Source organism: Acipenser ruthenus, chromosome 25 (genome assembly GCF_902713425.1).
Source record: "Acipenser ruthenus chromosome 25, fAciRut3.2 maternal haplotype, whole genome shotgun sequence".
Classification (NCBI taxonomy): domain Eukaryota; kingdom Metazoa; phylum Chordata; class Actinopteri; order Acipenseriformes; family Acipenseridae; genus Acipenser; species Acipenser ruthenus.
Genome location: NC_081213.1, coordinates 19,829,834 through 19,974,012, shown reverse-complemented (window position 1 = coordinate 19,974,012; position 144,179 = coordinate 19,829,834). Strand labels below are relative to the sequence as shown.

General features: G+C 38.1%; 3 protein-coding genes across 7 annotated transcripts; 1 reads left to right on the top strand and 2 right to left on the bottom strand.

Annotated features, from left to right (window-relative positions):
* Window positions 1-47,053: 47,053 nt before the first annotated feature.
* LOC117413684 (macrophage-stimulating protein receptor-like) lies at window positions 47,054-74,151 on the bottom strand. The gene is made up of 21 exons (XM_059000170.1): window positions 73,896-74,151; window positions 67,017-68,334; window positions 60,418-60,594; window positions 59,870-59,992; window positions 59,403-59,573; window positions 58,765-58,925; window positions 58,285-58,423; window positions 57,966-58,102; window positions 57,340-57,519; window positions 57,034-57,133; window positions 55,184-55,405; window positions 54,527-54,673; window positions 53,273-53,435; window positions 52,804-52,902; window positions 51,261-51,470; window positions 50,705-50,785; window positions 49,750-49,931; window positions 49,480-49,589; window positions 49,187-49,352; window positions 47,995-48,131; window positions 47,054-47,437 (listed from the first exon to the last, which is right to left on the bottom strand). The coding sequence occupies exons 2-21, from the start codon at window positions 68,271-68,273 to the stop codon at window positions 47,233-47,235; spliced, it is 4,167 nt and encodes a 1,388-aa protein (XP_058856153.1). The 5' UTR covers window positions 68,274-68,334; window positions 73,896-74,151; the 3' UTR covers window positions 47,054-47,232.
* A 1,646-nt stretch (window positions 74,152-75,797) lies between these two features.
* Window positions 75,798-83,050, bottom strand: LOC117413753 (protein SAND-like). 2 transcript variants are annotated; one of them, XM_034023060.3, is made up of 6 exons: window positions 82,553-83,044; window positions 81,927-82,097; window positions 79,722-80,123; window positions 78,619-79,384; window positions 78,028-78,175; window positions 75,798-77,667 (listed from the first exon to the last, which is right to left on the bottom strand). In XM_034023060.3, the coding sequence occupies exons 2-6, from the start codon at window positions 82,045-82,047 to the stop codon at window positions 77,527-77,529; spliced, it is 1,578 nt and encodes a 525-aa protein (XP_033878951.3). In that variant the 5' UTR covers window positions 82,048-82,097; window positions 82,553-83,044; the 3' UTR covers window positions 75,798-77,526. The 2 variants fall into 2 exon arrangements, 1 of the variants encoding a protein (XP_033878951.3); XR_009308827.1 differs by having other exon boundaries at window positions 77,529-77,667; window positions 78,028-78,249; window positions 82,553-83,050.
* A 112-nt stretch (window positions 83,051-83,162) lies between these two features.
* On the top strand, window positions 83,163-105,481 carry LOC117414138 (RNA-binding protein 5-like). 4 transcript variants are annotated; one of them, XM_034906527.2, is made up of 24 exons: window positions 83,163-83,248; window positions 84,381-84,488; window positions 85,222-86,516; window positions 86,595-86,884; window positions 87,024-87,113; window positions 87,448-87,517; window positions 90,008-90,081; window positions 96,915-96,983; window positions 97,188-97,299; window positions 97,527-97,687; window positions 97,989-98,092; window positions 98,190-98,256; window positions 98,398-98,452; window positions 98,592-98,647; window positions 98,931-99,090; window positions 99,901-99,992; window positions 100,579-100,800; window positions 101,234-101,386; window positions 101,821-101,895; window positions 102,163-102,378; window positions 103,132-103,218; window positions 103,717-103,784; window positions 104,474-104,546; window positions 104,793-105,481. In XM_034906527.2, the coding sequence occupies exons 2-24, from the start codon at window positions 84,445-84,447 to the stop codon at window positions 104,904-104,906; spliced, it is 3,747 nt and encodes a 1,248-aa protein (XP_034762418.2). In that variant the 5' UTR covers window positions 83,163-83,248; window positions 84,381-84,444; the 3' UTR covers window positions 104,907-105,481. The 4 variants fall into 4 exon arrangements, with proteins under 4 accessions (XP_034762418.2, XP_034762417.2, XP_033879769.3 ...); XM_034906526.2 differs by having other exon boundaries at window positions 85,222-86,884; XM_034023878.3 differs by having other exon boundaries at window positions 85,222-86,884; window positions 97,212-97,299; window positions 104,793-105,480.
* The last annotated feature ends 38,698 nt before the right edge of the window (window positions 105,482-144,179 follow it).

Sequence of the window (144,179 nt, the reverse complement as noted above, 5' to 3'; positions counted from 1 at the left end):
AATAAGTTAATAATAAAAAAATGAGGTGTTCATTAGTTATTTCTAAATTCATTTTAGAATTTGAAGGGATAATTATCTTGCAAAAAACATTTTAAAAAATTGGAGAAGTTTATTTCATGTCGAAATGTTTGTCAACTAATTTTACTTCTCTTAGTATTGATACATATCTTATATTTGAGTACTTAATGTAAATATGGTTGAATCTAATGAATACTGAATCCATATACAACTGCTGACCCCATGGATTAGGAGGGTGTGTGGTCCAGTGGTTAAAGAAAAGGGCTTGTAACCAGGAGGTCCCCGGTTCAAATCCCACCTCAGCCACTGACTCATTGTGTGACCCTGAGCAAGTCACTTAACCTCCTTGTGCTCCGTCTTTCGGGTGAGATGTAATTGTAAGTGACTCTGCAGCTGATGCATAGTTCACACACCCTAGTCTCTGTAAGTCGCCTTGGATAAAGGCGTCTGCTAAATAAACAAATGTATTTAAATGTATTTACATAACAGCTCTGAATTATTACCTTACTTGTTATCTTTCAGGTGTAAATGTGTACAAAAAAGGCTGCTCTAGGCAACAAAAAGTGTGTTGGGGGATGCTGGGCTGGTGACCAAATACACCACAAGCGAGCATCTTAACCACAATACACAGGAGCCAGGCTCATCAGGAGTATTTATAGTGCTTGTAACCTCATCTCACTTTCAGGGGGTTAGAATCCATAACGGCTGTGTTTGACACAACATTGCCCAGTCCTCAATAGCCAGCCTCCATACATTAAAATGAAATCGAATCATAATCATAATCTGAAAGAGACATTCAGAAGATCTGTTATGCCAAGTGAAGTGTTTTCTACTCTACAGAGACAATGTTCTACCTCTGCCAGGTAAGAAGCCGACACACAGCATGCAGAAATGAGAAAACACTTCCATGATCTAATCAAGATTACATAACGACCCATTTGAGAAAATTGGGCTTGTCCCATTACACTAAATTACATATCTCTTATGTCTGCGAAGCAATACCCCTCCAAATGTATTGCATTTTCTAAGAGTTTCAGTATAATAGATTCTACAATGAAACAGTGAAGATTGGAAAGTAGTTCACTGCACTCTCAGCTAATGCTGTCTTGTGGAATCGCCATGGAAATTAGCTTTCTAGATAAGATTATGAGGTACTCTAAAATGCTCTAGTAAAATCGAGCTGTGGTTTATCCACACAGGTATAGGTTGATGAAAACAACCCCTTTGTTTCTTAAAATAGTATCATAGATACTGTAGATTGCTCCACCCAGGTTTGTCCTAGATCATATTACACATCAACAAGCCCCTGTATAAGTGTACATGGTATTGTATAAAAGGAGTTTACCAATAACCTTGCTGCCAATAAGAAAACAAAATGTATATAAAAAAATACAGGGACCAATATGTTTCTTTTACTATGTGTAGAAAACTTCACATACATATCTTGATAGTGATATTATCAGGTGCTTGTTTCCATAATATTTTGATTTAATTTTGAAGGTAATAAGTGGAGGTTGATATTAAACTGGTCTCTCTGCTAACTTTATTGCATTGTTGTACATTTAAGTTATAATACTGTATTTGTTTGCCATTTTAGGGAACCATTTTGATATTGACATATTTCAGGTTGCAAAATCATTTAAAACCGATTCTTACTTTGCCTTTTTGAAAAGCATGCTGTGTTTCTCATGAGCCCCGTTGGTGGATGAGGTGCTGAAGTTATGCTCTTGGCAGCATTGGATGCTCAACTGCCCTCCGCCTGTCCAGTGGATCCTCAGAGGATTATTATCCATTAACCTTCAGGAGTACAAAAACATAGTCAAGCGAAACATACAATTGTCAAGTCAACTTTACGCTTGAACTAGCTGCAGGCACTGTACACAAGGGCCCTGGAACACGAGACTAACAGACAAAGCCTACCTGCAGTTCACAGGTCCCCACTGACTCTATGGGAATGACATTAGAATATGTTTGGTTCACAACCACATTTCTATTCATCAGCTGCTAGAGTATCAAGATCTAAATAGCAGCCTAAAAAAAATAAAGCAATATATGATTCATCTGTTATTTATTCATGTACTCCAACGCATGTTACAGATATAATACATTTTCCTTGCCCAAGTGCAACAATTTACTATGATAACTATTTGCAGACCGCCCTGAAAGATGTTTGGATTAAATGCCGGGATTTTAAAACTGGGAACAGGTGGGCAGTATCAGTTTAATGTTTTAAAGCTGGATGAAATAAACATGAATTCTGTTAGTAACCTTGAGCAGGATTGTACTGTTGAGTTGAGGCTGAATTGCTGCCTTAGACCTTGCTTGTTGGCAGTATCTGAATGAATTCTCTTCTTTTGATTAGCTTTGCTTGCCACATGGAAAAGCATTGTACACCATCTAAAAGCATGATGCTAGCACTGGAGACTGAAGCCCTTTGTCTGTCTATCTGTCTGTCTGTCTGCTTGTCTGGGGAAGGTGAGTGAATGACAACACTGAAGACTAAATCACTTTTTTGTTAAAAAAACACTCTTTTCAGTTAGAAAAGCACAACTGTAAAGCAATGCCATCCTTTCAATTCCACCCACCTAGACGACTCCCTATTGTTAATGACCCATATTTGCAATGCCTGAAGGAATTGGGCCCATCTGAAATCCTATTACCATAAACTGCTGCAGTGAAAACACTGTAAACATGATTTCTTTAGCACTGATTTCCCCACGGTTAAACTATTTGTGAAAGCTATTATCAACACTAGGCCCCTGGCAAAGCAAAGCTGTTGTTATTTCTTTCATCTAAATCAGAGCGTTTATTATTTTCTTATTTAACTATGATGTCCTTTTTAGGCAATTGATGGACAAAGTTGAGGAACTCAAAAATAATTTTTTAATGTGTGACATTTGCAGGTAAATTCACTCACAAGTTCCCTCACAAAACTGACAGCAGACTGAATTTCCAATAGCCTTCTGAAGAAACCATAGCAGAACAATTAAGACCACAGAAGTACCTGCAATGACAACGCATTGGATGCAGAACACATGGTACACAGGTTAAGTGATATGGTAACATGATACTGCAATAGATGACCATTTCAGTGATTGTTCATACCTTTGTGATTCCATTGGTATGTCAAAATATGAAACTGTTACCACTGTGCCCTAGCTCCCCTAGTGCTACCATAACAATACAAAATGATTGAAGGTCATTTTTGTGAATAACAATATCAAAGCAGACACATATGATAAGATATTATAATATTGTAATGCCAAATCATGTTTGAAAAGCACCTTAAACTCATGTGCTGTTTGGTATACGCTAGAGCCAATGGGAGTGAATTACCTAGCAACAGTGTTACCTAGAATATGCAAGAAGGCAGGCACCTCACAGATATACATTACATAGCATCCACAATACCTTAATACAGAAACTCTCCAACGCTGGATTGCAAGCGAGAGAAATTATGTCCATCAAGATCTTGTCAGGGGAACACTCCACAGCATTGCCAAATAAACAAACAAGATTAGATGATAGCAAAATCTCTTCCTGCACTTTAATGCCTCCTTCTGCAGCAATTGACAGTTACTTTAATAATTGTGCAATTAGGGCAGCATTCAAATGAATGTCTATAAAGACAAATGAACTGAAACACAACTAAACAAGGTTTGTTTTATAGTTATTCAAAGTCAGAAAAATGAACTGAAACACATCTAAGCAAGGTTTGTATAGTTAATTAAAAGTCTTTATTTACAAAATAAATGCATTTAATGAAACAAAGAAGTCATATATACTTCAAAATGTTAATAAATCTTTAGACACTATATAGATTTGTCCTATCTTTTTTATAAAACGTTTATAAATCTGTTTTATAAAAGCAATAAGGCACTTGAGGGCATGGGTTGTGCTGGATAGTGTCACTTCTTGGTTGGTTGCAGGAACTCGTGACTGAACAACGCACCAAGAAGTGACAATATCAGCACAACCCAATCCCTCTCGTGCTTTGTTGCTTAATTAAAGCATACACAGTAAAAGCCACACTGTGTTCTCTAACTTCAATTGAGTCTAGAAACCTTCATTCTAAACCACTTATTCTCATAGCTTTCTCAATTTCTTTTACTACCGTTTAATGCTAATTCCGGGCATGTGCATTTAAATGTATTACAGATCTGAGATTAATTTGGATTGAAAACCCAGCTAGAGAGTAGAGCAGCAAGGTGTGGAGGCAGAATGTTTTTTGTTGCCTTGAGACCCAACCCTGTGGTTAGAGCAATTACCCAGAATTTACCCAGCATTCTTTAGAACCAACCTAATTACACACAGATTGTTTCACATTGATCACCCAGAAGTAGCTCCAATCCAATTGTATTAATGACACAAATAGTTTACTCATTTACCAAAATTGCTATTCGGTCCTTGGATCACTGCAAATACAATTTCTGTTGTACTTTAATTTGTAGATTAAAAAAAAATCCCATTACTTCCTGTTTTTATCATCCCCTCCAGAACCAGCAGGATTGAACTGTAATGATTACACTTGCTTTGCACCTGCTTGTTTTGCTCAGTTTCTGGCTGGTCTTACAGTTTTTATAGACAAACTTCAAACACAAATGTTCCAAATTCATGACTGCAGCTAGCAACGGATGTACCTGCCCTGTGGCCAGAGAGACATAAGGACAGGCAGAGGGCTTCAGTCTCCAGTGTCCTTGGTGAACTGGCACTGAAGTCTACTCATACGACAAATGTCCGTTGATTCCTAACATAAAAGGCAGGAAAAATACAAATCCCCTTGACATCTGTACGATGAGAGAGAGAGAGCGTCTTAAAGCTTGCCCCTGTCTGAGTTATCTGAAATAGAAATGGAACATAAAGGATAATATGTTACATAAACAATAAGCAAGAATGTGAATTTGAACAAAAGACAGCCTTTTAATACCAGAGTATGATTCTTTCCCCAAGATTAAAATCCACTCTTGGTATTAAAAATCATCCTAGCTTTAGACTGATTTATATAACGCTCTCCTTGAGATGATTCAGTTTATGTGATGAAGTCATACAATAAGAACGAAAGAAGCGAGGCTCTATATTAGGAGATTAAATATAGCTCTGTGGTACATTAAGGAGGAAAAGATTGCTGCATCACAAAAATAAACAGCGTAATTCAAGATGTTCTCTTCAAAGCAAGAGGAGATTATGCATAGCAAGAGAGAGGACTGTTAGATACAGAGCAGTGATTAAATTGACATAGTCAGGTGACATCAAAAAATTGTGGACAATGACATTGAATCCCTGTCTCGTCCATAACTGGGTAGTGTGCTATATGTGGAGGTAAAACTTAGAAAGAGATACAGAGGTACATAGAAATATGTCGAGCGCCATCCTCCCTTCCCCCAGCATTCGGGGAGATACATTCTGCTGACATGAGCCTTTCTGACAGGTGACATACCATAACATTTCAGCTGTGCCAGGCCTGCAAAACAAGGCAAGGATCACTAATCTCACAGCGCAGCGGCATACAGTCGCTTCACATAGATTGAGGGATAGGCTAGAGCCTCTAAGAAGGATTCTGCAGCCCAACAGCAGAACAAAACTGTAATCTCCAATTAACACCACACAGCAGGCCTGTGCCATTGCCCAGCGGTTGTGCACAGGAACGGATTCAGTGCCTGTGAAAGGTGAGGGACTGACAGTGCTGGAGACTGAAGCCCTCGGTCTGTCTGTCTGCGGGTACAACACAAGGGTGGAAAATGCCAAGGCCACCTCTGACAGTATAAACCTAGACAAACATGCAATGCACCAAGAGAGAGTTAACATTTTAGTTAAATGTTAGGAGGATGATCAAGTTGTCCTCAGTAATAAAATACTGTATAAAAATAACAAAAAAAACCCAAGAACATTTGAACCATTTTTCTTTCCGTTATCTTTTGTCTACCATATTTTAGACCTTTCACAGGACTAGAAAGGCATCATTATGCTGCAATAGTACTACAGCTGGATAACTCTTGCACTGCAAATTTGTGGAACTCACAATTCAAGCAAAATCTGAATTCTGCAGAAAGACATTGAAGATATGGGGAAGTGGGGGAGTGGAGGTAATGGTAGATGAAGTTACTGTGGGTTTGTGGCAAGCTGGCTTGTGTGGTGACATCAGACACTCTGTGCACCAATACATACACACAACGTAAAACATAAACCACAAAAATACACACAGGGGCTGGGCACCACGCCACAAGGTTATACCTTGATATTTAGTCAGTTAAAATGGACAACAAATACACTAGCAGTAGCACCATAAAAAAGCACAGGTTTGGTATGCCTTATTAGTACTCACCCACTATAGCACTGGGAGTGGGGTCGTGTGCATACATCCACGTGTGCACCATGTGTTACCTTAAAGTGCTTAAGCACTGATGAGCAGGAGTCTTCATTTACAGCGAGGGAGAGTGAAACACAAAAGCTATCCCATGTTAAACTGTGAATGTTATGTAACATGACTGGGGAATATAGGCTGGACACTTAAGGCATATATCTTCTACTTGCAGCAGTCATGAACAGCCTCAGGATAATCAGACTGCCAGAATAATTCAGCAGCTGTCAGGATCAATGCCTGTGAATTAAACAGGGCTACCATATACCAAGGTTATGGACAACATTCTGTTCTTCTTACTAGAGTAAACCTGGTGATAAAAAATGAATGAACATTGTGGCTTTAATGACCTCCCATTTAAGTCGCTATGATTTCAGTTTGTTTTTCATTAAGTGTATTTATAACATTTTTGCCTTTTTTTTACACTTTGCATAAAATATTTCAAACCCTTTACCTACAAATGTTACTTGTTAATCATACTGTAGAACCCAGTGTCTAATTTCAGAAAGCATAGATGTGCCTGGTGGTGCTGTGAGCACATGCGTTTGAAACATACATCCAGTATACGCATACAGTGCTGACGATTCAGCTCCCAGCAGATGTCTGTCAGTTTGACGCATGGAGTAGCGAGATGAACCTGACAAAGAGAGTGACTTGTCAATAGAGTAGGAGCTGAGTAATCCTCTCAGACACTGGCTACCCAGCACACCTCATCCTCAGCTGGGCTCAGAGCCACTACGATAGCCTAATTTAATCCACAATGAAGATATACTGTACAGAGCCTCCTACCAAATGAATGCATAATAGGAAGAATATTGTTGTAATAATATTTTCTTTTTAGATCTAATGAAATAATACTTTCTAATGAAATCTAGTATCTATGCAGTTGTAGTGTTTATTCAATAATTGATTTAATCTATAAGGATTGAGTGTAGTTTGTAAGGTGGTTACATCATTTCCATGCATTCCAATCTCACAGCTAACAAAGAAAGGAACTGGATTTTCAGTTTACAGGCTCAACATTCTAGATCTCCTCCTACCCCTCTCACCACAGTCAGAGCCAGTGCTGGGTTAAGAATGTAGCAGTAACACATGAACTATAATTGTTATATGTGGATACGCACCACCGTCAGTACAGTATACGCTACAATTGAAAAACTTCACATACAGCTCACCCTGTTTTACACACAAAGTAGCAGTTTATCAAACTGCTGCTGTTACTTCCCAGCCTGGCATCCATGCTCACATGAGCTGCTCGTCATCTTGAATGGCCTCTGAGCTCTCTTGTTCTTCTTAATCAAGTTTTATAAAGTATCCTGCTACACACAATGGGACTAATTGGTTAATTACACTGCAATTTCCTTACACAAATTCATATGTGCTTTCAAAACATACCAATGTAAAATAATCCCCCCCCCCGGGAGAATACATGTTTATGGAATTGGGGTCCAAGAGATTCCGATCAGCACTTTTTCATTCCACTTATTCTGCCTGCAACAGGACATTTCAATGGATTGATCTCAGTGGACTTCCAGGAATGGGAACAGCTTTAACCTCTTTAAGCATGACTCCTAATTTCACTGCTGTCAGCATTGGGGATTGGATATGCCTGGTCAAGCAAGTATAGATAAATAAAAGGATTATCTTCCAGTTCAGGTGTGGTTTAATTATCATCATATCCCTTTACCTTAAGGATGCTTGTCATATGATCTTGAATTTCTGTTTAAATACATGGCAGAATGACCTTTCATGTTTGACAAGAGTTCCTTTATCTTCAATGGCAATGCAATGCAGTGACACTTCCATGACAGTGGCACTTACAGGAGCTATGGTAGTGAGAGGGCTGCTAAAGGTGGGTGCAATTGGTAGAATAGGACCAACTTGGTAACAGTTTTGACATAGTGTACCACTGTCACAAATGTACCAAGGAATATCGTTTACCAGTGGCTCACCCAGTAAAGTAATACAATCAGGCGCTCAATGGATTGATTCTTGGTTGTCCACAGGGTGAACTGCATTGGCCATTTCCCTCCTGTGGCTTATATATGATCAAAATAACATTAGAACACTATGAAGCTAAACATGTATTTGTGAAAAAGTATGTCCAATTTGGTTAAACTCATTTCCTTTGCCGAGGATAAACTTTCTCTATAAGGGAGCCTGAAGGATTTTTGTTTATGGTGATAAGGTTTCTTGTGATATAATACAAAAAACACCATTTAAAAACAAAGCCCTTAAAAAACAACCAATGCATGCTCATTCAGTTTGGTATTCGACAGAAAATATTATACTCCTCAGTTGCCTTTAAAATACAGTTTTCTCTTTTGTGCTACAGATAAAAACTGTAAACTTCTTTTAAATGTGAATGTAACTACTTTTTCTGTCAAAGACATATTCATTATCAATATAGCTATAAATAAAATAAGTAATGTTGCCTATATCTGGTTTTCTTGTGTGTTCCCTATCATTAACTTTAACACTTGCTGATATGCTATAATTATTATTTTTTGTTAATTGAGGAATAAGTTCCAGCTGCACTGGTGAAATGCTTGGAAATAACGAATCTTGCCTGTTATATAAGCATGAAATAACAATCTACCATTTCATTTCTTGCCTATTTAATACCCTATTATATGTGTTCACTATTATTGTTTCTGCTTAGATCGTTATTTATCAGTCTACCTATGATTCCAATAAAAATATATGCTTTTACAACCACTTCTAAAAGCTGAATTTCTAAAGAAAGGCAGTTTTAGATATGACCACAAAGGGTGTGCAATTGTGTTCCATGCATGCATATTACAGTTTTACAGGGGAAGGACATTGCACACTCCTAGTGGCACACACCTCACTTCAGAAATGTAGAAGAACTGGAATACAACAGGTAAGAACTAATAAAGTAGGGGTGTGCTGAGTACTGGGATCATATGAGTATCCCTTACTAATATACAGCTTTTCCCAGTACGAATAATACACAAGTAAAAAAGCATATTACTCATTTATTGTAGCCCATTGTCTACACAGTCTAGGGATAGAAAGCCAGTCTATATGGGAGGGAGGAGGGACTAGTACATCAAGGTAGACTGAAGAATAAATACACATTATACACACATTAGGTATAACGAATCAATGACTGAATTGTATCCTGGAGCATCCTGTACATTTGTTGCAATGTTTTTGCTTAAGGGCAAAATACTCTAGGGGTAATCTGAGGAAAGAGTGATCAGTTCTTGCATTGAAGAGTTACAGATGTATAAAAAATTTTAACCTGTGACCAGTTCCGTTATTGCTAATCATGGATCACTATTGTCAAAACACATCAATCTGTAGAATGCCGACGGAAAGAGACCAGAAACTTTCAACCGTTACGCAGCAGTGATTTGACTGCTTGTGACTACAGCCACGCAATGATCATGACAAGATTTCTTAAAGTCCAGGGCATTGTCATATTTTATATATCAAAAATTCTGCAACTGTCATGTTCAGGGCTTTGTTATTACAATTCTATTGAACATATTGACGTGGAGGAACTATGTTAATGAAAAAGCTTGCGTTTATTGACTACTGGTGGTGGTGCATGCAGTCTTATTATCTGAAAGGCTGTAAACTATAATATTAATAGAGAAAATGGAAACATTTCTAGTAAGAATGAGATGGCTTTTTCCCCCCAACAGTGATTCAGTTAATGATGTATACTTCACAGTACACAAGTCTTTTTTTCAACATCAGGCGCCAGTAGTTGCCATCTGCTGTAGATGAGGCAATGCAATTCTGCCTTATATATCATAGAAGATATTAAAACACTGTTGCAAGTAGTACAGAATTATGGATCTCTCATCTGTTAAGATTTGTATACATACTTGTCTTTTTTAAATAATAATATTAATAACAGTATTAATAATAATAAAGAAATTGCATTGCTCCAACCTTTCCCCTGAGCAATGGACCATTAAAGGAGAGCACACACTTGGCATTAAACTTCACACACACACAGAAGGGAGAAAACAGTGAACTCATTTAAATTGCAAAGCATACCTCCTGTTTTCAGTTTGTTGGAAATTTGCAACTTTGTCATTTTTCTCCCTAATTGGTCTGCCTAACCTAGACAGGAAGCTTCGTTTCTTTGAAAACATTATCTACTAGTATTCAGTTCCTGAGAGGCAGTTAAAATCTCACTGCCTGAGGGAAAGTGTCTTAGTGTCCTGAAATAGATGCATAAACACCCATCATTCAGTAACACCTGTAGTTCCATTTCTAGTTTTACTGTTTTTCTCCCATAGCTTCCTCAGTGATTATTATTGACATGTCTGTTCCAAAGTGACTGTCAGGTACTGTGCTTGCTATTTGTGTTAGTTAGTCCATTTTCTCTTGTGAATTAACCTTGTGGTACAGATTGGATCTCCTTGTGTGGCAATTCAAAAACACATCCCTGCTGGTGATCTCTCAGCCAATCAGAGTGCATGTTTCGCCAGTCAGTTCAAAAGTGTGACATCACAATCGTCCACCTAGCAACCACTTAATTGTATTCTCTCCATCAACCTCTTAATGAAAATTGACAATGGACTAACGGTTGGTCGTGATATTCCCCTCACACACAGACGTTCGCCATCATGTAATTGCATATATTGCTATAAGGAAGCAATGGTTTCTAGTGAACAAAAAACAACAAATCATATTTCTCTGTTAAGGCAGTAACCAGGCTAAATTTGAATACAAAACGTACTTTGTTGAACATCCAGTGCCTACAGCATCCCATGAAAACATACCGCTTGTTTCCTTATATCTGTTCTTTCAAATCAAGCTGTGGGGATAGTTTAGGTGGTCCCTGGGCTTAATTAGCAGTGGCACAGAATGATCCTTCTGCCAGGATTACCCAAGTCACAGTGTTTGTTTCTTTGCAGCTGGGGTAAGATATATCTTCTGCTCTGTTCATACTTTAATATGAAGAGACTTCACAAGAAGAACAGTATTTCTAGCCCTTAACCCTGTGTGTCTATTCCTGATACCTTACAGTAACTGGGTATGATTTCCTCAGATTACATTTCAAAAGGAAAGCAAAGGAGTAGATGTGTATTAAACAATAAGAGATATATAAGTAAGATCCTCTTTAAAATTCTAAAGGCCAATCATTTAGTCGCTATTTCTCTGATCTATTTAACTTCCAATTGGCCGGGCATTTCTAAAACAGGAGATAAGACCTCCTTGTCCAGAGCTTCCCACTTTATGTTTGATACTTCCTAAACCACACTGATGCCTGAGGCACTCGGAAGAACTCCATTAGGTCACTGACCTTTTGTGCAGCATTGCCGCCAGGACACAAACACACATTGAAATGGTGTCAAAGTTCTGTTACTGCATCTACCGGCTGATTCTTACATTCACTTCCATTCAATTTTGCATAGCTCACAGTGCCACGGTCAGATGTCATAACTGAATAAAAAAAACAGTTTATTTGCTTGACTTACATTACATAAAATCTTTACTTCATTTCATATTGTGTCCACTCTGATGACTGCTATCTTCCTGTGCGTTAGTGAGGCCCGAAGTAATCATCCTGGTGTTTGGCTGGCTGCTGCTATACAAATTGTACAAATCACTACTGTTTACCGAGAAGCAGTCTCAAAACACCGAGCTCCATGAAGGAGGTAATGGTTATATATCCCTAAAGATTCCTCTACAACATCAAAACAGTAATATCACAGGGGCCCTAGACCCTATTGATAGTATTATGGCAGCATTGCTAATATTTTGTCCCTCATGACTAGCCCCCCCCACCCCTTCTCTTATTTTCTGAGCAAATGCCTTAACTTTCCTCTTATAATCATTTCCTGAAGGCATTTTGTTCCCACACCGCTGGGTGGTCTTGTCTGAAATGGCTGTGGCAAGAGGGTGCCTGACAGCCTAAAATTAGAGGTGCAAATTAGATGCAAGATAAAGTGTTATTGGTGGAAGGTTTCCAGTGGAAAAAAAAGAAACACACAATTTATTTCTGTGACATTTACATCAGCAATTTGTTCCAAGCTCAAAAGAAATAAAAGGCAAGAGCTTATTAATTACGTTGCCTTCGTCTGACAGCTACTGTTTCAAATCAGGGTGTGGGGATTGCTTAGGCTGGCCCTAGACTTAATTTGCTGTGGCACAGAATTATCTTTCTGCCAGGATTGCCCAAGTCACTGTGTTTGTTCCTTTAGGGCCGGGGAGGGAGGGAGGGTGTTAAGATGTTCCTTCTGTCCTGTTCATACTTTAAAGCTATGCTTTATTAACTGCATTGCATACTTCACATGTACATTCCTAGCCCTTGACCCAGTTATTTTTCAATTTCAGATTCCACTGTAATCCAATACATCTTTTATCTGTGCAAACTGACAACATCTGATTTGTGTTCAGGACATGTTGTACAATTCTCTCAGCTAGATCTATTAATCCATTAACCCAGCTGTGTGGCGAATCACTGAAATAATGGGTTTATCTAAAAACAGGCACTATCCATCAGCAAATCAGATCTTATCCATAAATTATCCATACATTAAGTCACAAATTCTTTGTAAAATTATAAGGCTACACTACACTAGTTTCTTGCAGTTTTACCTCAGGTTTACAGAACTGCTTCGCTTACCAAAATAAGTTCTTCTGAATACAATTGCCTCAACCTGCAGTGCTGTAGCCATAAACATAGCTGCCTGTAAGCTGCACAACTACGACTCTGTTTTCTGCGTGCAACCTGGGCTGGGGGAGGAGTTGTAAACAATAAAGGGAAGGTAATTTTTTTTCTGATGGAGTACATTTTCAAGAATCAAAGAGTTAAAATGTACACAGTTATACAGCAATTGGAAATAACGATAGAACAAGTAAGTTCTGGACACAACCAACTGAGAAACAAAATGGCAATAGGTTCTATTTTTAAAAATAAATATATGTCTGCTGAAAGTTACTCATTAGGAGGATTTGAATGCTGGTAATTGTACAGGACTGAAAAGCACTTATGGATGTGGAAGCTTTTCAAACATATCCTAGAGCAAGAAGTGGTCAATGGGTTGGATATAGTAGTACATTTGGACTGTATCAGCAGTGCAGAGAGCAAGCACTATTTTAAAGAACAGCAGGGGGGTGGGCCTTAGAGTCTCGGCTTAATTGAGTCAGTCATTTTTTTAAAAAAAGAGCATAGGTCAAGATTAAACTCATCATGACTTTTCAAATTACTGATTCAATCACAGATCCAGTAACATACAAAAAAATAATTTAAAAACAGATTTAGTGACAGAAAGTAAAAAAAAAAAAAATCCCTATTTGTTAGTTTTACTTTAGCATTCACCTGTGCTCAACAATGTACTGTTAAAGATAAACATAATTTTGGTTCACAAAATAAATGTGTCTAGTTGCACACCATTAACAGTCTCACAGAAAAAAAGGGTCTTAAAACTGGAAATGCGTATCAGTATCACAGCTAGTAAACTTTTCATCTGATAAATCCAGTGCTTACTCTGGATTAATAAACGCAAGACATGACTGACAGGGTTTACCCGAAGTTAATTCAAACCCACATCCCCAGAGGCCAGGGCTGCGTTCAACTTAGTGGGCAGATATGGTTTGCAGTCTATGCTTGTCTGACATCATAAACGGGCCTATCTACGGCACTGAGCCGTGGAAAATGAGCACTGATTAAGCCATTTGCAGTGCTGCTGGTTACTCTGTTAGCAGCTCCTCAATAAATTGGCACATAAAACGGTGTGTTTTCCCTCAAGGGTATCGTTGATTGCCTCTCCTCCTGAGCGTGGATTGTGGGTGTCAGGAGTGGAACAGCCTGTCAGAGGCCTGTGACAGGCACCGGGTCCTTTGTGCTGGGGGTCGAGTAACACTAATGGCAGACCTGATTTACAGTCCACGAGGCCCAGAAATATGGAAACATTGCAGTGCAAAATTGGTGTTTGTTTTGGTAGTTTGTTACTGATAAGAATCTTTTGTAACTGCATTAGGGAACACAGCAAAGAGTAAACATAGTGAGATCCTACAGCAAGCAGTTTTTTGTTTTATAGTTAGTTGACACCAGTTAATGATTTGCAGGAGAAGATGCATGTAGGCCAGTGCTCAGAAGTTGCATCAAGTTTCATTTTGTCTTTCTCTGTGTAGGTTAGTATCAGACACACTTCTAAATACAGTTGCCTCCACCAAACCCTCACACTTCTGCCCTACTCCCTCTCCCACTCTCCAGCCTGCAATCTGATCTGCTCCAACTTGAATACTTCTCTGTTCTCTGTGTGCAGTGTGGGAAGGAGCTACACACGCAAGAGGTAGTGATTTCACCTATAACACCTTAAAGGCCCATGTTTTGGTGAGAACTATACAAACTTGTACCATGCAAGAATGGAGGATTCGTAGCACAAACTGTGGATTCTTTAATCAACAATATATCTGTCCCGCACTCCCCTTCTCTTCAAAGCCACACAGCCACGATTCTTAGAATTAATCAATCAAAAGATCAAAGGGAGACGTCACAGAAATGTTTTAAAGCATAGTGAAAGCATGATAAAGCATAGGTAAGCATTGTAAAGCCCATAGAGGTACGGCAAAGCATATTAAAAAACATGATAATCCATGGTAAACTGTGGTAAAAGCATAGTACAGTATAACCATAGGAAAATTGAAAAAATACTGTTCAGATTTACCAGAGTACAAGGGGCAAAAAGACATGTAGCAGTCGGTCTGCAAAATAAACAGCGTGATCTTATTGATTTAAAGTTTTTTTTTTTTAAGTTATAGTTTTGGTTTTGAATACAAAATACTGAAAGTTACACAGAAGCCTCAACTATAATGACACACTCATATACCCACACACTATACTGAAGCATGTTTTACTGGAGTTGGTGTGGGTTATCCCTGAACACCAGAAACTGCACAACAATCTCCCCCCCGCAGGTCATGTTTTGGTGCTTATAAATGCAAATGTATGTTGTGGTTTATCCCTGTTAGGAATATATCAGTGACCTTTAGTTTAAGAGGAGGAGAGCAGCTGCATACACCTACAAGTAGGATATTTTAAAGGAAGAAGCAAGAAACCAATTGAGATGCAAAAAACAATAGCATCTCTATTCAAAGGGCTCAGGGCATTTATTTTAACATAACAGTGGAATATTTCTCACTCAGCCGAACGCATAGCAATTCAGTATGCACGGCTCCTACAGTTAATATATAAAAGACATATTAAAAGTATCCACAGGGCTTTAGTGCAGGTGTGATGTGGCATAGTCAAATGCTCCTCTCTCTAGCCCTTATTAAGATCTGCCCGCTTTGTGTCCTCATCTAGGATTCTGTTTATAGCAATCCCATGATGGGAGTTGCTTTAGCTTTGCAGCTATTTTTTAAAACATAGATGGATGAGATTAACTTCACTGCTCCCCGCAGCAGAATATCAGTCAGCACTGTGATGACCATCTCTGGCTTCAGTGCACTGTAGGAGTCAAATCAGTCTTGATGCAGTGATGCAAAGGAACCCCACTACTGTTTTAGCTGCATTTGAGCTACAGGCATTAAACACAGTGTGGTTTATTCATTGCCTTTCAGATCCACAGTACTGAGTGCTCTGAGTTGAATCTGCTGGTTCTCAGATCCTAGCACTGAGTGTGTTGAGTTTGCTGGCTCTGTAGAATTTGGTTACTGACTGAGTAGTCCTGGCACATTACTGCAGCTGTATTATCTGGGCATTACCTGTTTCATAACTGACAGCAGTGACTGTAAAGAGTCCTAAGCCGATGGCTGGCTATGGCACTTAACGAAAGATCCATTATTTAGCAGACTATGCCTGCCGTGGAGGTTGTTATTGCTATTATGAACTAAAAAAAAAAAAAAAAAAGAAAAAGTTTTAAAACTGGATAAATACATGTTAATGTACAGCTAGCTTAGCGCGCAATGCATGCTCATCTTGGGAATTGGAATTGGCTTTGCATTAAGCCACTGAAAATACTTGTTAATAGCATACCATTAAAACATCCTAAATGGAACTGATTTAGTATTCAAATAAGCTATGGGTTCTTTTTAAAGACGTGTATAAAATGTGTTTATTTTTTAATGGGAAGGTTTTATAACACACACTGCCACCCAGTGGCCAAATGTTGTAACTGCAGTAAAGTATCTTTAAGGGAAAGTCAAATACATTTGTTTTCAATTTCACAAATTTTAGCCCACTCTGTGTTCCCACTCTCTTTAAGCACAGCACGATAGAAGGAAAGCCAGTGAATTTCCAGTTAAAATAGCAAATTGAACTTAATTACAACTAACAGTGTTTTGCTGAAAACATGGTGGCCCTTTGGCCCCATCCTACGCAAGAGAGCTGCACGAAGCTTCAGTACAGAACAAACAAGAGCACTTATCTGCATATTACTAACCAAACATCCCCAACTTCACACTCCCAGCTACAGCAATTAGCATAATACTTCATTATACTGAACCAGCAACAGATCGGAGCCCTGGGCTGTAGTGTGCTCCCCAGGGAAAAGTCAGGATGATTCAGCTACAGCACTTGTAAAAATATGGCATGCTTTTTTTCATTTTTTGTATGTTTTGCATATTGAGTGACTTATTTGAGGTTACTTTTCATGTATTCATTTATTAGCAATGCACACAGTTTCTGTTCTCTTTTGGATCAAAATGTGACCTGTTGATTAAAAAGGGATTGTTTAATATGAGAAGGTGTGATAATTGATCAATTTGCAGTGATCTCCTGATTCCCTGTCTTTCTCTTTTACTTTTTCAATCTACTTGATTATGTATTCATATTGCATATCTTTCTACCCAACTAACAAAAATAATCGTTCTACTGGTATACGAAATTAAAATATTTTACTCTTAGATGTGTATGTAATCATTTATTTTTTTTAAAGTACAAGGATTTATTTTACATTTTTAGTGTTTATAAGAAATAAATAATAATAATAATAATAATAATAATAATAATAATAATAATAATAATAATAATAAATATATGTTGTTTCTTTTATTAGATTCAATTAAAAAAACACATGCGTTAACACGGTGGAGTTTCAGAGAAAACAGTGCTGATTAATGGATTAGGGGAAGATGCACAAATTAGAAATTTGAACAGAGATTTCCTTTAAATAGATTGTTAAAGATAACTGAGAAAACCAAGACAAATGTAGGGGAAAGTGTCTCTCAGTGCAAACTAATAAGTATTAGATATTGGTAATTTCCATAATTTGTATATTATGTTGTATTATTATTATTCCAATCACAACCAACACCAATACAGCTCAGCAGGGATTACATTAAAAAGTAAAGTTCTGAAGAAAAAGACATAACTCCCTTTACATGTGGAGCTAGAATTGTTCACTGCTACCGGTGGTGTGAACCGGCTTAGTAATAGGAATGCTTTATTTCAGGTACATTTTCATAATGTTTAATATATTACCTTCATTCATTCTGATCTGTATGATTCTCTGTTTCCATTTCTGCTCAGATATTTTATGTGTTTGCTTAAATATTCTGGTGGAAAAACATGCTTCTGACAAGACTCCTCAAGGTTGAATGTTGTAAACGAGGTGGGGGAAGCATATCAGTGTTGCACAGGATTTAGTGTCCTTACCAAGTTTAATCACAATTGGATAAGCTGGTCTGACTTTACAACTGCTTTACAAACCTAAAGGTGACAGGCGCTCCGCGTGGGGTGCAGGATGCGCCCTATAGTCTGGACGTCACCGGTTCGAGTCCAGGCCATTCCTTTGACAACCAAGGATGGGAGCTCCCAGGGGGCGGCGCTCAATTGGCCGAGCGCCGCCCGGGGGGAGGGAGGGTTAGGTCGGCCAGGGTGTCCTTGGCTCACCGCACACCAGCGACCCGTGTGGTCTGGCCAGGCGCCTGCGGGTTTGTCTGTAAGCTGCCCAGGGCTGCTTTGTCCTTTGTAGCTCTGGGTGGCTGCATGGTGAGTCTGCAGTGTGTAAAGAAGTGGACGGCTGACGGCACACGCTTCGGAGGACAGCGTGTGTTTGTCTTTGGCCCTCCCGAGTCAGCACAGCGGTGGTAATGGTGGACTGAGCCTAAAAATAATTGGACATTACTAAATTGAGGAGAAAACAATAAAAATAATTGGCAACCACTATATTTTTGGATCCCAGGAAGCATTCTCTCTGTGTCAAGCAAGGCACTGATGCTCTGCAGCACAGAGGCAGACAGAAGGAGACTGTGGTGCTGCTTTAATTCTTAATAAAAAAAACTTTTTGAAAGCACCAGGCTTACACAAATTTAAGGCTGTGGTCACAAGACCCTAATTTACCCTAATTTACCATAGCAACAGATTTTTTAAACTATATGTTCTGAGACGTGAATGTTTTAGGTATGGAATACGTCGTCACCTTGCGCTAATCAGGATGCACAGAATATTCAGTCTCCTGGAGTCATAGAGTTAAAATAGACACCAATATGTTCCACTCAAATGTTTTCTAACAGTTTGAAAATCAGCTGTTTCGTTCTAATATACCGGTGTGGTCAAAGCTTTTTTGCATTGCTGTTTTAATCTGGGAACACAAAGAGGGCATCAAAGTATTTCACATTTCATGCTATTTTACTCATCAAAAAACATTTGTGGTGAGTATATTTAGTATATTACAAAATGGTAACTACAGTGTAGCAGGATACAGCTGAAGTGCCTGTATTTTGAAGTGCATTCGTGTCAGTTTGCTTTGCAACAACACATTTTACTGCAGGGCCTGGGTTCTCTACATTAATTTAACACATTGCAGTATAGTAGAGAATTTCATATTTTTTTCTAAGTGAGTATGCAGGTTCCAAGCAACCATCCTCTATATTCTAGTAATAACAACAACAACAACAACAACAAAAAACTAATACAAAAATAAATAACTAAGTGCCGCAGGGAAACCAGTTATCTGTGTAGTTCTCCAACTCTGATCTTTAATCTATATCAGCACTTCTGGTTCCAAACTCTTCAGTCGCCTCCATTCAGCAGTAATAAACAGGCTCAGTGAGCAACAGCTAATGACCCAAAGCGAGTTGAAGCACAGGAACATGGACACCATCAATACATGGCACTCAAGCTGTCTCACAAATGTGTATCATCAGCTCTTTTGACCACTAGGGAAGGAATAGAGAAGATGCAGCTAAACACTTGGATTTGATATCTTCTCAGTGCTGTGAAAAGTAACTACAAATGCTCCTGTAAAAAAAATATGAATAATAAAAATGACATTTAAAGAAAGTTTGCTCCTTAAATAACTAATAATAAGTGTTACAGAACACCTTTGAGTGTTTACAAGAAACACACTACTAACCACTGCTGTCTCCTATGTGATACGTATTGCTGAAATATATTTTTCAACATAATATTGATTGTTTTGATATTTTTATTTACATAGCTCTGTCATAAATACATTGGGGAATGAAGGCGAATAAATTCAGAAAACTTCTTCGGAGCGATTTGGAAGACGGCTAAAAACACTGTGAGGAATGAGGATAATTGAATTTGTTTCTGCTTTACTCTTTACTGTTTACCCTCTTTAGCCATTGTAAACAGAGATATGCCTGATGCTGATAAAGCACAGTGATATTCCTAAGGATCAGAAAACATTACTGTACACTATGATTGATTCTGAAAAATAATGATGATGACATTTTAGTGGTGCAGCCATTTTTAGTTTGAAATTGAACATTCTGAAATGGTTCACACAAATGTAAGAGAGGTTTAGAGGCTGTTATTTTTGTTATCTATAATTCCATGATTCAGGCCCCCATTTCATGTGAACGGCTATTTGCACACTGACCACTGAAATAAACTGATACAGACCTCGCTGTATTTAATTATATGTAAATGTATATATTTTTTTTCAAATAAGTATATCATTATCGTTTTTTTTTGTTTGTTTGTTTCTTAATTAACTTTGGTTTTTTTTGTAATGGAATGGAAATTACAGGAAAAATACAATAAAAACATAATGTTACAAAACTAGGAACAAAAAACACATAAAATACATTTTGGACTAAACGTCAAAAGCCTTCTATTTTTGTCCTTTCGCAAAAAATGGGAGGCTGCACATTGATTTCAGGATGTATTTTCCTTATATTTATATTGTACATAGCCCATGTGTCCCATATTGCTAATTTTCCCGAAAAAGAATTCCATGTTACTTGAATGCATTTTTACAAAGGTATTTTTTGCATCAAATCATACCCTGGTTTTGAATATACGTTATAGAAAACTACATGTATGAATGTTTTTTTGTTTGCATGTTTTTGCCAACAAAACCAGCTTGCACTGACTGACGCTGTTGCAAACAAATGTATTTGTAGTGTAGGGAACTGCAATAGAGGTACTTCTGTTTTTTTTTAATTTAAACTACAACACTCAACACAGCACAGTTTAGTGTGTAATCTTCCTTAAAACAGTGTACAAATTAGTACCAGCAAAATCACCAAATGTGCAGATCTATATCTATTGATACATATCCAATGCTGATACTTATTATACAAATGCAGGACGTTTTCGTGGTGTGTTTTTGCCTTTTGCCGATTCACATCGAAGATTTGATAAATAATTTGTTTGGTTTTATTCTTCAGTAGATTTATGACCCAGGGATGTGATTAAAAATATCAAAACAATCTTTATAATGTTGAAAAACATATTTCAGTAATACAAATAGGACAAGAGACAGCAATTGTAAGTCATTTGTTTGTTGTAAACACTAAAGGGTGTTCACTTTAAATAAAGATATTTTAATACTGTTTATCGGTATTATACATGAGAAATAAAAAGTAATATAGGAAACCATGTTTCCAGTCTACAAATGACAGATAAATGTTGCTAAGTACAGTGTACTGTGAAGTTGCATGACTCTTACTGTTAGCGTTTTCAAATGTGTACACATTAATTCTGCTGTCAGGGGCACCGCTGCAGCATGTAATTTGGAACTACTGGAACACTGTTTGATTCCTTAACTCCTGGGAGACTGGATCTTGAGACTGGATCTCATTTTTGATTAATAGATTGAAAATCGGTTCACATTAATCACATTCTGTTCTTTTCGTTGTCATGGAGGTTTACAGTTGATCCATACAGTACTGTGTTTGCTCCTTTCCTTTGAAGCAATTTGGTCCCTGTTTTTTTAGTTTTTGCTGGTCCTGTTAAACTTGTTAGATTGCCGGTTTCGGCTGGGGACCCCTGGGGAGAGCCCTTTACTTGGCATCGCCTCATTGTGCTCCGGTCTTCAGTGACCCCTACTTGTCAGGTACCTGAAGTCATCAGTCATTCTGATGTGGGTTCCAGCCGTGAGGTGATTTTTTTTAATTGGGCATTTTAAAACCTATCAAGAAAGCTTCAAAACAGGAAACAAATGTAAAATGGTCATAATGTGTTGTAACTTTAAAAGCATGTTCAACTGCTGCAGATCAGTCCATTCATTAAGGTCTATGTTACTTTGAGCTGAACACTGTATAATTTTTAAGTTGTTTAACATTCTAGTAATACATCATGTTTTACTAGTAGATTAGTGGGACACAAGATGCCATAATGATCAGTTATAAGCAGTTAGTAAGTAATACTTAAGTAGGATATTGAGTCATTTTCTAGAGTTAGAAGATTTTCACTTTCTTTTATTCAATCTTTTTCTATATTCGTCCCTTTATACAATCCCATGCACTTATAAGCGCACCCATTCAACATAAGTGCACGTGCCTATTTGTGTAATTATACAGTAAGCTACACCTAACACTCCCATTTGTACAGGCAGGTTCAAAAATATGTCTCAGTTGATGTAATTGTCCCCACAATGACAGAGCAAAGGGAATGTCTTTCATCTTCACAAGCAAGGTTTGAATGCTCTCCTGGACCGTGCAGAGATAAGAGTGAAGACCGATGATATGATCACATTTGTGTCCCCAGATTCTGAAAGATTTATGTTTAGTTCTCCAAGGCGTTTAATCTCCCTGTGATCAAGAGTCAAGGCACGGTAGTTGTTTTTAAACAGAAAACCAAAGCTGTCTGAAAAAAAAAAAAAACCCCAAATGGGATTTTGATAGATCTCCCTTTACGATTCTACAATAAAAAAAATTATCCTACCAAAATGTGTTTATTGTTGAACGTTCATATTAATTAGCATTATTACACAATTATTTTATTAATATTCACAGATAATATCTTTTCAAGGAAAATGCAATTTTTTTGTTGTTGTATTTTGCAGTTGTAGGCGGACTTGCAAAATTATTCACAACTCAGAGCGGAGGAAGAAACACTTTCGATTAAAAGAAAGAGTTTTTTACTCCCTCAACTCCCATTTTAAATTTCACTCGCAGGCACAACTTTTTTTCTCAAGGCAGGATTGAGGGGAAGAAAATCACTGCAACTGCCCTTGCGAAGCTCACATCTCTTTTGAATATCTGGCCTTAAATTAGTCTGTCCTAGTGTTTCCAAGGGAACCATCCAAAGAGCAGTTACTCAGAATCAGTCATACATAAAACATGAAAGTTAACATAACAGCATCCTAAAATTAGACATATTTTTTTAATAAGCTTTTTTTTTAGACAGTTTTATAAAAAGTATTATATTGCACTATTAATATTAATATTTTAAAGGCGACATTTCTTTATTAATTTTAATGCAAGAGCCCTGTTAGTGGATTTGCTCAATTTTCATGTTTTACTATCACTAAGTTCAAAAAATGAAGACATCCTTTTGCTGCGTCTTAAAGTTCAACTCCTGCACTCCCGTCACATGACTGTTACCATAGTGATTTTACTGGTACTGCCGTAGTGTTGACAATGGGGTGGCTGCTGAGTGGTTCTGTTCTGTGCTGTACTTCCATGTACTGCACCTCATTCACAATACAATGAACCAATATGAGCAGCACCAATAATACGTTTCCAATCCATTGTGTTGCCATTATTGGTTCTACTATGGCCTTCTAATGGTTCTGCTAAAGTTTCTCCATCCTTAGGAAGTGCTGTTTAATCAGGCACATAACACAGAACAAGCCACTTCATTAAAAATGAATTGAGTGATATGGAATAGCCACGTCAGATGAATAATGAATCCTCCCCAAAGGGATGAACGCATTGCTGCTCTGCAGATGAGGTTGTTGGTTAAGACTGAAGACCATTTGTGAACAACCAGTGTAAGCTAAGAAACTGATAGCCCCTGGAGCGCAGGGTATCCAGTGAGGCTTAGAGGAACTGCTTCATGAAAGTTTGACAAAATGTAAATGTTCTCATTTAGAATAGTCATGGCTTGGCCGGCCCAATAGCAAACACACCACGACCTTGCAATTGTGCAAGCTTTGAAAATATCCACTAAATAAAATTCTACCTGAGAGGACAGACAGTTTGGGGAGCTGCTTTAGGTGGTTTGAAATCACTGTTCTGTAATGATGGGATAACCATGTAACCATGTAGCTTATGGCCAGTATGAAATTATTACTCCACAGGTGCAGAGATCAATGAGTCCCACAGAGAGACAGAAAGTGCAATGGGAAATAGTCACTACTGTAACTGTCTCTGAACAGCTTGCAAAAGCTCAACAAGACTTACTCAGTGTTCTAAAAGTACATAATAATAAAATCATCTTACTGTCTACAAACACTGTCTTGCCACATTATTTGGGTCTCTCTACCTGATTAAGAATGGCATTATAGGATGCTGTGTGGTCCGATGGTTAAAGAAAAGGGCTTGTAACCAGGACGTCCCCGGTTCAAATCCCAGCTCACTCACTCTCACTGTATGACCTTGAGTAAGTCACTTAACCTCCTGTGCTTTGTCTTATGGGTGAGATGTTCTTGTAAGTGACTCTGCAGCTGATGCATAGTTTACACACCCGTTTCTGTAAGTCACCTTGGTAAAGGCGTCTGCTAAATAAACAAATAATAATAATTTCCCCGTTGAGGGGCGTGTTCTCCTTGAGGGGCAGTACACCACGGTTACCATGATTACTATGGCATAGTTTACTTAAGTACTGCCAACTAATCAATCAAGTAATCTAACAATGCTGCACTTGTAACCTGATGGCAATGGCTATTTTTAAGAAAATAAGGGACCATCCTCCATGCCAGAATTGTGCGTCACAAAATCTCCAAGGATGAACTTGAGTGACGCATGCATCATCTCAATGATCTTATTAATAATGGATTAACATCTCTCGAGACACCTTCTAGCACCTTGCTTATGCCTCGTCTATTGGGCCAACCCAATATTAGGCACAAGTCCTAATAAAGTGACAACCGTACTTTGATCCATTGTCCTGCAAGTAGCCACTAAATATAGCAGAAATTTGTTTAGTTTTTTTTTGTACACACACTGCTTCCAGTTGTTTATCTTATATAACTGGCAGATATAATGCAGCAAAAGGCTTGGTGTTCTGCAGATTTCCTTTGCCTCTGGCCCTTTGTTGCTAAGCATTACCATTCAACCTTGCTACAACTCTCAGTAGGTCCCAACACATTACATGAAACTAGAATGTGACTTTCCAGAAAAAAATAAATTAATAAAAATAATTTACTTTGAAAGATAACCCCTGGTTTAAAAAAGTGCACATTGCTGGATGTTTTACAGGAGACATTGTAAAACATTCACTGGCAGAGCAAATTTAAACACTTTGCAGACTTATGCACTACCAGCCCCACACCCTGCTGATAGTGTTATGTGAGTTTTTGTCCTGACCTGTTTATCAGAGAGTGTTAAAACCGATTGTAGAGTATAGGAGGCTATCAGTGTTTTATAAGCACAGAGTCTTGCAATGAGGGTGGAGAAGTATATAGCGATATATATCGGATAAATATCAAATGGTTGGAGTTGTGGGGTTTAGGATTCATTGCAATCAAAGAAGAGAGGTAATTACTAGTTGTGTGCAGAAGCTTGAGGGATACTTTGCTGGGATGTACAGTGAGGTCTTGCAAAAGTGCGCTTGGGATAAAATTATATGTGCAGTCGAAAATCTTTGTAATTCCTATTTCACAAGTACAGTTGGCTTTACCCTATCTGGGATTTTTAATATTATCTTCCCAGTCAGCAAGCTTGTTAAATGTATGCAGTGGTTCATAACAGGCAGCCTATGAGCCTTAAAGATGCAAAAAGCTATTCCCCTTTTAATATCTTCCATTGCCACCAATGGACGTTGTAATTTGGTACAAGTCTTAAAGGCCTAATCAACAACAGCAGGAGATTATTGAATATCCCGGCATACTTTGCTGATTGGCCAATAGTAAAGTAGAAGGGGTAACCCCGAACTCTATTATATGAGTCTTGAAATTGAATGAGACACAGGAGAGCTGCAACACTTGTTAAATGTTGTTTTAGTTTTAAACAGCAGCTAGAATGGTTCAAATAGATTAATCCACAGGATAGCTACTTCCTGGATACCATTTAATTTATCCAGGAAGTAAAGTTCACATTTATTATTATTATTATTATTATTATTATTATTATTATTATTATTATTATTATTATTATTATTATTGGGCAAATGGGGATGTTGATTGGTTACATTTTATTAACTAAATTGATAAGTTCATGTAGCAGGTGTCACAAAGTTGTTCTGCATCTGTTCCAAATTTGATAAGATATGTGGAACAGAATGTTCAGTAAAATCTTTTGCATTTAAAAATGTGACGATTATTAAAGGAGGGAAGTGAATGACTCCCCAGGTCAGGATACAGAAACAAAAATCCCTCCAGCTCCATATACTGGCATGGCATTAGCAAGGCTCCATTTTCCTCCATATCATGTTCAATGAGCAGTGGTACAGCGTGACTCACTATTGCCTGTAGCACAAGTGCTAACAAGCGAAGCGCCAGGGACACAAACATGCATAAATATGCACCTCTCTCTGCTGCTCTCTTTTTTTTCAAATCCATTTTTCCATTCAGCTCAGGCTATACAGGCACATTTTTGGCTGTCTTGCAGTGGATTAAAAAATCAACAGTCTTGTATCCTTTCTCGACTGACCCTGCAGTGGCTGTTTCCATGTTCATCCCCAGCTCCCTGAGGCCCTCTCTGGAGTGAGCTTGGAGAATTCAGCCTTAGGCTGAGCCTTTTCTTGGAGGCCATGCTGTGAATGCTTAAAACAAATCCTATCTTCAATTTTATTCTTTTTCAGTAACTTTTTTTTTTTTCTTTATTAGGAAGGTTGTTGGTTTATTAGGCTTATGCCATAAAAGGTATTGAAATGAATGTTACTATTTTTTGTGCAGCCGTAACCGTATTTTCTCGTGCTCTCTTCTCTAAAGATTTTAAACAAACACCCCCGCCCTTGTAGCCAGGCAAAAGCTTTCACTTTTGTACGCTCTTGGGCTTGTTTAAACCAGAGAGTAAATAATTCTATGTAAATCGATGTTTGCTGTGACCTTGGAGAATCACCCATCAGCTCCTAAATATGTAAAGGCAAAGGGAGGTTTTAACAGGGCGAGCAGCCCTGTATATTGTTTATTTATTTTTAGATCGGGGTCTCCCCCTCCGCCCCTGTGTAGATTATTGTTTTTTGTTTATTATGATTTATTGTATTTATGTCGGCGAGCGCCGTATGTTTTATTGTTTGTATTTTGACGGCGTAGCCGATTTGTTTTGTTTAGCGTGGATGGGTAGCCCCATCCACAACATAATTAAAACTCGTGCAGAAGGTGGCCATCTCCCGAATTAATTAGGTGATTTAATTTGTTGCTAATCGGGAGATGGTCACCTGTTATAAAAAGCCTGCAGCTCTCTAGCTCGGTGTGGGTGTCAGAAGGAGAGAGTGTGCGAGAGGAGTGACGGAGAAACGAGAGAAAGAAACATAGGAACAGTGAAGGCAATCTGCCCAGCCTGACCTGTGTTGCAGTTATTTTGTGTTCGTGATTTGTTTTTGTTTAAACCTTTTATTTTCGCTCTGTGAGCGAGTGTTTTGTGTTTGAAAATTTTATTTATTTTTGGATTATTTAAATAAAACGGCGCAAGCCTTTTGAACTGCAGTACTTCCCCGGTGTCAGTATTTTTGTTCATGCTTCTGCCTGACGTCAGACCACTCGTCATCCCTGTCACAGAGGTGAAAAGCAAAGCTGCATTCCTTCTGTGTTTCAGTTTTCACACCTACGTGAGCGATGAACAGCTCAAGAACGAGAAGAAAAAAAAAACAAAGGAAATAAAAGCAGACAGATAATGGAGACTGACCTTACTTGAGTGTGAGCTGTGCTGTCAGTGTTAGCGCATGGTTCGTCACCTGTTTTAGGGCCCTTACAGGTGGCACTTATATAGCGTTGTTACCATGAGCGTTGTAGTCCAGTTATATATGCCTTTCTTTCTTGCTTGCTTGCTTTCCATCAGACATGTGAACTGAACTTCATTCATTTAGTTGCATGTAATTTGGTAATTCTAGAGAAATTGTATATTACATATCATGTAAACACAATATGCTGAAAGGATTGTAATTTTATTGACGAAAAAAACTCAAATTAAGTTTCTTTCTTTCTTTCTTTCTTTTTTTGTGTCTCATCAGACATGATAAATCACACTGGGAAAGTAGGAGAATAAAGGATTTTTTTTCTTACTTTTTTTGGAGACAACATGTATTATTTTAATTCAGAAAAAAAACCTTGAGCATTGCTGACTCAGAGCCCTTGTTACATTCAGTCTTCCTTTCGAGTGTGTTTTGAAAAAGGACTGCACACATAAAGACACATACCACCCACTAAACAGCTTCAAGGTCAAATGAGACAAGAGGCCTTGAGGAGACTAATTTAACTCTTTCTACTTACTGCAGGTAAATATCCTTTATAAATGATCTGTGTTTCTCTACTCAAAGCCTTCATCTTGCAATAGACCCAATTCAGGTGCTTTTATCACATTACCAGTAGTACTAATCCTTAATTTATATCCCCCTCCCCATTTAGCAGTCCACTATGAGCAGGGAACTGAAATATGAAAGCGAGTAAGTGGCAACTATAAGGACAAAAAATATTAATATACATTTTTGAGCAACAAAACTAAGAACAACGTGGCAGAATTCAAAGGCAATATTTAAAAAAGGTAGTGCACTATTCAGTTTAAATTAGGACAATAAATGTCCTTCCATAGTGTACAATGATCTCTAGTCACGTCAGTGTTTTACTATTGGTTGTATGACCGAAGTCACTTCAATTTTATTGGTCCTTTGTTTCCCAACTTGATTAAGAATGAGTAAATACACTTTTTTTTTTTTTTTTTTAAATAGACCATTAAGCTTAGTACTATAAATTATTATATATTTATTTTCATATGCAGTGGTGTGAAGGGGACGTTTTGTCCATGCATTCAACTGCAGTCAGTTACTTGTAATTCACAGTTCTCATCACAGTAAGCCAGAACACTGAATGATGGCACCCCAACATCAAGATCTTCTTTAGATGGCTGTCTGCACAACTGCCTTAGCCATTTTTCCAAATAGAGAACGCAATTTGAAAAATGCAAACACAAATGGCAATGCCTATCTACCAACAGAGTTTTTATCACAGATAAGATGGTTTTCATATCAAACAGAGTAAAGTAAAAACATAAATAAATAGCTGTGTTAAATTTAAACCAGCTACTGTATAGTATTTCTATGATTGGTGATTAATGCATGACCTGTAACATTTTGTACCTAAAACCTGAATTAATATAAGCACCCTGAACCACTCAACACCATCTTCATTAACACAAAACAGAGCTGCTGATGTTATGTTAAAATAATTTGCTTTAACCTATTACTCAATGTTCCGCTGCCCTTTTCTTCTAAATGTGTACCTGCTTGCGATTGCAGTTGGCGTTTTAGGAAATGAACTCAAAACCACGTAACTACTCTAAACATCATAAAAGGCCAAAAATCATCCAGAAAAGTGATTTACATTTGTGGTTTTAAACAGTGTTCTTGTCTGTTTACCTATTAAAGTGTTAATTCATATCTAACATCTAAACTTGATCAAAGCTATGGGTATAGTCTTACTACTTTTGAGAAAACAAATAAATAAGTAAATAACAAAGAACGCTGTTTTGAACAAAGCTTCCAGAGACTTGGTTTGTCTCTCCTACAACAGGCAAGTCTTTCTCCCAGGTAATGGAAAGACAAACACATTCTAGCTTTCTTGTATCTCTTAACTATAACACTGCATTAAGCAAGTTGCAGCTCCATTTTCCAGCCCACAAGTGACATGAAGTGATATCAGAGAGAAACTACAGAAGAAACCAGGAAGCTTTACTTGTTCTAGGTAACAGGGACAAGATTACCTGAGTGCTGCAGCAGAGACAAACCTATTGTAGTCTCTGGAAACTTTGTTATCACTTCACTTAGTAAATAGTATTTTTTTATTATAAAAGTACATCATTCTCTCATTATCTTCCTTGTTCATATTTGGAAAGTTAGACTGAATGCATTAGATGTAAAAGGTTATGAAATACAGTATGCTAGCTAAATGTATAGATAAGAGGCTAGACAGAAGTGTGATTCTGAAAGCAGGATGAAATCACAACTTTTCAAAAACCTGCAGCAGGTTGTGTCTGAGGCTCTGGGGGTCCCGTCTGAATGACACATACAACATGCTGACTTTTGTTTAAATTAATACTGAATAATTTAAGCCTAGTTTATTGAGTCTTTTTAAAATTGATTTAACACTCTCCATTCACTCACACTTTTAACAACCATCATGTCAATGTGCATATCAGATAAGACAGCCTCTAAAAAAAAAACTCTATTGTTTTTATTGGCTCTTTAATTTTACTTTACTTTGACTTCTGTTGCTAATTGCTGCTATTTCTACCTAGAAAAGCCTTTCTGAACTGTGAAATGTCAACCATTGAATGACGCATTACAGTGAAATGCAATCAGTACTTGTCTTTTTTGTCCACGTCTTGGTGAAATAGCACTTTTGTGTAAACAATCTGTTGGTCACATTCATTAGTCACAAGTCACAATGGGCCGGACAGCAGATTTTGCAGACTTCGATGGAGGGGTGATAGCAGGTGCTTGGTTGGCAAGACTGAACAAATAACTTATTTTACAAGGAACAGTTTCAAAAGTGATGACCATTCTGGGAAAAATACTGTACTTTTAAGCAATTCCTGAAAGAACTAGAGGTGGTAATCATTGAGTAACGGTCCTCTGTCCCTTCAGAACAATTTAAACCTATTCAAGACTCTATTGAAGACCAATTGAAGGTTGTATTAGTGCCTGACTTCCTATGGTGGCCCTACCCTCTATTGACAGCATTATGGCAGCTGTTTCAAACTGTTTAAAATACATGTTTTTATTCTTTTTGAAAACACTGCCTTATGCCTCTCGTGAGAGCTTTTATGTAGCACAACAGGCACAGTGGGTATGTGGAAGGGAGTAGGGGAGCACAGCAGCTTTATGTAGGGCTGTGACCTGGGAGGACGAGGTGTGTTGTTTCACATCCACAGCTGTCAGTGCATTCCGACTGGGGCCCCTGAAGCTAATGATCTGCAGATAATGTAACATCCAGACAACACCCAGAGCACACATTCGAGAGCTGAAATATTCAGGAGTGCTTTTGTAGAGTTCTTCAAGCATGTACATATATTTAAACAAAAACAGCTTTTGTGTCTCCAGGGGAGTGTACAGGAAAGATTATTGTAATCATAAAATATTTATGGGATCAATGTTTCTCAAAATAGAAAAATGTTTTTTTTTTTTTTTTTTTATGGATACTTGTGAGGTATTTTGCCCCAACAACCCTATGCTATATAAATACGTTTTTTTTTTTAAATGTGGAGCAAAACTGCATTCACAACACAGTTTAATTGCATTTACCATATTCCAAATACTGTAGTTACTCGAGATGCATTCAGATACCAATTTCCAAATTAAATATCAGGTAATAATTGACAATAATCAATGTATTGAAAACACTTAATTGTGAACTCTTTACAAAAGTCTTCAAATAAAACTGAAAACATGCATGTGTTAGTAATATAGTGAATAAATGTGAGTCTCCAAATAAGACACCATGACAATTAATCAATCAATGTTTTTCACAGATGCTAAATTATAGTGGTAAGGCTCGCAAAATAAAAGCCGCGCCAACCATGTTTGTTGCATCTTCATTAGGGGTTTTAATTGATTACTGATTAATAGAGTAATCACACCTGTGGGCCTTGATCTATTCAAAACATCTGAATCGATTAATCTTGTCTACCAGAGTGTAGTATAAAAAAGGAGCACTAAAAAGAACTCTTGAAAAATGGCGGCAGGTAATAAAGACCTTGGCAAAAGGGCAACTGGAAGGTATACCTGATATTTCACAACATCTCAGAATGAAGAAAAAAGACTGCATCTTGCAACGTTTGCTCATCGGTGCTTTCCTTTCATGGCAGTAATACAAGTTTACCATATAATCTTAGTTGCAAGCGGTTTAAAACAATGAACAGCTGTATTGTACTTCTTCTTCTTCTTCTTCTTCTTCTTCTTCTTCTTCAGCTAACTAAAATAAAATGGCACTCAATAATTTACATTTAATCTTCAGCTTCCCCAAATAAAATAGCACTCAATAAATTACATTTCTCTTCAGCTAACCTAAATAAAATAGCACTCAGTAAGTTACCTTTGTTAGTTTGAAACTTGAAAGCCTACTGTATATAACAAACAGATCTGTTAAATTTACAGTAATATATATCTTCCCGAAACAAGTTGTTCCAAAGTTAATCAAGCTCTGGCACTGAGTTAGTCATTAAAAGGCAGGGCTCTGAAAGTACTTGAGTGCTGCGCTGTGGAGGTTCTTAGTCTCCAGTGCAGGTGAATCATCCCTCAATATAGAAACAGGCTCCACTCCAAAGGGCACAAACACACTGATTGACTGAATGAAGCCCACTTGCAGAGAGGAGGTGATCCGTGCATTCTGATGAGCTGAAAAGTGCAGCACTGCCTACAGTTGTTAGGGAGCTCTTTGAAAGTACAGCACTGTGCGTGTTAATGCAGAACTATAAAACGATTGAATGGTAAAAGATGCAGTAATACTAAAACTCTTTCTCAGTGTTTTCTAGTCTTTAAACAAAAGACTTCTAAGTATTTCTACTGCCCCTTAACAAAGGATCTTCAATGCGAAAGAGGCGGCACAATAATGACAGTACAATAGTTCTGCATGAGCCATCGGTGATATGGAACTACAGTGGTAACATTTTCATACCAATGGTACTATATCACATTCAATTGCCAGCCCTGAATTATAACTTTATATAGCCTACAGTATATTTCAAAAACATATTGTAGCAGTGATTTAGAATAAAAGAGTGAGTGCTCAGGCGCTATTGTAAAATATTCACTATGAATTGTAAAAGGAACAAGGCATCCAGGTTAATAGTTGCACCCTGGTGAGCTTTCTTGGACTTTCTTTTAAACCTTTAACAAAAATGGGTTTCAAAAGTCACCAGTAAGTGATGACTAAAACAGACAATGAACAGTCTAAACAATTAATCTAAAGAAGATATTAAGATAGCTTTGATAGTTACTAACCATATGAAGTCATCCTTTAAAAAAACAGATTTTAAATAAAGTGTGAGGTTTTTTGTGAATTAGAACCAAAATGCAAAAATATTGTTGAAGAGTCTATTCTCAAAAAGTTTTTATAAGTCTTTCCTCATTGAATATCCCAGTTAAACTCGAGTCTCTCTCGTCCATTGATTTTTCATTTCCCACTACATTTCCTCTTAAATCCAGGTCATTACGGTTAAGTGGAGCAGTCTTGTAGCACTGAACTGCACAAATAAACAAACTCTTAATCGATTATGTCTCTCTCTCTCTCAGCAGTGCAGCATGCTAATTTTGTTGAGCCTCTTCTGCTGGTGGTGCCTGTCTCCAGCAAAATTGCGATGCCTGACAGTCATAGGCGACTCGATTCTTACTCTTTCTTTAACAGGCCCATAACATGTTTGCATCCAGACCTAAGGAATGCCAGTTTCAGAGTTCTCTTTCTGGCATAATTTATTAAGCAGTTAAACCCAGCGGGCACTCAACATTGTTTGAATGTTGAATTTTGAATGAAATTACATTGTGACGTCAAAGAATAAGACTATTCAAAGTGGGTTTGGTGTGGGTTTATCAATGTCGAAATGGTCTTTGATCCAACGTTGAGCAGAAGCTATGGGACACCATCGAAAGCAAAAACACAATAGCTCACCGAATGAGAAGTTACTGCCTGAGTAATGTATCTGCCCACTTGACTTTTCAGTTTGCTAAATAAAATCCCCTATGCAGCAAAAGTATGGAATTCCCTTCCTTAATCGATACTGTGTCAGTAAAGCCTACTTTTAATTAATGTCTAAAACAGGGCTTGCATTTCAGTGCGCGATTGCAGGAATCCCGACAGATCCCCCTTTTTTAAGAGATGTGTGCACAATTCCCGCAGTCTGTTAAGAACCCTCCACCCAAATAAAAAACGAAATACGATGTAAATTACAGTTTCAATTGAGTCACACACAGGCAATTGTGAGATCCAAGGGTTTCTATTTATTGCATCAGCTCACACAAAATTAACCAAAGAGGCAGCTTTACAGCTAGAGGTTTTCTGATCCAGAAAATTACTTTTGACAGTAAACAGTTTGCTGCCCTGGATCCTGTAATTCAACCTGGCTTCTTTAGCACAGGGGGGTCAGGATGACTTGTTATCCAAATGCATTTTCACTTCGTACTATGTTTGCCTGCCTCAGTTTATGTAGAGTGAATATGTAGCTATGAATCAGTATGACGAACAAATGTATCAAATATCTTGCCACGGGAGCACTAATTTGATGAACTCCATTACGAAAAATTATTACAGTTATGTTTTTAGTCAAATAAAGTCTCCTTCTATAATTTAGCATCTGTGAAAAGTGACACAGAACACAACAACACAGCCTTTCTACTGCTTAATAAGTATTTCCATCAGTTGTTTCTCTTCGCAGAGTGTAGTGTCATTGGTTTTCCTGTAAAATGTTATTGGTACCAGTGTGAAAACAGCATTTGGTAAAATGTGTTGCTTCCTGACCTATAATAGATCTTAAATATGCAATTTCTAATCTCCCATGGTACTATTTGTCCCTTAAAATGACAGAGCTTTTAGCAGGTTTCAATGGGGGAGGCAGCTTGTTTCTCTACAGCTAAAATACCTTTGAGGAATATAAACAAACAAAGTCAGTTTTCCTTATGGAGTAGATTTCACTGAAGGGCCCCAAAAAAATGAATAAATCAGACATATTAGTAATGTTTGTTGTATACAATTAAACCTTATCATGAGGCAATGTAGCTTTAATAAAAGATTAAAGCCTTTATTCCTTTCAATAACCCGTTCCTAGACTCCACTACTGTACAGTAGTTAATTTTATATGCATTGTAGAAGCACCAACCTTGTCCCATATTGGAGGGAAAAATACCATCCACTAAAGCAGGCAGTGGTATCGAGGAAAACAAACAGTTAATAATACTGCCTTTAATTGCAAGAAAAATAATTGAGGTAAAAATAGAGCAGATCCTGTGTGATGCGTTGAGAGTCTGGACGCTGCTGAAAATGTAATGCCTTCTTTATATTTTAATGTAGAGATGTAAATATTCATTGGGATTTAGATTCCTGAATAGATGCTGTTCCATTAAGGGTTTCATGTAATATTAAGTTGAGCATTAAAGGTCTGATGAGTGCTGTAGACCAAGCTTACAGCCCCTGACAGCAGCCACCCTGATAAAGAATAAAGCCACAGTAAACTTCCTACTGATTTTAATGCCTGTCACATTGTGTAAAACAAAAACAGCTTCTTCGTATAGTAGGCATTGTAAAAGAAGAGTCGCTTTAGTTTTACTCAGATGTTATCCACTGTGTTGCCGTTACGAGTGATAAATGTTAAAAAAAGAATTCTCACAGCTTGTTTTGCCTTACACAGATTTCCTTGTCAGAATTTGCGAGAATGGCAAGTGATGTCTGAGACAGTAGGGATTAACATAAAAAAAAAAAAAACGGATGAACAAAGTGCAGGTATACAGATGCAGGTGTGCTTCACATTTTCCAAACACTGGCCCAACTTGCAACTTAAATGTCAAGTATAGGTATCAAAGTTTTGTTTTGTTGTGATCCTAATATTTTCTGTATTGAGGACTGTAATTAGGGTTGCCAAGTGGCCCCATAGTTCTGGGACACTTTAGGAAAGGTCAAGTTTTTCAACTCCTCTCTGTAAAGTGAGTGTGAACAGTCACTAAAGGAATTTAATTGTTTACCAAAAGCACATGCCAGTCTGGGGACAGGAATAACTTCCTGTGAGGAGCGTTACCATCAATAAGAACTCTACAGCTTTCTGATTTATTATTTGTTTATTTAGCAGACATCTTTATCCAAGGCGACTTACAGAGACTAGGGTGTGTGAACTATGCATCAGCTGCAGAGTCACTTACAACAACGTCACACCCGAAAGACGGAGCACAAGGAGGTTAAGTGACTTGCTCAGGGTCACACAGTGAGTCAGTGAGTGAGCTGGGATTTGAACCAGGGGCCTCCTGGTTACAAGCCTTTTTCTTTAACCACCGGATCACACAGCCTCCTTGCTGTATTTGTCTGATGATTGGGGTGGGACTGTGTGAAGCAGGAATAGAACCTTTACCACAAGGTTAAACAAGAAAGAGTATGGGTGAATGCCAAATAATTTATACGGAATTGCACTATTTTGATATTGTTTAGCATATAACATTTCCAGTACTAGTAATACGATTTTAATACATGTTGTTATGATGCTGTCTGGATAGAATCGCTACTGCAATTAAAAAATTCAACACATTTAATGAAGTCGCTCGCACAGTTCACAACCACTTCACTTGTTGATTTAAAACCGATTAATTTGTGGTTTAGAGGTTAGTTAAAAAAAACCTGACATGTTTTAAAGTGTCCCGGATTTATGGGGCCAGTTGGCAACCCTAACTGTAATAAACGATACCGAAAACAGTGAGGTTTATTTAAGTTACATTTGAGTTTTCACTTGTGTGTACATCTAAAAAAAAACGGCATAAGTAAACCACATTAATTACTTTATGAAAATGTGTCTTTTGCCACTTTGTCATGTGTACTTGTCTACTGTTTCTGTCTGAAATATACTCATCTTTCTGGAATAGATCATGGCAATTAATTTATACATAAACACAACAGAGAAGCACACGTAATATATTATTTTAGGATAAAGATAACAGGGATATATGTTTTTTAAAAAAAAAAAAAAACATCATCCCTTTTTCATGATATCTTGAAACAAAACTCCCTCTCTACAGCAGTGTAATATTTCTTAATACTTATAATTTCAGGTTTAACTTAAGTGTTATATTACAGTACATGACTGAGTAATACATACAGAGGGTATACAGCTTTCAGTATTTTCAGCTTCTTAGTTTTTGGTGAATTATATTTTATCAGTTATTTTGTATTCATAAATGTTATTTTGTATTCAGATTGTCTCATTTTTTTAATGTTTACACCCGGCTGCGCATATGAGTACCTGCACTTTTCTGTTGAGAATTTCACCCCTGCCTTTGGGGAGGAAGTATTGGGGTTAGTAAAGCTAGAAGCCGTGCATTACTGTGCAGTGTTTTTGTTGTGTATACTTCAAGTCAGCCTTCAAGTCAGCATTTAATAAACTCAGTATTCATTGAGCCACAGTTCACATCATCTATTCTCTTCATTATTATTCCCACGCTTACATTACTGACCTGTCCAGAATTAATTTCTGCTCACTTCTTTCGTAATACCCAGCCAGTATAATTTTCTGTTATGTTTGTCACAGTATTTCATGTCTTGAATATGATTTAATCATTTTCATTATTATATTTTTACAATACAGAAATATAGTGATAGCTAAAAAAAAAAATGAATGTGATGGCTAAAACTTGCAAGACATTGCTAATTAAATGTAATGATTTTGATAATATGTGAGAGTACAATAGTATGTGTAAGTTGGGAAGCACTTCCAATAGCTATCCAGTTAGTGACTCACTAGTTTATTGTATATAGCTGGAAGCTCTTCTGGTTATTTCAAGTATGTTGGTTCAGGGGTACATTCATATTTTTTGATGTGTGACATCCAAACAAACTCAAAACTAATTTAAGTTATTTTTTTTGTAAGATTTTACCAACATCGTTCAGCAGGTTTCATTTTTTTTAAACAATATCTAATGAGATGCGATATACTTGTTTACTTGCCTCATATTTAAAAAAAGAAGACTGAGTAGATAGCATGACAATTACAGCTGATTCTTTGGATCTTTTTTGACATATAGGTCATGGTTTCTTTCGATGTGGAATAGGACTGCTTGCGGGTATACACTGGATTGTGGCAAGGTAGAGGCGCTGTGGATATAAATAGTTCATTTTCTTTGTTTTTCTTTTTGTTTTTGTAAAAACAAATACAGAAGAGCTGGAGTTAGAATGCCCTTCCTGCTAAAAACCTGTATGGAATGTGGCCAGGTGCTAACTGATTAATTGATGATCGCTGACACCTGGCCACATACTATAAAAGAGCTGAAACTCAACTTGAGAGAGCAAGTTAAAAAAAAAAAAAAAAAAAAGGGACTTGGAGCAGGAGGTTGTGCTTTGTGTGGCGATACAGAGCTAGTATTTGCTTGTTTATTTTGTTTCTTTGGTTGTTAAAATAAAGTGTGTCAACTTGCACTTTGAAACTGCAATCTCCTGTCTCCTGCCTCAGCTATTCCCACTGCTAGCCTTGACTACACTATCCTTCCATGTGCACCAAACTCTAATTGTGTTTCTTTTAACCTGAATCCGATCCACTATATTTTTGTTGTGTTCACCATGTCAGGGAAAAAGTTGTCAGCAGTCCTTTTTAACCTAACATTTAGCTTTATAGTATTTAAGAACCTGATACTTATAAGTCAATATTAGTGATTAGGTAAACATGCATTTTTTCACTCTACATTTAACTACCTAAAACAAAACAACGTTACAATACAGGTTTATCTCATGCCACAAAAGCAGAGAGCGTAGAGCAGATTGTAATGACTTTAGTTCCTCTACTACCGCAGTATCGGTACTGCAGTATTCCAAATGATGTCACTCAGGTCTCGCATGGGAACAGCTTTGAAGGTCACTGTTGTAGCATACATATCTTCAAAATAAAATAAAAAGAATACCTGTCCACCTGAATATAACTTTTACTGTCCTTTGAGGTGGTTCTAATATTGGCAGAAATACTCTCATGTAACGGTAAAAGAGGAAAAACCTTGCAATCTGACACAACATTACAGTACTTGAAAAAAACAAAACAAAAGTCATCCAAAACCAGCCTCCATCATCACGGAATACGCCCAATAAAGTGGTAAAGATGGTCCAGGTTAGAAGGTAACTGGTGAAGAGCCTTAGTGAATGGCTTTTAATTATATAATTATGGAAAACTCAATAGTTTGCCACTGACTGAGGCCTTTGACCATTCAGCGTGATGGAGCATGATGACCCATCTGTAACACATTAAGGATAGCTTATTGACAATCCTCTACAGATTTATGGAATTAGTTCATTAATTGCATTCCTGCATAGAGCAGCAACTGCATCAACTATTGTATTCTGGATAGAGTTAACAATTAACAAAATCTCTGGTAACCTCGTCTGTGTCACGTACCACTGCTTAAATAATGAACCTTTTAAGTTGTTTTTTTTTCCCCTCTGAAGGCTAAGCGAAGTGCAAAAACAATTCTGGAACAGATCACTCATTTCAGATCTTATTTCACTGGGTCCATAAACAAGGTCTTAGTCTACAGGGAATCTGAACAAATAGGTGTTACAACAAATCATAACACTGTTCTGCTGAGTCGGTCTCACACTGCAGAGTGATTTGGTACAAGGCTGCCAAACTGCTGCCCGCAATGAGTAATTAACGTTCGAATCTACATCATTTTCTCTGTCAACTTGGCAGTGCTGTCAATGATATCCCTTAATTGTACTCCTCCGCAGATTATTTTCTGTTACACATTTGGAGATTTGCCTTTCAATTGATTAATTAGCACATGTTGAATCTAAATAGGAGGTGATGAGTCTCCTTAATGAAAGGTTATCGCAGTCCCAAGCTTCTGAACAGCATTCTGGGCAGGGGTTTCGAGACTTGGAAAAACCACACAAGTTAATAAAGAAGTTCAGTCATTTTTTACTCTTGTGGCCAGTGGCATTGTCAGACTGATAACACATCTGTTCAGATATAATATAGCTTCCCACTTCATTTGTCCTACTTTCTATGCAGTTTGACATGCGGATTATACATTACATTTTTCCTTCAATGAAAAATGTACACATCATTCAGCATCACAGAAGAGGGCCAGTGATAATATAAGGTGGAAACCAATGAAATATTAGATAAAGAAAGTTTGTTTCATCCATAGTGAAGTCAACAGATCATAGCTACAGTGGACTTTTAATTTTGCGTTCTGTTTGTTTTAATTTATTATTTATTTACTTTCACAAAAAGCAGAAAACATTTACATTATTTTACGGATCCCCTGCAGTCAGGAACACAGTTTTCCACTTATGCCTCATATTTGATTTCTATTAGGGCCAGATGAGCTTTAGGTGAATCATTGGAGGAACAAAGAGCTGAGCTAGGTGTGAGCCACAACACTGGAGTTTTGAATACTCAGATATCTGGACACATTTTAAATTATGCAGTATCTATTGTCTTTGACACACTGTTTTTGACTACCAGTAGCCCATTTAGGATGTTGTTTCACATGACAGAGCGCTGGACACAGACTAGCACTATAATTATCTTTTTTTAAAATCATCAATACTCCAAGAACATAAACACTTTGATGTTGGTGACAACGCATTACCCAGTAGCCTTAGAGATTTACTTTGTAATTGGTTGATTTAGGGATGTTTCTTTGTAAACAACTAATCTGAATGCATTTTGCATGGAAAAAACGTATTTCACTCTTGCATGAGAAGATGGAAAGAACTAACATTAATCACTTAATAAATGAGTGACAGTCCTGTTTGTCAGAATATATTATGTTATGACGTGAATTCCAAATGTTCAGTGTCATATGTGCTATAAATGCCACTTCTTTTAAATTCTGTCCTGCGGATTATCATACAGATAACAGGTATCCATGCTTGTTTATTAAAAATAGCTTTTAATTCAATGGTACTGGTAGCCAATATTACCTTAAATGGGAGTACAATACTCTTTGTATGTCTCTAAGCAACGGCACAGGGCATGTTTTTTGACCATGTTTAACAAGCCTGAATAAGAGAGCTGACAGCAGGATTTATATGTTGTTGGAGTTTCATTGCTCTAGCTACATGGCAAGGTCAAGCTGTTCCAATAAAAGGCAAAGGGTTAAGAAATGTATGCTGATACATGTGTCCCTGGTTCTTTTTTCTTCTTATTACCCCCTTAGAATGGATGATCATTTATATAAGGCAACATTTACAGGAGTTACTTTGCTAGATTATTTAAAGATAACAATTAAATTAGTAACTATTACCTTCAAGGAATTATGTTTGCTCCAATCTCAATTTGAGGTGATTGAGGGTCCCCAGTGGCTCACCTTGTAAAAGCACTGCTGTTTGCAGTGCAGGGTAAGTAATTTCAGCATAATTTGAGCCTTGCATGAGCTGTATTGGCCTATCTTGACTGGAGGCCCACATAGCATACTGCATTAGCTAGTTTGTCTTTATCAAGCTTCATTAACCACTGCTGGCCAGACACTCAGCAATGGATGGGCTGTCCATCGGCCATTGATCTTCAGCCCTCCTGATTGATAAGCAGTTAAGCAGCAATCAAACTGAGCATTTCAAATTGGGTACATAAAAGGAGTACATTGATAATGAACTGATCAAAAAAATACAGAACTATATATACTGTATATATAGTGATTTCAGGATTCCAAGCAACCACACTGCGAAAAATAAATACAAATAAATGATCTTGCTAAGTACTGTACAATAAACAAACCCTAAGAAATCTTTATTATTGTATTTGTAAAGACAACGGTGAAGATTTTATCAAAACAGGTTTATAAAGTTAATTAAAAGTACAGCAGTATTGTTGTCACATGTGGAATCTTTTGCTAAGTGTAAAGCAGAAAGTGTACACTGCATTTTCATTCTGTGCTGGTTTACCACGACCAATGTACCCTACTCTCAATTCTGGAGTGTTACTTTATTTACAGCATGTGCCACTTGCTGTATAAAAACTACTACCAGCCTTTCAATCAAAGCCACTTTCAAAGCTTTGGTTTGATTGAATCTGTATTCTTTAATCTGACATTTGTCAGAATAGTGCTCTCTTAAAATGGAAGTGCTTTGGGTTTTGTTCTCTCTCTCCTTTCCAGTGGTGTTGTGGGCTGTTGATCGTTTGATATTTTGTTTGCATATACAGTATTAGGTTGTTTTTTTTTCTGGTTTTATGAATTGCTTCAGCTTGCGAGCCTTCCTGGCCCACCCAGTCACCATTAAAAATGGAAACTTGTATTCAAGTTTTACATGGTAGTATAATGAAGCATTTAATCAAGATGACTTGTACTTTTGTATTTAAACAACACAAAAAGGATTCTTCTGACATTCAAAATGCATGCTGCCCTATGGTTCTCATACATGCAAATGAATATACATGAACGTGTAATGAATGTATTTAACCAAATATTTATTAACCAATTTGGTTACAAATATCGCTGCCAATTCATATGAAAGATGTTATTCCTTTTGTGGTCCACTTGAATTCAGTGTGAATCTGTTGCCATTTCTTCATCTGTAAAACTAGAAAATCTATCAGAAAATGACTACAAAAACAGAAGATATTTAGAAGCTATTGAATCTAAACAACCAGGAAACTACTAACTTTGTATGGGCATGGTCGGATTTACTATTTCAAGCACAATGCCACCCAGTCCAAAAAATCCTTCACACTAAGGTTTTAGAACGACAGTATTAGGGGGATTACTGTACAAAAAGACTGCAGTGAAATGGAGGCACAGAATTGTGTGTTCAACCACTTAGATGGCTTGCAACATGCAGCAAGGGGTTACACAACAATAGCAACACCCACACGTCTATTAAGAAAGAGCAGGTCTACTGACAGCAAGCCAAGGTCCTGTGCCATTGTCGCTATCAACACGCATTTAGGTTTTTCTATAAAGCCCTGTGACAGGATTGACCGAGGTTTGAGACTCAGAGACAGTATAAAGTTCAAAAATAAAGTTTTTAATATACAAAAATTCAAAATAAATCGGCACAAGGGCCAAACAAAAAGGTTTTTAAGACACAAAATGAAACTTACAAAATAAGGTTTCCAGGCTGGGCGTTGCCTTCACACAAACAGAACACACTCTTCTCCTTCTCCTTCTCCTTCTCCTTCTCCTTCTCCTTCTCCTTCTCCTTCTCCTTCTCCTTCTCCTTCTCCTTCTCCTCCTTCTCCTTCTCCTTCTCCTTCTCCTTCTTCTCCTTCTCCTTCTCCTTCTCCTTCTCCTTCTCCTTCTCCTTCTCCTTCTCGAACTCTCTCCTACCTGGGAGGCTGAGGCCTCCTTTTATGCCAGGTGGCTAAGTCCATAATTGAATAATTAATTGACTGATTGCTCCCACCTGAAGCAATCAATCTGGGCAGGGAGGAGAATTTAACTCCTTCCCTGCCAGTATTTCTAAGGGCAGAGCCCTGCTCTGCCACAAGCCCTTTTCAACACAAATAGGATTACTCAGTGAATCTGTACTGTTGGTTAACCGTGATTTGTAGATGTTTGTACTGTACGGCACTGCCCCCCAGCACCTGTTCTTTCAGAACCCTCTGACATCATGCAATAATCCATTTAGATTCCCCTCGCAGTAAACCACATTCAGTAAGTGGACTCTGGAGTCAGGGTGCTTTCTCCAGTTGGAATGTATAGCCTGATGAAATTAAGTCATCTACAGGCCCCAAGCCTCTTAAAATCTTGCTTCTGTGTATTAATTATTAATTGCTGTCTGTATGTATGTAATGTAATTCCCTGCATCGGCAGCAATGAACCATTTTAATCTTTTATATATTCTTTTATTATACACATATTATACCTATATTAGCCTCCTGAGACATAGTGCATTGACTTTGTCCACTAAACTGGACCTTTGTTTCATGTTTCTAATTAGAATAGTATCCTGTAATTCATAATGTATTCTGTTGCAGACAGTCAGAGCTTTCTAATTACATAATAGTTTTCAATTTGCCAAGGGCATCAGACACAACAATGAATTTGTTATTTTAAAATAGATATACAGTGTGTATATACAGTATATATATAACTTATTTCTCCTTTTCTCACAACTCAGAAGTGTCTACAAACACACACGTTTTGCTGGGTCTCAGGGGTGTGAATACAGTGGAAAGGGTAATGTATAACTGTTACTGTTGCCAGTATACAGTATTCTTTTATTGCTAATGTAAATTAATATTTGTGTGCATGAGCTTGTTCTCCAGAATACTCGGAGAGCAAGAAGAAAGCTCAGGACCCTCACGTGGACTAAATGCTTAATACACTTCTTAGAGATACGGAACACCAAAGAAGTGGCCCACCCAGGCCCACTCTTGGCGACACCACTGCAGTGAACACAGCTGGTCTTGTCCTGCCTTTCAAAGCAGGGGGTGGTATTGAGCAAGTACAATACTGTATGTTTGAGAAGTCTGTAAATAAATGTTGTTTTTACACAATTTTTTTTAATAAAAAAAAAATTAAATAAAAATCCATCTTGCGCTCCAGGTCATTCGGCAGAGTCTCTTTTTAAAAACCCAATATAAGGCTTTTTCTCAAAGCATTTTGCTTTCATTCTCTTTCTAAAAAAACAAACAAAAAAAAAAAATCCTTCATCTCAGAATCATGTGGTTTTGTTCCCCCCATTTTTTTCTCTTGTGTCTTTGCAAACATGACTTCGCTGTGCCAGGAAGATGAAATGTAATTCACTATTCGTTATTTCTTGGGCCGTAAGAAATGAATGCATCTCCAATGACTTACATCTCTGACGTGTTGCCCACAAAGTGACTAAATGGTTCCTGTTTTAACAAAGGTGTATCCTCCAGGGTGCAATTATTTGCACATTTTGTTGTGAAAAGAAAACATCAGTAATGTTACAAAACTAGTACAGGTAAGAAAGCACTTCTTGTGGAGTTCTTAAATTAACCTTTCAAATTTCTTTCTGTCTAGTTTTGTAACAGTGCTGGTGTCATTTTCTTTTAGCACAGTGGAGTAAAAAGCTTGGTGCTTGGTGAGGGCCACCTTGTGGTGATTCAGCTGAAGTATAGCATTACTCTAATAATTGCTGCTCATGAAACTCAGAGTTCACATTTCCCAGTCAGAGATAATGTCAGTTGAGGGATTAGCCTAAAGATTCATGTATAATAAAAACTTTACTAGTTAATGGACATGCAAAGTGCTGTAGAGTAACAAATGGCAGGTTGTAACAGTAAACCGTGGGGCAAATAATGATTGATCGCTCTCCAGCGCTGTTGTGGCTTATAGACATACAAGGTGTCAACAACAACATCTTTACTACCAAGGAGTTTCATTGAAATACGAATGGGGAGTGATTTGTGAGCAGTATGAACACAGCCCTGGGAGGCATTGCTGGAAGTTACTGTTCCACTTGTGAGAATTCAGTGGAACTACATGCAAAAACAACCACTATAGATGAAGGCTGCAAGAGCCCCTTTTTTAAGTGTCCCCCGAGTCAGAATTTAGTGCAGTTGAGTAAACGGCTAAGAATCTACTAATTAAAAACCCAGCTCCTGCAATCCTCTAAGTGGGCAATGATGTCAAGTGGCTCTTAAGCAGGGTTCTTGAGATCTGAAAGCAAAGCCAAAGCTAAACTTCATTAAATTCTGGATGCAAAGAAGTTACCGGAGTGCCTGCTTGTAATTACCAGGAAATGCAGGACTAGAATACTTAATAATGCATGGGTTAGCACAGCACTGGCAAGACACGCAACTGCAAGCTGTTTTAATGATAGGGGTCAATTACAGTTGGGATTCAGTGGCTATTTTGGATTCCAATATGTTTTTTAGACAGGAGTAACAGCTTTTTATAACTGAAATGAAGGTTCCACAACCCCTGCTACATAAGAGCACAGGAAGCTGGGATTCTATACATTGTAATGACAGGGGTGTAGTGAACTCTGGTGGCTTACATCTGCTGTTGTTTCTCTGGAAATAGCACATAATAATAGTCTGTATTTTTTGTCAATTATTTCTGTAATAGTGTAGTACAATATGGAAAATACTCCTTCCTCTCATCCTCACTTGGCAATGATGATAACATTGTAGCCTTAACAATATGGTTTCTAAGCATTAAAGAACAGTGACTCTCAAGTCTGTATATCAGATGAGAGTGGAAAATAACCAGGACCTTGGGATACCGTATGTCCTTCACTGTCTGAGCCCAAACCAAACTGCTGATCAGGGAACCAAGAGGAGTGGCTACGGGGCTGCCTACAGCTACTCTCATCCCACCTCTCCCAAATACAGCACTGGTGTCAAGGAATAATACAACAGGAAACGAGAAAAAACATGGCCCATAGACTTCTGCATAGGCTTTCAAAAATGACCTTGTCAGCTGAATTCTAACACACCCTATTACAGCCCTGAGGTGTTTAAATCTATGTTCAGCTTTTTGTTCCAGTAAATGTATTTAACATGGTTAACTATATAGGAGCCATCGGCTGGCATAATTAATATATATTCTTCTGAATATATATATGTATTATTATATGAATAATAATAATAATAATATTCTTTTTAGACTTGGGTTCATCTGCCCACTCTGTTGCAGCCTCACTTTGTAGTATGTCTTTGGTCTCTTTGTTTAGCATCTTTAACCAATGTATTCCTGTTTAAAAAAAGACCTAGTGTGCTCCCATGTGCTGTCAAACTTCAGTGTGTACTGTGGAGTTTGTTTTGCAAAACTGTTTCCCATTGATCCAAGATAAGGACCTGTTACTGTTGAATGTTTTCTTACAAGGCAGTTACAGTATGTAAAACCCATTGAGATTTGGAGCAGACTAACAGCTTTTGTAGATGAGATTTACCTATTCACCTCAGTGTTGATTACCAGTCATGCAGAATGAACATGGTGACTTAGTAAAGTCGGGTTACAGCATTCAGTACTGTGACCCGCCCTCCCAAAAAATGAAAGCAAATAAATTCCAGTGGTTTAAATTTATCTAAAAAAAAAATAAAAATCATATCACAACTTAAAATTATACATTTTCTAAAATAAAAAATAACACTTTCATAAAATGTTTGATTTAAAATTTACAGTCAATATACAATATACCGTATCTCTGAGGACATTAATTTTTACTTATTTACATTGCATAGCTTTGATTCCGGCCCAGAGCACGTACCAGTTTTAGGTCTCCGAGCGTTGTCTTTTTTTTATACATACAGTATACAGCTAGATGAGGTTTTCCCACAACCTCACCTCACACCCTTGCTCCACTGAGAAAACAACATAAAAATGCCTTCTCACTACACAATCAGGATGGTCAGGTTTGTGCATAGCTTTAAAACACTACTCATTTCATGGACACTCCACAGTCCCAACAAAGGATTTTGGTCTCTTGAGATGCCACTGTCACATTGAATGGGATCCAGTTCCACCGATACACTCTTTTTCCCAGTTCCCATTTGGAGCACATTCACACTATCCTACTTTATCCCACATATTGACGGTAACATCAGTGCAGTCTATAATCCAGTTCCTGGTTTCAGATCAGATTTGGATCCAGATCCTGCTACCATCAAAAGTCAGAAATTAATTTCCTGGTTTTGTCTCCTTTTTTATATTTGGATCATGTTGACAATTAATGAAAGTCTGTATTCCAGTTGCTGGTTTTTGAATTTCACAGCATCAGAGCCTGGCTTGCCAGGGCAGGGAGGGACTGGACTGGTTCTCAGTAAGTGGAATCCATCTCATCCGCAGACTCGGCCTCAGCAGGGTAGGGCCTGGGCTGGTCCAGGTTGACATAGGTCACTTTGAGGCTGATGTAGTGCTCGCCTGCTAAGCCTGACAGGATCTCCTTGACCTCGTAGACCAGCTCTGAGAAGGAGGGGCGCTGCTCTGGCTCTGGGTTCCAGCACTGCAGCATGATAGTGAACCTGAAGACAGAGAAGAAAAGCAACAGTGATGACAAGGAAATAACTGCACCTCAGAGAGACAGACTTGAGCTTCACTCTTGTGGTTAAATTAACATCACATCATCCAGGGATGCCATCATTTTCTTGTAATTATGCAGTTATTATTTTACATTAATTTTATTCCTACCACATATAAACTGTGTGCCTAATCATGTTTCTTCAAAATTGCACAAGTGGTTCTCTGGATATAAGTAAAATAGTCTGAAAAATGCATCCCCAGCTGGGGGGAATAAACAAGTGTTCTAACTTTTGCAACTATACAAATTTGATCAACTTTCTAACTTAAGAAACTGTAACATCACAACAGCTGCAATTACTCACTTATGATAATATATTATTTTAAGGCTGACATGTAAACTAAACTGCATTTTAAACATATAGACAATAAATCACAATGATATAGTAACTGTTTCTATTAAAATCCCCAACATTTCTAGAAATAACAAAGCAAATGATATAAAATTAGATAGCACAGCAAAACGCTGTAACATGTATCAGTGGTAATGAGGTGTACTCACAGTGGGTCGGGGCAGTACTGTGGCTGAGGCAACCTCCTGCCCTTCAGAAGATAGTGGGTGATGTCATAGGGGTCCACCTCAGGGTAGGGACTGGCTCCCCGGGTCAGCAGCTCCCACATCAGCACCCCGAACGACCACTAGGGAGGAAGCGCAGGCTTCAGTCATTCCATCACAATGTTAATGGAGCAGCTCTCCACTTTGTCTTATTTAACGTAGCCTTTAGGTTACACATTTTAAGGACTTGAACTTAAGGGCCATTTAAGAATATATGAAAATGTGAAAAAAGGTTTAATTTCAGAAAGTGTAATTGAAATATCACCCAAGTAAATAAAATGTCATGTCTTACAACACAGTTTTCTACTGCACAATCTAAAAATAAAGTGGCAGAAATTGAAATGTACATGTGAACTACACTTCTGTTTTCTACTGAATCTCAATGAATATGAGCTGTGGTTTATCTGTGTTTTTTCTCACAACTGATAAGGACATGAAGGCTTAACAATTGTTATTCTAGTACTTGGTATACACAAAAGCTTGTAACTGCTAACAATGTTGTCTTGCTGTCTATTTTTAAAATGTACGTTTAACAAGCAGTATTTGTCTGATGTGCTTTTTACTGACTTACAACCTGTGTACTCATTTATATTTAGTAGTTATTCCCTTTCTTTCGTGCAAGTGTTTTCATCAGTGATTTATTGCTTTTGACCACTGTGTGCCTTTTGAAAAGAAGAAGAGCTTTTTTCCCCTTGATACAATACCATATAAGCACTTACAACAATCAACACTGATACTGTTCCATTGTGACTGTGGTACCATTCACCGCTATACAATCAATGATGAATTGTAGCTGTCTATGTCTGATATCTCACAAAATCTTCTTTTAACATAATCATAATTGCTTTGATATTTATTATTATATCCTACCAACAGTGTTTTGAACAATTATTGCAGTCTTTTTAAGCATCACCTGAACTCAAAATTGTACTATCTGGAAAAAAATAAAAAATAAAAAATAAAACAGCACCTTGAATTCCTGATATATAACTAAAAAATACAAACAAATGCAAATTAACCCTTTATTCATGTACCCTGGGTGATTTATTAAACTGGCATGAAACTGATAAGGATAAACATAAGTGATGAATTTGTACAATTCATAAAGAATGGTTGCAAGCTTGACCCGTGAACTTACCACATCTGACTTGGTGGTGAATTTTTGTGTCTGCAGACTCTCAATCGCCATCCATTTCACTGGCAGTTTGGCTTTCTTGTGATCCTGGATGCTGTAATACTCCTTATCGAACACGTCCCTTGCCATGCCAAAATCAGCTACCTTCACAGAATAGGACTCGTCCAGCCTGTCAATGAAATAAACCACAAGGGTGTGCAATGGTATCACTGGGGAGAATTTCCCTTGACAGTTATATAATGTTCAATACCAAAACAACAGAAATAACACGACAATATTTGTGATTGACCACTCACATGCAGTTTCTTGCAGCCAGGTCCCTGTGCACAAACTTCTTCTGTACCAGATACAACATTCCCTGGGCAACCTGAAGTCCAAAGCCAATCAGGTCCTTCACTGTGGGGTTCTGCGGAGAGAGAGAGAGAGAGAAAAAGAGGGATGTTGAAGTCCAGTTTAATATAAGGGAGAGCTAGGACTGGTTCAAGAGAATGTTTGAATTATGTTGTGTATGATTTTTGTTAATGTTTACTGGTCCTCCACCTCTAAGTGGTATCCGTGTGTCTTACCCTCTGCTCACAGCGAATGAAGTGGCGCAGGTCTCCGTGCTTCATGTAGGGCAGCACCACCAGGGGGAGCCCCTCATTGGGCAGCAGGATTCCAAGCAGGGACAGCACGTTGCTGTGGTGGAAGCCCTTCATCAAGATCCCCTCCTTTAGGAACTGTTCCACCTCCTCCACATCTGTGATCCCTGCAACATCAACACAGGGCTCACAGTTACCTCATTTCAATTCACAGCGTATTGGAGCTTTTCATTTCTAATACTTTTACTTCACCTTGTAAAGCCTATTCTTTTTTCTCAATTTATTACACATTTACTATTACATTGTCTTGTACTGTTATACTTGATTGAATGGTTTAAAAACATAAACTGATAAGTTGAAAAATCTGTGGTAGTTGTAAAGTGTAAGAAGTATTTAAGAGGTATGTATTGGTAATGGTTTCTGACCTGTGGTAAAACAAAATGGTTCTGTTTTTATTGGACAATAAAAATCAAAGGTGGCAGATGGAATCATAGAACACAGCCGTGTGCCAAAGTTGAAGCCAATAGAGTTATTGCACTGAATTAGAAAGCAATGTTTCAAATAAGTTTACCACCAGGAAATGTCACATATAAATATGGCAGCTGTGAGAGGTCCAGTTAAGGCTACTGCCACGTTTAAGCTGCATAAAAGGTACTGACCACCTTTGAGGTGAGGGCTGTTCTACTGTATTGTACCTTCAAAGGTTTTTCAAACTGAAGAAAATGTCGGTTTTCCTCTCCAGCTGTAACAATTTCAACCCTGTATCTCCCCTGGTTTAATTAACTCCTGACCTCCCCACTGCAAGCTTAGATCTGTCTGCTGCCAGTCTGAACTCACACCCCTTTGGCTGCAGAACATGATCACACATCACGAAGGATTTGTTTGTTTCTTTCCCTCTAGCCCTAAATAACAGAGGGACGGAAAAAACAGGAACACTCACTGTTCAGTGACTTGACAGCACAATGGATTTCTCTGTAAGTGGGGTCCATATAATAGCCATGGTAAACTATCCCAAAGTGACCTGAAATGACGTGAGAAAGATTATTGTAGCCAGCTCTTAATTACCCTTCTTCATACTGCAGCATTGCTATTTCCTTTATAATACTCAGATATTTTACAGCACTAGAATTTTGTTTTCTATTTGGGTACACCTGTTAAGACATTTGACAATGTTGATAACATGCATGCTTATCCTTAATTATGCTTTCACTATTCTTTTCCCCATACTTTACTACACTTTGTTTCTATATCTAAACTGCTAGCCTATGGCGTAGCGCTGCAAACTGTGCATGGATACATATTACTGTACAAATAGCAGACTCTCCTTATTGGAATTGTCTCATAGTAGTAAAATATGTAAGAATAAGCACAGTGATTTATATTTATCAGCTTGCCTTTTGTTCATTTTATATTATTTTGATTAAATCCAGCCCTAGACCTATGAGGAAGCTGTCAGTCATCTAGTAAAGCAGGTTTTTATTTTTGTTGCTGCCCACCTTTGCCAATGACCCGGTCTCGATGCACCTTCAGCTTCTCAGCTGGAATCAGCACATCCTTCACCTCCTCCAGCAGCTCTGGTCGGAAGCTGGTGATGGAGATCTTGTCAGGAGCCAGGAGGGCGACGAGCGACCCGTCATAGCTGCCAGTGTACAGTGGGCTCCGTAACATTATCCCAGACGAGCCAGTGTTGGGAGTTGATGGTGCGTCTGAAGAGAGGCAAAGCGAGGTCACAGCTAGGTGTTACAGTGGAACATATTCAGTGCCAATAAATAGCACTTTCAATAGAAATTCAACTCACAACTCCAGTTGCCTAACCCTGGTCCTCGAGAACGACATAAAGTTTCATTATAATTGGCAGTAATTATTTATATACAATGAACGCATATGTATCATTTAACATTTATAAGGCCATCCAGGAACCGGATTTTCTTACAACAGTATTTAAACACATTGTTTGTACATTAAAGTGTTTCACAAGAACATACGCAGAAATGATCACCACATATAGGGGGTGGTGTAAGGATAGGCGCAGTGCAAACAGTTGCGGCTGCAAAATCCAAATTGCCTAGCGGCCAGGCAATTATTTTGCACTGCAGCCTTTGTAAGCTTTAGAGCAATGCAAATTACTTAACACACACAAATAATGAGCTGCAATCATGACAATGAGGGTTGCAATGAGCGCCGCCTGTGCATCGGGCTATTTAGCGGACACACTTACAGCCCAGAGGTGAGGTGAGTTAGGAGTACTGAGAGCAGTAGGTGCTGTATGAAGGACAATAAGGTCAATAAGAGCCAAGTGTTACCGCACAGATAGCAGCCATCCTGAGGCCAATGACAGGTCTCTGAAGGTGTGTGGTTTTATACAGCTCTTAATTACTCACTGCTACAATGGTTTGCACCTTGTAAAAGCAGGTGCAAAGTTTTTGAAGGGTCAGCATTGCCCAGGTACACTGCAAAATCCTTACATCTCATTATAATGTTTGCACCAGCTTAGTATTACAAACCCCGCCCAATTCCATGCTCTCTTCATTTGAATACATTTCAATGGATTAATGATGGCAAAGTACTAATCTGATAACGGATGCAGAATGCCAGGTGAAAAACATTCTTTACATATGCCACATTTATAGTGGCCGCTAAAGTCCCACGTTACGGCCGCTAATCAAGGTTTGGCCGCAATATGGGTGTTTTGCAGCCACAAATCACTTTGCACGCATCCTTACATCAGCCCCATAGTGTTACACACTGTGAGTGCTGTTTTATGTTCCCTAGAAGGCATTACAAACAGTATGTCTTGGTTGAAACAGAAAATTCCTGGATTAAGTTATCTCAGAAGAGTTTGGACCCACAGTCCTAGTGCTCTTGTGGAATCAGTAACAGAATTCTCAAGTTGGCTAAACTACAGAATGCAGACTGGCAGACATTAAGGAATGTAATTTTGAATTAACTCCTGCTAACACATGAGAATGACTTGTTTTATAGCTATGTTCTATCCGAGTAGAGTGCAGAACTTTAAGGAAATCAATTGTAAAAACTCACCTCGCCTATAATCGCCAACTGGTGACAGATTTGTAGGACCCACCGTTCTGTTTATATTTGAAATGCTGACGCGAGACAAGTGTTTCTTTGCTTTTTCAGCTGAAAATGTCCAAAAACATAAACGTTCATTACTTTGCATAGCAAATGGTTGTTACATGGTATCTCATCCATCGTCATTCATGTCTGTCATTGTCTTTGGTTCCAACTGCTACTTTTCGATCTATCAGAATGGTCCATTGATGTTGTCATTCTCGAGTAATAGTATAGTAATCATTTGTTGGGATAATGAAGCACTTGTAACTTGAGTTCTTATATATGGACCACACATTTGGAAAACGTATTTAAATGTCAGCATAGAACAGGTTAATGAATCAGCCCTTCATTTTTGGATCAAATGCACCCGATCGGCCTTACCGAATTGCTCCTGTTGTTCTCTTAAGTTAATGATAGAAGAATAAGAAACTGGTACCTCTCTTTTTTTTCCTGAAGTGTATCACCAGGAAGCCGAACGCAGCCACCACCAGCATTGCCATGAATGCCCCCAGCACGATACCTATCACAGGTTGGCCCTGGCTGACAATGACCACACGACCCAGGTCAACACAAAGGCCGTTCTCGCCATTGATGCAGATCTGAGGGATGGACAGTTTATGATACATACTAAATAAGATTAATCAAGGTATGGCAAAATACTTCTTTTTAAAGTGTAGCTATACATGTACTCAATAAGTAGGGGTCTACTTAAATCGCGGTAAATTTACGTATTTTTCACGGGTATGTATGCAGCACGTTCGTTGTCATGTTATTTGTCCCATCCAATAATTTATTTTATTAGTACCGAGTCAAAACAAAGAAGACGTGGCTATTCGGGTCGAAAATTCCAACTAACAGCAGGTTGAAGCGAGGCGGCTGTGCTGGATCGTTTTAGTACTGATTTAACTTGCAGAAAGGAATACTTCTTGTCTGGGCTGACTTTCCAGTCTGGTTTCTTAAAGCTGTTTATTTTACGTTCTGTTCAGCAGCCTCTGTGGTAGCCTTTTGTTTAATGTGTGATTCTGAAGCTAAATAGCAATCGATCGTATTTTCTCCAAATACACATTAAGATATGGAAAACAATTACCTCAGTCTGCATGTAGTTTATTTGGGAAATATCTTGAAACGATCATCAGCCGAAATATAGTTTGCTTTCTTTGTCGTCCATTTCTACTATTTTACCTCCAATGCTGAAAACAACTAGATTTTAGCAACCTAAATGAAAACAATGCAGCACCAACTTTGTCCCGCCCCCTCCTGCACAGTACAGGTCACATAAAAGCAGTAAAGACGCAATGATAGGCTGATTAAAACGTTGTCATTTGAATAGTAAACAAGAACGTTAACTGCTTTGGAGAATTTATTTTGTAAATTTTGGACATTTTTTGTTTGTTTTTTGCTTAAGTGCAGTGCACACGGGACGGCGAAGGAATAAAAATGGGCTATCTACAGAAGGAAGATACGTAGTTTGCGTCACTTGCGTTGTGCAGTAGTTCATTTAAACAAGTTTTTTTTTTTTCCTCTCCGTACTTGTTTGTATGCATTGGCCCCTAAGAGGTGAATTTCGCGGTGACCCCTCAATTTCACGATTTCCGCGAAATCCGTGAAATCGCGAATTAGGTAGGTCCCTATCAATAAGTCATGTTACTACTTATAATACCACTACTACGACTACTACTAATAAACTCACCTTCACTGGTAACCCATCACTGGGGACAGTCAGGTTTTTAGGAATTCTGCAGGTAACTTCATTTTCCAGCACTTTAGCATTGCAATCCACTCCTCCAATAGTCATGTTAACTTTCATGCAGTCGGTTACTAAATTCAGCTTCTTGTGCTGCAAAATAAAAATGTTCATGCTGTTATTTATACATGTATTTATTTATTTGTATTGATTTGTTTGTAATGTACAGCTATGGCCAAGAATTTTGCATCACCATATTGTATTAACTCACTATGCTTCATAAAGTCGAATGAAACCTGCTGAATAATGTTACGTTAAGATATTGAATTTATACCGCTTTGTAGTTTTCCATACACTTAAGGAAAAACTGACAAATTAAAAATGTGACATTTTGAAATTGAACATACTGTACTACTATTATGGTTTCCAGTAGACTCTCTTGCGATATCATTGTGTATTTTATTTGATTACATGATGTTAAATAAAATATCTCAATTATGTTCATGTAGTTTTTTTTTTTTTACATTATATCTGATTTCTATTGTCCAATAAAAACTTTTGGCCAAAGCTGTACATCTCTGGCTGAGATGAAGCAAATAGAGCACCACATCATACATTTACTACATTGACAAAATGCCCCAAAATAGCTCACAGTGTACATACGTGTAAATCCACTTCATCCTGGCCAGGTTGCAAACGCAGCACATTGTCCTCCTGTTCAAAGGGGATGACCTCTGCGTCAGGGCAGTAAAAGAAAGGAAACTTTTGCAGTCCCTGAGTCCCGTCCATAGTAAATGTGAGATCCCCCGGCTCCGGATCTTCCATGATCGTTAATGGGGGGGTCGAGCACACCATCTTCTCTGAACTCAGCGCTGGACCACACACCTGAGCGACGGGTCAACAGAGTAACAAGCAGGTTAGTCTATTCTTTCTGTATGCTGTGATAATGTGCAGAACAAAACATGATACTGTAGCTTAAATTGCTTCCATTAAAAGCATTACAGGCTATTGTATTTTATTATAACTTAAATTAGAACCTGCAATATCTGATTTAATTGGTTACAGGGGTTGATCAGATGGTTGTTATAAGACATTGTAGATGCTTTATTAACTTTGGGGCATTATAAATTAACAATGTCAGGTGTAGTATATCAGTGCATCTAAAACACCAAATTACGGTTCTGAACGTACAAAGAAAATCTGTGAAAATGACAGCAAAACAAAGCACTTTAATACAGTATTTGGCAATTTACAAAACAGCATTCTATGCCAAAGTAATCAGAATTTGTTTTGCACCGTGAATGCAACAAGAATGCATGCACACAAACTGGGTTTGGAAGTCAGCGTGAAAATCTTGTTTCATCTTTTTTTTAACAGTACAGTAATTATTTAACATGGTTAAACTAGGCAGTTACGTGAAGTGATAGCATGTAAAAAGTGAAACTGAATTCCCAAACGCTTGTTTATTTTTTTGAACTGCATCTAAATCCATTCTGTCCTGCCAAGAACTGAATTTACTGTTTTAGACCCATAGTAAAATAAGCATTGACTGTTTTCCATCGGTACCGTTCAGTTGGTAGCAGCATGCGTAAATGACACATGCTAGAGGTCCATCGGTTAATAGAGGGTATTGTATTTTACAGAATTGGCAGCAGTGTGGAGTAGTGGTTGGGGCTCTGGACTCTTGACCGGAGGGTCGTGGGTTCAGTCCCAGGTGGGAGACACTGTTGCTGTATCCTTGAGCAAGGTACTTTACCTAGATTGCTCCAGTAAAAACCCAACTGTATAAATGGGTAATTGTATGTAAAAATAATGTAATTGTATGTAAAAATAATATGATATCTTGTAACAATTGTAAGTCGCCCTGGATAAGGGCGTCCTACTAAGAAATAAATAATAATTGGATATGACAGGTTTGACTGTATATAGGAGAACATGTGGTTCCCATTAAAAGTGAATATTAAAAAGGGAGTTTTCGGAATGTCAGAGCTGAAGTTACTTTTAATCGTAATGAGGACATGAGTCAGCTGTTATTGTTTATGTTAGAATTACAGTTAGAAATGAGAACTTTTGGTCTAGAGGCAGTCCAGATATTTTTTCCAACCAGGTCCTAAATTGGCTAATTACACAGACAAAGGGTCAATTAACTCATTTAGGATTTGATTGGAACAAAGTCCTGGACTGCAACAAACCTCCAGGGTCACCGATGGGAACCACTGATGTTGGAAGTGAAGGAGAGAATGGAGTATTGTAAACAAGAAGTGACTACATTCTAGAATGGTAGCATTAACTATTTTAAATTTAACAACAGACGATGTTAACATTATACATTTAAAACACTAAGCAAATAGTACAACGTAATAACGTTGGGAATTAGTATGTATTACTATTACATACTATTACTCATGTCATCTTAATTTAATGGTATTTGGTTATACTTCTCCAGTATGGCATGAGATGATCTCTCCTGGAACCATTCATCACAGTAATCCTGTTTCACACGATAGACCTACCTTAGATACAGCCTTAAAATCCTTCTCGTGGGGCTCAAACAAGATGGTCGTCTCGTAGATAGAATCTAGATTTCTGCCGATAATGGTGATATTTGATCCACTGTATTAGAGGAAAAAAAATAGAAAACTTGACAGTTATAAAACATTTATATATGATCTTCAAGACAACACGCTACAGGTACAGTATTATCTCAGTTAAGTGAGAATTATGCTTTGATAAATAAGCCTAAATTGATCATCTTTTAAACACACCAGTGTTTGAAAGCAATCCTTCCTTTGTGTTCTGTGATGGGATGTCAGACTCACCTCTCAAAGCCACATTTCGGGAGGACCATTGTTATAGTGGGGTTCTCTTTGTATTTGAACGACTGGGATGTCGACACCTGGGCTGCATCTATCTTCACCTCCGGAACAACCTCCTGCACAATTTCATTGGCTGGCGTTAAGCAGACTATCGAAGACGTGCTGGTGCTCCTGGGGGTTAGACTGAAAGACGCAGACCATAACAATCCCCTCTTTACATCATGTTCTGATTTAAAACAATACATGTCACTTGAAGTCCTTCTGGAATTCATTTGCACACTTTTTGTTGATAGTCGTAAGAAAACGTTCTCTACTCATACTTTGCCAAACAAATCTCTTACAGTGTCTAAGTGGTACAACAGCCACACAGGCATTTAAACTCATGACCTTTCACCTCTATAATAATAATAATAATAATAATAATAATAATAATAATAATAATAATAATACTAAAGCTTTAGATTAACATTTCCAAGCCAGACACAGTATATTTTAACAACAGGTGCACACATTACTGGCCCACAGAAAGTGTCACTTGCAAATATTAGACACCATCAAGCCAGTAATGACCATAATGCTAAACAAAACAATGTAATTACTAAGCTGTCTTGCTGAGTCACTTCTCATACCTCATGATGCGGCACTCCTTCCCATTCATGGTCACTGCCCTTCTATTGCCTGCATCCAGGTGGGTCCCTGTCAAGGTGATCAAGGTCCCCCCTGCTTTGGGACCAAAGTCAGGCAGGATCCCAGTGACATTGGGTTTCTGATAAAATGAGAAAATCCCAGTCAGAAACATAATGAGAGAAACAATATGAAACCTCCAGTGGGGCCTTATCTCAGTGACTAAGATGATCTTATTACATTTTCACCAACTACATTAATACCCGTGCTCTAGACTTCTGTTAACCGTAACACAAAAAAAAGGATAAATCCAAAGTTAGTTACCACAAATGTGAATCCGCTGATTTTTGCTTTGCCTTCGATGTAGTACGACCCGCCGACACCGCCTTTGTTAATGTTCACCACGATGGCGAGAGGCTTTGAGAGCTCATCGGCTCCTGTAGTCTCTATTCTGCAGACCAGACTAGGGAAAGAATTAGAGGATAAGCCGACAATGCAATCAAAATCACATGCATACATACTGTATTTCAAATATATTTCATGAACAATACAATTCACAAGCACCAGCGTTATTAAACTCCTCCCATACATACAGTAAACAAAGAAAAACAAAATAGACCTGCCATCAAAATGGCCAAATGCATAAGCATCTTAACAATGCAGCCACAGAACACTGAATCATTCAGAATGATTGCAAGCAGGGTAAAACATACTTAATAACTTCAAATTGTAGCTAGATGTCTAAAATACAAGACAAGAAAGGAAAGGAAAGGAAGAAGGCCTGTACTGGGTGTAGTTACTCACTAGGTTCCGTTACTCTTCTCAATCTGCACTTTGCAGTCTCTCTCCCCCACCTTCACCAGGTGAGTGCTGGCCTTGGTGTAGGGTCGTAGTGGGGACTGGAATTCCATCCCACAGAGTGTCAGCTCTGTCCCTCCATCAGGGGGTGCTGTCTTCGGGAAGAACTACAGGAGCAGAAGGGATACCATCCAAGTCACGTGTGTAGAATACTGTTTTTGGTCTATACATTTTTACATTATGTACAGTGTACAGTAATATTCATTTACCCTGATATCCATACTTCTACAGTATATTATAGGTTTAATTGTTGACACAACTAATAAAATGTTCCCCTCTCTGCATTAAATGTTAACAACTCTTGCCTATTTGTTTTCTGACAATTACCAATACAACCAAGAAACTTGCCTAGAAAAAGACAATTGATTTAATTGATTAGCACAATACAGTATGCTGACTAACACTGGTTTTTGACATGCCATCTGAACAGTCAGAATACATTTTACCCGAACTAACTGTTTAATGCTGTAGGTACTTGCTTTACATGACTCTCTCTGCTGTTAAAAAAAATAAAATAAAGAAAACATTAAAAAAAGAATGAAAAAAAGAATCTGCATCTCTTTTTCTGAATTTTTCTCAGTTACCTCATTGATAACGGGCGCACAGGATTTATCCCTCCACTGGGTGGAGCACTCCTCCCTCCAGGTACAGGTTCCCTCACACCAGCCACAGCTCATGAACGCAGGTGCTGTCAAGCACCTGTTGCAAGACAGGAAATGGTGGCAACCTGGTCCTCTTTTGGAGACCTTAGTCACCTGTTAATGTTGGAGATATCGTTAAGGTGTGCAAAACCTACAACCCAACAGGGTAAGGACACTCCACTGTATTGTTTAATGTTTGTGAAACAAAACATTCCCAGAGACATATGCAAAGTGTATATACTGATGTGAGTCTGGCTGCTGGCTTTAAAGTAGCGGTTTTCAGGTGTAATGTCAAAATTCAGTCAGTACAAGAGCTAGAGTAGGAGTTTTGGTCGAGAGCGAAAGTGTGACCGTTTGCTAAACACTATAGTAAATAAACAAAATGTGTAAGAGGAAAGAAGACGATGTACCTTGTTTCCGGTTATAAAGAGCAGGTGGTCGGGTGGAAGCTCTGCTGCAATGGAGGACACCGGGTGCTTCTCATCGAGGGAATAGTTAGCAAAGAGGATGGGGCCTGATCTGCGGAGCACAGCCTGCAAAACAAGTCCAGTCAGGTCAATATTCAGCAAATGAAACTGTCCAACCACCAGACTAAAGGTGTTTTTTTTTTTTTTTAAACCAGGCGTTTGGTTTGGTTTTTCTAACACAGTTTCTTTTTTTATTGCTGCTACATTGAGCGCCATTTACACGAAAGGCATTGTTTACATGTCTATTTATAAATGGTTCACCTTGAGAACCTGAACCTTTATTTGAAGAAAGTCTGTTTATACACAGATTTTTCCTACCTGCACACAATGCCTGCCCTTGGTTTAATTATATACTCTATAGTGTTGGAAATTTGCCACAACAATGGGAACAAAGTAACCGTGCAGAACTTGTTAATTTGAGAAGTACTGCGTGAAGGTCCTTGCCTGTCTCTAGACTGCTTTTCCCTGGTCCCCAGCCAGAAGGTCTTTACCTGGAAAAGTCTCCCGTCCGATGTCCCCAGGTGAGCCACAGTCTTCTTTTCAATGGGAGTGACCAGGATGGAAGTCAGAAGGACCCCCTTCATCGCTCTGTTGAAGAGATCCACTCGGTAGTAGGGTTTGGAGACAAGTGTTGGGGTGTCGATGCAGCTCTTATTGCCATTCATACTCTGAAATCACAAAAACACATGCATGAACTTTTACACTGGAACTAGGCACACGTAGACATCTGTGTCTTAATTGTGATGCAGCATGCCATGCATACCGCGGAAAATTAGCACAGTAATTGTGACTTCCACTATGCTTTACTACTTTTTTTATTTTATTAATATACAGTTGCAGGGCAAATCCCAAAATGTTCTTACCGTGGTTATTTTTTGCTACATAAAAACTAAAGCTGACACTGTCCACTGGTATAGATATTTGTTGGGAATATATGACACAAGAAGCTGAAAATAGTTTGTATTGGTGACACGTACTTCCCATGGCTCCACCAACTGTCAGAAATAAACCCAATATTCAATTTTTGCTATAAGACATTTAGGATCTTTGAATAAAACACTTGCTGTAATTATAAATTCATAGACTACATATTTCTCTGGATGTCATCGAAAGACACAATCACAAGGTGGGATAAAAATATAAAATCGTATACTGCATTTTCAACCATAAATATGAAGCCTTAATAAAAGCATACTACAATTATAGAGTGGGATATAGATCTCTGTTTGTATTGCTGTTTGTGTTTTATATGTATTATTATGATAGAATTGTTTTCTTATCCCAACTTTGGAAGGCAATGGTTAGTTAAAGTGTTCACCAGTGTAACGTAATAGCTAAGCCGGAATGTCCTACCGTGACAAACAGACCAGAAATACTCAGCTAAAGGTTGCTTTTAGAAGTGTTTCTGACAAACTGTTCCCTCTAACAAATCCCCTTAATACTGGATACAACTGGAGTGATTTTCCGTTTACACATCTGCCTATAGCTTCCTCTGACAGCGGCAAATCCCTATTACAATCCGCACTTTGAAATTTCAGGAAACTTGTTGCTGGTTATTTATGAACAGTATTGACAAATTCTGTGGTTTGAATATTCCTGTTGTGAAATATTTAGCATGCAATGTACTGTAAAAACCGGTGTATAATTCGCACCAGGGTATATGGCCCGGCTGAAGGACTGCCATAAAACTTACAGAGAATAATCAAACAAACCCATCTAGGTCTGCTGTACACCTAAAACCACCACAGTATCCAAAAGAAACTGCCCTGCTACCTGTGTAGCTAAAAGATTCAATCAAGAGGACAGAGCGGATGGGTGCTGTAGTGGATCCTATACTGAGGACTGAAGACTTTGTTGCAGCTGTTTCTTGATTCTATCGAGAACTGAAAGCTTTGTTGCCGAGTTTGATCCAATGTAGGATTGAAGACTTTGTTGCAGAGAGGAGAGTTTTGTACTGGACACTTCAACAGATTGAGTTTCCAAGCCAGCAGACCAAAAGTCTAAGCTTCAAGGAACCGTTGAGTATAATTCCAGTTGCATTTTCCTTTCATGTAACTAAATTAATTAATTGTAACACATTCACATAGAATTGTACTGTTAATTATTTAGTTTGCACACTTGTGAAATAACTTTTAGTGAAACTTGATGAAGTAACTAAGTAATCTACCTCATATTGTTGTATGAAAAATGTCTTTAAAAGTAAACTTGCCATATACTTAATCTATATAACATTAATAAGCTTAATGTGATATATTTGAAGATTGTCTGCATCATCTCAGTTGAGGCTGTGTGCTTGGATGTGGGCGTGTGTGTGTGTGAGCAAGTTACTACATCACGGCCTGCTTGCTTGCTCAAGTGCTGCTGGCGTGTGAGGAGACAGGTGGTGTCATATTTCAATTGCCTGCTAGTCAAGTTAAGGCAGTGAGTTTTTTAACTGTGTTTTGTGCTTAGAAACTAAGACATTTACTTTCTGACTTTTCTGATTTCTGATTATTATTTTGTGTACTTAATAAAATACTACTATTGATTAAACATTCCTGTGTCTGCGTGTCAATGTGTGTTCATAGTAAATTCTTGATCTTTGTAACACGTCAATTAAATATTGTTAGTAAGAGAACTAATCAACCCAGATAAACATTAAATGATCAAATATTGAATTGTTCCTACAGTCAACATTATTAAAACAAAGAAGGGTCATTTTAAAGAAATACGAAACCAGTGTGCGGTGCTCCCCGTCACTTTGACTAAAATTAAAGTCAAATAAAGAGAGATGACATGCCATCAATTTCCAATTGTTCTGCTATTTCTTGCCATGTGACATCCTTCTTTTTTATTGTCTTTATAACCACGGCCACTATTTCTGTGGTCTCAGCTGTGCTTTATTCACACCACAGGGGTGCTTTGAACTTTTAAAAAACAAGTCACCAGGATGCGACTCAAACAGAAAAGTGGGAAAGAAAAAATTAAACGTTCAGATATCTCTGTTGTTTCAAGTTGTTTTTTTGAGGAATTCTAAATGTACAGCAAGTGTAACATATGCTGTAAACCAGGGGTATCCAATCCTGGTCCTGCAGGGCCGATGTCCCTCCTGGTTTTTGTTCCAACTGTACCCTAAATTCCTTAATTAGCCCAATTAAGTGCTTATTAGAAGCTTAATTGCCCCAATTAATTAATTTAGGGTACAGTTTGAACAAAAACCAGAAGGACACTGGCCCTCCATGACCAGGATTGGAAACCCTGCTGTAAACTGTACTGTACATACTGTATGAACATGTATGCTTCCACCTAAGCTCCACGGGACAAAACAAGGAGTCATAACATTAGAAGTCAGGTATATAATATGCTTAAACATGTCTGAATTCTTCCCGTGAATTGCAGGAACAGGAGGTATCAAGTTTATTCCAGAATCCAGTGATTGTGCATGGGACTGTGGAATGTGTATTTCTAAAAGCCTATTAAAATGAATGAATCATAAGTGTCAGTTTAATTTGGAAGACCCGTTCAGAGTTACATTTCTGTGCCAAGCTGTTACAGAACTGCGTCATTTAAGCTCATAGAATATTATATTATGATGCTTGAGATGCGACATATGAATATCCACTGGGTTTTTTTTCCCCCTGTTTTTTAAAACATTCTACAAAAGAAATTCAGAGGGGCTGCTACTGGTTAGCCTATTTAACACGTTGTGCCATGTGAACAAGATGGCTATGTGATGCAATCTAGTGAGAGTTGAGGAATACACATTTAACACATTTGTGTACAACATGTATTGTGTTTCATGGTAGGCTTTAATTTACGAAATAAAGAGCTTTCTGAATATACAAGAATGTTTGCAAACGGAGTGTGTAGAAGGTGGGTCCTTCTTTAGTCTGGAACTTTAACTGATTAGCGCTATTTAAACAATTCTGTGTTTAATCTCGTAAATAGAACTATCAGTGGCTAGCCATAGAAAGAATAGGGTGTTCTCAATTAGGGCTCTATAGACCTTTTGGCAGTTGCCTTGCACCTAGCAATGGTCTCTTAGGAAGTTGCTATGGAGAAATAACAGCCTCTTTTCTAAGAGTATATTACTATAACTATGGGTTAAAGCCTTGTCGATAGGCCTGTATATGTTAATGGATATGGAATGTGGATTTACAGCATTGTTTTAAAGTCAGTACTTTTCAAGGTCAGCCATGGTATTTTTCTACTTCCCTTAAAGGGCGTTGGGAAGAGGAAGGAAAGCTATGTTTTCAGTTATCCAGAGGCGCATGGATGAAGTTAATTCTGCGATACATGAACAATACTGTCAAGTTGGCACTGATTATGCCCAGTGGCCCTTGCAACCATAGCAGCAGAAGTGTGCCATGCAAAGTGGAAGTATGGAAACAACAAAGATAGCTCTTAACAGGAAACAAGTGCAGGAAACAGCTAGTTTTGTGCAGTGATGATGTTTACAAAACCACTGCTCCAGTGCATTCCATGACAGAACAGGACAGTACTGAGAGCCAAGACAAACAGTGTGGTGGCTAGGAGGACCTGTGGGATCAGTCTTGCAAGGTTACATCATTATTCCAGATGTTTTTAACAGTCTGGCTGTTTTTCTATTTCATTAAGGAGGGATGATGTTGGGACAAAGTATTCTGTTGCGTTAAGTGTTTGGTTGTAAAAAGGCACTGCATTCTGGGGCTATGGAGAAACCACGATATTCCCATATTTGTCAGAGATTGAAAGCATATATTTGGCCATTTACCAGAGGATGAATTCAAACCCTCTGAAAAATATAAAAATATAATAGTATATTATCCATAAAAAGGTATAAACCTACACCCTAACAATGAGCACTAGTCCAAACGCACCTTCCATTTCCATTTCCACATCAGACTAACAGTGTGCTCAGCAATAGGAAATTACCCAAATCAATGCGGGAGGAATGACCCTTTTAGCAGAACACTTTCAGTGATGCAATTTTAAACCTAATCTACAATCTCAATGTGTAGTGATTCCACAGATAATAGTCCCTCTTTAAAGCTGTTGTAGAAGAATTCTCTGTTTACAATACTTGCTTTCAGATAGTCTACTATTCCTGGGTAATTACAGCGTGAGATTGAAATGATATCCACCCCTTCATGGCCTTCCTTCCATTAACCAATCAGATGCTTCCCCTAATGACTGACCTGCTTTGTAGCCTGGAACATGCTTTGACACGACTAAGGTCACGAATGACCTCGGAAGTGAAACAGTAGCATAACATAACATGCTATAACATGTTTTCCTTTTAAAACTCGACATTTGAAATTGCACAACAAGTAAGATTTATGGAATTTCGGATAGCCATAACCACTTAAAGAAGGAGAATCTTGATGTATCTAGAAAATAGGCACTGTTCAGGCCTGAACTGTATAGTCAGACTGAGGTATCTACTGCTTTCAGCCCCTCACCTTTCACAGTCACGAAGTGCATCCCTGTGCTGTACCTGCCCTATGGAGAGACAGACTCTTTTAAAGTAACATGTAAGTAAAACCCTGACAGAAACCAACTACGTCATGCTTTTTCTGACAAAAAGTTGTGGGAAATGACTTATAAATCAGGCGGGCAAAACACTGTTGCTGCAATCACAGAAACATCCTATTTGACCTCCAGTTCCACCCAGAACCAGATACCACCAACATGCTGAGACACAGAAAGAGTCTGTACTGTAGTTTCACCAGGTCCATGACTAACCCTTACCCTGCTATTTGTTTAATATATTTACTGTTTCTATGCACATAATCAAAGATTTCCCTTCTCAGTCTGGGCCACTCCTTCTGCATTCCAACAATTCTTTACTTTCAGAAAGCCACTGACTTTACCTAGGCATTTCAAAAGGAATTATTGGTACTTATCGGGAAGCGGGTAGGTTATGCTTGTGTGTCCTTCACTGCCCAGGAAATATATTAAAAACAAATAAAAAAACATGTTTCTATTGCATATTGTATTAAATATCATGCTTTCCTAGTCATTTCTGTAATCATGTAATTTCTATAAATACCAGCTGTTTGATGAGCCATCTATAACAAACTCCTCCCTCTTTCACAGACGTCTGAGCATTCGTGTGTTTTTCTCCTCACAAATAATTAAGTAATTTAATTTGTTTAATTGGATGGCAGGGCTGGGAGGTTAGACCTCCCTGCTTGCCTAATTAAAATGAATGTGCTGCAAGGGGCCAGGGGTAAATTGAACAATTGACAATCAATTAACTCAGGTCACCTGCCTTTGTTGTTTTTTTTTTTGTGTGTCTGTTTAATCTTGGGGTCTGTGCTTTGCAAAGGTGGAGGTGGAGGTAGAGATCGAGATTGAGAACAAGGTCCAAGTCCAGGTCCCTCATCACTTTCTTGAATGACTCATTTTTAACCCGTAAAGCCCCACTGGGTGAACTGCTCTACAGGTGAAAAGGTGTTTCCAACTTTCGTTTCTGAATATGATTTGTGGACTGTTCCATCTTGTTTGTCTTAAGTTTTAGCCTGGTATGTTAAAGTTCTGTTTTTTTTTTAAATTTAGTTTTTGCCAATTATTTTTTTATTATTTTATTATTTTCTCCCAATTTGGAATGGCCAATTATTTTTTAGGCTCAGCTCACCGCTACCACCCCTGCGCTGACTCAGGAGGGCGAAGACGAACACACGCTGTCCTCCGAAGCATGTGCCGTCAGCCGACCGCTTTTTTTCACACTGCGGACTCACCATGCAGCCACCCAAGAGCTACAGCGTCGGAGGACAACGCAGCTTTCAGGCAGCTTACAGGTAAGCCCGCAGGCGCCCGGTCAGACTACAAGGGTCACTGGTGCGCGGTGAGCCGAGGACACCCTGGCCGACCTAACCCTCTCTCCCCCCGGGCGGTGCTCGGCCAATTGAGCACCGCCCCCTGGAAGCTCCTGGGCAAAGGAATAGCCTGGACTCGAACTCACGACGTCCAGACTATAGGGCACATCCTGCACTCCTTTACTGGATGCACCACTCGGGAGCTTTTTTTTTTTAACAGTACTTTTTTATTTTGTGGAGTTAGTTGGACTTTATGGAACAATGTGGTACAATCACAGCATACAATCATAATATAAGGTGTAAATGCTTACCTCATGGGGGCAGAACTCGAGGGGTTGAAAGAAGTTGAGCCCTCGGCTGAGCCGCTCAGTGCCGGGAGTACAGCAGTCTTCCACTCCTTGTTCAATAGCCTCGTTGATGTTGGAAACGGGGAAGGCGCAGAGGGCTGAGTTGTGGATAGGCTTGCTGCTCCCGGGCTCAGTCTCAGCAAACACCCCGTAGAGGATGTCACTGCTGGCTTCCACTCCCAACTCCTGGGCCAGCTCCTGGCCTGCCTTCCCCAGATGAGCAGCCTGCAGGGCGTTGTACACCACATCTTGCTGATAATCCTGGGCCCTCCTCCGGCGCTTGGGCTCGAAGCGGCACTCGAGCAGCACCTCACGGTAGTGGCTCAATTCCCACTCGGAGCGAGGAAGCCGGCCCACCCGGGTCTGATACGTGGAGGGCACTTCGGCTACCTCCCTCTGCACTGACAGGAAGTAGACGAAATCTCCCGCAGAGAAGCTATACACGTAGTGGATTGAGTAGGAGTCAACAAACTGAGGTAGGACGGTAAACCCATGTACATCAGGGAAAAATCCATCCTCGGTTGCCAATGGCCTGCGCACAGATATCGACTTTCTCCCATACTTCTGGGTCACAGTACTGTTAACAGTGGCTGCCACAAAGAAAAACAAAGCCTGGCCATCATCAACTAAGCTGGCTTTTGTGCCCAATGGACTCGCTACGCAGTCAGGGCAATTGTTTTGACTGTTGTACTCCTTTTTGTAAAGGCACTTGGAAATGCTGGGTGGGTCCAGTTGGTGAGTAAGGTTAAGTTGGTGGAAGTAACAGACACCATTCTGAGAACTGCCACAACTGTATAAATATGAAAAATACGTATCCAGCGCTAGGATTTGGTTGTCTGTGTCCTCTAGTTTCTTGGAATCAGTCTCTATGTCACATGATTTACAGAATTGACATTCCGGGTTACCCACTGGCCCAGTGCGTAATTCCCATAACTTATCAAGACTGGAATTCAAGGCTTCAATAATGTTCCGAGAGGCCAGATACACTGTTGTTTTATCATTGAAAGTGGTTCTATCAATAACTATATTTTGTATAGGACTGTTGATCTGGTAGTGAGGTGGGTTGTAGGTCACTGAAAAATCCAGAAAGTTGGAGGTGATTTCTGGGCACCTATTATCAGCTAAGACTATAAAACTTAGCGCCCAGAAGCAGATAGCCCAAAACGTGTCCCGTCGGACCATCTCAGCAGAGAAGAAAAGAAACAGTAACTTCTTTGTCATTACCTGCTGGCTTTAAGTTTGTAACTCTTCTGGCTCATCTTGTGCACCATTAAAACGATTGCTGTAAAGACAGAGAGATAGAGAAAATAACATCAAATTCACCATATTACATAATAATACATAATAATATTCACCATATTACATAATAATATGGGGGGGTGGGGTGGGGTAGAGTACTTGATAAGTTGCAAGCTAGCGGTCAAAAGTAGACTTGCACTAAAGTGATTTAAGCCAACATTAGGTAAAACATTACATGGAAAATGCAAACATTGAATATGTGTTTAAAATGCCTGGAGCGGAAGGGCAAGTTCCACAAGTTACAAAATAAAATAGAGTGTCCAGACAAATGAATCACCTTGTGGTCACCCAGCTAAAACTCTACTAGGTTTGATGAATGAAAAGACCAACTGAAACTTAGTCTTGTCTCATTCTTGCACACACCCATCTACCCTATCCCCAAAAAGCAGACAGAAACCGGCTAGTAACACTTAGTAGCTTTTATGGTCTGAAGACAGTTAGATCATTGGTGGTGTTATGAATCAATTAGCGAATCAGATTTTCCAGTTTTTACTTCCATTTTGATTAGGTACTTAAAAGTTTTGATTTGAAACACCAAAACCACTGGCTGTAACATGTTGTTAGTAAGATGAGTGTTTCACAATCTTTCATGACTCACTTTGAACAGATCAGTTTTTACTCCTCACATGATATACTCTCTACATGACTTAGCAATGGACGCAATGTATGTTGAGAAGGGATGGGGGGGGGGGGGGGGGGGGATAATTGATCATGGAATCTTTTTCTACCCAGAACTGGAAAGTGTGAAGGGAGTGATAACAGCTGCGTCAAAGTTACAACATCTTTTGTGACTGATCTCTTAAGTGATGATTTTGAATAAGACTGCACTGCAAATTTTATACATCTTTATGAAGACTATCAATTAACAGGAAAGCATGCTGTTTTTGTGTTCATTCATAGGCCAAGTCACATAATGGTTCCACTGGGTTATCTGCTGTAAAATACTACACATCAGTTTTCAGTTGTGAACAAGAAATAGTTCTTCTTTAAATGACACACCCACTAGAAAATGTTAGGAGGATGTCAAGTGCAGTACCATGGAACATTTTATATGGCTTTCCAGGGCTCAGCAGATTTACCCTTGAGTGTGCTTTCCATTAATGTTGTACACGTTGGCTCTCACTAGAGGGTAGCATCTATCATACTGGTGGACTAGGTGAGTTTAAATGGAAGTATTTCCTGTCGAAAAAGCTAGTTGCAAACACCAGAGACAAGCTACGCTAAACATTTAAAGCAAACACATTTAAACAAAATGTAAGAAATACAAAATGTCTTTGTGACTTATGATTGCCTCCCAAATATGATAATGTTAGCAAGCCTGAAACATATATCAGACAACAGAGAATAAAATCAAGGGAGAATTCATGTTATATATTATAATATATATTATATATTATTATCTCACAACAGGTAAAAAATTAAATAAAAATGTAAATCAGATGTGATTTTTTGGGACTGATTTACTTTAAGCTGTTGTTACAGAGCAAAGTTTTACCAAGGAGAAAGGGCTGTTGATTAACAATACTAGTAAGAAACCACTTGGGTACACTGCCAATTTTCAACAATACAAACCAGTCCTATTTCATTTTAGGAAAAAAATGGTACATTGAGGAAAGGCTTAGAACATTTCGCCACATTATCAAAATGCTCTCAGGTGAATGCGATGAGCAGCAGAATAGTGCTTCAGAGAGTTCTGTTGAAGTAAATTGGCTCAGCGATATTTGAATAGTACATGGAATTTAACTGGTTTACATTTTTTTATAATGTATTATTGGTAAAACTCCAAAATATTTGACAACTTCTAAAAAGTTGGTAACATTGACAGGTTAGTCACTCAAACCTTTTATCTGCTTTCTGCGTGTGTGAAAAAATAAAAATGAACCTTTTACAGTCTGAGTCTAATGAATTGAGCACATTCTGTTAATTTATTTGATTAGAAACAACCATTATACTTGTAGTAGAGCCATTGGTTGTGAATGTATTTTCTACTTTACAACAGTTAAATACAGTTTGTAATTTGTAAATTTGTAATCAAAGCATTGTGAAGAAACATTATGTTAAAAAACTAGGAAGACACATGTTTTAGTCTTATTGATAGATTACTTGCTTTTCATTCTAAGAAAACTGGGGTTGAACATTTCCCTAACTTCAATCAGGCTCTATATAATCTTTTTTAGGCACATCCACATTGGTATTCCCATAGTGCTATAAGTATTAAGAAGACAACCCCGTGCTGTCTTTCACGAGCAGGTAAGCCTCAGTTAATTGTCCTCCCTGTTTTTGACTCTGCTGATTTCCTGCATGGCATGTGAGCTTGTTTCCCATTACATTACAGCTTAACCTGGTTTATTCTGGATGGCAGCTGTGTTACACACTACTACATTTTTTCCACTTCAAAGACACTGAACAGTGCCATCCTGGATTCTTTGGTGTTAAGAGAAGGCTTAAAAAACACCTTATCTAAACAAAAACGAATAAACTGGATCACAGTGCTTCCTGTAATGCTATTTTGCCCAACCTCATTTTACTCAAAATACTGTTACTTTCAATTTCCACCAACCTGATCTTGAAGCAGTCAGTTGACTCAGAGCAGGAAGGCTTCATTCATTATATCAAGGTCAATCCTGCTTTGTTTTCTTTTGTGTATTTCTGTTACTTATGTTTACTCTGTCTTACCCATAAAACACACATCCCCACATTTCCTACCACTCTCCAACAATCCTATGCAGATTAGGTAACAGTGCATGGGATCATGCCAACCTGTAACTAATTTACTATTAGTCAGAATTATATTGTTACTTATTAACTGTTCTGAAGTAAATGAATAATTTCTGTCCTTTATAGAGCATTAACGAAAATAGGTGTCTTAAAACACCTCGCTGTATTTTTTTTTTTTGGTTCGTTATGCAAATGCCATCCCTGATTCTCTGAAATATAAGAGCTGTCTCTCCCTGCAGAAACTCAGTTCAGTCACTATGAGAAAGACAGCAGATCTGACATACCTTCATAGAGAACTGATAGTAGACACCCTTGCCAGTTGTTTCAGTATCTAATAATAAAGTTTTGCAGGGAACAATCTCAGGCCACTCTGAAGAACAGACTTCCACCACAAACGTTCTTGAAGGAATTACAGGCAGTAATTGACAAAGCAAGGTCATGTGTCTCTAATTTAAACACAGAAGCTGATAAGTACTGTTATAAAATCCATTTGTGGGTTGCATTTCCAGTAGACTCAATCAAATCTGTGCCAGCTGACCAGGTGGTCCCTACACTCTGAAAGGACAGCAGCAGGTTTATGAAAAATCTATTGTCATACCCATGTGTGGCAGGGCAGAAGCGAGAAATACCCCTTGTGACCCAGAGTAGGACTGTAGTTAAAAAAAAAAAAAAATCTCTGCCAGCCTTACATTCCCTCACACACACTATTTACAGCAGCAGGGCTTCTGCTACCCCACGTAACTAGATAGATTAATTAGCCGGGAATAAAAGATTTTGGGGAACCTGTTTGAAAAAAGACTCAAGGGGGTCTCAGTCAACTGAAATACAGGTATTTGCATCATAAAGCCACATGAACTGCAGCCTTGTTTGCTATCTTTTAGCTGGGGGGAATGGGTGTGGTGGTCGATTGAAGTACCGTCCCACACCTGACATTTTACTCCCTCAGGGACAGGGCTGTGGCTCCCTGGCAGGATCTGTGGGAATGCTGCTATAGTACTGGGTATTAAAGATGTGGGTGTAGATTAACAGGGGGCTTCAGCAAGCCTGGGCCCATCATAGATCCATCCTACACAACCTTCAGTGAGAGAATTATATTATACAGCACATTTCTTTTAAACCTTTACTTAACAGCTGTATTTCTCTTATGTTTATGTTTCACGCTTTATTTTATATACTGTTATATTGTCTTTTTTTACATAAGTCTATTTGTTAATATTCAAATTTTGTAATTTATGATGAAAGTCTCATTGAATATATATATATATATATATATATATATATATATATATATATATATATATATATATATATATATATGTGTGATTTTGGCAAAAGGTATATGTTAAAGATCTAAACAGATTGTCCATAACTTCAAAGTATTCATTAAAAAATGGTAATGTAAAACTCCACAACAATATTTTATACAGTTACTGTGATATTAATGGCAATGTCGTTTTGTATTTCAAAATGACTTAATGGAAAATAAGAAAATGTATTTCATATTAACAAATGCATGTACATTGTGTGACAAACTGTGAAATATGATTCTTGCTGTATTTGTTTAAATAACACATACATAACACGAACATAAAGCTCATAATCAAAGTCTTAAGTGGGGGTTCAACTTTTCAGTTAAACTTTAGACAAGTACAACTAAAATAGCAAGCTTGGGCCTGTGCAACTTTAATAAGATGGGAAAAAAATTGTAAGATAATAACTGTCTCTCAAAAATACTAATGTTGAGTTAACAAAAACTTCAGTAACTCAACGTGTTCAGAAAGGCGACATTTACCCTTGTAGAAGTGTTCTAAGCTTTAATTATGCTTATATAAAGCTTTATATAAATATTTATAAACTGCTACATTTTCTGCTTTTACCAAGATATACAGCAGTAAACCTGGTTTCTTTTAAATTGTGGCTTCAACTTTTATTGGGTAAAACACAGTAAAACTGTAGTGTAACCAGGATAAAGTTTAAGATTATTCTTAATTAAATTGTTCAGAATAAACTACAAGCAGCTGTGTATTTTACAACATCGGTTATCTGTTGATTCCATATTCTCTGCTCATCATGATAAACTCGGGGCGTGTAGAACTCCTTGCCAGTACATTTTTTTTTTTCTCAGTAGGTTGGACGGGGTTCAGAGAAAGCATTTCCAGACTTAGAAAGTCAGTTTTAATGTAAATGTAAAATTGTGACAGGTAATTCATATTTAGTCATATTTAGGACCATATTGTGGTTTGTCACACTTGAACAAAAGTTATTGTATTTCTTGCTCTTATTGTATTACTTGTATTGTAACACTTGAAATGTATTTGCTTACGATTGTAAGGTCGCCCTGGATAAGGGCGTCTGCTAAGAAATATAAATTAATAATAAAAAATAATAATAATAATAATATGTAGGCCCTAAGGCAGTATCAAATGGACTATGAATTTTTCTACCCGTAGATAAAGCATAATACTACTACTACGACTACGACGGCTAGGTGTTTCATTTTACAATGACGTAGACTTCGGTTGTACAAGTGGATATTTCACCCGTTTTATTCCTACCAACAAAATCTGTGACCTCATTAACTTTTTAAGACCGTGAAGCATTAAAAGTACGGCCACTGAAGAGTTGCCATCGTTACTGTATCAGCCTTACCTACATTTTGAAACTTGGCACTATCTTGAGAAATAAAACTATAGCCTACGTACCTTTTTTTTTTTTACTGACCCATAATTCTGCCCACATTGTATTAATTTAATTCCCATTCTATAGTAAACATGGAGAGAGCTGAAAACAAGTTTCGTATATTTAGAGGTAACAGACTTAGCCTACCTGACTCCACGTTTTGTTCCACGGTAAACAGAAACACCGTACAGCTCAATCAATGTGCACACAAGAAACTTTCCAAGCTCAACACTCCGGGACCAAGCAATGCTACTGCTGGAGTACTTTTTGTTGTTTTACCCTTCTTTCGTTGTTCACACTTTTCTCTACTCTAGTGAAAGAGCCCGGTACGTAGCGTGTAGAAATGTCTCCCAAAGAAAACAGCTAAAGTGAGAAGGGTAATTTTGTCTAGGTATTGTATGCCCCTCCCTTTCCATACAAGGTCTGTGTAAATAATGTCCAGGATTGCGCAACGCTGCCATTGTATGCACTGTCTGTCACTGCTACGGTTTATTAAGAGATACCGCAACACAAATGCGTATCATAGCGTATTATGATGAACACTATTCACTAACCCCAGTACAACAATAAAGCTACATAATACACACGATATTATATAAGTCAACTATAAGAAACTCCCATTTTACTTTATGTTAATACAAAGTATTTTCACGTCCCTGTAGCAGTCTGGATTAAAACAGGTTATATTTTTCATAAACGCGCTCAGTTGTACAATCTTTACACTACATTCTATGTATACGTGTGCAGATGTTTCCAGTCATTTTTTAATCTTTGTCTGTGAGAAGGACTGTAAAGTAGATTCAGAAGTCAGCTGAAGGTTATGCAAAACCACAGGCCATTGCTCAAACTATCTGGATAGAAATATGTCTGCTGGCATCGCGTCAATAGCATGATGGAGTCAGACTGAAACATTCCAGGATGCTGTGTAACGATTCTCTTTTTCAAGGGTAGAAAGTGACTGTGCAGAAACCGAAATGTAATCACTGTTTGAAAACATCATTATTTTTAAGTGGAGGCACTTCCCATATACAAGTTTACCATGGTATTTTTTGCACGGTATTTTTGTACTTTTACCATGCTTGTTACATGGTAATACCATGTATTAACCATAATTTACCCTGGTTTACTATATTAATTAAAACGCTTCACCATACCTCACTGTTCTTTACATTGCTTTGCTATGCTTTTACTGTGGTAAACTTTTATAAAGGTTACTCAGCACGTCAGCTATACAAGCAAATCAATGTTTACCTGGCAGTGGGAGAGTAACAGATATCCCTCCCTTACCGCACCAATATACTACAAACATAGTATTCAGGTAACCAATAAAAATATGTTACATTACAGCAACACAGCTTCAATTACCCCACACAGACTTTACTGTGTATTTTACTAATACAAACTTGTTGCTACTTTAAAAACATAGCTCTTAACAATACAACACATGTTGTTTCCAATTGGTTAAACTCAACTGTTCTGTTTCTGTGCCATTTGTTACACATGTATATGAATTTATTTGTGCAGACACTGCTGACAGAGGGGGAACACCTCATACTGATACAGGCACACCACCTACTGGATACAACACCACATGCCACATTATAGTTGTTTTTTTAAAATTTGTGTAGTCACATGGTTTTGGCGGAAAATGAAGGAAAACATGTTTTAAGCATGCAACAAAAAAAGTATTTTTTGCACAAAAGTAGTAGTATTAATAGTAGCAGATCATCATGCAAACATATTTAAAAGCATACACATGTTCATCAGTCATACTGAAACTGAACTCCCTATTACTGAAAATTACTTATTTAAAATAATGTCTTTAAAATTTCTATTGACATTTCTGCTTTTGTTTAGAGATGTACCAGCACTGTTGGCCTCATCATTACCATTGTGTATGCTGTGAATGAAGTTTGTTTGGAAAAAAAGTATTTTTTACTGTCTCTGTTGCCATGGTAACTATCAGAAACAAAATATTTGGTAACAATGAGATATTTCAGCAGGAATACAAAATGTACAATTTAATTGTAAAAAAGAAAAAGAAAAACCTTAAAATAAACATCATACTTTATTGGCAAATACAGCAAACAAATTGTTATACTGGATAGTTTATTTAGCGATGTCAAAACTAAAATCAACAGCAACAAAAAAAAGATCTCAATTCATAAACAACCAATCACAAACATCCCTTCATTGAATCATCACTCATTCTTACTGTATGTCAGTCTCCATGAAAAAGACAATCATGCAGCGACATATTTGAATGTTGGGTCATACATTTCCCTCACAATGAAAACTCAAATGTTTAGTCCATTTTTGTTAACCGTGTTTATTACAGACAAAATTAAGACTCTGTTTTGTTTTGGGAAATGAATTTGCTCCAAGGGGAAGCTGTAAGGGTAGAGGGTGGGAACATGAATACGAGGAAAGCAAGGCAACCAGGTTATCTTTTTATTTACAAGGAATTAGGTATGAGGTTGTGTGCTGGCACGCAGGAGGTGGCCTTCCCCCCGGATGTGATACAAAACAGTTTAAACGATTTCAATCCAGTGTCAATTACCTCAAAGGTATAGTAAAAATACCTTCCAAAATGTTACCAGACAGTACATTAAAGAATGTTACATCCGCTATCTTTTGTATACCAAAATGTATACATACACAAAATTATGCAAATAATGTGACATGCAGTTCAACACATACTGTATAAAATAAACTTTTAAAAAGCAAAGAAATCGCTCAGAATCTAATATTGTTGTAGGAATGTTTGGATATGTTGCTGCATTTTCTAAATATATAGTACATTGTTCTAGTTAGCTATAATAATCTTTTGTACAAATAGATGAAACTATGAGATGTAATTAGGCATGAAATCTGAAAAAGAACATGAAAGGAAAGACAGTTCAAGCCAAACAAGGCTTCAGTGTGAGTTATACTGGACTACCTAAACAATGCACAATCAACAAGTTGAAACCAAATGGTTGCCATCCTTTTATTCACAAGCAGCTTTCCAAATGTGTTGATCACACATGATATAGGTAGTTTGAATACATTAGCTTCAATTTCAAATATTTAAAGAATGTCCCCTGACTTCTACACCATGGACATAACCTAAATAAACAGTGTTGATTTTCCAATGTCCTTATACTTCTTCTAGCGGAAAACTTACAATATGTAAAGAAACATAATTTAAAGAATAGAAGGGAAATATAAAACAAGCAGAATCCCAGAATGTTTTGTTGACCTTACTAAGTCAAGCCTTACCATTACACCAAAGTGAAAAAGAGTGCCTAGTAATTCAGTGTACTGTTTGTATTCAGCAGATGTATGTCAAAAGGGGTTAACACATTCACAATAACATATAAGCTCCTCTCATGGGTGTTCTGAATGAATTCGAAACTAATACCGCTCAAGACTAACCGAGCGTTTGTCTACTTGAGAGAGACTGGTTCATAGTCTCTTGTAATTCATTCTGTATTGGGTATTAGTGCTTCATTATTAAATGTGTAATCTGATACCTCTCTTATTGAACCATAATATGAAGAATGCATTCCATCTTTTTGTAAGTTTCACATTCAGAAAGTAGTCTGTTCCACTGTAATTAAACAGCATCAATTAAAAGATGGTTTCACAAATTAGTATAACTGGTTATAGTTTAAGCAATGTCTTTTAAGACACAGGTACTTTCTATTTCTAAAAAAATGGTCAGTGTTTAGGAAATGGTCCATCTCCAAAGAAGTAGCCAGTACATTGGTGCCAGTTTCTAGGGAAATGGTCATGGTCAGTATGTCTGTGGGTTGAGGATGAAGAGGCGATCTTCCTCTTTTCTAATCCATTTTAAGAGCTTGGTAATGGCAGTCATGGCCAGTGCCTTGGTCCCCAAAGGGCTAAAACACAGGTACAGCTCAAAGCCACTGGTCACCTGGAAACACACAAACAAGAGTAATGTAAACCAGTTAAGAGTTAGCAGATCTAATTTACTGTAAAGGACTTCCAGGGTTTCATGCCTGCAAATGGGGCTCATTCTTCCTTGTGCACCTAGTGTGCTTAGAACTGGCATCAATGTGGAGTTTTAAATACTTACACATTTTTAAATATATGTGAATAGTTAAAAAAAGTAATGAAACCAATGTATAAAAACACAGCAAAGAAGACACATAGTTCCGTAAAACAATGCGCAGTACTGAATTATCTTATATAACAAAGGAGGGAGGGAGAGAAACTCCCCTGACAATAAATGAATGAAGCATTGTTTCTAGACATTATAAAACAATTGCCTTACCCAAGCCAGCAAGTTCTCTCTTTCTCCGCAGTGGTAGATGGAGTGCAGCTGGCGCTTGGGGTGGTGGACGCGACTATGCAGGTACTGGTACAGGCCCATCAGCCTCTCCTGCTCCTCCTCAGCCAGGTAGGGGACGGGCAGCTCAGGGCTGTGGCAGGGCAGGAGGCATGGTTAGGGTGGGAGTGATGAAGCCTTTGTTCCCCCCCACACAACAGTGCCAGCCTAAAATGAATGGGTTTTGACCCGTGCATGTATAATGTGAATGTAATTTGTTAAAGAGTCTTTTCTCAACACAGCTACAGTATGCACTTTTTAAAGAACTAAGCATATTTTCATTTCTCTAAGAAGTAAAACTATAACAGGTGTGTAAAGTGAGAGCTTTCTTTAAACCAGTATAGTAAAAAAAAAAGCAAGTTTGCTATAATATGTGAGACATAGCAAATAGAGGTGTATGACAGATATGAAATTACTATATTTCATTACTTATAAGCCCTGTAAGATCTTAATGCAGCAGTGACTAAACCATTTTTCTAACTTTTATTTAATGAATAAATACATATACTGTACAAATGAATAGCTGAAAGCATTTACCTGGTGTAGAGCCCAGAACTCTTGGACTTGTAGATAAAGTGCCTCAGTTCGGGGATGCCCACCTGAGTGGCAGAGTAGACAGGGGCCTGCAGTGCCTCCTGCAGGGTGATGTAGGCACTGCGGCGGCGGAGACGCTCCAGGAAGCGGCGCTTGCAGTCAGACAGGTTGAAGAAGTCCTCGCGGTCAGTGGAGACCAGGATGAGGCAGAGGTCAGAGACCGACTCCAGGTAGGAGATGTGGGCGTGGAAAAAGCCGGCTGGGTTGAATTTGGGAAGACAGATGGGCGTCCAGCCCTCGCCCTCACGGAAGGAGCTGGAGGAGTTCACCAGGTTGAAGAGGAGGTGGAGGTCCATGTGGTGGAGATACTGGTCCTTCTTTCTCACCAGAGACACCAGGCGGTTCCCCGCCAGCAGGATGGAGAAGACCAGGTTCTTGGCTTTGGCTGCCTGGAGGCTGGAGCTGATCACATCTCTGGTGGAGGAGGGGAGGGGCAAGCAGGTGACCGCACACAGAAGGAAGCCTGGATCTCTGTCCAGCAGATTCAGGAGGTTGTCTGTGAGGTGCTCAGAGCCGACCAGCAGTCGCCGTAGGTCATAGTTCTGCTTCCGCTCGAAGACGTGGTTGAGCTGCGTGAGGGTGAGCAGGCTCACAATCTGGTAGTAGATGTAGAGCAGTTCTCGGGACAGCTCCTGCTCCGACTGTCTCGTCCGGGCCACCCCCACCAGGACAAGCGGGCTCTTGCGCAGGAACACTACCTTGTAGCCATCTGGAAATGAAAAAATGAAGGTACATAACAATTTAAATGACTTTTTTGGGGAGAGAAAAACAAAACTCTCTTTAAAACAAATCAATCTGATCTACATATAAGCACAAAAAAGCTATTCAACACACACATTTTTTATGGGATTTGACATACAAATACCTCACCTTAGTGATCAATACTAAATTAGAGCTATCAGAATTATGAAAAAGGTTCTCTGCGTATACATACCTGTAAGTTGGGGATGGTAAATATCTTCCTTTTAGTGTAGTCCTCACTATGCTTGGGCAAAGCTTGTAGAAAGCAGAATTAAAAGTTCAAACAAAATTAGCTCCGCTCTCACCTGCATGAATCGACTTAATGACATTCTTCTCAGCTTCCACAAAACACACCAGTGCCACCATCACCCCCATCGTGCTGGACAGCGCCTCCTCTGTTCCGTATCGGGAGTAGATCGGCTTCCCCGCCTCGCTCAGCACAAAGACGTGTTTCCTTCTCTGTCTCCATGTCTCGCTGGTCACGTCATCCTCATCCACCCTCCTGCTGGGCTGGCCTTCTTGCCTTGGCTCAGCATCTAACCCCTCCCCTGACTGGTCCCCTTCCTGTGTGCTTAGCTGGCTGATGTCATGGCTCAGCTCAGAGGTGGATTCTGTTTGGCCGTCTCTGTCGGCTGCTTCCTCACTGTCTGCAGTGAGATCCTCGAAGGACTGGGTGTGGACGAACATGGCGTTCTCCTGCCCAGCACCTGCAGAAAAAAAATAAAACAGGACATTTAGTGGTCCATAGCCACCAAGACTTATCAAAATGTATGAACATTTAAAGGACTACCCGACATCTGCATCTTATACCATAAAAAAAATTAGTTTTGTGCTGAATCCTCTATCAGGGGACTAAGAAATCAGTATTAAACTGGTAGATGGCACCCATGTTCATTCTATAAAATAAACACCTTTGCTTGAAGCTAGATGTAAATTAACCTCCATTTGAGGGGATTCAAGACGATTTTCTTCCACCAAATCCTTCCCCAACACTGTGTTTTATCAAAATTATAGATCTTGCATTTTTAGAAGAAGGATGTGACCTAATGCAAATAAAAGTGACAGGATCTGTACTAAAGGAGTCAGGTTTTTAAAACTTTATTTTCTCTCACTCTGCTCACATTCTGCTTGTAAAAGGAGCGTCTTGGCCAGAGCTCATACTTGCAATCAGACTGACGTTATGAGGACACTCTTAATCAGTATTTCTTATCTAAAAACGCAGCGGAAAAAGCACTAACATAGGACTTTGCCCCTGTTTAACGATTGAGATAACCCTGCATACATCAATACATTGGCATTAAGGTTTAACAAGAAAACTACTAATGTAGGTTTTACGTACGTGGAAACAAATAACATAATCGTCAGTGAAAAAAATTACAACAACTCTTAAGAAGTGTGGCAGAAGTGATATCTGTATAATGTGAAATAATGTATAATGTGATATCTTGTAACAATTGTAAGTCGCCCCGGATAAGGGTGTCTGCTAAGAAATAAATAATAATAATAAGAAGAACCTACCTATTGTAACCCTATGTTTCAGAATTAGGAATTTGTTGTGAACTAGACTTTCACCAAAAACAGAATTATGTGCCTATCATCAAAATAACCTGAACATTGTCTACTGCTCTGGCATTCTTTAAACCCAGCCATAAGTCCAGCCTGGATGGATTTCACAATCAGAACTGATAATTCTGTGATGTTTTGCAAAACGAGCCATTGTTTGAACAATAGTTGCAAGTCAATAGTGACTAAGGGTGAGGTTTGCATTTCATCTGCAAACTTTTGACTTGTCTTGAATGACTTGTAACCAACTGCAACATTTTCTCATTGCAGGCTCTAAATTAGGCCACGAAAGGGAGACATCTATAACCGTTTTCACACTACACCATCCAACCCCGGGTCGGAGTTCAGCCCTGCTTGCATTTACATTTGTCTTGCTCTACGATCTACATGGTGAGATTCGTCCCGGGGTTGGACACGATTGTTTCACACAACATATTTTCATCCCAGCGCACGCTGATGTGTGACCCTTGCCCCTCAACATTTGTTTTGTGGCTACTGCCATGCGCGTTTTCAACCCGAGACGAGCATAACCCTGTTGCATTCACATTTCATTTTTCAACCCGAGGCAAATGTTTGGGTGCACAAAACATTTTTTTGGTCACTTGTTATGTAATCTTTAGCACATGTCAGCATGTTACAGAGTCTTCAAGAAATGTCTCTTCTACTGAAAGGTATTAATGATCAGGAGCAAAACCTGCAGTTAGTGTTATTCAGCGGAACAGTTCATATAGGGCAGCAGGATCCAGGGAAGGCTTAAAGGTGTACTTAAAGGTGGGCTATTTTATTATTTAAAACTATGTATGTATGTATTTATTTATTTGCTTATGAATTCACCTCTTATCCTTATGAATCACAGAGGACCAATAAAACAGTACAAAGAATAATAAATGAGCTGTACAGACCATGTAAATAAGCCATACTATAAACCCAATGTTGAAAGGCTCTACCTGGCTCTGTCCCCTCCACTAGCCCTGGAGTGGGGCTCTCGCTCCTTTGATTGTCCACAGGAGCCAAGGATCCATTCTGGATCTCCCAGGTCACCTTTCTGTTATGGACGTCAGCAGCCATTCTCCCAATCAGCTGAAACTGAGTGCCAGGGCAGACAGCACAGGGCAGGGCTGATAAAGGACAGGTGCAAAGAAAACTGTAATATTACTTTTAAATGAAATTACTCTTCCACTAAACCACATATTGCTGCATATCATAAGTTCCTTAGCAAGGTATTCAAATCTATATTAGTTGTAATAACTGTAAAGTGCAATTTGTAAAATGCCTGAAAAAACGGTAACACAAATAACAGGGTCATGTTAACACAAGCTACAGGTACAGCAGCATGCATTAAACATGCCAATGGATTTATTAATGTGTCCCTTGTGTTTTTGCACATACTTTGTAAATGTGAATACAACATTTAAAAGCAATTGTTATCTGATCAGGAAAACAGAGCTGTCAATTTCTCCCCTTTCATCATATAATTATCTCCTCATCAGGAACCTTATCTCCATACAAAAACAAAACAGAACCATTCAAAACAGTGTTAATTATGATTTAAAAATACAAAACTGAAACTTACCCCAGCAGAGTTACACAAGCAGAATGTATAAATGGCAAATCTGAAGGAACGGCCTTTCTGGCAGCAACTGATTATGCAAATCAGTGTATTGGGAGATGGCTACAACTGAGTGTACTGTCAGATTGTAGCACTTACAGTTTGATCTTCTTTGCATGCATCTTGGGGATCGGCAAAACTGTGGCTACTACGGTGTCGAGCATCTTGGATACATACATTTTAAACTCCTCAGAATTTATGTGGACAGCAAAGAGAGGAGAATGTCACCTTCCGACACTCCGCAAACCCAAAGTGAAAGTGCATTTCTCAATTACGCTATTCAATCCTGCAAAGAGGAACTCGTGAAAAGGTCAACATGGAGAGCGCTGAATTCTGGGATTTTGAGTCTTTCGCTTTTTTTCCCACCTGGAATGGTAGAGAATGATATGTTTAATGGTCTTTTACATTCTTTTTTTTGCAGTGAATGAAAGTCTTTTTTTGCCTCCATAATATGTGGTAAAACATTAAACATATTAATGATTTTAAAGATGTAATATACTGGTACAACAAAAAATGTAACGTTCAGCCTAAAGAGTCGTCTTAGTGAACTACAACTTTCAACATACCGTAAAAATACCACACTTCCGCTTTATCGACTACCGTAGTTCCGGTCTACTCCATGTTTTGTGTATTGCAGCAGAGTGGGCATATTTTAAAAAGGTTGGTCGTTTTATTGATATCATTTCTTTTGGGGTTTTTTAAATTTATTTTTGGAAATGTTGTTATCATCTCTCGTCACTTTCAGTAAAGAAACGTAAAGATATGTGATATTAATCGTGGGCACTGGTATGATGAGTACACCGACGGGATAGAATGGCATTCAGAATCTCTCTGTTGCACACATCATCGTCATTGCAGTTATAATATTGATCTTAATCGATTGTAAAGCAACCGCGTGTTGACCCTACTAATTTGTATCATGTTTGCTGATAATATAGCGATCATGCTCTACTAATTTGTATCATGTTTGCTGATAATATAGCGATCATCATTCACACACTGAAAATCGCATTGGTATTATGTAATAACCTCCTTAATCGTATTTAATTGATGAAGAACATAGTTTTGAAATATGTAATTAGAGGTACTGAGTTCTATCAGCCTAGGTTGCATCTGTGGGTATGTTTACCTATCTTTTCTATTGGTCGATGTCTATATAGCGGTGTTTTTTGATTAGGCCATCCGCTAAAGAGTGTACGATTACAGTCGTGTTTACTAATTTTTTAGACTGTATCATGATGATTAGGCAAAGAAATACTATGCACAACCACCGATTACAAGAAAAAGTTAAATGTATAAATACATTATGGCTGCAAAATAATGATCATTATACCAGGAGCATTTTGGTAGGTTGTATGTGGACTATCACATGCTTTTTCGAGGGTTTGTCCCCTGTAGCTAGGATGTGTGTGTGCGCATTACAAAGAGATTCCCAGTTTGGTTAGCAATACAAAATGTAGTAAAACAAACATCTCACCATATAGCAAAGCAAATAATAAAATATACTACTGACTTTAATTTGGCGGCTGTTAAAATGTAAACTATACACCTCAGGTAAGTGGTGGATGTGTAAATGCTGACCACTCTTACCTTACATTATTCCACTACAGAATGTTTTCCTAGGTCACTGGCTTCCCCCGAGTGACCCTACGTTTTCATGGCAATGAAGGATATTGTCTCTGCATTGGCACAATGGCCCCATGTACCGGTTTGACAGATGATAAATATATCTGAAACTACTTAGTTTATCATTTTTTTTCTCTCTCTCTTATTCCTCTAATTTGTGTTGCAGGAGCTTGGTGCAGCATTGTGGTTTGAATTTATTTCTCTGGCGGTGTTGGCTCAAGTAGAAGACGATGTGGGGTGGCCCCCGGTTTGGCCCAAGAGGCACTCCTTTTCGGTAAGAAACTTAAAACTTGCATGACGTAACACTTACACACACACACACATATATATATATATTTATTTGTGTGTGTGTGTGTGTGTATATATATATATATATATATATATATATATTTATTTGTGTGTGTGTGTATGTGTGTGTGTGTGTGTGTGTATATATATATATATATGTATATATATATATATATATATATATATATATATGTATGTATGTATGTATGTGTGTATATGTGTGTGTGTGTGTTAACTCTTAGTACTGCAGATGTTTTATATGGGTCTGGGACTCCTCTTTTAACTGTGGACTGCTATTGTATTACAAGAAAAATAACTCAAAACAGCAGACCAGCAAAATTTGTGTAAGACCACATATGAATATGCATATGCATGTCCTTTTTGTATTTGTCAAACAATGACACTTAGTAGTTTGTACAAAGTTTAGCCATGTATCAAAATTATTCCTGGATTAAGAATGTTAATAGTTTAAACATTTAGATTTTGTACTAGCTGGTTAACCATTGTCAGAGATACAGGTCAAATATAGGTCTTTTGTAGTGTTTATACAGTAGGATGTGTACAGTAAGGTAATTTATTAAACTTTTCCGTATAACCATCAAAGTTGTACTCATGCATGTTTAATGTTACAGTGCTAATTTGATTGCAAATGACAAACCTCTTGTATGAAATGGCCTTATTGTGCCCGATGCATTGATTCATTTTTCCGTTGTTCGCAGTGGAAACCTCCAAGGTCCAAGATTTGCTCCTCCCTGGAGGGAAGAGACGCATGATGGTCCAGAGGGTCCTTTTCAGAAGTTTGGAGGAAGAGCTGTAATACATCCAAGCATGAATCCTCAAATGGGCTTCAGACCAATGGACAGGCCACCTTTGGACATCAGAGGCAGAGATGGTCACCCACCTGACATGAGGGGGAGAGATTTGGAACCTATAGACATAAGAGGAAGAGATGCCCACTTTAGGGACTTCCGGGCAAGAGATACTCTGCCGATGGATAACAGGGGAAGGTTTGATTTGCCTGTGGAAATGAGAGAAAGAGATGCACTTCAAGATTTTAGGGGGAGAGGTGGGCACAATTTAGGTATTAGAGGAAGAGATGGAGATGCTGTGGGTTTAAGAGGATTTGGTGACCCTCATATAGATGTAAGAAAAAGAGAAAGACTTCCCATGGATATTAGAGGAAGAGATGGGCTCCCTGTAGATACAAGGAGAAGGCTTCCATTTGACATTTTGGGATGTGAAAGACGTTCATTGAACATGAGGGAAAGAGAAGAGAGTAACATGGACTTAAGGGAAAGATTTAGGCACCCCATGGGGGTTGAGGATATAGATGGCTTAAGTATGGATTTGGAAGCGAGGGATGGAGCTTCTCTGGCCTTTGGGAGGAGAGGCATGCCTCCAGTAGCTATCAGAGGGAGGTATGGATCTGACATGGACTTCAGAAGCAGAGCTAGACCTTCAGTTGATTTGAGAGGTGGTGCTGAATCTCTTGTGCATTTCATGGGAAACGATGGAGTCCCGCCGGATGTTAGAGGAAGGGATGTTTTGTCTTCTGATTTTGGGGGGTGGAAAGGATCTTCTCCTAAGTTCAGAGGTAGCGAGGGAAGTAATAAACGTGACTTCAGAGAAAGAGGAGAACCACCTTTCAGAAGCAGAGAAGAGGCACGACAGGACAACTGGCGCTCAGCAGGTTTTGGAGAGAGTGATGATTTTCCAGTAGACATGCACCAGAAGGACATTGGCGCTTTGGAATCAAAAGAACGAGAGAGACTTCCCCTAGCCAGAGAAAGCTTGGACTTCCGAGTAAGGGAGAGGATTCCTGGTGATTTCCCAGAAAGCTCTGAATTCAGAGGGAGGGAGAGTAATCCTGTTGAAGATTCCTTTGGTTTCCAGACACAGGGAAGAGAGCCACTGGATTCCCAAGACTGGAAGAGAAACTCCTCCTTGGATCCATTGAGCTTTGGAGGCAGAGAAGCAACACTACACAGGTCTAGGACTGGAGAGGACCTGCAAGGTAGGCCAGGAGACCAAAATGAGGGTGCATCATTCAGGGATGGCCATTTGTATAACAAGGACACTGATTCTCTCCCAGGGGGAAACCACTCGGCCCTTGACGAAAATGAAAGCGAGGCACCCCTCGTTGCCTTCCCAGGGTCTGAGGAACCTTCAGCAGGACCCCAAGAAGAGAAAGCTGCAGAGCTGACCGTGGACTTTCCAGGAAAAAAAGATAGTGACTACAAGGACCAAGACTACAGAGATAGTGATTACAGGGTCACTTCCGGTCAGACCTTTGACTACGGCCATGGGAATCTGTCGTTGGAGGAGCCGCCAAAAAAACCAGAGCAACCTCCAGCCCCAAGTTCAAGTGACTTCAGCTTTCAAGTGAGAAAGCTAATTTCTTTATTTCTGCTTTTAAAACAGTTACACCTGAGGAGGTCCAGTTTTATAATCCCCTCTTGGATTCAGACCTTTCCTGTTAATGTCACTAAATTAAATGTATTGTTTGTCTTTTCAATTTAAGGACCAGGACTACAGAAGTGGCTCTATTAAAGAGAAGGTCTCCAGCATCATTTCTGTCAAAGGGATTTGTAAAAATGCCACAGCGGAACAGGTATGTGTTTAAAAAAAAAAAAAAAAAAAAAAATATATATATATATATATATATATATATATATATATATATATATATATATATACATACATACATACATACATACATACATACATACATACATACATACATACATACATACATACATACATACATACATACATATATATATACACACACACATACATATACACTGGTTTTGTTTTTAAATACATGAAGATAATTTTGTATTTTTCTTTAAAGGAATTCATCAGTCTTGATAAAATCATTGGTCATGTTTATTATTATTTGGTCCAGCATTGTAAATGACTTGCGTTCTGTCTCTTTCTTTTAGATTCTCTCTGCATTCACTTACACCAATGGAATTCGACCACAAGGAATGAAAATAAAAGACATTGTGCCAGGTGAGATACAAGACCCAGTAGAGACTTTTTTTTTTTTTTTTTAAACTCGATAAACTGAAACAAATCTTGTCACAAGGACATGTTCTCTTGTGCAAATGATCTTCAGAAGGTTGTGTGTCGTGAAGCTTTTTTTGGCAGTTTCTCGCCACCGCAGTGCTGCGCTACACTTGAGTTGTATAAATAGGAAGAAGCTGTACGCTAGTTACACCTAGCTGGAAAAGTAGGCAATAGGCATGCAAGTACCTCATTCATTCATGACTTTAAACACTCAAATAAAACAAGGTAAAACTAAGTTAAAATAATTCTTTGCAGTAACTGTTTTTTCAAAAGCTTTACCTAATACCTGCTTTAGCAGTTCATGGCTGTTTGAGAATCTAGCACTTGCCATATGGGTAGTGTAGTTCTCTGGGGTTGTGCATTTTTACTGTACTAAATTATTTTGAGGTAACATTTATTCAATTCAAATATATGGGGAAAGAAAGGACAGCAAGCTTCATTTGTGTCGGGATTGATTCCAAATTGCAGACTAGTTTGGGTCTGTTACATGGTGTTAGTAAAAGGTTATTTTGTCGTAGTATCACTCTTGAATGCTTTCTGCATTTAACGAAACACCCCAAAGAATCTCTTTACAAACAAATCCGTTATGACAATTTTACTGATTGTAATGCAGGTTATTTTCTATTCGGTAGAGAGTACAGGCCTGACACCACGGAAAGTGAATTACTCCCATGGCTAGACCTCAAATATCATATTAGCAGTTCCTATCTATGATTTTTCATTTCATCAATACAGATTTGTTTATAAGAATTTCTTTGCTTTTTGTTACCTCGGAAAGCTCAAATTTTAGCTTCAATTAGTCCCTGCCTACACCTTGTGATGCTAGCAAGTGGGAAGAACCTGGATTCTATGAAAGGATACAAACAAATATTACGGCAGGATTGTCTTGACTGAAATGACACCTGTTTTAAGGCGTTCTGTTTTACAGTTCCTTATAACATTTGTCTGTAGTTTAGCCATCTGTGCATTCTACTATTTTCAATCAGAAAGATAACAGACCTTGTTTACATTCTCTAGTTTATCTGGATGGACCCAAGCCCTCGTCCCCATTTAGACATGCTGATGACACAGTCCATTTTTTACATTTATCTTGAAAATATTTTACAGAAAAATTTGTAACATTAATTTGTCCTTGCATAGTCTTAACACTGTAAATCGTATACAGCACTACCCCTTTTATGTGTAGCAGTTCAGTGTCAGTATGATTTTATTTGGGCGTCTGTATTTCTAAAAATGGCGGGTTTCTGTCCTAGGTTGCTTATTATCGGCTAATAGTAGGCACTAAAAATGTTTTGCAGTCAAATGCATATTCGTGTTACTTTATAAAGTTCGTTCTCTTTTACCATCCATGTACTTTTTATCACAAGTCTGATCCACTTGTTAGAACATTTAATGCATGTCACATACAACTCTACAAGTAGGCTTCACCTTTTTGCTACAAAGAGCTCAGCTCGTAATCTCTTCGTGTTTTTCACTGTCTCTGCGTTTTTTATTTTCCAAGTAACTAATGTACCAGAACGTTTGTTCCAATGGTGAATTTGAATTCACTTATTAAAAGTCATCATACACTTGCAGAAGTATTGCATGCAAAAATTGAAATCAACTTAATTGCTTTAAATATACAAACGCTATTAACATCATCAATTCAATTATTTTAATAAGTAAATGCATATTTACAACATAACTGTATTCTAACAGTCCAATTATCTGAACTGTGAAATACCAATATCAACTGTGGTGGTTTAAACCCCAATTATATCTGCTGTTTATGCAACGTTTCTGTTTCCAGAGCAGCTGGGATAATAAGGGTTTACCATTATACAGTATTTGTTTTGTGATTTAGACTTCCAGTTGCACAGCTGTATCTAGCTTTTCGGGGTACTCTTATTTTTGACACCTTCGTCATTAAGCCTTCCAGTCACATTTTCCAATACTAGTTTATGTTAAAGCGGTACAAACTGTTGTGTTCTCATTTTGATATGATTTGTGCCAAACAAGCTGTATCTACACTCGATGGATGTGTGCACGATTGACTACTAAACTATTCAAAAGAGCACACCTAATCAATACCGGACGCAAATACGGACAAAACAATCGGGAAAGGTTTTCAGATGTTCTTGTGCAGGTTGCTTGACATTTGTCGAACGCCGAGTTAAAGCTGTATGTTCGGTCTATTATAATAAATTACCTTTAATGTGCTTGATTTCTCGATTTTCTGACCAGCACCAAATATATATATATATATATATATATATATATATATATATATATATATATAGAATACACTTAGAAAACAGCAATACTTGTGTTCGTGTTTTTATTTGTTTTTTCTTTTGTTTTATATACAATGTTTTAAGGTATAATTGCTTGTGTGAATTTCATGAGAGGCAATTACTAACACAGATCCATCTGTATTTTAAATGCTGTCCCCAGGTTACAGCTACGATACCGCCTTTGTGGAGTTTTTAAACCTGGAGGATGCAGTCCGCTTCATGGAGTCCAACCAGGTGGCCTTTTCTCATCGGTCTTCGGCTGGTTCTCTGCCTTGGCAGGAAGGGGTGGGGCAGGTGGAGAGGGAGGCTTGGGGAGGGGAAGGTTGGTGTGTGTCATACATGGGGGTGTGTGTGGGGTGGGGTTGTCGCCGTACCCCCTTGAGGGTTTTTAGGCAGGGTTAGATTTGAGATTGAATGGAAATGGATCAGTGAATCGCTTCACCGTTTGGGTCAAGGGCTGTGCTGATTCTCAAGATTTGACACAGTAAGATCTTAAAACTGGGATTAACGTGACTGAGTACACCCAAAGTCTTAACATATGGGCTTTATATTTAACTAAGGTTAGAGTATTAAGCCTTGGTAGGTAAGTGGGGTGCTGCAGTGATTGCTGCTGCTATCTGGTTCTAAATAAATGTGTATTTACATGGGAAAAGCATATCTCTGGTTAGAAAGACTTGAATAAACCCACTGTGCCACAGTAAATATATTATTCTATACATACTATGGTTGAAAGCCATGATAAGTTAATATTTAGTTACACAATACGACACAATTTTATATAGCTGTATACATACTATCTTTTTTTTTTTTTAAACAAATTTATTGGGTCATGCAATATGTTTTGCTAACCATTAAGAAGTAATAAAACACATTTGTTAGCAACCAAAAAAAGTGCCCATTAAAGCAAAGTATTGACATTTGATACTAATGCTAAATCCAGCATATACTTTCCCATCCTTAGAACAGATCTGTTTAGAGCTAGGTATGGGCAGCGACTAAGACGATCGCTGTGGCTCCCCATAGTGGAAATGAAGTGCATGTACAGTGATGCCCAATGGGATGATGGATTGCATTGAGTGGGTTCCATTTAAATTCAGCCTATTGGCATTTACCAGAAGTGAATGAAAGTAATTGTGTTTATTTATTTTTTTTGTCATTGTGTGTTGGCCTTCCCAAGTCTTTAGCCAAACCTGTTGGGTTAAATTTGAAGTGTTTTGATTTGACTACTTGGGGTGTTTTAGTGTCAAATGAACAGTTTGGTGGTGTTGTATTTAACAAGTCTAAAAAATAGAATAAGCCCATTTCTTACTGTAAGATCTGAAATTGTCCATTGTTGCCATATTGGTTATGTCGGCAGGTTTGGGTGTTCCTGCATGTCTGCAGATTGCGTTGGATACAGATTATCTGTGTGTAACTCGATATTGACATGACTACTGTATTAGTTTTGCTGGGTCAGTATAGAGTTGGCACAATATTATTACCAATAATTATGCATTCAGACTAAGAGACTGATAGTAAGTTAATGAGTATATTATTGCAAATAAGATGTTAAGTAGCTCTTCTGTACTCCTGGGTGGGGGGTTGGATGGGATGATGACAAGATGTTGATTTGTTCCCAGATGGTGGGATTATGTGAAATTGGCCTTTGCCCGACTTGTGCAATTCCTGTATTTCTGAGGATGTTGACTGTGGAATCCGCTGCAGTGCAGTAAAACAACCTAGAGGGATGTTGTGTCGTCCTTTCTTTTGATTCATATTTTATATTTTTCGTCATTCATTTCATTACCCCAAAATGGGTCTCCTTTCATCTATATTTAAGTGTTTACTTTTTCTTACTTACCATCTTCCTGCTTAACCTAAGAGGCGCTGCGTTCGAGGTGACTGTACAATAAAACATGAACAGGTGCTCTTGGTATAAAAGTAGCGCTATTGAGGTGAATATGAAGTAAAATGGGTGGTTGGCTTAATATCCTTTTTTAAATTTATTTATTGAGGTTTATTTATTTTGTTTAATTTATTTATCTAGGGTTTAAATCTCGATCATTGAGCCGAGATGTCATGGTGTTATGTAATGGTTCATCTGTTGACCTGATTGTGTTATGAATACATTTGTTGCAACTTGAGAGGAATGCTAATGTTAATATTTATGGTTGGAGCTTTGTCCTGCAGTGTCCATTACGTTTTATTGTATTCTTTTGAAGGAATAGGTGAATGTATTTAAAGCCGTTGTTTCTTTTTCTTTTTTCAAGGAAGTTGAGTCTGGATTTTTGATTTACTGTCTGAATTCTGAGATGGCTTTTACCATTAATATTTAGTGATGGTGGAGGAGTGGTTTTACCCCCAACCAACATTTGATACCAAGAAATTGATCCAACTAGACCCAACAATTTATGATTGTTTAATTTAAGTAACATATTTATTGCTTCTACATTGAACTTGTGTTCCATGTTCTTCAGATCCTTTTTTGTTTTTCAAAAATAAGTTAGACAGTAGACTTTCTTGGATACAAATCGGTTCTTTTAATTTGCCTTCTTAACATCGGACATTTTCTTGTTTTTTCTTGGGGCACTGAAATGGTTCTCGATCACTTCTATGTGCTAATTGTATACCTGTGGATAGGAGGAGTTGAATGAGCAAAGTACAGTATACAATGAGGATGATCATCCATGCTTGCTTGCTTGTATCACAGTTCATACCGTTTGCTGTTCTTCCAACCTATTTCATATGTGTCTGCATTAATGTTCAGGCTTCTATTGTATGTTTCCACCAATTATTTTCCTGCTCCAATCATGTGTTTTATTGAACAGAGAAAAGCTTGGCTTTTGGGTGTTCCCTGAATAATGGCCGTTGCTTACATTTGAAGTTGAAATAAGTTAATCTTTTTTGTTTTGACTTGAGAAATCAATGAACATTTGTGTTTCTATAAGTTCTTTTAAAAATATATCCTCCAACATAAAGTATATCTGAATTGCTTTTCTGCTCCCTCTATGGGCTTGTTCAGACTGAATCTTCACTCGGATCTCTACAGAGGTTTGGTATCAATATATTTAATCTCCTATAAACCTGATAAATTTCTGTTCTAAGTGAGTTTCCGTACTGCATTGCAGATGGAAATGATTACTCAAGATCAAGCAGGCGACACAACCATCGAGATTCTTTTGACATGTTTTTTATTTTATTTTCATGTTCATCAGATTGTGACTGGTTTGTATTTGATCTAGTTCTCCCTCATGCCTCTGTATCTCAATCTCCGATACATTTTCTGTTTGGGCATCTCGTATATACTGTCTGATTTTCAGAATATTCTGTGGTATTAGATTTATATAATTCTACCATGAGTGGATTGATATACCCCAGTTGAAAGATGCACTTTTATCAGATCTCCCTGGTTGTCCGAGGACTTAAAGATGAGTTTCCACAGGTTAAAGTTTGGATCTGCAGGCCAGGGAACAAATTGTTCTTGATATTGACCTCCCCTCCCTTCTACAGATGGTTTCTTCCACGTCTCAGCCAGAATGAGTAGAAAAGCATTCTCAATGCAGTGAGCGCAATTGACTTCTGCCTGTGCAAAATATAATAATCTATTATTTGTCTTACTAAAGTGCGTGTTTGTACTTCACAGAAGGTATGTATTACCTTGGAGATGGAAATAAATACTTTCAATTGCAGGATCAACAAGGACAGGATTGAACAAGCCCCAGAGCATGGTAAAGACTGCTGTTTAAGCCACTGTTCAGAAGTTGTGCTCAGTATGTCACAAACTTGGAGGTCATTGGCACACAGGGAATTCAAGGGACATCCAAGGATTAAGCCCACCGATCTACTTTTGGCAATAAAATTATACAGAGTTAGGCATGATGTTGGTTCCTATTCATTTTCAAAGAAATCTATTACACTGAAATCATTAATGACAGGGCACCCTCTTCTTAAAATCCTGTTTTATCAAGAAAATCTGTTAAACTAAATTAGGTCATGCCCGCCATCTTAACAAGGAGCAGTGCTAGAATTATGATTTTAGGATGTTAAATGAATTGCTTCAGACACAAGAATACATGATTCTAGGTCTTCTACCATCAATTCGAGCCATGCTACCACAAACAGGTGACCCAAGATCATTATCCTTTCCCTGTCTAGATCCCCCACCAATTCCTCTAATTGTATGCATTTTTACTTTGCCAACCCTGTAGAGTTTGTGTTGTGTGCCATAGACTACACTGCTGCTTGTCAACCATTTGTGTAACAACTTCTCTGGAATAATTTCTAACATTTTATTTTAGGTTAGATTGTGTTGTAGAAACTGCTAGTGACTAAATTGCTGTTCAGTTTTACTGGAGTTTCTTAAGGTTGGTTCTTGGAATTACGTCATCCACACTCTTGCGACGTGCGTCTTTTTTGGAAAGCAGTACAGCCATTTCTCATGCGTCTGCAACCTGAAATCGCATAGGGTCGGATAATATTGAAAAATGCCAACATTCGCTGCATGGTCAGAGTGAAGCTGCATAGCTTTTATAGCTGTCTGTGCCTGACGTATCGCATTCATCTGAGACAGAAGTATGAACGAGCAGTTAGACTGGTTTGAGACCATACCATAGTACAAGTATTGCACTGCTCGGAGTGAGCAATGCTTATTTCTTTACTCGAATCCTGGCATGCTGCCATACTTGGATCTACTGCTGCTTTTGATACTCTTGACAGTGGAATCTCTTGGAATGTTTTGAGGCATGTGTTGCGCTCCAGGGGGCTGTGATCAACTGCTTTGGTACTTGCCAGTCCCAGTTGCTATCCTCCAACATGGGCAATCTCCCCTGCCCCCAACAACAGTGCTGTTTTATCTTACTCATCTTGTGATTTCAATCAAAACTTTGATGGTCTCCACCTTCAGGAGCCTTCTTGAATTGTGATTCTCTCGTACATTGGAAATCAAGGTCTACTTTTTTTAAATCTGAGAAATGGCTGATGGGATTCCGATTCACACAATGGTATCGTGGAGGGTTGTATATTGTAACTCCATTTTTTTGCTGGACTGCCAACTAACGGGCTTCCGTTGTTACTAAAAATTAATACACAAAAAGTCATAAAGTGCACACTTGTTTTAATCATCAAAATGATATACATTTTAATGCAGGTAATTTGAGCAAAAACAAAGATGCATTGCAACCTGTGGTGGGGAACTTGGAATACACTTTAATTTGTATTCTATTAAGCAAATTATGATTGTCCTTGTAAGTAAAATTTGTGACAGGTAGATGAAAGTTATAGTTAATTGTCTACCGTGAGTCTCCTCTGCTGGATGAGTGTACCAAAGTAAAGACTCAGTTTCATTAGGTAATTTATGTCCGTTCTTCTGAACATCCTGAGCTCCGTAGTCCTTGTTAATGATGACCAAATTTATTTATTACAATTTAATTTGATATATTCAGAATTAGATCACATGTAGTTAAATGCTTGTGCATTGCTTAATTATAAATGCTACTTTCATTTTTGCTGTTTTCATAAAAATGAACCATGGTTTTAAATGTTATCCCTTTGCTCTTCTACAACTAAAGCCTACCAAGTCTGTCATGCTTTTAATTGCTTGTAACAATGTCAAAGCAGTAGTGCAACAGTATGGTTATGTGGTTTGTGCCATTAAATATGGTATAGGTACTACTATTTATAGACCTGGTTTATGCAGTTTTGTGGCTATTCTCAAAACTGTATTGTTACTATAAACAGCCCAAGTGCACACTTTATAAGATATAGATGACATGCATATCCTGTTGTGCATATAGGTTACAAAAGCAGTGTACTTCTTTGTGTTGAATGAAACTCAACATGCATTCTTCACAAAATAGTAGAACATACATGCAATTGATTTTTCACTGACCCCATTGTGTAGTTCAACTTTTCACTTAGGCATCTCTGAACACTATAGACCACCCTGTCTTCATTGTTGGTTCACAGGTTTTTAAAAGCTAATTTGATAATTAAGTAAAGAAAGCATGTGGGGACTATAATTGATGCGGATCAACATGGTAATGACGGCTCTTTCGTTTCATATACCTATAGAGACTTTTCAAAGTAATAGATGTGTATTTGATCACCAGGGCCCTTCCAAGAAAATGTAACATTATCAATGTCGGATTACAGACAAGCTTATTGGGCTTGCAATATGTTTGAGATTGGTAGGTGTGTTTCGGTGATAAATCACCAACCATTTTCATGGAAGGGTACACCTGTAAAAGTGAACAGTGAAAACTGTGTCAATGCTGGTTATCAAAACCTTAGGAATTCCATCTTCTAAGACCAAAGGTTTTCTTTTGTGTGTGTGTTGGAGGGGCTGTTTTCTATTTTAATGTTTAAACCCCACAATTATCAACAAACAATTCCAGCAATGTGATTTCGAGGTTTTGACTAATCTTTTTAAAGCAGCTGTTTTAAGAAAATGATACCAAGAAATATATTGTATATTGTATAACCCCCTGCTTTTTAAGCAAGAGTATTTACTTGTGTATGTTCCATAACGTAGAACAAAAACCGTGTACGCTGTATAATAATGCTACATAACAATTTCATACATATCTAGGTAAATTTTTTTTAATCATAATCTCCAATCTTGCTTCAACTGTGCATTCAGTTAAACTCAAAAGTTGTAATAATCTAAAAAGACATACAGTAAGGTAAAGGCTGAAGAATCATAGTTTTTTTTATCTTGTATGTTGTTGCATGCATTCGCATCATACGTGGACAAAATGGCAAGTGCATGCATGATATGGCCAGTAGTTATGCAAACACATGAACTTCAGTGTTCATATGTACCGTTACTACTACTGTTACTATTAAGTTGAGACAGGAATAAAATGAGGTGGTCTACTCCCCAAAACAATCTCCACTATGAAGAATTAAAAAGTGAACCACATACATGCTTATGAGAAACACATTACATTAGAATCGACAACAGAAAGGATAGGGTTCAAGTAGTTGCGCTGTATCGTGCTGTGAAGGAACCAACCCTTATTACACAGCTACACTGCTAGTTCTTCATACAACTGGTCAGTAGTATAATGAGTGTGACTGTGTCTCTGCAGAGAACCCTGAAGATTGGCGGAAGGGCAGTGTCTATGCAGTACACTCAGCCAGACTGGAACAGCAAAGATGTAAGTATTACCAATTGAAAGCATACTTCATCTGTTTGTATGAAATGCTTGTGATCAGACTTCAGAGTAAGAACCATATTAACCCATCATAGATATACCGCAGTGCTTTTCATAATTGTCTTGTTTTGGTGATTTGTTCTGATTCTTCATTATTTTGCTGTAGAATGTAGTGACCTGCTTTTTCTTTGGTACTGATGTATTTAGTCAAGTACATCTCTCTCTGAACAGGGGGCTCCTCAGGATTCTCAGCCTACCCCAGCATCTGCCCCTACATGGACATCTACCCAATTAGATCCGGTCTTTCAGGAGAGCAAAAGTGAGTAGTAATACCTTTTGCCTATTTATCCAGCAGACTTCATTAATTAATGTATGTATTTATTTGTGCTGGGATACAGTATTGATCTAGTTTATAAATAGTCTATTTATAACTAGTCTTTCTTATGAAATATATATAATGGAGGTGCTGATTATTGGTAGAAATCATTGGTGATGAGAAGACGCAGAGGAAAGCAGCCATTGACATGTTTGTGTTTTGTTATCCAGCCATGATCATTAAACACCTGTGGCCCACCACCACAGTGGAGCATGTTCTGAAGGCGCTGGACCCCTTTGCCTACCTTGATGAACGGAATGTCCGTTTAATGAAACGCAAACCAGGCGTGGGGACCAAATGTTTGTGTTTTATAGACATGGACTCGCATCAGGTAAAATACCAGCAATGCTTTCTAGAGCCAAACTGTGTTTGTGTGTGGTGGTGTTCTATAACGTAACTGTATTTTACACCAGACAGATGGTAACGTAACTGTATGACCATGAATGCTGTGAACAATGAAAACCCCATTGATACAGTAGGTAGCTATATCCCCTAATGTAATGCATATCCAGAGCTCTTGCTTCTATAGATAACCAGCATTTCTATTTTGTCAGGTTAAACTCTCTCCCTGTTAAAGTGTGTTTTTAAGTGTGTCCCTCTCTGTATCCGGGGTCTTAATCACTCTCTTTTAGGAGGTGACCCGTCTTGTGGACATCCTGCGGAACCTCTCGGTGCCTTTTATGATCAATGGCTCTCGGGTCCACGTGGAGATAGCCAGGCCTTTGAAAAACCACAGGTCAGCAAATGTATACACTACAGTATGTGTTGTTTTAGAGTTATCCTGCTCAGCCCTAATGTTAATTAATTAAAATTTACTCTCATTTTCCCTAAAGTTTTAAGAAAGATTTTGAAAAAGCTTCTGTGCCATCCAACTTGGGACACCATGATCCCAATAAGCAGGTAAGCATTTTCAGAACACAGGCGAAGTACGAGGTTTGATTGTGATTTAAACTAAAGTTCAGCTAGTTGGCATGCTTGGCTTAATTTACTACAGTTTTAACTCGTGATTGATTTGTTAGCTAATTAATTTTTCCATAACAGGGTCAGCAGCCCCATTCCTTTGCTGAAGAGATATGGACCTCTGCCACAGTGCAAGGTAAGGCCTGGTCATCTGTAAAGGGCTGGCTATGTAGGCTTTAATTGGGTTAGAAGTGTTAGCGATATGTGTCTCTTGTGGTTCCAATACATATCACGTAACCAGCAATTAAACTTTTTTTTTTTTTAAACTTTTTTAGAAGACGCCACCATGCTTGAGACTCAAGTGCCGTCTGAGGCATTGTATGTTGGACAGGTATGTGCAAGACCACTCTTCCCCCTCAAATGACCTGCAGCAAAGCTGAAAAGGCCACTATAGGTAGCAAGTAAAAGGGTGAAGGAGATGGAAGGAGGCGAGCAGGGTTGATGTATGCAGATTAATACTGAGGGACCGATTTTGGTATGTAAAATAAAGACTTTGGGTCCAGACAGACCTTTTGAAATCAAACTAAGTACTCGTGTCTGGTTAGTCCTTCTGTGTTCAGGGGGTAACTCTTCTTTGTTGAGGGTGCTGTCTAACTTTGTGTTGCTCGTTCCAGCCTGTGAGCTACACCGGGACCCCAGCTGCTGAGCAGCTATCTTCAGAAGCAATAGACACCCACCAGCCCATACCAGCAGACCCTAACATCTCTGATACAGCCACGACTGTAGCTCAGGACTCCGCTCTGCTGGCAGACGATGCTGCTACCTACTCCTGCAGTAAGGGGAACAGCTTTCTTTCTTCATCTCATTGCAAGCAGGCAATCGGACATTTAGTTAGCAAGGACCAAGCAATTCAACTGAAGTGGTGGATGCAATACATCCTTGGTGATTAGGGTCAGGCACATGCCAAGCAGTACCAAGGGAGTCACAGTATTGCTTGACCTTTTAAGTTATCCCTAATTGCCTGGTATGTATTTTGTACAGTTGCTTGCTGTAGCTGTCAGAATATTTTGGTCCATTTAAAAAATATATATATATATATATATATATATATATATATATATATATATATATATATATTTAATGCAGAGAAATTCTTTGTTAGTTAGAAACCTTTCATAACTTGACAGGTTGTCATTAAAGCCGTTTTATGAGTTGAGCTACATTTCCAAGAAGAACTTCACAGAAATGAAGTCCAGTTACCTCAGTTATAGCTATCATGGTTACACAAATTGTTATATATGTATTTTATATAAACTGGCACAAATATGTCTTTGTCATTACATGGTGTGTTAAATGGATAACAAAATGTATTTAACATTGGTAACACATGTTCCAGACTGACTGAAGTATAATACACTGTTCTCTTTACCACTTACAATGAGGTGTAAATAGCACATGGAATAAATGAAAAAGAAAGCAGTGTGTGGGAGGCTGTCTGTGTTCACCAGCTACCTCCCTGAAAACCTCTGGGAATCAGAATTAATAATTGGAAAGAACTGGACTACACTTTCTGTGTAATTACGACTGTTAATTTTAAAGGAGATCAGTAAAAACTAAAACATCTTTTGTATGTTTTCTCTCCAGCTGTTCCAGATGTGTCATCATACCTGTATGACTCAACATCCGGTTTCTATTATGACCCCCAGACAACCCTTTACTATGACCCCAACTCCAGGGTAAGTGCTGAGCAGGTGGCTATCGTCCCCCGCTGGGAATGTAACTGACAGCGGGGTATGTGGAAGTGTTACACACTACATGCATCTTAACAATCGCTCCTCCAATTGGAATTGTGCATGAAGGTGGTAACCTACAAAAGGGACGGATCTTCTGTTTATCCACGGAGCAGGGAAAATGTTACACACTATTATGTTTATAATGTGGATCTGCAGCGGCCACACGAAACTCACCTGTTTACGGATTTAAAAGGTGACAATTTGTTTTTAATTGAAAGCACTTTGGAGATTATACACACAGCACAACCTAATTGTGTGATTTAAAAGTTTAACCGGGTTTCAATTAATGTGTCAGTTCAGTGAGACCTTAAAGGAAAATTATTCAGTGGCTACAAATGTTTGCATTTGGTGCTGCGGGAAATGAAGCAGCAATTCAAGTTTCCAAATTGTCTTACCTCTCCCAATGTTTGAGAGTACCCAGTTTATCACAGGCAGTGTAAATGCACCAGGATCACAGCTTCAGTCATGGTTTTTCTGTTTCAACCACATTCTGTTTTGTAAGGGTTCTCATGCTCTTGTGTTGTTCCAGTATTACTACAACGCACAGACACAGCAGTACCTTTACTGGGACAATGCTCGAAGTAACTACTTTCCAGTACCAAACTCTACAGCCGAGGGTCAGCCGCCTGCCTCCTCCAGCATCGTCACAACAGTGCCGTCTGCTGAACAGAAAGAGGAAGAAACGACAGCTAAACCTGACAAAAAAGAAAAGGAAAAAGACGACAAGCCAAGAGGCCTCACAGCTCATAAGGTACACCCGATAACTCTGCATTTGAGATTCTGGCCTTGTTTACAACTGTTCAGGAAATTGACGTGCATTTTCATTGACGATACAAAATAGTTGTTTTTTTTTCCCCCATCTGGGAAGAGAAAATCGGGGGTATTAAAGTAAAATAACACATAGAACAAATGTGATATTTCTTGCATTCACTAGGTGCATAGTGTTGCAGGTGGACAGTTTATTGATAGATGTATTTAGACAGCTGAGTTTTAAAAAGTCACCAGGATGTGATGAAAATGATAAACAAGAAGAGGTAAGTTAACATTACTGTGATATTTCATACCCATACCAAGCTGTTTCTTAAGGCAAGAGACCATGTACAGTGTCATTGCCGTGACTTTAATAATGAAAGCATATGACCTTTTGCAGTACTCAACATATTGACCGCCTTACTTTCCTTCAGATTGCAAAGGACATGGAGCGTTGGGCTAAGATCCAGAACCGGCAGAAGGAGAGCATTCGTGTGGCCTCCCCGGTCCTGCAGCTACGTGGGAGCAGCGAGGAAAAGAAAACCTCCAAGGCAGCTGACGCTGCCTTCGCCATCTTCGAGAAGAAGGTGAGAAAATAATATCATTGGGAACAGAAATGCATTTGCATGCTGTAGAGAAACCCATGAGTGTATCTGCTCTCTCAGCGCAAAGATATATTGGAAAGTCTGTGTAGGGGTTTACTGGAATGTTAGTGTATGGTCTCGGCACCCCTCCGAAGAAAACACTAGTACTGCTGTTTTGAAAGATATGGTAACCTTTTGCACGTTTAAAAAACCATATGTGGAATTTGTTCACCTTGGTTGTGTATTCATTGGCCTGTTTCAACGCAAAAAGAGCAGACGCAGCCTGTGTAAAAATAATGGGGAAAGAGAATACAGTATTCAGTATTCAGTAGCAGTGCCTAAACATTTGTTGGCATGAACTAAAGTACAGAAGTTATCTCGCTACTTCACTTTAAAAAAAAAAAAACAAAAAAAAAACTTGCTGCTCTGCACCCTAGGGCTTAGCAGGGGAAGATCTTTTTAAGAAGCCCTTTGCCCCAACAAAGAAGGAGAAGGATGAAGCTGGCACAAAGGTATGTGAAATAGTTTTCTTTTTCTTCATGCAAAGAGCCTCTTACCCTTAAACATAATAGCGACTGAAATTTGATTAACGTTAATACCTGCCCCAATAACATCCCTGCACACAGTCCCTATACACTGGGCCCATGTTTTTATACCGTCCTTGTGTGGTACTCTTCTTCCCTCTCTCTGCTTATTCCCTCATTGTATTACACTGCCTTCCTGCAGTCTGCTTCCAGTAATAAGCTCTGCCACTGTAACCACTCTCTGTCTCTGAGCAGCAGCAAGTAGGCTCCCTGGGGGTGCTGGTTGCAGAGTATGGAGGGGATAGCGATGAGGAAGAGGACAAGCAAGAGGAGCCCAGGGAAGAGAGGAGCCGGCCGGTGGGGGTGGACAAGCTGACAGACTGGAAGAAGATGGCCTGCCTACTGTGCCGGAGGCAGTTCCCCAACAAGGATGCTCTCATCAGGCACCAGAAGCTCTCTGAGCTCCATAAGGTACCAGTGGGGCATGGGTTTTTGTGGGTCTGGGCTTGACACTGTCTGGTTATGGTCCAATCTGTGTGTGTTTTGGGGTCCTGCTTTTATCCAGTTATTTAACCCTTTGCGGTCCATTTATTAATCGCGCGTCAGGCACGCCAGGTCTAATTAATCAAACGGGTTTAAATGGCCCTGCATATCAACAAAGCACACACTAGGCATCTCCAGCCCCTCCCCAGCCTTTTGTTTGCTATAGCGTTCAGCTGTGTAAGAAATAAATAATAATAATAATAATAGTCGTACATACCGATCGATCATCTCCGGATCACTCGTTTTATCACCAAACTCCTCAATAATGCGATCCAAGTCATTATTTTATTACTATAACATCTTAAAAAAGCTCTGCAAATGTCCATGATAGTCTCAGTGTGCTGACGCACTTAGCCAGCTTGTTTATTATGGACGCCCATTATCTGATACCTGATACCATGTATGACTATTCATGAAATACGCCTTTTTTTTTTTTTTTTTTTTTTTTTTTCCCGACTTGTCTCGGCTCCTGTCGCTACCACTCGGCAATTGAATGGTTTTCTCGGCTTTTTCCGGAGAAAAAACGACTAAACACCCGTTTATTGCGTTGCTATAATGATGTCGGACCCAGTCCGACAAAGGACCTGTGAGGAATAATTGCAATGTCGGACCCAGTCCGACAATGGACCGCAAAGGGTTAATGAGCAATGTTTTGACTTTCATTTTTTGATTGGTTTTCAGCAAAACATGGAGATCCACCAGAAGATTAAAAGATCGGAGAGGGAACTGGAGGCTCTCGAGAGGCAAGAGAGGGAGGTGAATGTGAATGTGAGTAAAGGGGGAATGCGGTAGTATTTTTTACCTGGAAACCGGGTTCAGTTCAGTTTATTTTAAGTGCTCACGAAAGGTTACTGACAATAGCGCTAGCTACAGCCAGGCATGGTCCCCATCACAGCTCTGGGGGGTAAGTTGAGATCACCCAAACTTATTTGTGACCTGAGGCATATTCAAAACCAGGCAAGCAGAGGTGAAAGGCAATCTATCCCATCCCCCATGAAACGAGTTGCGGTGGTTTTGGCCTACCTCCAAGAGAATGGCTTTCCACCACATCCAATCTGAAACTTGTGTGTGCTGTGTCTATTTTCATCTATGCCTGGAGGAGATGTTTTTCAACCCCAATAGCAACCGTCTCTTGAGTTCATATTGACTATTTGCAGGTTTTTTTTCTCTTCTAACAAAGATTGCTTTTGTGGTTCTGTGCTGGATTGAAATGCCAGAAATAGTGTACCTTTTCATTTGTTAAATCATGGCTTTGATTTCTTCCAGATGAGCAGCAAAGGTGGGCCCAATTCCCCTGAATCCAAACGGAGAAAGTACCAGAGTTCTGTGCCAAAGTAAGTGCTACTCTCACTCACACTCAATATTTCAACAGGGCAGTTCTGCTGGTGGCGCCAGTCTCCTCTCCCCAGCAGGTGCTGTAGGCCAAGCAGCTAATTGCGCTGACATTTTCAGGCTTGTGCGTATGCTTGCATTTATCCTGTGTCCTGCATGAGTTGCTAGGCAGAAAAGATTTTACTTTTTTTGTGTACTGCATTACATTACCAGCTTCTAAGCAACAAGACATTACAAATCAGAAACACTTGTGATAACTCCGTCAGTAGGGGTAGGTCCACCATGAGCAATCAGGATCTTATTTGATGTAAGGAGAGATAAGTAAACATCATAATTGCTGTTGAATTTCATTGAAATTGGAGGTCTAAAATAATTAATGCCAGTTCCCCAGAAAAAGAATTTGATCGAAACATCAGTATTTTGTGAAGTCATGGATACAGAAGCATCTGCCATTTATCAGTCTGTAAAATCTGCATTTCCTATTTTACATGTGCATTACATTCAAAGTAACTGTATGAATGGGGGAATCTTAGCAAGAAAAGTACGTTCTCCTGTGACATTACGTAACTGGAGAGTAGGTGATCAAGGTTAATGTGAGTGCAGTAACAGTCTCACCTACTGTGTGGTGCAGATGTTTTATCAACTTGAACTAAAGTAATTAAGCTAATGTATTCACATCTCTGGTCCTCAGGCATCCCGAGGCGGTAGAAAAGAGAAGCCGCATGGGCTTTAAAGAGGAACCGGACATGACGGAGCCTGTCGAGGTAGAGGTTATATAGTGCTTATCTGGTTTTACTTTTAATGATGGCCATATGTGTTATTATCTACGATAGAAATAGGGATCTACACATGTGGATAGAATCTGCGCAACTTAATATACAGCTGTTTTATACAGATTAATTGACCAATATAGCAATACCTTAAATATTTCTAATGAGAAGAAATCATGAACATCTGGAGCGTTTATTGTGAGATGAATTCAATTATGCTAAATTCTCTCTCTTCCTTAGAAAAAGAGGAAAGGGTCAGGCCGGGGAACTCCTGGCGATCTGCAGATGACGGCCAAATCATACCGGGAAGCTGTGAGGAAAGCCATGTTCGCCCGCTACAAGGAACTTGAGTGAACCGCCAAAACCCCTGACTCCTCCACTCATCAGATTGAACTGAAGGACGTTTTCTTCATTTAGCTGAGCACAGCCAGGACGGAACAAGATTGAACAACCTACTCTAAGCACGTCTAGAGGGAGACACTGGATTGCTTCACTAAGTATTTTCTGACACAGACTTTACGTGTTCTTGGTTGCAATGTTTTTAGCCCCCTCCTCTTTAGAAACATGGGCACCATTCCCATAAGACATTATTAATCAGCAAGTTGTTCAAACACATTGTAGGGTGGCAATTGAATAGGCCAGTGAAGTATGTTTTGCAGTTTCAGACTTGCACAAGTCTTTTGTAGATGTCTGCTTGTATGAAAAAAAGAGACATCCAAGACTTGTGGCATATCATGGTTGTCAATCGGGGGGGTGGGGTTGAGGGCTTTGCATGGTAGACCAACTATCAGACTTGGACCCAGAGTCCAGTGCCACTTCCAATTGTGCAGCTCAGTCTTTTTAATAAATGGTTTGTACATTTTATACATTTTGTCGAGTTGTGTTCGGTAAACTGTATTGTGTTGTATTTTTTTTTTTTTTTTAATTAAATACAACCGATATAGAAATAATTTGGACTTTTTTTCTGAATTGTGAAGGAGTTTATCTTCTAAAATAACTAATAGTATAGGAAAACTAAAGGCATTGATTTTAACTACAGTGCCTGTTCTAAACACAGGGCAACATGAGCTCAGATTTATGGTAGAAATAGTACTCTGTCCAGCATATTTAATATTTCAATGATTGTTTCATACAAGAGTACTTTTAAGTTTTATTTTACATTTTAAAGGTTAAGCAGTTTTGTGGCGCAGCGCTCAATAACAGGGTCCTTTTCTTTAACCACTTGCATGAGGAAGCTGGATAGGGAACACAATGAAAAGAAGGGTACCCTTTTTACAGTACTGTGACGTTGCTGGTCACTCTGTTTTATTGATCAGTAACTACATGAAAATGAAGGTGCAGCTTCATGCAGGGCAGCATCTATTTCAGGTAATCGCTGCTTAATTACTTTTACAGGGCTTTAAAAACTGCAATATTTCCTGCCACAAGGAGGCAGCAAGGCATTAGATTTGTAAAATTGTAAACTACATTGCTTCATTTTAACTGTTCGTGATAGAAAGCCCAGAGTACAGGCAATTCTATTTTGACAGTTGATAATAGAGCAGCATTAACCTTTTACATTCCAGATACTTCTATTAAAGACATCCATTAATTTTTCCTGCAAAGCTTTTTTTTTTTTTTTTTTTTAAACTAAGACTTTAAGAATAATACTTACATTTTTTAATGGGCCATAAAAAAGGTCATTTAACCTAAAGTGCGATTTCACATACATTTTTTAAAGAAAAAAATAAGCCTTTTAATGTTAAAAACAACTTGGGGCTTGACAGGTGTCCCCCCGCCCCCGTCCCCCCCCCCCCCCCCCCCCCCCAAAAAGAAAAAAAAAAAAACAGGCCTTAGTGTTTTATTTATAAAAATGATAATCTTTTGGTCTGTTTGTTATATAATGCATTTCCTGCCTTGTCAAACTCTATTATTTTGTTCTTGGTGTCCGCTTTCCCAATTCCATTTCCTTTCTGCATTACACGAAGATATTATAATCACAAAGCCTGGATTTTAGCTGTCGAACAAAAGCATGTGGTGGAATAGGCATTTTATTTAGTTTGCACTCTAATTTGGGGTTTAGGGATGCTGTGGGGGGAGATTATACATTTCTGACAATACCGTAACCCTCCAGCTGCATCAAACACTCTCTTTCATTTATCAAATTCCAAAAGTCTTTAAAGGGGGTCGGATTCTGCACTGCTATGTATTCCAGAATCGAGTGGATTGGACTGGAATAATTGCATCTCTGCCAGCCTGTGACTATCAAGAATTGAGCAGCACCAACAAATCCCATTGATCAGCTGGGAGTGAATAACCAGGTCTTCGTGTTAATTGAACCCATTGATGCAGCACAATATTGCTTCACTTTCACTGTATTAAAGGAAATGCCCTGGAGAAAGTGGTGTAACTTTCCACACCTCGTAAAAATCTTCGTAAACTTCTTTCAAAACAATAAGTTACTATGGGCCCTCTTCCCAAATATAATTACTTAAGTTATTTAGTTGAGTTGTTTTTGGTGAATTGAATAAATATTTATTTATTACTTAGTATTAAATAAGCCAAAAGCTTATCAAAACAGACTTGCAATAACTGAAGAATGCTATTTTCTATTTTGTGAATAAGGCTTTGTGTGAAAATCTGGAAGACTTTTGTGACTCCAAGCTACTTAATAATCTTCAAGTCATTGTAACTATTGACCTTTTTAGATACCTCAAGGCCGTACTGGTGTAGTTTGAATTCTTATCACCAAAATTGTGAACAATATCATGACGCTTTACAGTTTTTGGTGTAACAGTTTCCTTTAATTGCATGAAGAAATTTGACACACTCACCCCCCCCCCCCCCCCCCCCCCGTCTTCCAATAGCTGAAGTAGAATGAAAATGCCTGTTTGTATGCTTTATTATTATTTTTTTTAAAAGGGCTATTTATATCACACAAATATTTTCGTTGGGGCTACCTAAGCATCTCTGTGAGGTTTCATCTCATAAGTAATGGTGCCACTTTTGATCTATATGGCGTGTGAGTTTTTGGATCTGGATGATGAAAGACCTAACACTATGAATCCCATGGTCAAGTTTGATCATGTCAAATTCACCTGACTCAAACCTGGATTTAAATAGAAATCCATGCTCAAAAGGGAATTACGTGTGACACTGATAGATATCTAAGGTTTTCAAGCCATAGTCCCTATAGTCCCAATTGTTCAGTCGTGCTGTGTGCTCATTCAATCTGCTCTCGATGCTTTGCTACCGTTTCCATACTGAGACCTGAATAAACCGGATTCCTGCAATGGGAAGGTGAGGACAATCCTTGACCAATGTGCTCATCAAGAATGGATTCCTGGGCAAGTGATGAGTTGAGTATGAGGTCCCATTACAATTGCTGTAAAGTCTCTTCTATAAATGTAAACAGAGAAAACAAAACGCATCTAGACAGGCTATAAAAGTCATAAATGGATAAACTGTTTTAAAACACATAAAAGAGTAGTCTTACTGTGGAGACTGGTATGTTGGCAGTCATCTAATGTTGCTTAGTTTTGTGCTGAACAATTCCATTGTATTTGTACATGGGGATCAAAACAGCTGGATACCTGATAGCCTTAGAAAGGTACCCAGAATGAAGCAGGATATATTGGTTTTTCTGTTCTGCAAGTGTCGTTTGCATGACTTCCTTGAATCTGTGCGCCTATAAAAACGTGTGGATCGTTGCAAGGCAACATTTTTGTTTAATTATGCCTTTAGGGTCCATAAGTACACACAGATTTCTCCCAATTTCCTTTTGTTTTTATGAGAAAATCTTTGTTCAGATGTTTAACATGTTGGCTACCAGCTGGGTCCCAGAACTGCAGTAAGACTGTATGTAACTAGACTAAACTGCTTGGGGCCATTGTCTGCAGTGCTGTACCTCTAGTGACCCATTACCTATATTAGGCATTAGGAAAAAAAAAAAAAAAACATAGTTGCAGATATAGATTATTCCAGCCAAAAAGCTTCCCCTACTACCATTTTTTGAGTTGTGTTCAGGCAAGAGTCCTCAGGTTTCCTCAATTAAATTCGGAGCAAATTTACTTACCTCTTCCTTCCCTCCCTGCCTCTATTCCCCTGCCAACAAAACAGTTAAAACAAGGAGGTTAATCAATTGTATAAAAGCCTGTGACAGTAAGTGGCGTCTTTAAGTCTACAGATAGCGAACCAATATCAGGCAATGCCGAGATGGCCCGAGGGTCACATTTAAGAATACATTTTACAGCTTGGCTGGGAGACAAGGAAATAAAATGGGAAGGCATTAGACAAGCTGTACGTGGGTAATAAATGAGAGAATCATTGCGGCAGGAGAGTAACTGATCCTTCCAAAAACTGCCGTTCAACTAACACATTAAACGACCTCTAATCTTTTCAAGACACTGCCAATAATTATTTTTATATACAGCTGCTGTAAGTATATAAAGCAAACTGTGACTTGTGTCTTTTTTTTTTTTTTCCCAAGAGTTGCAGCACTTTTATAGACTGGTCAAGCCAACTTTTACTAAATGTTCTTCAATGGCAAAGAAATAGCTCTGTAATTAAGGGGAAATGGTCCCTGTGCCCTGAATGGTACCACAGTGATATGCACCAGTAGACAGTAGTTATCAGCAGTACCATGGTACCATATCTGTCACCATTGGTAGTAATGATTTGTTATATAAATGTTTTTGTTAAGGTTTCTTCAGGGCAATACACTGGTATTATGCTGTTATTTATTTTTACTTTTCTGCAAGGCAATACAAGCTTACCCAAATATTCCCGCACGCATACTTAAGACAGCTCTGGAAGGACCATCCTAAGTTAATATATATTGTTTACTGAAGTGCACAAGAGATTGCACTCTATAGCATAACAGACAGGGTCAACTGTACATATTAACTTACAACATACACAAAAATGCGCTCCTTAAAATCTATCGGCAGTTCATTTTCTTTCAAATTGCAGCATGTCAAATTGTAAAACAGTGGTTTTCAAACTGGGATCTGCAGAGGTTGCCCAATTCTGGAAACTTGAACTTAATGTAGTGAGATACGTCCAAAGCTACAATCATCACTTGTAATGCAGTTATCACAAGCCTAGCGTTAACTGTTAAGGCATGTTTTTATGCCTGTATCTGTATCACTACTAAAAGTTTAAGACCTATAAAAAAAGAAAAACTTGACCCTTAATTCAGCTCATATCCAACTCTCTATAAAAATCTTCACGATGCAGTACCAATGTATATAGAAGACAGTTAACTTGTAAGTGTAAGTAAGAACCTTTTAAGTAATGGAAAACAGTTTCCATAAAGGACATGGTACACATACTGCTGAATAAACAAAATAATAAAGTGCATCTCGTAAGTGAACCAGGGTCAACAGGCACTCCATCATGCATGATTACACAATCGGCTGCACTGTTGACTTTTTTTCTGGAGCCATTAAAATATGTAATAATGCAGATAGCTGACCTTATAAAGCACCTTAAGTACCCGTTAATTTATATATCATTTATGGAATGCGTTTTGTGGTGATGTTAAATCTGCAAGGTTCTGAATTGATTTAAGCATCTAGTTTTTTTTTTTTAAGATCATGTGCTAGTTGCCATGTTTCCATGGTGATTTATTTAGATCATTTAGATCACTTTTTATCACTTGAACAAGCCTCACTATGTAACCTCCTTGTGCTCCGTCTTTCGGTTGAGACGTAATTGTAAGTGACTCTGCAGCTAATGCATAGTTCACACACCCTAGTCTCTGTAAGTCGCCTTGGATAAAGGCGTCTGTTAAATAAACTAATAATAAAAGGAGAATTGGTGTCACAAAGTGTTCCTGGTATTGGGACACTATTGGAAATATGTTGTTAAAAGTTGAGAGTTTATCCATGTAAGCTTTCTATCTTCAATAAACAAAATTTTAAAAAAACTTTCCATGGTACAAAGTCTCAAAAATATAGAGACATTGAGAAAGAAAACATTGGTAATCCCTCAGACCAAAGGTTCCCAACCAGTGGACTGTGAGCAAATCACAGGTGTTCAAAAAACAGTGCCAGCGCAACTGCCAGTGTTGTGTCGTGACAGACGATGAGGTTAAAAGCTCTAAAAGCAAATACAGACAAGCCTGGCTCTTTTGCATAGTGGTTAAGATGCTCGCTTGCGGTGTGCTGGGTTGATGGTCCACGCCCAGCCTCCATCCTGTTACACACGAAAAAAAGAGGGTCATTCACCTTATAAGGTTTAAGCTTGTGCGTTTAACTAGATTAGCAGAAACTGTTGAACTCATTCATAAAGCAGCCCACAAGTAAGTGAATAGGAAATCAATATACTTACTGACAGGCCAGTGCAGAACTCTAGTTTCTGTGTATTAATGTTTTTTAAGTGCTTAACCTTCATCTTTTTTGCGTAGTTGTCTGTCCAGAACCAATCAAACAAAATGTCTGAAATCTGCAAAGCCCCCGGCACCCACCGCACCAAATTACAGATTAATGATGGTCTGCATTAGTTATAGTGGTTAAAGAGGACCAGTGTGCAGTATTGAAAACACATGGCCCCTGATCCTGGAGGCACTGTATCAAAACGATTCCAGAGGTAAAAATTGATTACTTCTCAATAATAACTAAAACAGATGGGTAATTCTGGAACAAAATACCATGTTGTTTTGTTTTCTTCTTTTTTTCTTATTGACAAAAATGACCAAGAAAGCTTCTCCAGACCCATGTGGTTCTTAGATCTATGCACCCCTCTCCTTCCTCTCTGTATCGAATCCCCTTCTCATTGGAAACCCAGCACTGTAAGTTTCAACTGCCTGGTTCTTCTTGTGGTGTGGTGTTGGTGCAATACTGGTAATAAGCAGAAGGTGGCAACGGGGCCTGTGAATGGTGAATGGAGTGCACACACTTGGCAGGTAGCTGTGGGCTGGATCAGTGCCCAGTGATAGCCTACTCTTATCTTAGACTACAGTTATATCTTGGTGTCTATTTGGCACAGAATGTAAATAGGAAACATTCAGTAGTATCTACTGTAAGGTTTAACAGTATAGTCTGAGAATAACCATCTATGACTTACTCTTTTTGCAATATGCAGACAAACACAGTTATCATCTGTAGAAATGACATTTGCTTTTAGCTTTAGCACCAGTAGTAATGTCCAGTTACACACATATTTAAAAAGTAATATAACGGTGTTGCTTTGGAAAACATACAGCAGATTTGTTTTTGTGAATACGTTTTTAATTTAGAATCAAACAATTTTAAATGTGAAATAAAACAGTATAGACTGCAATGCATATATTAGTCTTGTCCAAAGCAAACTGATTGTCAAAAAGGTGCAGCGCCATGTAAAGGAGTTAAGACAAGGATTTACTGTACCTGTTTAGCCCCCAGCACCCTTCACTTACTGTATCTCTTAGTGGTTAAAACTAGTTCAGCATCAGCACTAATTTAGCACGCATTGCCTGAAACTTAATCCAGACATCTGCTCTCAATCTCAGTGCTTAAATCCTCATTTAGTAGAATGACTTGGTTGGCATTTTCTTAAATCGAATGTTTGGGAATGTATACCAAGATCAAAGGGTGTCAGGAGGAATTGAACTCAACTTTGCCTGCCGCTTGTCTCTGCAAGAAATCTCTTGTTTTTTCTTAATCGTCAATAATTCTTGCAGCCCATTTTAAAAGAGCATAGAAAGGATAGAAAAAACGGCTCTCAAAATAATAAAAAGAAAACTGTAATGACTTCAGCCGCTTGTCATCCCGACACCCAGGAGGGCCTTTGCTGGGCAAGGAGGCATGAATAAGTAAATAATCCCTCTGACAGCCTCCAGGTCAGCCATCATTAGTCTTCCATTGAGGCCCTGGCATTTCCACATTCTCAGCTTTGAGAATGCTTTCTGTATATGATTATATCCTACGTTTTCTCTTTCTCCCTCTCTAACTAACTTGTCTAGCTTCCCTTCTTGTATCTGTTTAAAGGTGTGGTACAATGACCTCAAATGATTCATCCGTAACTAAAAAAAGAAACACAAAATAGTGATAAATGTGGTAATTACTTTACTTAAAAGAAACTAAATTCCCCTCAGCCAATCAGAACTCTAGATTCACATGCATTCTTATTTTGCCAGAGTGCAAACATTCTGTGAATGACACAAAGAATGGGTGAAAGTAAGACTTTTAAAAGTAACATTTTAAAGGGGTCAGTTTTGGGTAAGATATTAGTCAATTTTGAACTACTTATCCTAATCAGGAAAATAATTATGTGAACAATTTGTGACCTGTTCAGTTGTGTTATATCCTCCCTAAACACCAATAACAATTACAATATTAGTTATTAATTACCTTATATACCAACTCCCCCATAAGCACTGATGAATCCTTCAACAATGTAACTGCATTAGTTAAGACAAACATGCTGTAGACTATACAAGAAGTCTCCTTATGAGAGCAGAGACTTAATCAGCTGTCCTTTGGAGTGAAAGGATTTTGGGAAAGCCTTTTCTTACTCAGCTCCTAAATCATGAAATCATTTGTCAACTAAAGTTAGATAGCTGCTACATCTGGTCTGGTTTCAAATTATTACACATGAGAAACAGGTGTACATCTCTTATGGCTGGGTTGATAATGTGTACAACCACAATGCTGATTGTCACTTTTAAATCAAGTGCCTGTTCACAATTAATTAATAGAGGGTTAATGGGCCATTTCCATGTGTCTGATTCACATACCAGTCTGTCAAAGTTTAAAAGATAAGGAAATTGTATTTAACTGTGTGTAACTGGTCCAATGTGAGAGGAGCAAATTCTGACATTACCATTTAATGAGCTAAACATGTTGTCAGTTCTTTTAGTCTCTAGTTTAGGGTTTAAGTGTATGTATTGAAAATGTAATTTGGATAGTTTGGTTGCTATTTAAAGAATAACAAATGTGCTGCAAACTGATTAGTCTCAGTTCAAGATATTAAGCTTTGTTTATACTACCTAAAAAAAACTGTCCTGAGACTTAATCCGTCTTAGAGTGGCCCTAAAAGTGGTACCTTGTGTTGATAAGTTGGGTCAGGTACAGTAAGGTCATTTCTTTTTTACATCTTTAATCACTCATATCCAAGGTTTTATTCCTGCAAGAGGTGTCAATCCCAGGCAACAAACTTCAGGGTGTCCACCTGCTAGAAGAATCTAATTTCCTCTCTTTCAATTTCTGCCTCTTCTCATGTCTTTCTTCTTCACAGTTTCTATTGATGTTACCATTCCTCTATCCTTCACTCTCCTTTCACTCCCTGCATACACACATGCTTCCCGGAGGGTACTGAGTATTTTGATGTTTTTTTTTAGTTTTTTTTTTAGCTTTTCATCATAGCTGGACTGAAACAAAAAAGATAAAAAGCAAGAGCTCCACAGACAATTTTAAATAGCCTTTCTTTTCTTTTTTTGTAAAATTCAGTTTCCTTTGACTTTTGCATCCTTTGAAGCAAGGGGGAAATGGAGTTTAAGCACTGGGGGCCCAATTATACCAGGCCGGAGTTGGTGCAAGTCTGACGGTAGACTTGGGAGTAGGAATAACAAGGGACTCAAAGAAGCACTGTCAGTCCAGCCTTCAGATATCAATATTTCCTTGGGGGGACAGAGGGAGTATAGAGGGGAGGAAGGAGGGGGGCTATTTGAATCAGCCTTTTCTATGTTCCTAATTGCTCTGAATTTGTTTTTTTGACAGAGTTTGGGATGTCTGTATAATGTCTCTGGCAACTGAGACCCTCCGGATTTCAACCACCAATCGAAAAATGTGTTGTAAAAAATTAACCATATCTACCTGGAATGGTTTTGAATTATCTTTTTATTTGTTTTAATTTTTTTTTTTACAATAAAAGCTACAAAATTATATTATTTATTGGATATCACAAATTACAGTGAATTGGAAGCAGCTACAAGTCACGAACATGTATTTGAAATGCAGTGCATTTGGTTTGTAACTAATGTCATGACAATGTGTTATAAATTCTTGAACATTTTCAAATTGATTATGAAGGATTGTGCAAGCAGTTATGCAGTGTTATGAATGCTACATGCAAAATGTTAACAGAATCTTAAATTAGAAAGTTACACATTTAAGTAAGAACTTATAAAAAGTGTATTAATAAATGTATCAAACTATACAAGTTCATATAAACTACAAAACACCTGTACACCATTGCTTTCATTTAGGATATATTTTGATTTGTCACATCTTTCATTCGTTTCAATTAAGTCAAAGTAGATTAATCATGGTATTATACATTCATTGATCTAACATTTGTTCATAAAATGATAATTCAAGATAATATGCAGGCATTCCCCAGCATGCATGTTAAAAGTCTTTTAAATGGCAAAAGATGAATTTGGCATTTCAAATCTAGATTTTAGCACAACATGTGAAACTAATCTTTAATGACTGCTTTTTGACTCTAAATATTTTTTGGAGTTTTATACTACATAACACAAATTGCCTTTCCATAGTTAATTTAATACTGTATCTGAAGTAAGCCACTTTGACTTTCTGTTTTCTTTGAGAACCAGGGCCAAGTTATTATGTCACTGAGAGCAGAACTTTGGTTAGCAACCATAGTAACATGAGTAAAAAATATTTAGGTTTCAAATTTTTCCCAAATCGCATCACAGCTGACGAACACCATAGACTTTCCTGGAAAGGTGTAAGGTTTCGAAAGCTAGTTTTGGACCCATTGAAATTCAGAGTGTAGGTCCGTTTGTAATAAGGGGTTAGTTTCAAATGACCTTCAACATTGAACCAATTTATATTCTGATAAATGGCACATGGCTGTATAGGTGTTATGTTAGGTTGAGAGTTATACCGTTTTAGTATATATGGCCAATAATAGAGAATAATGCAATGCAAGGAATTTGATATTTGACTATAATTCTCAGAGATCTAATAAAAACATAAACCACAAGACTGTGAGCTTCATAAAATCCTGGAGATGGAATTACAGCCATATGACCCATAATTGGTATTTTTATATTATTTATACTGTTTTACAATAAGATTTTTTTATTTTTATTACTGCAAATCTATATGAATCCCAGTGGAACATAATAGTCCATTGTAATTCTAATCCATCTATTGCCATTGCTTTTTGTCATTGTTATTGGTGCATGCATAACCACAAAATTCCCATATGGGGTGATTCATAAACACCACAGGAAAAAAAAAAAAAACTGTTACAGAATACAGCATGTGTAGCAGAGGCCTTCCATGAAAAGTAGCTCAACTGTGTCACCACTGTGACCCGTGAACTTTTTTGAAAACTACCATGTGCCAGACAATTGCTTTTCCGAAAGGCAAGTTAAACAGACCTCACCTCCAAACCTCCAATAGAGTATTTAATTAGCCTGATCTGGTGGTATGGCCTTTATTTAATTATTTGGCAAGTGTATGGTGCCCCCCCCCCACCCCCCCAGCATCCATTAAGATTGAGATCAGGAGCTGGGGAGATGACATCATGCCTTTGGGCTCAACCGCAGACATGTGAGAAATGACAGGAGTGACAGCTTTAAATAAACACTGAATGTCTCATTTTGGGGGCCCCTTCTGGAGCAAAAGGGGTACAAGGCACAGTCCCTGGAATAGGGCAGCTAAAGCACTACACTGTAGAGCTAACGTCATTGCCTAGAGGAAGGATACAATGAGAAATGACAAAAGCTGAAAATGTACAGGAACAGACTTCTCTTTCTCAAGCTGAAGTGACACTTTGAGAGGCCCTGCAGTACTGAGATAACAAGTTCCAGAACTTGTTTTACAATTAGATATTGCAGTTCACTGCGATTCTTCTTTTTTCATACTGTATAATTGGCATACGGTATATTATCATGTGTTTTGGGTTTGCTTCACCACATTTGACCAAGCTTTTCCCACGATGCCATCGCAATAAACATTCTCCCCCAAATGGGCAAAATTTCCTATTGAAAATCTTTGGATCTTCTGTGATTCTGTCACAATGCAACATTATTTTATATGCAATGTGAGAGCTCAATGGCACAATATGCCGGGGACCTGCAGCACAGAAATCAGAACTTGAAGATAGCTATAACGAGTAAAGCTAAGCACGTATCTCAGATATTTGATTTGCGATTGCAAACGGATATGTTATAGGTGCAGTGGAGGTAGAGTCTTGGTACCCTTCACTTGTTTGCACTGTATATCGTGTGTATATCGTGAGATATAGCAGAACCAACCACTTCATGGCAAAATGTTTATGTAAAATTTTCTAATTCAGATATTACCCCCCTTAAAACAATTCCATGCTGCAGGAATATGGACCCGGTGTCCCAGTACTGTCCCAATTCTCACTGGAGAGTGGTTTAAATGAAAGGCTTCATAAGTTGACCATGTATTTGTGTTTTAAATGTTTTTTTTGTGGTTATTCTACCCATCTGAAATGCAACAATGGCCAGGTTATATACAGTATCTACACAGCAGTATATGTTGTTGCAGACAGTAAAATAAATCTTATGGGTGCTAGACATTTTCAGAAGCTGAGATTAGGTTTCTACAAGGAATTATGTGACAAATGTATTGTGTCACTGCTCTAAAGTTGCAGGTACACTACATGTGAGGATTATTTGTCGGATGTAGTAGATTTATTGGCGTATAAGTTACATGGCTTTCCATAGAAGGTAGATGTAGTGATTCCAACATCTATGTTTGTCTGTGTTTTTAGGTATGTACTGTTTGTCTTTGTCTGTCTTAGTCTATTAAGGCTGACACATTAATAATAATAGACTGTATTGAATCCTGTTGTTAAGGCATAATTATATTTCAAAGAACAAGTCGCTTGTTTCTGTACAGAGATGTCGAGATAAAGCTCAGTGAATTGCATTGCCTGCAGGGTTGATTTTGTGGTTTCTGGGTATGCGCCTAGGTGTAGGAGCTTGTACCATTAATTAAATGAAGCTGTAGCTGACATTTCACATGAACTAATTGATGTGGTAGTTATTTAAAAAATTCCTTGAATAATAATGAAAAATACTGCGGTCAGAATACAGTGAGACCGAAGGAAAATGTAGCTAAGACATCCTACACCAAACACCCTTGTCATTAGATTGGTAGCCAGCAAAATCAAGGTCCACTGAATCAGGCATCCTTGGTGAGTTAGCTTCAAATATCGCATTCCCTTACTCATCTCATGTTTGCCATCATTCAGAGTTCCGATACTACAAATTTGAGTTATTATCATTGTTCTCAAAATCTGCCTTTACCTGACTTTGAGCTGCTTTGCCCTTGTCTAGTAAATCCTAAGTGCCAGGACTGAACAGATTTCCTCATTCCACTGAAATCATGTAACAGTGTGACCTTTCCACTTCTTCAGCCCCACCTACACCTTTCGCATACATAATAAAACATTCATGGAAATGTAAAACAAGCTATTTAAATGACATTCGAAGCTACTTTATGGAAAACATTCCAGAAGAATCCTGATGTGCATTTGAGTGGTGACTGACACAACAGTCTATTTTAATGATTTAAACAGTGACAGATCTTAATACTGCCACCCTAAAATGTATCCATCTGGTGAACCTAATTTCACGCTATTTTTATTGTATTACTGTTAATATGGGGGATAATAAACTGATAGCCACAGGTGATTGTTACATGCAAAAGCTGTCTATAAATACATGGAATTACCTAAACTCTTAATGTAGGCATTTATCAAGTTATGTCAGCCACAGCAGTGAACAGGGAGTTAACTACTATAGATTTTCACCAAGTACTGTGGGTGTGGTCACACGATTAAAAACCTCTCTTCAGGTATTCTATTAAAACAAATAATGCATTCGTTGATCCTATTGAACAGCGAGGTAATATGTTTGCAGGCACATTTACTGAGGATATCGTGTTTCTTTTTAAAAACCATGTTATAATTAGGTTCTCTTTCATCACATTCTTACTTCATCCTGTCTTAATAGCACACTTGAATTGCACGACAACACTATTTGTTTTTGAAACCCAATTTACCTCACCTCCCTGTTCCAAATCTCATCTGATCCCCTCTGTCTGGGATTACTAGAAACACAGATCACAAAAGTAATAACATAGCTGTTTAATATGGCATATTTTCTCATTAAAATGTGCACAAGCATGGACAGGACTGTAGAAAGCTATATACAGTGATTATTTAGATACTTAGACACTTAATTAAAACTATTTGTTTACTCAGCATGTGCCAAGAATGCATGCAAACTGGCAAACTGACAATGCATAATGAAGGCTGTGATTCAACTGACACTTCGATTTGGAATCATTTCCTCAACCAAGGGGAGTTGCACGCACATGGGGCAACACTACTTGTATGTGAGGAGGCTGGGCTCAGACACCTATCACCTATCTCTGATTTTATATTCAACTGAGATCACAAGACAGATAAGTTTGGACCTTATTAATGTTAATTTTGGAAAATATGCAATAACACACTAGAATGCATAAATTCCGTTTTAGGTGCCACCCAGAACTGGCTTAATATATCGCTCTCTGCAGGCCAATGAATTACTAAACGGTTATTAACTACTGTAACAACTTTGATGTATGGAAGTTGGCCATGAGTCCAGTAAGTGGGATAATTGTACAGTCATTTCCTGAACCTCTAAAATAAGGTGATTGTTAGGCTTTTATCATCTGGTCAAAGTGTTTCTTTTTCAGTCTCCTGTGCTGTCATACCAGAACTGAATTTATCACATACTTTGAAAAAGTATAAAAAGGACTCTTTGAGTCCAGGCCCAACCACTTCTCTTGTTTATTTTCAGAGTAATACGGTATTCGTTTACAGACTGGGGTAAAATACGGAGTTTGATTACTCTGTCATTTTAGCTAAAAAAAAAAAGACATTTCAAAGTTGCATTTGTTTGAAATCCAGCCTGGGTGTAAGTTACAGTTTCAAAAGGGGGGGAAATAAAACAGGGCTGGTGGTTTAAAATTTCTGTATTTTGATATGCTGAACTCTGCACCAGAAGAGGCCAGGGACAGATTCTTCAATCTACACTCCAGGACAAAGCTTTGCATATTTGAGTACAACAACATATTTTGAGAAGAAAATAATATTTGAAAAGGTTTACTGTAAACCTCATGTTATGTTTGTGCCATTCATTTGAGCTAATTTGCAATGTTTATTTTATCGCTAACCAAAATGGCTGCTACCATGCAATATAACAGTTTTAACATTTGTGCTTCATCGCTGAAATGCATGGCAGTTCATTTCTACTTTCTTGAAGCTTGCTAAAATAAAAAGCAGATATAAAGGGCTTTACAAAATAATGTATAATAATTGGAATTAACCACTAGACTAGTAACTGGGGAGACATGCATGATTGCTAAAGGGTTGTTTAGGGGATCAAGTACAGAAACATAACATGAAATTACCAATAGTATAGCAGTTACATTTTTTACATGAAAAGGAGTTAGACAAAGCAGATGTTGGTGTAATACCTTGTGATTTCACTGCTGTGCAAAACTTTTTCTGAACCTGGTTTGCTGTTGATTCTGTCTTTTCCTACTTGAGAAGTTCTTTTGAAGGTAGTTCTTGATGCACCGTTCTTGTTGCTACAATGGAAATGAGGTCTGAGATCCTAAGGTTATTTTCTTCCTTCTTGCAGCTTAAAGCTGCATTGTTCCACAATGATGCTTAACTTGACTTTACAACTGTTATTATTCCATAGTTTACTATTCTCTGGGCTCTACTGTTACACAAATCAGACATGTTTGTGTTAAAGTTACTAAATAGCAAGAATCCTTGGCTTTGCAATGTTCTGAAAAATAATTCTGACTTCCACAGCAGCACAGCATTCCAGATTGTGTATGTGTTCCCTTGATAACAGGTTCTGAAGGCTCAGAGAGGCTGTTTTTTATTTGTATTTGTGCTTTGCTTAATTACAGGTACTTCATATGTATATTTCCTGTTGATCTGAGTTATTGTGGTGCATCACTATAGTAACTGCCAGGAGCAAAACCAATTGGGGAGTGAATCAGCGGGTTGGTAGACCACCAGGCAATAACTTTATTATCTAGATTTTTTTCTTTCTCTCTTTTACCCTTTATTGTAATGTGTTATGAATGTGTTATAAATGACTGTAATCCACTTGACAGTCATTATTTGAGCTCTCTCACATACACAAGATGTATACATGTTGCTCAAGAATGAACTTCTATCACCAATATCTGATTGGTGTTCCTCTTGCATCCCAGGTCCGATGTGGGTGTGATAATATTCAAGTTAAGGCTGAAAGTTACATTTCTTGTCTAATCCATTATCATAAGTATCCCGTGACAAATCTGGGTTTTGAAACCTAAACAAATAAATCAAAGAAGCCTGCAATATATTAGGTTCAACTCCAATACACCCTATGTGGGCTCCAGGTTTGTACATATACACATGAATTAATAAAGTGGTTATAAATCCATAACCCTCACTGTTCTATACAGTGATAAGGCCAGTCAAGCGACCAGCAACATATGGCCTTAATTGCAGGGTGCCTCTTGTCCTGAGGTGGCCTTTAAGTAAGGTTTCAGTGTATTGCATTTCCTGTCTTTCGATTACCTTCTATAACCGTGCCAATTAAAATGGAGGATTCAGACCTGGTTGGAACTGACACTCGAAGCTATGCACTGCTTTGCTTTGCTGAGGACACAATTAGTACTCAGTCTTTCTGTGCAAACTGCAGTAAATTGCTGAAATACCTGTGTGACTCCTAGCAAAAGTACACTGTGGGGAATCTCACATCACATTTCTGATGTCAGAGTTGCAGAAGCCGCATTAACACTCCTGGGATTAGTGACGTTCCCTGCAGCCCCCAGCGACCCAGTGATATGTCACTACATAATCTACAAAAATAGTGTGAGAACCTGTGCCAAGGCAGGATCATTTAATCACATTGTCTGTAACCCGAGAAGAAGAATAGCAATCATATAGGTAATAATTATACTTCAATAGTAGTCAGTAATGCAAGACCACCAAACTTGCCCTGAATCTCTGTAGTGACAGATCAGTAGCATTGAGCTTTTTAATCAAAACAATATTATGCTCACAGTAATATTATAAATGGTTAGATAAGCTCTTCTAATCCACAGAAAAACAGCCACCTGGGTCTCTTGCTAGGAAAGAACAGTCAGATGAGGCCTTATTATATTCAGTGTGAGTAGTACAAACTTTTATTTTACCAGGATAATAAAACCTTTGACCCTCACGTCTCATTTAAAAAGATGACAGCAGCACACATTTCAGGTTACCAAGCATGGCAACACATGATATGAAAATACAGGAATACATCTCTGTTCACATCAAATAATGAAACAAGTGCATTGACTCCTAAACATTTGAAGCTTCATGAATGATTCCTACTGAAAATGCTTCTAGGCATACTATTCCAGACTGTAGGGACCTGGAAGAATAATGGCCTTTGACCAACTGTCATTGTTTTCAAAGAAAATAGCATTATGCTAATGTACAATAAGTCTCACTGTGACCTCCAATTTCTATAGCCTGTGGTAACGGAGTGGATTTCAGTGGCATCACCTGCTTGGAATGTCCCATTAGGTGAGTGGAGGACACTAAAGCCAAACTGAAAACCTAGGCTTCTAAGGAATGAAAGGTATACTACATCTCATACCTGGTTTAGGTTCAACAATGGATGCTCTGCCTTTGCCCCTGTGCAACTAGTCTGACTCGAGCTTGTATTTACCAGTACAACCAGGATAACCTAACAATAAAAAAAAACATCAAAAAAGAAATACGCTAACTAAATGTTACAATACTGACCATGCATGTCAGTTTGATTGACTGTGGTTTGTAATAATATTGACTTAATATGAATTCAATATGAGAGAGAGAGAGAGAGAGAGAGAGAGAGAGAGAGAGAGAGAGAGAGAGAGAGAGAGAGAGGATCATAGTATGAAGCCTAAGTTCAATCTAATGGTTGAGACAAAGGTATTGCACAAAATATGCTTCAATCATTAAAATGGTGTAATCTGGTTCTATTGGAGTTAAATCCTCTAATCAGCAAAATACATCTTTTCACCAATACCTATCTGACAATGGGCTGCTTTTTGAGTTCACTGTACATTCCACCAGCAAGTTAAATGCCAAATAGTGTATAGTACAGTAAACACTTAACAATAGATAGATAGATAGATAGATAGATAGATAGATAGATAGATAGAAATATGAAGTGGACTTTTCTTCTTTGGTTTTAAGTATTCTTGATATTTGTTTGAAGCACACTTGTAGAATAAATATTTTTTTAATGAAGTCTAATTAAAGGCCCTCAATCTGTTCCTGCAACTTCATTCCAATCAGTTGAGTGGAGCCTTATCCTTTACGAACATCTGCAATTCATTTTTTAATCATCTTTGTATTATGCACTGTGGAGGATGTAAAGGTTATTCCCCGGGAGCCCAAAACCTTTTTAAATCTGGCATGCATCATGTGTTAGTTACAGCCAAACCAAACTCCTGCATATGACATGGCATTACACTGAACACAACCCTTGTGAATTCTAACATATACCAATATTATCTTTCATTGATAACTTAAATACCACCTTAATCATACTGATTGCTTTTTTCATAATAAGCTTAACAACCTTGTTGCTTAATTCAACCACTAAAATGCGATCCATGAGACGACTAGAAAGAACAACACAGAACAAACAGTAATTAAAATGTGAGCACTGGTCATATTAGTTTGTGTTTCTGAGCTCAAGCAGGGATTAGGTTTTTAATTAACAATAATTCAGTCAGTACGTATTGAATTTTAGTTTCTTTCAAATTAATCTTAAATCAGTTTAAAATGTTGTTCATATACAAGGGACCAAGCAATGTCAGTGGGCTATGCCTGATTTACATAGTACTGATACACCTGCTACGGTATGTGCCATTGATGCTGTTGACATTACTATGATTCTGCTTTCACAACAGTGTGATATTCCAGTTAATGTCAAGAAACACAATGGCAAATTATTTGCAGATTATATCATATGAATTCACAGTTTGTGTTGGGAAGCCCTAACTCGGCTATTCCCCCCATGGGCTCTGGTCTTTGTTAAACCTAAATGTAGTATGCCTAATAGTTTGTAATCTCTTAAGGTGGGAGCTTAGATGGCTTGACCCTTGAGGCAATTAACTACGGTTTCAGGGCAGACTAAGACTAAGAGTGGTACTGGTACCTGTAATTACTGCAGGGAGGATGTTTTAAAATATTAACAATTTGTTACCAGATGTCAAGACTGGAACATCTGTAAGTGTCAGAGCAGGAGAAAGAGAAAGGCTTGCTGGGTAAACACGGCTCTATAATTAGTCATTTCACCTTCCATTCCTGGCAGTTATGGAATGTCGGAGGTGCATCGAGGAAAATGTTTTCTCAGCAGTTAGGGGGTTTTGGTGAAATGTTATTGTAGCTAAGGGGTTAGGGGGTTGGCAGATGTGAGGATGGTCAGAAAGGTATTGGTGGTGGGGAGGGATTCTGTGGTCTGTAGTTGGGTGCAGGGCTCTTTGTGAAAAAGGCACAATGCAAAACCTGTTATTACAATCATGAAAAAAAAGCTTAACCTGTTGTTGCATGCACCAAGTAAAAAAAAAAAAAAGCTAGGCCAAAATTTGCAATTTTACTCTTAACCCAACAAAAAAATCTGACTTACTTAAAGGCCAACTTTATTGCTAAAAATCTAATTAATGCATAGCTTTAAACTCTCAGTCATAAGATATTAATAAAACTAAAGTATGTTTTTAGGAGTCAAACACCTTGTCATTAAGACATTGAGAATGACCACATTATTTAAATGTTCATGGCGTGTTTTATAACTAAGAACCTGAGATGAGAATAGTGAGTAGCATTGCATTCAGGTAAGATTTTTTTTTATTTATTAAGAATTTGTTATTTAAAGCAATACGATACTAGACCTATGACTGAAATCACAACCCAGTGGTCATTCTAAACACAGTATTTCTTCGTATTTACCTGGTGCTCTGCTCCCTTCGTATATGCTGTTTGTGTCTGGAATTCATTACATAAGATAGGTCATATATCATAATGCATTAACCTGACATGGCAATCCTATGTGTTTTGCTAATGCTTTATGCACACTTCTCTTTGTTCCATATATCCATGACTGTAACCGTTTTTTCATGAAGGTGATGCAACAATAGCAACTCATTAATCTTCAGCTCATTGAACTGAAGTTGTTTGTTGGCTGATAGTTATTTGGACGGAGTGAGGCAGCAATGGAATTAGGAAAGAGCAGTGGTCCCCCGCAGTCCACAAATATATGGCTTTTGTATTTTGTTTTCAGATTGTTTTGAGTTTAGTTAGCACAAGACTAAGAGGTCCAAACTGGGATTTACACAAACTCACTTATCCATAGTTGAAAGATTACCTACCGAAACAGCGGCTTTGTTGTTTTTTTAAGCAAGAGATTCAGGCTGGAGTTTAGCTGAGGTTGAAGATCAACACCAGGTCTGAAAGTAGGCTGTTATTTGTAGCCCATGATGAGCCAAAGTAATTAGCTTGACATTAAACAAATATCAACAACCAGTACTTTGTTAAATGAAATATTACTCTAATTACCCAATGCAAAGCTCAGAGCAGTCCTAAAAGCATTCCTACAGTAATTTTTACCCTTTAAAGCAAGTATCATCTCTTTCAGCTGGAGGCGCTCTGCAGTATATGTTAGACATCCTAAACAGTGAGAGAGGAACAAAAAACAAAGAAACTATAAAAATGAAACCACAGGACAAAATGCCATATAGGTTGAGGGTGATTGGAGGTTTTGCAATAGCTTAGTAGTACCATAACCTTTAGTTAATCCTTTGCAGTTTAATACTGAGTTTACCAACTTGAAAACCACCCTCCACACTGTTGCTGCCCTGCTAACCTCACATCTTTCTGAAGATCCCCTGGGATAGAATATGCTTAGGAAAGGCTATTTTTTCACATTGATGTATAAAATCTGGCTTGTTGTTGCATACGAATCAATTTCTATAAAAAAAAAAAAACAGTACCACTTGTTTGTGTAGCCTTGTGGCTAAAGTAGAGATTAACCACCTTAAATAAAGCATCCTTTTCAGGTTGTCTGCCTGAACTCATGAGTTGTTTAAATGAATGCTTTTTCAAAGTCTGTTTTTATGAATAAAAAAGTTTGATAGTTATATTTAGTTTGATATTTAGCTGTTAATGAAACCCTCAAGAATATGGAATGGTTACAGGAATATCAAACTTTATATAATTCATAAAAACTGACTTTGAAACCACTTTTTTTTTTCTTTTTTTTTTTTTAAATAACTGAATTACAGCTTTGTGAATACAGCCCATTGTGTTTTCATTTCAAGATTAAAGGTGACAGCCTTCTTTTGCTGCATATAGCTGAGACATACATATTTGGGTTACAGAGGTATGTAGTAAAAAAACTGGTTTCAATACACAGATGAAGCAGAATGCAAAGAATGCTAAACAATAGAATAATTTGATAAAAACACACCAATGAATTTAAGTGTAGTACAACATAACATGATTGTAGGCCATTACAGCTTCCATTTAAAAACGCCCAAGTCAACTGAAGTAGTTTCTTAATAGCATTACTGTGTTTAAAAAATCATACCCTAAAAATAAAGAGTTTTAATAAATATGGGCCTACATACTTTTCCCCCCTTCCAAATAATATTTGAATGTCTATGCATTTCTCAACACTATTACTGGGAAACACATTAATGAGATTCTAATTACAATAATAGTTGGTCTAGAAACACTTTAACAGATTAGCAAATGTGTTTCTCTAAAATGTGTGCTGTCACCAGTGACTGACATTCGCTAACAGAGTCAGTCCCGGTATGTCTGCTTTATATCTTATGAACAGTTGGAGACTGACACAGGAAGCAGAGGAGTGACTTGGTTTAATTAGGTTAGGATTTCCAGATGAAGTATTCGTAGTAGCAGCACCTTCAGACGGAAACAATTACAACCAAGTCTTAAGAGAAATTAAACAAGCAGAACTGTTTTAAACCTTTTATGGGATTACGTAGTATTTTGTTTTATGAGATTAAAGTCTTTGACCTATTCTGCATGGAAGGACAGATATGTCACAAACTGAAATCCCATACTGTTAATTGTAAAATTTGCCAAATATAATAATAATAATAATAATAATAATAATAATAATAATAATAATAATAATAATAATAATAATAATAATAATAATTAAATTTAACTTGTGGTGGGACCACAGTCTGAATTTACCTGGTTGCTTAGGAAATTTTAATAAAAACTAAATGTCATAACTTGTCAAAGTTAGTCTGTCTCTCCATTTCTAACGCATTCCATTAGGCAGTGGAAGCTATTACCTGCAATTTAACTTGACAGCACAATGAAAGTACCACCGTTCTGGCAAAGGAACTAGCATGCAATAAAAACTCTCTCCCTAACATTGTCAAGTCTTTATTTTCCTTTGAAAGAGCCCATTCTGTTATATCAGCTCTTTATTTCTTTGAAATGACATTTTTCTGCTCAATTGCTTTGAGCCTATTGCTTTGAGACGAGCCTAGCTGATGAAAACGAGGACTCATAAATCAAACTGGCGGCTCTGTCTTGTAAAAGCAATTTTATAAACTTTATATGGAAAAGTTTTTTTTTGTTTTTTTTCCCCAGGTTGTAAACTACATAGTGTCATTGTCATGGGTCAGGATGTGACATTGTAGCATTAGCTATTGAAAAAAAATCCCTCACAAGGGACAATGATATCTTTATACACAGATAATTTACCATATGCAGTCCTGTGTATTGAGATCCACCAGAGCTGCCACATTAGACAGGTTGTCCTTCTAGTTTACAGTGCCTGACTGCAACCAATGTAATCACAGTCCATCATATTTGGTAACAAACCCTGTCATACTATATACATAACAGCCACCCCTTTATTAGTTACTTAAATAAATGCTTATTGTATATTACGGTTACCCCTTTAAGTAACCGTTGACCCCCAAGGTTTTTGGGAGGTGCATATTGTTGGCAAATAATGGGCATGTGCCAGGAAATGAGCCTTGACCCTGAACATGTTCTGATGTATTGTACCTTTGCATCTTGCAAATAGACTGTTGTTTGTTACTGAGTTGCTGGACATGCAAGGGTTCTACCCAGTAGACCCTTACAATTTGAAGACCACAATTCACAAACACTAACATTATAAAGAAAGAAGAAAAAAAAAGGTTTTAGCTAGTCCTGACCTTTCCAGATTTATGAAAACTAGTTTCTACTTTTCGAATGGATATGAATTGGATTCTGGAGAAGACAGAGTTACGTTTTGCTTTTAAACCTGCAATTTGCGACAGATAGCAGCACCGAGACTGGTTTGGGGGGATTAGAATGGAGGCTGTAATGGAGTGGCTGGCAACCATTCAAAATGGCTATGTGTAACCTTATCGGCCAACATAGTGTGCCGTCAATCTGGAAGCGAGCAAAAGGGAGACTCCTCTCTGATAACGTATCATTATGTAAAGCAGCACTGTCCTTTAATCACACAACGGCTCTATTGTGTATTGGTTTTATTTACACTTCGGTTAATCCACCATGCCCTTTCTCCCTTCCTCTAAGAAATTGATTAATAATTGGAGCACCTACAATATTCTGGTTATCTGAGTAAATTTCATCTCATATTTCTGTTATCAAAGTTGAATGCTGTATAAGTAAATCTGTGCAAGGGTGTGTGAATGCATGCTTGTGCTTGTGTCTTTGTGAGTGAGTAATAGAAAGCGTAGGCTTATAAATCACTCACATTTTGATAGGGAAGCATTACACCTACAAAGGTTTAAGCTTTGCATTCAAAACATTTGAACAATGATCCTTGTATTCCATAAATGTATTTATAATTCTTTATTATACTGTATTTTTTTACAATATGAAACAAAAAAAAATACACAAACTTGACAACTTGCCCTGTTGTGAGATGCTTTGAGCTGGACTGTGGTATACCTCTGGGACCAGGTTTGGGAGAACAGGATATCATAACTAAAAAAGGAGAATTCTATTTAATTTAATGTAAAGCAAATCAGTGTGACTGTGCACGTAATTCTCAGTGCTTTACTGTGCTTTACCATGCTTTCACTATGTGTTACCATTCTTTGATAAACTTTTACCCCAATTTGTTCAAGTAAATGCAGGGACCATATGTGTGTAAAGTGTGTTGCACCTTCTGTTGTGTTCCCTTTTCACTGAAGATGTCAGTACAGGATTGTTCTCTGTGTTGAGACACACACATTTGCCAGGATGTCCTGTGTCCATGCTGGGATGGGGAAATGAACTTGTTTAGACAGGGTGGCTTTTTGAATTTAAGGTCTGATTTCCAAAGAAGCATGAAGCAAGTGGAAGTAAAGCTTCCATGGGACCATTTTCCGGGGCACTTGGTTAATAGTTTCATTCTTCTTTAACAAGTGATGTGGAACTGAATCATCCAGAACCAGTTTTACATTTTTTGGACAGGAAAGAACCATTAACATGCAGCCCCCCCCCCAACACACACACACACAGTGCACCCTTTAAAAAGATTTACTGTGCTACACTATGGTAAAAACATTAAAGTAAAGTGTGGCTAGAAAAGGACATATGTGTTGTTTTTTCTTTAGTTTTATGATAGGCTGTATAAACCAATTTTAGTCAAAATGTTTTTTCTCCCCAATTAAGAATGTCCAATTATTTTCTCTCTCTGCAGCATCTCCCCACACCACCTCAGGAAAATTTGAGGTGATTGGGCGTCCTTTGACCCCACCGCCAAGCCAATCATTTCTTTGCACGCAGATCCCAGACAGCGGATGTTTGCAAACTAATGGCCCTTAGAGGACAATGACCATCTTGCCGGGCCCAGACCAGCAGGGGCCGCTGTAGCGCCAGAGCCAAGCTTCTTGTGGAATCCCCAGCGATGACTGGCTACTTCACAAAGCCAGGAAATTAACTTGTGCTCCTCTGACTGTCTGACTCACGCTGCACACCACACTGTCATGCCTTGACCAGATGAGGCACTTAGAGACCCCAGAAATCATGCATTAACCTTTCAAAAACCTTGCATCCAATTGTTTTCTTTTTTCATCTTCACTCTGGGGAAGCAAATTTTGATTAGTTTTTTTTTTCTTCCCTGAGCAGCAGCAGAGACTGGAGATGACGTTTGTGACCTCCTGCTGTTGCAGCTGGTAGTAGCAGGAGCATGCCTGTGTAGTTCATGGAGTGACAGAGTTGTAAGAAGACATGAAGGATTGTGTTTGTGAGACTGCGTGTCTGTATATGAGTGTTTTCTTTCCCTAATAGAAGAAAACTAGAATTACTGTAGTTTCTTCTTTACAAATACAAACATGGCATCAGTTTTTTTTTATGTTAATATTGCAAAGAACTACTGACATGAGATTGCTGAGAGCTGCAAAAGTTTCATTTTAAACCCATTTTATAGATCCAAGAGTTGGTTCTTGATAGGAACAAGGGTTCCACAGAAAGCCCTAAAGAATTATTGGGGTCAATGTTTAACATCCAAGAACCACCTTTTCAATATTCAGCTAGTTTGAGTGTAATCCCTCCTTGTTGCCTTCACAATATGAAAGTAGTACAGAACTCAGTAAAGTAAAAAAAAAAACAAAAAAACAATTTGCTTGCACTAATTCCATTTGGTTTGTGGATAAGTTAGAACAAAAAATATGTTCATGCAGGAATTAGGGAACAAGCGTGTGCAATGCTGGAATGTCAAAGGACTGTTGTTGTAGGAATTATAATACCACTACTAACACCTCTGTCTGTGCTATATTATATGTGGTAGCTTGAGTTATAATTTATGTTTTTTTTTTAAGAGTTAATACTGTGATAAACAAACACAAGCTTTCAAGATCTCAAAAGTGTATTCAGTTTTTTGTTCAGTTTCTTTTGTGCAATTAGGTAGCTCCCTTGTTGTTTTAGTCAAACAACCAAGTGGCAACGAATCTGAAACCAGTGGGTTAATTCTATCTAGGTGGTGACAGAATGGAAAAAACATGAATTAAGAAGAAGGGAAATATTGTTAAAATAACTCAGTATTGATTTGTCAGTTTAAAAACAATCCTTGGCATCTCTTTTGAGGCTCTTTACGCATGGACTTGCCCAGTCTGAAGAACTGAATACCTTGGATTCACACTCACTGCACTGGATGTTTTTGCTGGAGGGGAGCTGTTTCTATGGCAACTGACAGGTAAATGATAAAAAATGCAGTTTTCTGAAACCTCCCCACCTCTCTTTCTCCCTGTCTCTCTCTTTCCTCTTAGTTGCTTTCCCAATTTAGTTTGTCATTTGGCTTCATTTTGTCAAAATCAAAACAAACAACCCTAGTTATCACTTGATATTACATATTTTTTCAAGATATTTTAATTCTTACTTTAGAACCATAATAAAATAATGATTTGAAAAGTGGTCCACATATAAATATATTAGATTTTAAGAACTAACAGACACTCCCCCAATAATAAATGTATTCTCCTATTGTCACACTTGTTTGACTCTCACAGCTGTTTATTGCTGCCCTTAAAACTTCCTTGGTGATTTTTTGTTTCAGGATACTGTATGTGTCATATTTTGGAGTAAATCACTACTGTTTCTGATTAATATAAATCCAAGGTAGGGGTAGAGTTTGGGACAATAGTAACATTGTTGCATGTTCTGTTGTGTTGTATGTAATGAAACTGAAAATATGCATTGTTTATTTCCAAAATTGCCCAAATTGAGGATGTTTTCTTTCTATTCGTATATGGAAATGTTTGCTACGAATTCAAATAAATAACTTGGTTAGGGAACATCTCTACCTCATGAAAAACAGAGATCCTGCTTGCTTTAATCCTTCCCCACGATTTCTTTTGTACTGAAAGCTTAGCTCTGATTGGAATATTTTCCATATTGAATGTGTTTTAATGCTTGACTCCTTAAACAGTTTCCTTAAAGAATTTCTTAGAGAAGTCATTAAAAATATATTATTTTTGAAGATCACTGCCTATTTATAGTAACTCACATGCAATTGAAATGATTGTAGTTGGTAAGCAACTCATTACGAAGTACACGATGTGTATTAAACAAACCAACGCAGGCTGTCACATCTACGGGGAGATTCTTGGAATGGGCATTCTGGAAATACAATCGAATGAAAAGTAACATGGCGCCTGCTGGCTATCGAAACCAATTAGCGACAGCGCCAGGGGAAATGTGTTGCCATGAGTCAAAACAACATCTGGGATTTTGCATGTTTCCATGTGTCTGTCCGCGGAACCCTGTCCATGTGACTTGGCAGCTCCTCTCTCACCCTATGGTTAACAATGTCCTTTGCTGCCAATTCACCCTGTCACCACAATCATTTATAGGGCTATTTCAGGGTTTTATATTGCACTGGGGAGCTGTAAATGTGTTAACAAGATGCCTACTGGATATGCTAATAGCACACAAGTGGATGATGGTTCAGATGCCACCTGTTCTGGTAATGTATGGTCACCTTTCACAAGTGTTTCAGGGTCTGTGTATTAACGAGCAAGAATGAATATCATTCAAAGCTCAGCACCCCCAAGGTACACAAGGGTGAATGAACCTGTCTGGTGCATCAAACATTTCCTTGCCCTGTCCTAAGCTTTAGGACCCTGTTTGAATCTGACTGAAGGGTGCTGCTCTATGATCCATATTATTGAAGTGTTTTATGGTGCTTATGAGACACAATAGGACAAGCCTCAATCACAGCAATGCATTAGCAAAAGAGTCACAAACATGAGTTAATATTCTATATGCCTCTGCTTTTTTAATGTCTGTTGTTGCTGGTTGGTGGGACCAGTGTACCCATGAATGAAGGAGGTAACAGTTGATTCTGGGCTCTGATGCCTATAATGCTCTTTATAATGAATATATATATATATATATATATATATATATATATATATATATATATATATATATATATATATATATATATATATATATATATACTGACCTGCCTTGGACACCTGCCTAAATACATAATGGCTGGGGGTGGGACTTTTATTGCCACATGTTCCCAACTTAGACCTCGGATCCCTTACTTACTAAATATCTTGATATCACTGAACAGATAATTGTCCCTTCTTAAATATAAGCAAAGGATTTTAATGGAATATATCCCTATATACACATATATTTTCCATTAGTGAGCATGGTATGGCAGCCGTTAGTTTGACATTTCTAGAGAACCAGTTGATAGTAATAGGAATGTCTTTCTGGGCCCGAAGCTTTCAGAGCCATTGGCTGGAGGAATGTTTATAACTTACACAATACATAACGTAAACATTATAGTTGAGGCAGCCCTGTGATTTGAACAATGTTGACAACAGGATATTACATTGACAAAGCACACCTCTGTATGAAAATTACACACTAAGCTGAGTGAAGTGCCCTCTCTGATTTCAAGTGTTTAGTTCAACTAAAACAGACGTAATTCTAACAATTTGTCAAATATAAAAGGACATTTGAAAACATACAGCATAAAACTATTATAAGGCATATATGATAATATAAATTAAACTGACATATTCTTACATGGCATACCAGTAAAAGTGTTACTTAAATCCATATGAATTCAACTGAAACAGATGTTTTTTTTTTTCCTATGGTATTTAATTTGAACCCATTATGAATTTGTCGAATACGGTATATATAGGTCATACAATTTATATGTGACATAATTTTACAACTGGTAAAATGATATATTTTCAGTCACGTTTGACATTAGTCACATTGCTTTCATTTCCGGAAGATTGTGGGACAATGAAAGATCTAATCAACATGGTTCCGGTCAGTGTACTCATTTTAGCATTCAGCATTTGTAACCCTTTTTATCCTGTATTCACATGCAGGTGTAGTTGGGTAACTGCAATTAATTAAACAATGCTGTGACCCAATGGGGAGATCCAAGATATACATAAAAAAGGTTAATATTATTCGGCCTGGCAATGTTGTTTTCGTACCACATGAACCTTAATTAGAGTCTTGAATAGAGTTTTGGTCAGAACAAGAACATACACTTACACACCCAAACACTCACATTCACATGCATACACACATACAGTATCTGTGGAAGTAAACAGATTTTCCATCTTGATCAGCTTACCAGATGCTGAATTCTCAACAGTGTGTGTAACGTACTTTTGATTTGAACCCCCCCCCCCCCCCCCCCCACACACATTTTTTAAATTACTCTTCAGTTTAAACCACAAACAGCAGAAGCAGAGTGACTGAGGCCAATTATACAATTATACAATTATAAATTATAATAATAAAACTATTAAAGCTTAATTTTATCGCCACCCTGGTGGTTCAATAAATTACATCTCTCCTCAGCCACACAACAAGACTGGTGGATTAACTCCAAAAAGATCAATTGTGAAATTAAAAAGTATTTTATTTTCAATGACTTAACTGCTTGTGTTAGTATAAATGTGTGTGTGTGTGTGTGTGTGTAAACATTGTGTGTGGGTTGTCATAAATTCTATAAGAGATGTAATCTAGTGCATTTCGGGCAACAAAAGTTGCCTGGAATCCTACAGATAGGAGAATATGGCAGTATATTTGTAAACAGTGGTATATTTAATTAAGCTATAACTAATGTATATATTTACCTGAGATTACAGACTGCTTTGACGCAACATTTAAAAATAAATAATTGGATTCACCCTTCTATTTTCTACCAAATTAGAAATTCCCAATTTGAATGTCATCTCACCATCTCAACCCACTTTTCCACTGTCAAATCAATTGCCTATTTTCCCCTCGAAGTAACATGTTACCAAGCTACTTAACCAAGGGCCTGGCTGTCCATGGTGACCCTACACTTTTTTGACAGTGATATGACAGGTGTTCGTAATTTTTTTTGTCAAACACCTTTAGTAAACCGGTTTGCTAATAATAAATGTTTAGCATTGCAAGTGTTTCCATCTTTGTGTTCCACCCCAAATAGATATGGTATTGGCTGAAGAATGGTTGATAAAGAGATTTAATAGATAGGTGGACAGAGTGATGGTTGTAGCGGTGGACAGAGTGATTGTTTTTGGCACGTGTTTCGAGTGCTCTGTCAGAAAAATATTTCATGTTGAAAGCAGCTGTTCAGTTGTATTCTTCTGTTGTGTGTGCCATGGCAACTATAAATTATGGCAACCTACCTGAGCACTGCCAGGTTATCAAAATATCACTGGCACTTCTGTACACGTTGGCAGAACCAAGGCGTGGGCCTACAGGTGGAATGAACACCAGACCCTGCGTTCACATGACAGGGAGACACATAACATTTGTTGGTCATATCCTCTGAGGAAGGTATTCCATTTGATACTGATTGATTGAGTTAACGATTCGAAAAATAAGCAACCATTTTCCATGACGATATCTGGGCCATTGCATCCTTTTATAATCCCAAAGCCATACAAGCCTACCTATCTGTCAACCTTGTGCACTCATGTGCCCCCAGTCCCACAGGGTGCAGCAGATTGTAAAGAGAAAGCTTTCCAGATCAAGACAAATGTTGGCTCAGAGGTGCTTTATTTTTGGTAACGAGAGAGTATGGAACACTGACACCATGGGATTTCAGACATTTCAAACACTGTGCTCCAAAAGGCCACCCAAGTCAAGTCCACAATGAAGCAATTTGTCTTTTGAAAGCCTAGACATTTTCTATTTAAAAACAAGTGACTGTGCAATCACCAGGGCACGCACAAACACTGATAATTCAAATTGTCATACACATATAAAGCATCTGCTTTGACACTGGGAGCTATTGTCTGTAGGGGTAGGAAAGCAAACACAACATACTCAAAACTTAATACACTAAAAAAGACCTGTTGGATTTACCACACACAAGGTTGAAATATAAACATAAACATCTGCCATAACACTGGTAATAGGATGTTGGGCCATCATAGGCTTCCATATATTCAGTACAGTAAAAAGTACTATACAGTAGTATTGTATAGTATTAGCTAAATCTCTTTAGTTTACTATAGAACATTGTTTTTATATAGGAAGCCAGGACGACAATTCAATTTGAGCTGGATGATTACATGCAGCAAAACCTTGTCTCCAGGATGAGAAAAACTACACAGTCATTACTTTTTAGGCTTAATGGTAACTTTGTTTATAAAAAACAAACTTTGACATTCTTTAAATAATTCATGCGTTAAAGTATTGTAGATATGACCATGTTTAATAATATAACAATATGGGTTTTTCAGCAATAGTTTCAGATTGCAAATGATTAAAACATAACTATTGATACGCAGACCGCCCTCCTCTACAGCAAAAAAATTGTACATTAAAACAAACAAACAAAAAAAAATCCACAAATGCCTAACCGTAGAATATAAAGAAAAAGCTAGAGCCTTAAATATGCTTTCACACTGTGGGTGTTTTCATTCTTTCCCAGAGTGAGATCCTTAAAGCTATCTGAACGTGTGCTAAGCACATCCACGGGTCCATTAATAAACGCACACAATCACACTTCAAAATCACAATTAATCCATCTCCACTCCCACCATGTCTGATAGTCCTGCCATAACTTTATATTCTGTCCTTGAAAATAAGTTAAGGCTGTCAGTGCGGTTTTTTAGTGTTCATGAAAAATGAAGGTGATCCAGCAAGGCCTATGAGGTTTCAAGCGGTAATGAGGACAATTATAGCCCATTTCCAAGCAGGACTCTGCAGAAGAGGTGTAACCAGACCTGGGCTTTATGGAATAGCAGTGAGAATAAGTGGGCCCTGGGGAACCCTGATAAATATTTATAACACTGAGTGATACAGTAGCTTGCCTCTCATTTATCATACCCTGGCCCAGAGAGTGTGGGAATCTGCCATCTGTGCTGCGAGCTGGCAGAGAAGCCACCACTTCATTGTTTCAATGTGGAGCTGTATGTGGAGCCCACAAGTCAGGGGTCACTTTTCGCTAGGCCGGGGCACCTTGAGATGTTCCATATGAAACCCAGCTGACCCATTTGTTATTATAGTATTGTGAACCCTACTTATTTCATTTACACTTTTGCTCTAGTTCTTCACCTTGAAATTCTAGCAAAGGACAACACTGATTTGATATAAGTTGGACTTTTTGTTAGCTGATAATGATAATTAAAGAGACTGAAAGCTAGTTCAAGAAAAAATAATCAAAAGTGGCGCCATTTGCTCCAAGACACTTTAAACCCGTAAATGTGTGCTTAAATTACAAACTATTGTTAGTCATCAGTAACAATCTCAAGAAAACCATCTCCTTCTGCCTAAAGCAGAGCTCATCCATTCCATATCCTGGAGTAATTCATTTTTGATGGTTGTCAATAATAATTGGCCCCTCTACTCAAACCCCCGTGAAGTCATTTGTAATAAGAGGATCACTTTACTAAATGAAGACCCACCTATTGTTTTGGTTTTGTTCTTGTGGGGCCTGTATGCCACCAGTACAGCTGTTGAGTTATAAATCAGGAGGAGTAATCTGATCAGTTACTCTTCAGGGACCCACGATGTGTAACAAGCAGGCCTGTATGTTATCATGTAATATTTATTTTTCTACTGAATATCAGGTCTAGTAGCCACAATTGTCCAAGGGAAAATGAGTATGTGGCTCGGGGGAATCATATTTTGAAGCTAAACAGGCCTTAACTTTAGAATTAACATTTTTAAACCTGCTAAAGTGAGACACTTTAAAGACCTGTACACCACACTTTCCCCTTTTATTGAGATAAATATGGGATTTAACATGAAATTACGTAATTAATCAAATAAAACAACATGCTCTTACTTGGTAGTAATCAACACTTTTTTTTTAATAATCATTTTTAATAAAGTTTAAACATGTTTACATACAGTGAAACCTTTGTTAGGTATGCGGTATGTTTATATGCTTTTACTATTCAGAATACAAAAATACATCTCTTATGCAACTGAACCCCCTCATATCTTCATTCTGGCGCATGTTCTGAATTTGTATTGTCTATTTGTGTATTGAGTTTATATGCTGCCTGGTTGTAGTTTCCGGTATTGAATGAATTGCCTCGAGTCATTCATTATTGTAGGTACTGGGTGCTTCCCATTTGAAGGATCAATCTTTTTATTGGGGTCATGACTGCAATGTGGAGTAGTGGTTAGGGCTCTGGACTCTTGACGAGAGGGTCATGGGTTCAATCCCAGGTGGGGGACACTGCTGCTGTACCCTTGAGCAAGGTACTTTACCTAGATTGCTCCAGTAAAAACCCAACTGTAAAAATGGGTAATTGTATGTAAAAATAATGTGTAAAAAACAATGTCATTGTATGTAAAAATAATGTGATATCTTGTAACAATTGTAAGTTGCCCTAGATAAAGGTGTCTGCTAAAAAATAAATAATAATAATGTTGTTTCCAAAACTGCAGTTCTTTCTGTCTCATTCCTGGCAATGCTGTAGGACTTCTATTAAAAACTGATGTTTTGACCCAATTGCAATTACTCATCTCGTGCGCCTCACTTTCAGCATTTCTTTTTCCACTGTTTTTTATCTTTTTTGTTATCTATCAAAAATAATACTTTATTTTAAGTTGCAATATGTGGAAAATATACTATAATTACACATTTGTCTTTAGTTGCAATGTACTTCTCATTACTGTGTTGTTTATACAAATAATTAACATTTTTGGACCTTGGTAAAGCTTTCTGTAATTAAAAAAGAAATAATGCACACTTAAATGTGCATGATATGTCTGGTGACATGATGCTTCTCAACAAGCATACCACAACATTTGAAAACTGTCACCTGACTAGAAAATGCATGTTTTAAATGTAGGACACATGTAAATACCAGGTACATGTACAATTACATACAGTAGTTTGCTTTAGCTTAGCATTACAGGCATTGCATGTTCTTGGGTATCAATTTGTACTGGTGTTTGCTATGCTATGCCAATAAAACAAGATTGTACAAGATGTATTCTTTGTAAGAGGCCTCAAATGGTGGTAAGAAAGTCTGGCAGTAGAAGAGTGTTTTAATTCGAAGAAATACATTTGTGGCTGAGTATGGTAGTACTGTATAACAGATGGCAAAATGACAATAGGCAATTAACAAGTGTTACTCATTAAGGACTAAAACTGAACCAACATAGAGCCATGTCTTCTGTGATGACCAACAGCAAAGCAAGACTGCTACAGTAGACTCTATTGAGTATGGATAGATTTCAAGTTGTCATGTGCTAACTGTGTGCATGTGACACTGGCATACATTAAATACTGCAGCTGGTGGTCTAATTGTAAGCATCTGGTAATGCTGATGCAAGAGCAAAGTTTGTTTGTTGATAGTTTTCATTGGTGTTGCTCAGTGGGCTTAGGCATGGTTTCTAATGTAAACTAGTTAAAGTTGTTTTACTTTCAGAAATCAGACGAGCTAAACCGTGCTTCTAAATAGACCCATAGGCTTCAAAAGCCAACAGCGGTGTGGGTTGTGTACACTGTTTAATATTGTCTTGTGTTAAATTGTTGTTTTGCTTTTCTGTAGTTTACAGGGATCCAAGTACCAGAGCATCTGGTCTTATGTGAATACAGAGCAGTACTGCCAGATTGTATTACACTTCCATATGCCAGATTATACCCAAGAAACTTTAGCCCCAATTACAGTGGGTGTCATGCTTCCTCAGTGATTTCCAATACTGTAAGGCAAACAAAGCAATCACAAAGCTTTCTTACAGCCAAGGAGCACATTGTAATTGTAAATTGATGTGGAATTACTAAAGAAAATAGAATAAGGTGCAGGGGAAAAAATTGCAGAGGACAGAAATTGAAAATATTCTAATGTGAGAATGGGGAACTGTGGTGCATTTAAAAGGCATCTAATGTATCTGCCACTGTTTAGATCTGAAAAAAGGCCCTGGACCAGCAATTCATATATTTACAGTCCTGGTAGAAAAGCATGACATACCAAACAGGTACTGTACACATCTGTTACAGTACCTGTGAAGATCTGTTATCTAAAAACACTTACACCAAAATAAAATGTGCAAGTAGGAATGTTCTTGTACAGAGAGTTTGAATGGGCAGAGCTGGTTTAAAGGATGTATAATGTTTCATAAACCACTTTACAAAGTGAGGTGCATAATTTATAACTTTTGCTTAAGATGTTAAAGAAAGACTCATGGGATCAAAATACTGTAACGTTCAAGGATATGTTGAATCGTTAAGGGATTCTCGACATCCAAATAGAAAACTGCACATCCAGCTCTCAATCCTGGATACAGCAGAACCTGTGTAGTCCTGTTTTGGATGAAATATATCTTAAAGATGAACCTCCCTCCCTACTTTGGAGGCAATTAGAGGAAACGAAGAAGGTGGTACCAGGAACCAGCCGCTTATCCAAATACTGAAGGATGATTCCTGAGGAAAACTGCTATTTTCATGTATTAAACCTCCACAGAGATTATATGTCAGTGAGGCTCATTACCAGATACCCCACTGACACACTCACACATACACACACGCACACACTCGCTATCAAAGATTAGGCTAGCTAAATGTCAAGTAATAACATGATGTAGTTTGACTTTGCATTAGCAGGTGACGCATTTTCCTAGTTTTCAGAATCTTTCTAAATATTGTTTTGGAAGGCATTTTTACTGTTAAAACGGAGACATTGTTAACAGTATAGAAAGAAACAGAAATCATCATTGCCCTGTCCACACTATGCCTTTAAACCATATTAGATTTAAACCGGCTTAAAACAGCTAAATACGGTTGGCGTCCACACTATGCAGCGCTTAACCACCTCAGGGTGTAGTCTCGAGTCTGGTTCTAATTAGCTCGCATCAGGTAGTGCTGTTTGTCAGAAGTGTGGACCCTGTAATACCGAACTACATTTTTTATGTATCCTCCAGTATCCCAAAATGAATTTTTATATTTTTGGCACCTGAAGGACTTGCTATCAGTGTACTCTCCGCACTAGGTATTCATTTTTATCTCTGATAAACTAGTGGGGAAAATAACATAAGCACAACGTTTAATTAGGGGACTGCAAAAATGGAATGCAAGTTAAAAGTACAATCGGGGATGAACAATTCACATCATTAGCTCTGTTTGAATTAATATTAAGGGGGCCAGAATTAGGCTCAGGCAAGATACGAAGGTAAAAACAAAGATTGTTTTGTAATTAACAGCTTTTTCTGAGTTTAATTATGAAACAGAATCAGCTTAAAAGGGACATCACCTGATTAAAAATAAAACCTGAGAACTTCAAGCCCTACTTGTGTGTGTGTTCGCATTTACTTTTTCCAAAATACTTGTTTTATTTATTTTTAGCAATATGGACCTCTGTTAATATGGGGTATAACACATTGTTTTAAAATAAAATACAGTGCATGGTGGGATACTATGGTATTAATTTCCACTGTTCCAAACTGTAACCAAACTATTCTAATAGCGTGTATACGCGTTAAACCCGACTAAACATGAAACAGTACTTTAGTGAGGATGCTTTGAGCTGGATTAATTAGAACGGCTTCGAGTATGGTGCTCGAGATCGGTTATGCAGTGTGGACAGGGCCGATGTTTAAGAGAAGGCCACTGCTCAGCTGAGGCACAAAACATTCAATAATACTGGATATTTTAGTATTGAAGGTTTTTTAGACCTGTTGATTTATCATTGGGAAATAAGCATTTAAGGTTGGCAGTTTTTAAAAATTTGACTTTGGCACAATTTTGCCTCTGGTGATGGGCCTGCCTGGCTATATATGTGTCATCCCATGCATAAAACATACAGCATAGTTCTAAAAAAAATGGTATATGTTTATTAGTAATTCATGAGTACAACCTGTGCTTTTGTGATTTATAGAAAGTGTAACACGATTGCCACTCACTCGGGTTCGTGCCCCTTTAAAAATACGACCCAACACACAGAAATGGATTTTCTTGCACGGTTGCGCAACAAATACACAAAATAAACACCTAGCTCCTCTTGGAGCACTTACTGAACAGGTATTTCCCTCACTAACTTGCAGGGCGGCTAAGCCGTTTACCTGACACCACAAACTTAAACACACTGGTTTGACACCGCACTTACTTTTTTCTCTGGCTACTCGGAGACAGAGCACCTCTTCTGCCTCCTTCTACTCAGCAGCCTCGAGCAGACTGCTTGCTCTCCTTTTAAACCCCCGCACCTGGACCTAATTTTTAATAACGCCCAGGTGCGGATGATAATTAACAATCAAACAATTAACCAAAAGGTGCATTCTCACATGTTTTCTCTTGCAGGGAGGTTTTAACCCCCTCCCTGCCGTCTCTCACAACCCGCTATATTACACAAGTTAATACATCATGTGTAGGGTGTCTCTTATAATAGAAATAATTGTGCACATTTTTAACATCTCAGCTTCACATTTTGGTCCTTTTGCCAAACTTCAAGAGATGACATCTCTTATAACAACAATAACCACGACGTATAGAACGGGTCATAGTTGCAATTGCTGCTGTGGCACACCAGGGGGAGTAGCACTTAATTTCCTGTGCACTCTGCCAGGGTTTTTGTTTCTTTCTACCAATTCAGTGCACTTTCAAATGCAGTTGGCAATACACACATACATGGAAACATGATCATTTCAGTTAATCTGTCCTGAGAAGAAAGGTGCTTTCTATTAGGGCTGCAAAGCTACCTCATTTAACAGGAATTCATCGCCATCAATCTTACAAAACAAACGATGGCATAAAACAAACTTCTTAATACTTACAGTAGACAGTAAATGTGCTATGAGCGAACACTCCCTTTTTAAAGACAGAGCATACTTCACCTGTCATATTTGAACATGCTTGAACTAATTCTCTCAATGTTACATTTTGTTTTTGTTTTGTTTCTTTGAGCTTCTTCGTGTGATGGTGTTTTTGTAGGAGAGACTTTTATTGAACTTGAAGCTGACAGTGTGTCATTAATATTTATGTATGATTGTTTGGATGTAAAGAAGTTGTTATATTGCTGGTGTTACTGACATCCTTCAGGAACCATCAATCAGTGATATATTGGCTCCATTGAGTCAAAGTGAAAAACAAGTCTTGATGACAAAAGAGAGGTAATAACTTGGTTATTACCCATATTAGGATGTGTGGCTATCTGTGTGGTTATCTTGTCAGAACCAAACTGTAATTGTACAATAATACTCTCTCCCTCTACCTCCCCCCCCTCTCTCTCTCTCTCTCTCAAGACGGTTGCTGTGTCATGTGGATTGTATTTCTTGTTTTTGTGATGTTTGGTGCTTTGACACTTTTCACCAAGAGCCCAAAAGCAGCTGGAATGACATTTATTAGTGTTACCCTTTAGGGAGAAGCCAACACCTCAAACAGCCAATCCAGTCACCCAGGAATGAGGGATGTTCACTGTCTCTAAAGCAAATATCTCGCGGGTCCTTCGTCTCCACTGATGGATTAACTCTTTCTGTAACTCTCTCGCTTTCTTTCTGTCTCTGTGTTTCACAGAGAGGAAGGGAAATCTTGTGTTTAAAATGTTTTCTCTCTTGCCGTCTCTCTCTCTGATGTTTTTGGAGATGAGCAGTTCAAAGGGACGACCTGGCCTCCTGCCAGCTGATCCGACATTAACTGGCAACAGATCTGAAGCATGGAGTTTTTTCTCTCTGTATTTTGTTTTACATCGAAGAGTGGAGCAAGGTGGCCTAATGCCGTCCCTAATTTTGTTGACCAAAAAATCATCCTTTTTTTAGAGAAATGGAAAGAATATAGAGGTGGGGTACAGGTTCCATGCATGTACCGGTACTGTATGAATTGTGCTGGCGGTGGTGTTTTGAAAAGTGATCTATAAATGGGCATGAACAGATTCCATTTTTTTGTTAGGAAAAGGACCAACAGCAATGGAGAGCCCTCTGTCTAGTATCCGCAGACAAGTGTACCTTCAAATGTGTTTAGTGAATTCCCCTACAATTTTTATCTCTAATCCCCTGCAGACTTCAATTGAAATCCATCTATAATAACTGCTTGTTCTGACATGTGAGCTCTTGGGTGAGTGACTTCCAGTTCAGAGATGAAGAAGTGATTAGGGCATCATTAGCAGGTGAGAACAGCCCTAATTGTTTTGTTTACAGCCCTGTTAGAAGCCAGTAAATCCTGGTGGTATGCTGTCTGACCAGGTGTGAGGAAAAATCTCATTAACGTGCGTATTGCTCGCACAACCCACCAGAAGTGACTGAGCTACTTAACATAGTTAATTTATTGAGGAGAATTAGAGCTGTAGGAAGTGAGTTCATTTTAGCCCCCTTACCATAATTTCCTCCTGGTTGATGTCTGGAAAAACACACACATCCTGTGCAACTTGTCATCCATTCACAGGGTGACCATATGGCTCCGGCTTCACTGGGACAGATTTGGACAGGTATGAACTGATACACATAGTAATCCATTAAGTAACAGTTTAGTACCAGGACAGCTGTGCAATATTTGTTCTGTAATGCTCTAGTCTTCTGATGGTTCTACTCATTTCTTAAAATCTAAATATGAGTGTGTTCATCATTTAAATATCACTTGCTGTTAAAATGTGAAAAATACACGTATTCATATTTTTTAGATTTTCATTGATTAACAACTTTATTACATTTAAAAAAATGGTTCATAAAAAACTATAACTTCTGTACTAAATGTTCACAATC

Excerpts from the sequence above, each read along its gene's own strand:
- LOC117413753 (XM_034023060.3), bottom strand. The coding sequence starts at position 82,047 with ATGGCTGCTGACGTCCATAACAGAAAGGTGACCTGGGAGATCCAGAAT. Across the intron at positions 79,385-79,721 it reads CATTAAGTCGATTCATGCAG|ATGGCTACAAGGTAGTGTTC; the intron begins GTGAGAGCGGAG and ends TTTCATTTCCAG. Across the intron at positions 78,176-78,618 it reads AGTTCTGGGCTCTACACCAG|CCCTGAGCTGCCCGTCCCCT; the intron begins GTAAATGCTTTC and ends GCCCTGCCACAG.
- LOC117413684 (XM_059000170.1), bottom strand. The coding sequence starts at position 68,273 with ATGACAAAGAAGTTACTGTTTCTTTTCTTCTCTGCTGAGATGGTCCGA. Across the intron at positions 59,993-60,417 it reads CGGACGGGAGACTTTTCCAG|GCTGTGCTCCGCAGATCAGG; the intron begins GTAAAGACCTTC and ends CTTGTTTTGCAG. Across the intron at positions 59,574-59,869 it reads TCTTTATAACCGGAAACAAG|GTGACTAAGGTCTCCAAAAG; the intron begins GTACATCGTCTT and ends CAACATTAACAG.
- LOC117414138 (XM_034906526.2), top strand. The coding sequence starts at position 84,445 with ATGTGGGGTGGCCCCCGGTTTGGCCCAAGAGGCACTCCTTTTCG. Across the intron at positions 87,114-87,447 it reads AAAATGCCACAGCGGAACAG|ATTCTCTCTGCATTCACTTA; the intron begins GTATGTGTTTAA and ends TCTTTCTTTTAG. Across the intron at positions 98,093-98,189 it reads AGGCCTTTGAAAAACCACAG|TTTTAAGAAAGATTTTGAAA; the intron begins GTCAGCAAATGT and ends TTTTCCCTAAAG.